Source organism: Rhinoderma darwinii, chromosome 4, assembly GCF_050947455.1.
Source record: "Rhinoderma darwinii isolate aRhiDar2 chromosome 4, aRhiDar2.hap1, whole genome shotgun sequence".
In the NCBI taxonomy this organism is placed as follows: domain Eukaryota; kingdom Metazoa; phylum Chordata; class Amphibia; order Anura; family Rhinodermatidae; genus Rhinoderma; species Rhinoderma darwinii.
Genome location: NC_134690.1, coordinates 78,889,936 through 79,034,114, shown reverse-complemented (window position 1 = coordinate 79,034,114; position 144,179 = coordinate 78,889,936). Strand labels below are relative to the sequence as shown.

Here is a 144,179-nt window from a genome sequence, read left to right as displayed (position 1 = left end):
GCTGTGGGGAAGACCCTGACACACTGTCCATATATGGACAGCTATGTCAGGGAATTCCACAGAGTCCCGAAGCAGAGCCTGTACTAGTGCTCTGCTCGGGACTCCGCTCTGGGGAAGACCCTGACACACTGTCCATATATGGACAGCGATGTCAGGGAATTCCACAGAGTCCCGGAGCAGAGCTTGTACTAGCGCTCTGCACGGGACTCCGCTCTGGGGAAGACCCTGACACACTGTCCATAAATGGACAGTGATGTCAGGGAATTCCACAGAGTCCCGGAGCAGAGCCTGTACTAGCGCTCTGCTCGGGACTTCGCTCTGGGGAAGACCCTGACACACTGTCCATATATGGACAGCGATGTCAGGGAATTCCACAGAGTCCCGGAGCAGAGCCGATACTAGCGCTCTGCACGGGACTCCGGCTCTGGGGAAGCCCCAGACATCGCTGTTCATATGTGGACAGCGATGTCAGGGAATTCCAGAGTCTAGCGGCTCTGTGTCCCGCGGGCCGCAGATGACAGCCCCAGGGGCCGCATGCGGCCCGCGGGCCGCGTGCTTGAGACCCCTGCTTTAGTCCCACTAGGGGACTTGAAGGTTCAACTGTCAGATTTTTTTTTCCTAATAAATTGCACTACCTATGTAGTGCAATGTATTAGATCTGTCAGTCATTCACTGACAGCAAACCGATAAGGTTTCGCCTCTGGGCGGGGCATAATCGGCTTCCGTAATGGCAGAGCAGGAGGCCATTGTTGGGTCTCCCGTTGCCATAGTAGCAGTCGGCAGCCCTGTGATTGCAGGGCAGAGCTGCCGAGCTGCTGACAACCACAAAGATCCATCTAAGGGGTTAATGGCAGGGATCGGAGCTAGCTCAGTTTCATACAGTAACATACAGCTGACATACACCGCTGATGACGCCGGCTCACCTCCTGAGCCGGCGCCATCTTGCCGCTGGCTACGGAAGCCTTTTAGGCCACGCCCCCCTCAGTTTGGGAGGCCAGTGTTAGGCCTCCGGTTGTCATTGCAGCCACCGACACCCCGGCGATTTCATTGCTGGGATGCTGATGAGCTGCAAACCCCTTAAATGCAGCGATCACATATGATGGATATGGATATGATGGATCATAAGCCATGAGTAAGGACGCAGGAGGCGTCTGAAATGCGTAGGCTATCTACACCATTGAACCTCCCTCTGTACTAGGATACTATCCTGCCGATTTTGTTTTTAAACGATCAAATAAAACTTGGAAAAAGTTTCCTTTTTACCCACATCAGCGCTGGATCCAATTTCTGTGCTCTGCTTCTAGACAAATCCATATCTTTATATCATTCACATCTGCGTCAGGGCTCCGTTCTGGTGTTCTGTCTGAGCTTTCCATCAGAACGGAACCCTGACTGAAACAAACGTAAGTTTTTCATCACCATTGATTTCAAAGGTGACGGATCCGATGCAAATGGTTTCCGTTTGTTTCCGTTGTGCAAGGGTTCGGTCGTCTTGAGTCAGGGTTCCGTTGTGATGGAAAGCTCAGACAGAACACCTGAACGGAGCCCTGACGCAGATGTGAATGAAGCCTTAAAGCCAAAAATACCCCTAATTATAGCATAATTATTAAATACAGGTGTACACATATTTCAAGGGGCGGAGCCACGAAAGTCACATGTTCTAACACATTAAAATCAAGTTAAATGTACATAAAATCATAATATGCATGTAGACATATAAAAGATAATTGAGACAACCCATGATATATGGGTTTAAGACCCTCCCCTATTGAATTATTTATAATAATATTGTCACCACAGACATGAAAGTCATAGCTCAGATTTTTTATGACTATTGCCAATAGCCAAAGATGGTTCTTGACACCAAATAAATCACAAGGTACTCTTAGGGCTTGTGATGGTGAGTTAGGCCTTTTGATGAGAGAAATGAAGACACATACATATAGGAACACGCATAGAGGAGAGCCATCGAGACATTAGTTATGCACCTCATTAAGGGGGATGGGGCGTCTGCCATACAAGATTTTAAGAAATTAGGTCAATTGAATGACCCTGGGAAAAACAATGACAGTGATGGCCATTAAAAAAATCTTTACAGAAAATAGGTCAGAAAGAAAAAATGTGAATAAAGCAAAATATAGTTCCTTTTTGTTACATAGATATTCCAGCTACATGCTCACTTCCCTTTCACCTAATCCATAGAAATAATTACCTAGAACTTTGGCTCTGTGTACAGTGCAGGGATGCCGGAATATGGACAATATAAATAATAGAGATTATGTTAAAATGGGAATTCTTCTGAAATACATAATCATCTGCTAATGTGCTTCCGTTTTATGCATTGACGGACTTGGGTGCCATAAGACCCACCCTATATTTATACAGAAATGTGCATGCCCACCTTAAATTGCATAAAATCCAGTTATTATTACACACAGGCTGGCTAGAAAAATAAGTTATTTGGCAAATGTTCCAAAAAAGAACCCACCAGAACATTCTCTGGAGACATATCGAGTCTGGTTTTATTCATTGATAAGCATTTTTGTTATTCGTCATGGTCACATCAAGATTACGAAATAAATTTAGAAGGCTATTTTCTGGAACAATTTATTTTTTCTGTCGGATTCATAAAGAATTTGATAGAAAGAAAATCTCTGTATGAAATCTGAGGCATACGGAGGTACAGGCAGGGCTAGCCTTAGGTTGGAAGGTTCCCGAGATTCTCTATTGTTTCCCTCCCCACAATTTTAGTGTGTATTAACATCTGGAGTTTTTTTTCTGTTTTTGTTGTATTTTTTATGCAGTTATTTGAAATAAGTTGCGAAAATCATCACAAAATCATCTTAGTGGTTTCCAGGAGATCGGCATCGCTGCGATATGGTCGCACGGATGCCGATAGTTGCTATGGGAACCGGATGCCAACAGTAGCTTCCTGGTCTGCCATGTACGGAAGCATATTAGGCCCCGCCCGGAGGCAGAGCCTAATAGGCCTGCTGTCAGTGAATAGCTGACCTCTCTAATGCATTGCATTATGTGGGTAGTGCAATGTTTTAGAATAACTATGAGAGGTGCAGGTCTTCAAGTCCCCCACTGGGACAAAAAAAGTTATAAAAATGTTCAGCAAAAGTGTAAAAATGTAAGTTCTAAGTTAAAAAATTAAAAACTGCTTTATTTCCTATAATAAGTCTTTAAAAAAAATGAAACCGTTAAAGTACACATATTTGGTATCACTGCGTCCGTAACAACCCAAACGATAAAACTATAGTACTATTTTTCCCGCACGGTGAACACCGCAAAAAAAAACAAAAAACAATTACAGAGTCGCTATTTTTTTGGTCACCGTCCCTTCTAAAGTATAGAATAAAAAGTGATCAAAAAGTTGCACGTAGCCCAAAATAGTACCAATAAAAACTACGACCCGTCCCGCAAAAAACAAGCCCTTACACAGCCTTGTCAACTCAAAAATAAAAAAGTTATGGCTCTCAGATTATGGTGACACAAAAAATACATTATTTTTCAAAAAAGTGTTTTTTTTTTGTGCAAACGCTGCAAAACATTAAGAAAAACTATATACATATGGTATCGCCGTAATCCTATCAACCCGCAGAATAAAGTAAAACGTCATTTATAGCCCAGGGTGAACACTGTAAAAAAAAAAAAAAAATTCAGACTTGCTGGTTTTTGGTCACCTTGCTTACCAAAAAAACTGAAATAAAAAGCGATCAAAAAAATCGCATGTACCCCAGAATGGTACCAATGAAAACTACAGATTGTCCAACAACAAATAAGCCCTCACACAGCTCCAGTGGAGAAAAAATAAAAAAGTTCTGGCCACACATCTATGAATTATTTATTCATCCCATTATTATACCCTCTTTTTATGCCCTGATGTACTCCACACAGATTACATATTCCCCACATCATAAACTGAAATACCAGTAAAACCCCAAACAGAACAACTGCCAAGCAAAATCTGCACTCCAAAAGCCAAATGTCGCTCCCTCCCTTCTGAGCCCTACAGCGTGCCCAAACACCAGTTTACATCCACATATATGGCATCGCTATACCCGGGAGAACTGGCTTAACAGTTTATGAGATATTTGTCTTCAGTGACACAAACTGGGCACAACATATTGTGCACTAAATTGGCATATCAGTGGAAAATTTTAATTTTCACTTTCCACCATCTGCTGGGCACTAATTTGTAATGTAGAATCACCTCTGGGGCCAAAATGCTCACTACACCCCTTAAAATTCCCCTATGGGGTATAGTTTCCAATATGGGGGTCACTACTTGGGGGTTTGTTTTACTATTTGACTTCAGGGCCCTGCAATTTTGGGCCAATGCTGTGAAAATCACCAAAATAGACCTCAAATGCGCATAGTGCTCTTCACTTCTGAGCCCTGTCTTGTCCAGGCAAATGATAAATACCTTGAGGGGTGCAGTTTTCAAAATTGGGTCACTTCTTGGGGCTTACACTGTACTCTGGTACCTCAGGGGTTTTGCATATGCGACATGGTGGCCAAAAACCAATACAGCAAAATCTGCATGCCAAATAGCGCTCCTGCCTTTTTGAGCCCTGCCATGTGTCCAAACAGTAGTTTATGACCACGTGTCTGGTATTGCCGTAATCGGGAGAAATTGCTTTACAAATGTTGGGGTACTTTTTCTCCAGTATCCCTTGTGAAAATGAAGACATTCTACAATTTAGTGGAACAAAATTTAGATTTTCATTTTCACGGCCTAATTCCAATAAATTCTGCAAAAGACCTGTGGGGTCTAAATGCTCACTATACCCGTAGATAGATACCTTGAGGGGTGTAGTTTCCCAAATGGGGTCACTTTTGGGGGGTTACCACTGTTTTGGCCTCTCACGGGCTTTGCAAATGAAACATGGCACCTGAAAAATAATCAAGCAAAATTTGAGCTCCAAAAGCCAAATGCCACTCCTTCCCTTCTGAGCCCTACCGTGGGTCCAAACAGCAGTTTATTATCACATATGGGGTATTGCCATGCTCAGAAGAGTTTGCTTTACAAATGTTGGGGTTCTTTTTCTCCTTTATGTATTGTGAAAATTTAAAAATCTGACCAAAAACGACATTTATTAGAAAAAAATTTAGATTTATATTATCACAGCCTAATTACACTAAATTCAGCAAAATACCCGTGGGATCTAAATGCTCACTATACCCCTTGATAAATTCCTTGAGGGGTGCAGTTTGCAAAATGGTGTCTTTTTTTGGGTGTTTTCTTGGTTTTGGCCCCACAAAACCTCTTCAATCCTGACATGGGGCCTAAAATATATTGCAATAAAAATAAGACCCCAATATCCACTAGGTGCTGCCTTGCTTCTGTGGTCTGTGTTTCCATCCAGTAGCACGCTAGGGCCACATGTTGGCTATTTCTAAAAACTGCAGAATCTGGGCAAAAAATATTGAGTAGTGTTTCTTTTTTAAAACCTTCTGTGTTACGGAAAAAAATGGATTAAAACTGATTTTCTGCAAAAAAAATGACATTTGTAAATTTCACCTTTAATTTAAATAAGGGTTAAGAAACTTTCTAAATGCTGTTTTGAATACTTTGAGGGGTTCAGTTTTATACATGGGGTGATTTATACAGGGTTTATATAATATAAGGCCCTCAAGACCAGTTCAGAACGGAACCGGTCCCTAAAATAAGGCTTTTGAAATTTTCTTGGAAATATGAGAAATTGCTGCTAAAGTTCTAAGCCCTGTAACGTCCTAGAAAAATAAAAGGATATTCAAAAAACAATGCAAACATAAAAGAGACATATGGGAAATGTGAAATAGTAGCTATTTTGTGTGGTATTACGATCTGTCTTACAAGCAGATACATTTAAATTTAAAAAAAAATCTAATTTTTGCAATTTTTCTCAAAATTTTGGTGTTTTTCATAAATAAACACAATGTGTCGGCTACATTTTACCACTAACTTAAAGAGGCTCTGTCACCACATTATAGGTGGCCTATCAGGTACATAATATGATCGGCGCTGTAATGTAAATAACAGCAGTGTTTTTTATTTAGAACGATCTATTTTCACCAAGTTATGACCTATTTTAGCTTTATGCTAATAACTTTCTTAATGCCCAACTGGGCGTATTTTTACTTTTGACCAAGTGGGCGTTGTAAAGAGGTGTATAATGCTGACCAATCAGCGTCATACACTTCTCCCCATTCATTTACTCTGCACATAGTGATCTCTGTCATTTACAGCTAGATCTCGTGAGATTACGCTTGCTGTGCTGTAAGTCCCACACAAACGTTAGCGAAGTGTCGGGATTGTGAATAGACATCCCGTCCTGGTTCGACGCGATGTCTATTTACTGTCAAGACACTTCAGTAACGTTAATGTGTGTGTAAGTGACTACACATAGTGAACAACGCAGGGTCACTATGTGCAGAGTAAATGAATGGAGAGAAGTGTATGATGCTGATTGGTCACTGATTGGTCAGCGTCATACACTTCTCTCCACAACGCCCACTTGGTCAAAAGTAAAAACACGCCCAGTTGGGCATTATGAAAGTCATTAGCATAAAGCTAAAATAGGTGATAACTTGGTGAAAATAAATCGTTTTTCTAAATAAAAAACACTGCTGTTATCTACATTACAGCGCTGATCACATTATGTAGATGATAGGGCACTTATAATGTGGTGACAGTGCCTCTTTGAAGTCCAATTTGTCACGAGAAAACAATTTCAGAATCGCTTGAAAAAATAAAAGCATTTCAAAGTTATTACCACTTCAAGTGATACATGTCAGATTTGAAAAAAATAGACTGGTTCTTGAGGTCAAAACAGGCTTAAGGCCTCATTTACACGAGCGTGTGCGTTTTGCGCGCGCAAAAAACGCCGCGTTTTGCGCGCGTTTGTATTGCGTATGCACTGCGTATACGCAGCCTTGTTGCGTTTTAAACGCGCGCACGACTAGCGTTTGCATCGCGCGTAAAAAACGCAGAGGGTATTAGTGGGACGCCCGCCTACAAATAGGCCAGCTGGCCCAACCCCTGCTTGCTGGTAGAAATCTGTTTGCAAGCTTATTTCCGCCTCTGCAGAAACCACAGTGTTTGTTTTTCCCTTCAAATTGGAATCGCTTTGACACCCAACTATTATGGCTTCGCCAGCACTGGCGCGTGTGCTTCTTCTCTGGATGATCTCACGTCGGTTTGGCCAGCGCCGACACATGCTGCAGCACCACACGCCTGGAAGAAGTCGCATTTGGGTTCATCCACTTGTGGCCCAACGTACAATAAAAGGGCATTTCCATACCCTGTTTGAGGACTTACGCCGGCATCCCGACAAATTTCGATCCTTCTGCCGCATGTCTGTGGCCACATTTGACCTTCTGCTTGAGCAAACTCGCTCTGGTCTCACCTTCCAGAATACGAACATGAGACGCTGCATTTCGCCCGAGGAACGTCTGCTTGTGACCTTGAGGTATGTATGAAGCTGCTATAACTTAGTCCATGCCGCTGTCTGCTTCACCAGCCCCCCACTAACATGTGTTCTTCCTTTCTTTTTCTTTCTCTTTATTGCCTGTGGCCAGAAATCTAGAAAATAGTTATCATTCGTTGCATTTTGAATTTCTTTTGGGAGTGACCACCATTTCCTTAATTGTCATATCCACCAGTGTCGTGTTGTGGCAGAGGTTAAAGAGCACGGTCATGCCTCAGCCCACGACAGAACAGTGGCTAAGTATATCAGAGGGATTTCTTAGAGCTACTGAATTTCCAAATTGCATTGGTGCCCTTGACGGCAAACACATTCGTGTGAGAAAGCCCCCACGCAGTGGCTCGCAATACTATAACTACAAGCAGTATTTTTCTATGGTATTGTTAGCCTTGGCGGACACTAATTATTGTTTCACTATTGTTGACATTGGCTCGTATGGAAGCTCGGCAGATGCACGCATATTCCGTACATCAAGAATGGGGAAGCGACTCGTGAATAGGCGACTGGGGTTGCCGGAACCCTCCATCCTCCCGGGCTCCAGCGGGCCCCCAATCCCGTATGTAATCGTGGCAGATGAGGGGTTTGCACTCACAAGGCAAGTCATGCGTCCCTTTGCAAGAAGGGGCTTGGATGACCGTAGGCGCATGTTCAATCTCCGCCTGGGCAGAGCTCGGCGATGTGTGGAATGTGCCTTTGGCATTATGTCGAACAGGTGGCGTGTCTTTCTGTCAACAATGCAATTGTCCATGCATAATGTCACACGTGTTATCCAAGCGGGTGTAGTTCTGCATAACTTCTGCCGCATTAATGATGCAAACTTTGATGCTGACTATATCCTAACACATGCAGACACCACTGACAATGTCCCGGTGATTCCTCTCGGCCGATCTGTCTCCTCCGGCCTTCGAGTTCGTGATACTTTGGCGGCATATTTTGAGTGCCCATCTGGACCAGCACCGTGGGGGGCTGATGACCTGTGAAGGGGTGAATGTTCTTTTGACGCTTCACTACCCACCTGAGATGTGGGCATTTTTTGTTTTGATTATTTTGGGGGTTGGGGTTGGGGTAGGGACTCGCAAAACATGAGGACCCTTGACGCGGGTTGCGAGCTTATATCTCTCGGGGTTTGAGCAGGACTTTACACAGTTGCCGACTTACTTTGCCCATATATCCTGTTGTGCGGACTCCAGTTAGTGAAGTCCAATTGCAAGTGTACTTATTTTGCTTCAGGGCCCATGGCAGGACCTAAACTTTGCAATCCCTTTCAAGCCATGTCAAACCCCGAGAGATTAACTAAAACCTCATATCACATGTCCATGCATTGGTCCAAAAGGCCAGAAGTGTGTGAGAGTGTAGGCTAAGGAAATGTGTGGCAAACCTTGTGTTGTGTGGTCTAAATGATTAATAAAACGAAATCAAACCATTAACCATATTTTTTTTTATTTAGGGATTCGGACCAATCCCAAATTTTGGGGACAAAAACTTAGACACCAACATGGTGTAACGAAATACAAAATAAAAACATGATCCCACAACATACGTGGCCAGGCCTGCACCACACACAACAGTGCCGTCCAAATATATTGGCACCAACACACAGAGGTGTTGGTATAGTTGTCCTGGGGAGGCATATGCCTGCATTTCAGCACCACTATGCTGGACCTGGAGCTGGGTAGGTTGTTCCTGGCCAGCATAGTGGTGCTGATGTGGTGGGTGGAATGTGGGCCCTGCGAAGTGGGGAGCCATAGGGCGCATGTATGGATGCGGACGGGCCATCTGGGGAACAGGGTGGAATTGGCCAGGCACCTGGGCCGTGGGTGGCGGCATGTAATTATTTCGCCACTGCTCTATTGCCGTGAAACACATATGGGGATTGTGTGGCGGTCTGCAAGCGTCGATCAATGTGACGATCGACGCCTGCAGACGGCCCATAAGGTCCATCGGCACCAGGCGTAGGAGGGGGACAATGCTGCGGCCGAAGGCATCATTGCCATCCTCCTCTGCGGCTCGCCTCAGATAGTCCAGTACCCGCGTATCCACCTGGGCAGATGTGGAGGGCTGTGGGGCACGAACACGCCGACTGCGGGCTCGCACGGGCCGCTCCTGGGCTGGAGAGGCAACCGGCCGTTCTGACTGGCCTGGTGCGGGCTCCTGGGGTGTCGGCTCGGGGCTGGGTGGCAGGATATTGGGAGCAGGGGGTTCGGCCACAGACTCCCCCACGTCAGTCTCCTCTGCTGTGTCCTCCAAATTGTCGGTGGTTCTACAAGGAGCAAAAAAAGTATGAGTACAATATCTAACATTGCCCACAACAACACGTTGGCAGACAGGACCTGGGCAAACACACATTACACTCATGCAACGACATAAATGCTTACGTGCGCATATCCATGATGTCCTTCAGGAACATCAGCTGCTTAGTATAAATGTAGGGCCGTTTGCGAGATGCCCCATCTCCGCTGCGTCCCTTGTCACCCATCTCTCGCCTGAATTGATCACGGCAGCTCCGCCACCGTGTCTTGATATCTTGGACTGGTGGATGTAACAAAAACATAACACGCCATCAGAACTATCACCTCTCACTACAAAATGAAGGGCCCTGCAATGGCAATGCGGTGGGACGTGGGGAAGCACCTGCTCCACCAAAGTTTCTCGTGCTCATGAGCGCAATACACATACAGGGCCCAGGTTTTCGATAGGCATGACAGGCATTGACAAAAAATGCCAGGTACTCACCCAACCGAGTGCGGTCACGGGTTCGGCCTGTCTCCCACTCTTGCCCAAAGAGGTTTTTGGCCACCAACTCCCATGCGTCCTCCTTCACCGTCCTGTTATGATACTCCTCACATCTGGTATCCCATATCGCTGGATGCTCCTGGACAAAAAGTATGAGGCGCTCCACATCCATCCCGTGCGGCATGGCTGTAGTATATGGCTGTGAAACGCTCCAAACTATCCGCACACAACTCTCCTGGCACTGGCTAGACTTGCCCCCTCGCACTTGAAAGGCAGGCACTTCCTGGTTTGGAGTAGCTTTGTGTAGCTTTATAGACTAATTAGAATGGACATAACAGCTCTTGCGTGTTTTTCGCGCATGCAACGCAGGACCGTCCGTGTGGCATGCGTTGTTTTCACGCACCCATTGAAGTCAATGGGTGCGTGTTGCGTGAAAAACGCAAGAATATAGAACATGTCGTGAGTTTTACGCAACGCACTCACGCAGCGCAAAATACACGCATCGTCTAAACAGCCCCATAGACTATTATAGGTGCGTACGACACGCGTGAAAAGCACGCGCGTCGCACGCGCGTATAATACGCTCGTGTAAATGAGGCCTTAGTCACTAAGGGGTTAATCATTCAAATTCAGGTGTTTCATTCAGTTCCATTGCCACATGTGTATAAAATCCAGCACCTAGCCATGCAGTCTACCTTTACAAACATTTGTGAAAGAATGGGTCATTCTAAAGAGGCCACTGAATTCCAGCGTTGTACTGTAATAGGAGGCCACTGTTGCAACAAGTCAGTTTGTGACATTTCATCCCTTTTAGATATTCTACGATCAGCTGTGAGTAGTATTATTGCAAAGTAGAAGTGTTTAGGAACCACAGCAACTCAGCCACGAAGTGGCAGACTATGTAAAGTTACAGAGCGGGGTCGCCGAGTGCTGAGGCTCATAGTGCGTAAAAGTCGCCAACGCTTGTTGACTCAATGACAGAGCAGGTTTATAGCAATTAACATCTGCACAAAAACTGTGCTCTGGGAGCTTCATGGCATGGGTTTCTATGTCTAAGCAGCTCCATGCAAGTCTTACATCACCAAGCACAATGCCAAGCGTCAGCGTGTAAAGCACGCTGCCACTGGACTCTGGAGTAGTGGAAACGTGTTCTGCGGAGTGACGAATCACGCTTTTCTATCTGGCAGTTTGACGAATGCCAGGAGAACGTTTGTCATGGCCGCTGTCGCTGACCTCCGCCATCCCCCTCTTACCAGCAGCCGCGACTACAGGACTGTGCATCTTCGTCGGCATCCCCCTTCCTAGGTACGCCGGTACGCTCTGCTCTCTCCACCTCCCCCAGCCTGTGCCCGTAGGGTGCGCTCGCACGCTAGTCCCAGTTCTTAAAGGGCCAGCGTGCGCACCAGTAAAAGTTCCCCCGGCCTATCCCTGGATACCCTGGACTATTTAAGAAACTATGTCCACTATTCCAGTGCCTGAGCAATGTTGTTAATAACCCAGTGTTAGTCTGCGAATGTTCCGTATCCTGTTTCCTGAATCCTGGGTCCGTGACTAGTCCTGTATCCTGAATCCTGTGTCCGTGACCAGTCCTGTGTTTTGTATCCAGAGTCCTGTGTTCGTGACCAGTCCTGTATCCTGTGTCCATGACCAGTCCTGTATCCGTGACCAGTCCTGAGTCCTGTGTCCGTGACCAGTCCTGTATCCTGAATCCTGTGTCCGTGACCAGTCCTATATCCTGAGTCCAGTAATCCGTCACCAGCCTGCTTCCAGTAATCCGACACCAGCTTGTATCCGCTACCTGCAATTTGACTGTGTCCATCTGCCATCAAGGTACCATCTACCAGTGACCGTATTACACCTGTCTTGCCAGCTGCTACTCCGTTACGGCGGAGTAGCCCAGTGGATCCACAACCCTATTGTTAGCTCTGGAGCCGGAATTTCCTTGCCACTTCCAGCCCGTTAAAATGGAGAAGCGATAACCCGTCAGGCTTTCTCAACCAATGCAAAATACATTTCAAGTTACATGCTCATCTATTTCCGTCAGATCAGACTAAAGTAGCCTTCATTGTCTCCCTGTTGTCTGGTAAGACTCTGGCATGGTCGAATCCTATCTGGGAACATGAGGGGCCAGAGTCTTCTAATCTGCAGCTTTTTATAGACACTTGCCGCACGGTGTTCGAGGAACCAGGCCGTACTTCTTCAGCTGCTGCTTCGCTTCTGTCACTACGTCATGCAAGTTCGACTGTTGGAGAATATGCCCTCCAATTCCGTACCCTCCCAGCAGAGCTAGCATGGAATAATGAGGCCCTGGTGGCAACCTTCTAGCAAGGATTAGCCAGTAGGATTAAAATTGAGCTGGCAGGTCGTGATCTTCCTTCTACTCTGGATACCCTGAATCTATTGGCTACCCGCATAGACCTGTGGTTCCAGGAACGCTCTCAAGAAGCCCTCCAAGAGAAAACCTAACTTTCAAAGACCCCTGCTACATTTTTCCGCAACTACCTTCTAACTTTGAAAAGCCTATGCAAATTAACCAGACTATTGGACCAAGAATGGCAACACAGATGTTCTGCTAACCTGTGTATGTACTGTGGGAGAAAAGGTCATTTTGTGCGTCAGTGTCCTCAGAAGTCGGCAAACTCCAGCACCTAGGGTTGATAGGAGAGGCTACCCTAGGTGAACTAAATCCCTCTGCAAAATTCTCTCCGAGACTCTCGATTAGTCTCTATTTTCACGGGTGAAGCATCACATTCTGTCTCACCCTATCTGGATTCTGGATTGGCAGGGAACCTCATACACCAGGCCTTAGTAGACTGTCTCCATTTACCCACGACTCCTCTAAAGAAACTTCTGGTGGTGGCTTCGGTGAATGGACATCTGTTGCCGGACCAAATTCTCTCCATCACTGAACCATTGAGTTACAGACAGAACAAAACAGAATAAATAGTCATCTATGTTTTACGTGAGGCTATTAACCCAGTCTTGCTGGGACTACCCTTCACAAACACGCTCCCGACTTTGACTGGAATTCTGGAGAAACTCTTCAATGGGGGCCCTGCTGTCAACACAACTGTCTGCTTGTGGTTTGTCCTGCCCGACCACCAGGGTCTCAGTTGCTCCCTGGTCTACCTCCACAATATGCCTACTATACAGACGTATTCAGCAAGAAGGAGGCTGAGACCATGCCTCTGCATCGTCCATACGACTGTCCAATCGAGTTGCTTCTTGGGACTTCACCTCCTCGTGGATGCATATATCCTCTCACTCTTACCAAGACTTAAGCTATGTCGGCATATGAAATTCAATTGGTTTTTATTTTTTCAAAGTACAATACAAAAGTGTACAACATCCGAATGATACAGTCTCACAGTATTGTATACAGAACACATAAAAAGCTTGCACCTTGCAGCTCCGGACTCACCGCACAGAAAATACTTACCGGTCCCCACTGCAGGATGACGAAGGGGAGAAGCCGCAAAAACCTCCCGGTCTCAGCTGGCTCTTCTACCATCGGCAGATACCTCCGTTCCACGATGGACGGGGCTCCGCCGCGATCTTCCTCCACTCCTCCTGCAGGACGCACCCAGACCCCACCGCAGCGTGGCTACTTGACTCCGCCTCCTTCCTCAGGTCAGATTCAGGCTGGCTGCTGCTCCCGGATCCTAGGGGCGGACATGGCATCTTCAGAGGGAGGTCAGTGGGATGCAGGTGGCCGAGGGTCGGTCACACCGGCCAGATTAGAGGACTTTCCCCCAATACAGCCTCAGACAGTATCAGGACATGGGGCGAATCTAGTGGCACCGCCGGGCAGGGCGACAGACGCCATTTCTCCCTGCCACCCCACGGCAGTTTTCCATACAGGATGGTCCGCTGAGTCAGAGCACGCCTGCCATTTTCAGGGGATCACTTGCCCCGTCAGGGAGTCTGGGGGACCCATTGCCCGGTTTGCCTCCGGGGCCCCCGCTATCCATGGAACGGACCTTGGCGGAACTATGGGAAATGGTGAAGGTGTTGCCCACCTAATCAGATCTGGATCAACGCCTCTCTCGGTTGGAGGAGAAACACGACAGGGCCATTGGCGTGGTCTCACAGGAGGTGCGGGCCCTGACCGCAAGGGTGGAAACCCTGGAGCGCCAAAACTCCATATCCACTGTGGATATCTCGGTTCTCTCACAGTCTCTGGCCACCCAAGCCTCGAAATTACGGGACTTTTCTCTCTATTTAGACGATGTTGAAAACAGGGGGAGACCTGAAGTTGAAGGGTGCACCGGAATCAGTACCCCCGGATGGCCTCTACGACGCTGTGTCACATATCTTTAACCACCTCGTGGATCGCCCACGAGACATGGCCATCGAGATGGATAGAGTTCATAGGCTGGCAGGTCCCCGGGTCAGAGATGGTAACCGTCCCAGAGACGTCATATGTCGGGTACATTTCTATAAGCAGAAGGAGGAGATTGCCCGGAGAGCGTGGGAGAAGGGAGCCGTTACTTTTCAGGGCTCCGAGATCACCGTCCTGCCGGATGTATCCCGATTGACTCTCTACATGCGCAGAATTGCTAGAAGAAACCAAGTCTGCAGGAGCTACATACAGATGGGGCCACCCCTTCCACATCATCCTTCGCCGACAAGGGCAATCGTTCGCGGTCAGGTCCCCGGACGACCTGGAGGAGGCCTTCCGATTTTTGGACATCTCACCGGTGCGGCTACCGGATTGGACTGAACCCCTGACACCGTTTTCTATTAGAGGTGGTCCCTTCCCTGATTTTGTGCCTCATCATGCACCTCACCCTGGAGTCGAGATGTCTGATCCACGGCTTTCGGGGCGGCGATCCCCACGAAGAGATGGTGGAACTGGACCAGTCGAACCACGGCCTCAGAGGCGCCGATCTCCGCGAAGAGATTGATCTTCTACGCTCATGTGGGACGTTATTTGCACTTAACCCCTCTTTTCTCCACAGGGTTCCCCGTTAGCCGTGACTGCAGTCATTGCTGGTGTGGCCCTAAGGGTCTCCTGTACCAGCTACGGACCGGGGAGTTCTCTATAGTATGGATTGGTTCAAAAGCTTAGTTTAACGGGGGAGGGCAGGTTTAAGTACTAGTTAATCCGGTGGGTCCGGGGTTGTGCCACTTTCAATTTGTGCCTTTAGTTGTTTACTGTATTTGCGTGACATTGTCTTCTACGCCGCTGTGTTTCTTCGTTCCCCATTAGGGTTCCGTGTCACTGTGTCGTGGTCGGAGTGATTTTCTCTGAGGACGACATAGCCCACGTTGAGTAGTGGAGGGAATTTGTACTCCGATTTTAGTGGGATAGTGTTGCCTCTTAGCTCTTATACTTTGGTTATCTGTGCAGGAGCCTTTCTCCTTCCTTTTCTTTTCTTTCTTTTTGCCACTTCCCTCCTCTGTCCATCATTCTGTCCACTATGACTGACCTTACCATCGTCTCCCTAAATACACAGGGTCTGAACATGCCAGAAAAGAGGTCCTCCACTCTCCGTCTCCTGTGGAAAAGGAAGGCACACGTGGCGTTCCTGCAGGAGACCCACTTTTGGGCCGACTGCATACCAAAGCTTACGGACTCTCATTATATGGAAGGATATCATAGTGTGTCTCCTGATTCCAAGACTAAGGGCGTCTCCCTCCTGATTTCTCGCTCTCTTCCCTGGGAGCATGTGGAGACTCGCACAGATGGGGCGGGACGATACCTCTTCGTGAAGGGTAAGCTGGATAACACTTTGTACACACTGGCCTCATATTATCTCCCTAACACGGGTCAGGTTGCCTTCTTGGAGAAGGTCCTTGTGGCTCTGGATGACTTTCTGGAAAGCACTCTCATACTAGGGGGAGATTTGAATGCCACTTTAGACCCCACATTAGATTCCTCCCGAGGGCATTCCTCTCTGCCTAGGTCGGCACACTGCCGCATTCGCCGGCTGCTGCATGAGCATCAACTTGTTGACACGTGGAGGCTTATGCATCCCTCGGCCAAAGACTACACGTTTTTTTCGGCACCCCATAACTCATACTCTAGACTGGACTACTTCTTTCTACGCCATCCCCACCTCTCCAACCTCATGTCCCCCTCCATAGACGACATCACCTTCTCAGACCATGCCCTTATTACGCTTACTCTAGCCCGCCAAGCGGCCAGTCCGCGTCCCTGGCAGTGGCGACTGAATGAATCGCTCTTACAGGATCCGGCAGTAGTATCGGACATTCGCAGGGAACTAGGGGAGTACTTCGACACTAATGTCTCGCCGGGAGTTGACCCTTTTTGTATCTGGGAAGCCCATAAATGTGTAGTGCGTGGTTCCTTTATACGTATCGGTGCTAAACTTAAGAAGGAGCGGGCAGCACACCTCTGGGACTTATTGACCCGGATATATCTGCTGGAACAGTCCCATAAGGTGTCTCAGAATCGGGTTGTGGGGGCAGAGTTGGGGCAACTGAGAGTGCAGGTACGTTCGCTCTGTCTTTCTAAGGCTCGGGCTGCCATAGTGAAGTGTAGGAGGCACTTCTATGAATTCAGTAACAAACCAGGTAGGACTCTGGCGCGGGCACTTAAGAAAACACGTTCAAGTACCTATGTCCCACACATTCTCGGCTCCCATAGTAGACACCTACAGCTTCCGCAGGATATCACAGGGGCCTTCCGTGCCTACTACCACTCGTTATACAATCTCCCCCAAGCCCCTTCTTCCCCGGGTGGCGGCAGTCACTTGGGAAAGATTGAGCAGTACCTCCGGTCCTCGGGGATGAAATGCATCCCCTCGGAGGCGATTGAAGCCTTAGAGGCTCCCATTTCCTTGGACGAGTTGTCGTGGGCACTGAAGGATTCACCAGTGGGGATGGCCCCGGGCCCGGACGGCCTGCCGTTACAATATTATAAGACCTGCTCAAACATGCTCTCGCCCCACTTCCTGCTTGCGTTCAATTCACTTACAGAGGGGGGCACCATTCCCCCGGGACACGTTGAGGGCACATATCACGGTAATACCAAAGGAGGGTAAAGACCCCTCCATGTGTCAGAATTATCGCCCTATTTCCCTGTTGAATGTCGATCTTAAACTCTTTGCTAAGATTCTGTCCCAAAGGCTGTCCCCGCTACTTCACAATGTGATACACAATGATCAGGTGGGCTTTATGCCCTCACGGGAAGCACGGGATAATACCACACGAGCAATTAACCTGATGTACCAAGTGGCCGCTTCTGCACTTCCCACTTGCTTCATGTCGACGGATGCGGAAAAGGCCTTCGACAAAGTCAATTGGGAATTTATGCTGGCTACCTTGCGTCACATAGGGCTGGGGACACATATGATGAGCTGGATTTCGGGTCTTTACTCCTCTCCATCAGCTCAGGTTAAGGTTAATGGACACCTCTCCTCTGCGCTCGCAATCTCTAATGGAACGAGGCAAGGCTGTCCCTTGTCTCCACTGATTTTTATTTTATGCCTGGAGCCCTTCCTGTGCCACATTCGCTCCAATCCAGATATTGCGGGTGTAGCCTTGGGAGGTAGGTCCCACAAGGTCGCTGCCTATGCAGATGACCTTCTCTTTTTTATCACCGCCCCCAGGATTTCCTTGCCTAACCTGATGGCGGAGCTGGGTGAATACTCGAAACTGTCCAGTTTCAAGATCAACTACTCGAAGTCAGAGGCGCTTAACATATCGTTGCCGCAGACTCTTGTGGCAGATCTGTCGGAGTCATTCTCCTTTAAATGGGCTAGGGATTCGCTTAAGTATCTGGGGGTCAGACTTCCGAGTGCCCTGTCTGAAATTATATGCGGTGAACTTCCCTTCACTCCTTCAACGGGTAAAGAGCAATCTGGACTCTTGGACGTCGGGCACCTTTACATGGTTTGGTAGATGTGCCATATTTAAAATGAACATTTTACCACGGATCCTATACGTTTTTCAGGCGCTGCCGATACATATCCCACGCCCCTTCTTCCAGTCTCTGTTGTCCATGCTACATAAGTTCATTTGGGGTGGGGAAACCTGCGCATATTGCCAGATCCATGCTCTTTTGTGCGAAGTGTGAGGGTGGTGTTGGCCTTCCGGATTTTGTGTCCTATCATCAGGCCTCCCACTTGGCACGAATTTTGGATTGGTTCAGACACACTGAGATTAAAGAATGGGTGTCCATGGAACAGGTTTTCATGGAAGTTCCTTTGCATGCCTTACCATGGTTGGGCAATCAGGTCCCTCTGGCGGCAAGGACACATCCGACGATTGGGCCCACTCTGGCGATTGCGGCACGGATCTTTCCTCGGAAAGAGATCTCTCCCTCTCCCTCCCCAATGTTCCCGATCCTGGGCAATCCTGCATTTCCACCGGGACGGGAAGGAGGTCCCTTCCAGCACTGGTTGAAGGCAGGTAAAGGACGTGCGGCCCATTTTCTACAGGATGAGGTGTGGATGAGTAGCACTCAGTTGGAGTCCATGTCGGACCCGGTCTCTTTTTCTTTTTGGCAGGTTACCCAATTGAGACACTTCCTTGTGTCCTTAGCTGACCCAGCGGCGTATTCGCGAGATAACTCCCCTTTTGAACTCTTATGTACGGGCACGGGCACAATTCGTCACGCACTGTCTAGACTCTATGCCCTCCTGATCTCTCCCTCCACCCTGTCCACACCGTCATACTTGCTTAGCTGGGAACGGGACTTAGGTCTAACATTTACCCCAGAGCATAAGGATCGCATCTTCCACATGACACATAAATCATCTCTGGCTAGTAGATTTCAAGAGGCAGGGTATAAGATTTTGTCTCGTTGGTATAGGTTGCCTTCCAGATTGCATGTGGTGTTACCGGCTGTCTCGCCGTTGTGTTGGAGATGTGGAAACCATGTGGGTACTCTCTTACATATTTTTTGGGACTGCCCCATGCTGACGGACTTTTGGTCTGAGGTATGGCGCATTACCTCGAAATTTACGGATTTCCCCCTCCCGAAGTCACCGGGCCTCTTCCTGCTCCACTTGTGTGAGATGCCTTTATCTGCTTACCGACTGTTAGTGGTGCGCCATCTAGTGAATGCAGCCAGGGCATGTGTTCCCGCATTGTGGAGACAATCCTGTCCCCCGACTGTGGGCATGTGGTTTGGTAAAATTCAGGAGATCATGAGAATGGAGGACCTCACGGCATCAATGAAGGGATCCCATGCCGCCTTCCTCAAAACGTGGCGTGAATGGATTCGCTTTCAATCCTCAAAGGATTACAAGATCGTCATGGCTTCTTGAGCTTACCCAGTGGGCCCATGGGTCAGGTCAGTTCTTTCCCCCTTCTCTTTTTCTTCTGTCTTCTCCCCTCTTTTGTTGCACTGCAACGCTTTACTGCTCTTCCTTATGGGTATATATGCATGGCTGCGGGTTCAGGGTGCATACCAGAGCTTCTCTAATTTCAATGTTCTCTGCATTTTGTGATATTTTTCTCTGTGATTATGGTGCCTATGTATTCTCAGTTGTTGGCCTGCGAGCCGATGTTGGTGCAGCCTTGCTTTACACCATAACACAATGTTCTTATGAAAACGGAAAATAAAAGAATTTGAAAAAGATCACTGTCAAAAACAAGTACCCGTTACCGCTGATCTCCGAGCTCTTCGATAGAATCCGTGGAGCCAAGATTTTCACAAAGCTGGATCTACGTGGGGCTAATAGCTTGATTCATATCCGTAAAGGGGACGAGTGGAAAACCGCATTTAACACCAGAAATGGTCACTAGGAGTATCTCTTGATGCCCTTCAGATTATGTAATACTTCAGCTGTGCTAAAGGAATTCGTGAGTGACATATACTGGGATCTATTGTATGTCTGTGCTGTGGTATATCTGGATGATATATTGATATACTCACCTGATCTGACGACACACCGGAAGCAAGTTCGCCAAGTCCTGCTGCGGTTAAGGGGGAACAACCTCCATGCCAAATTGGAAAAGTGTATGTTCGAAAATAATTCCTTGCCCTTCCTGGGCTATATCATTTCCGATCATGGACTCCAAATGGATCCAAAAAAAGTAAAGTTGGTCCTGGATTGGCCTCGTCCCCAAGGTCTCCGTGCTATACAGAGATTCCTGGGATTTGCAAACTTCTATCATCAGTTTATCCCTAATTTCTCATCGCTGGTCCCATCTCTGCCCTCACCAAAAAGGAGGCGAACGCAAAAAGTTGGACCCCTGAAGCAGAATCTTCATTCATTAAGCTTAAAAGGTCCTTCACTTCTGCCTCCATCCTTCATCATCCAGATGTTTCCCAGCAGTTCTCATTGGAGGTTGATGCCTCTTCCGTTGGTCATGGAGCACTTCTCTTTCAGAGAAACTCTAAAGGAAAAGTTCCCTGTGGCTTCTGCTCTAAACTATTCTCTGCAGCAGAAAGGAACTACTCCATTTGAGACCGTGAGCTTTTGGCCATTAAATTGGCCCTTGAGGAGTGGAGGCATTTATTAGAAGGTTCTGCACATCCAGTAGTCATCTACACTGATCACAAGAATCTCACCTACTTACAGTCGGCACAACGTTTAAATCCACGTCAAGCCAGGTGGTCGCTTTTCTTTGGCAGGTTTATTTTCAACTTCATTTTCGTCGAGCGGACAAAAACGTCAAGGCAGATGCTCTAGCCCGCTCATTTGAGACAACCGACCATTAAGAGGATTTACAGCACATTATTAACCCCTCACGCATAGTAGCTGTTACTCCTCTGCTGATCAAAGACATTCCCCCAGGGAAAACCTATGTCCCTCCTGCAGACAGGAAAAAGATTCTCTCCTGGGGTCACAACTCCAAGTTGACAGGCCATTCTGGCATTCGAAAATCCCAGGATTTCATCACCCGCCACTATTGGTGGCCCACGCTACCCAAGGATGTCCAAAACTTTGAATCCACCTGTACCAAGTGTGCATAAAACAAAATTGCTCACTCCAAGTCTGCGGACCTACTCCAACCTCTGCCGGTTCCTGATAGTCCCTGGCAGCATATTGCCATGGATTTTATTACAGATCTTCCTCCCTCTGCTGGCTGCACCACTGTCTGGGTTATTGTAGATAGTTTCTCCAAGATGGCACATTTCATTCCTCTGTCTAGTCTTCCCTCAGCTCCTCGCCTGGCAAGTCTTTTGATTTAGCATGTTTTTCGTCTGCACGGATTGCCTCTCCACATTGTCTCTGATCGTGGCTTCCAGTTCAAATCCAAATTCTGTGCCAACTGTAAAGTTTGGTGGAGGAGGGATAATGCTATGGGCTTGTTTTTCAGGAGTTGGCCTAGTCACCTTAGTTCCAGTAATGGGAAATCTTAATGCTACAGCATACCCAGGCATTTTGGACAATTGTATGTTTTCAACTTTGTGGGAACAGTTTGGGTTTCAGCACAAGGTCCATAAAGACATGGTTGGGTGAGTTTGGTGTGAAAGAACTTGACTGGCCCACACAGAGCCCTGACCTCAACCTCATCGAACACTTTTAGGATGAACTAGAACAGAGATTGTGAGCCAGGCCCTCTCCTCCAACATCAGTGTCTGACGTCACAAATGCTCTTATAATAATATGAGCAGATATAAAATACAGCCACAACTTCTCTCCCTCATGTTACCCTTGTTCTGTCTCATGTCTTGTCTTTATTATGTCCTTAAAGCAGTGGCGAATTAAGTAGACCATAGGCCCTGGGCTGTTACCCAAACTTGGGCCCCCCTTCCGCACCGCCGCCCTGCCGCGCCGTAACTATTTTTATCACTACCTTTTTTGGGCAAGCATTAACAAATGGGTGTTACGATTCCCCTTGTCACAGGGCTGTGTCCCTACATACTGACAGGCTCACACTGTGCTGAGACACATCCTCCTGACAAGGGGAATTGTCTATCAGTCCTGGACTGCAGAAAGACTTTTTGTGAAATGCAAGGATTTCCTATAATAAACATGTCAGGAGAGGTGACAGATTCTCTATAAATCTAGTGACTCACAGGTGACAACGTCTCAGATTCTAGTAGTTTTTTTCCTCTTTTCTTCTCCATCCGGTCCATGAAGACTTCTCCCGGCCATGACCCATTTCTGCGGAATTTGCCACTCAGATGTCTGCGGCTCCTCACTTTTCCAACATTTCCACACATATAAACGAAAATAAAATGATCATGGTGCCACATACTGTGCCCCTAAATATAATAGCACTAAACACTGCGCGCCTGAATATAATAATACCATACACTGTAAAACACCACATACACACAGCACCCTATACATAGTGCCACACACAGCCCCTGTAGATATTACACACCCCCATAGATAGCGCCACATACAGCCCCCTGTAGATATCACACACATCCCCCCGTAGAGAGCGTTACACACAGCCCCCTATAGATAGCGCCATACAGCCACCCTGTGGATAGCGCTACACAGCCCCCCCCCTTGTATGTAGTGCTACACGGCCCTCTCCCTTTGTGCATAGTGTCACACAGTGCTCCCCCCCTTTGTATATAGGGCCACACAGAGCTCCCCCTTGTATATAGGGCCACATAGCGCTCCCCCCTGCATATCGTGCACACAGCACTCCCCCCCCCCCTTTGTATATAGTGCCACACAGCACTCCCCTCCCCCCTTGTATAAAGGGTCACATAGCACTCCCCCCTTGTATATAGTGTAACGGAGAACCCTCCCCCTTGTATATAGTGTCACATAGCAGTCCCCCCTTGTATATAGTGTCACAGAGCACTCCCCCCTTTGTATATAGTGTCACACAGTGCTCCCCTCCCCCTTGTATATAGCCCCACACAGCTCTCCCCTCCCCCTTGTATATAGGCCCACACAGCGCTACCCTCCCCCTTGTATATATGGCCACCCAGCACTCCCCCATTGTATATGGTGTCACAGAGCACTCCCCCCCTCCTTGAATATATACACAGCGCTACCCTATCTAAAAAAATATATATATACACTACCATTCAAAAGTTTGGGGTCACCCAGATAATTTTGTGTTTTCCATGAAAACTCACACTTATATTTATCAAAGGAGTTGCAAAATGACTAGAAAATATAGTCAAGACATTGACAAGGTTAGAAATAATGATTTTTATTTGAAATAATAATTTTCTCCTTCAAACTTTGCTTTCGTCAAAGAATGCTCCATTTGCAGCAATTACAGCATTGCAGACCTTTGGCATGCTAGCTGTTAATTTGCTGAGGTAATCGGGAGAAATTTCACCCCATGCTTCCAGAAGGCCCTCCCACAAGTTGGATTGGCTTGATGGGCACTTCTTGTGTACCATACGGTTAAGCTGCTCCCACAACAGCTCTATGGAGTTGAGATCTGGTGACTGCGCTGGCCACTCCATTACAGATAGAATACCAGCTGCCTGCTTCTTCCCTAAATAGTTCTTGCATAATTTGGAGGTGTGCTTTGGGTCATTGTCCTGTTGTAGGATGAAAATGGCTCCAATCAAGCGCTGTCCACAAGGTATGGCATGGCGTTGCAAAATGGAGTGATAGCCTTCCTTATTCAAAATCCCTTTTACCTTGTACAAATCTCCCACTTTACCAGCACCAAAGCAACCCCAGACCATCACGTTACCTCCACCATGCTTGACAGATGGCGTCAGGCACTCTTCCAGCATCTTTTCAGTTGTTCTGCGTCTCAAAAATTTTCTTCTGTGTGATCCAAACACCTCAAATTTCGATTCGTCTGTCCTTAACACTTTTTTCCAATCTTCCTCTGTCCAATGTCTGTGTGCTTTTGCCCATATTAATCTTTTCCTTTTATTAGCCAGTCTCAGATATGGCTTTTTCTTTTTCCACTCTGCCCTGAAGGCCAGCATCCCGGAGTCGCCTCTTCACTGTAGACGTTGATACTGGCGTTTTGCGGGTACTATTTAATGAAGCTGCCAGTTGAGGACCTGTGAGGCGTCTATTTCTCAAACTAGAGACTCTAATGTACTTGTCTTGTTGCTCAGTTGTACAGCGGGGCTTCCCACTTCTCTTTCTACTCTGGTTAGAGCCTGTTTGTGCTGTCCTCTGAAGGGAGTAGTACACACCATTGTAGGAAATCTTCAGTTTCTTGACAATTTCTCGCATGGAATAGCCTTCATTTCTAAGAACAAGAAAACTGTCGAGTTTCACATGAAAGCTCTCTTTTTCTAGCCATTTTGAGAGTTTAATCGAACCCACAAATGTAATGCTCCAGATTCTCAACTAGCTCAAAGGAAGGTCAGTTTTATAGCTCCTCTAAACAGCAAAACTGTTTACAGCGGTGCTAACATAATTGCACAAGGGTTTTCAAGTGTTTTCTAATCATCCATTAGCCTTCTAACACAGTTAGGAAACACAATGTACCATTAGAACACTGGAGTGATGGTTGCTGGAAATGGGCCTCTATACACCTATGTAGATATTGCATTAAAAACCAGACGTTTGCAGCTAGAATAGTCATTTACCACATTAACAATGTATAGAGTGTATTTCTGATTAATTGAATGTTATCTTCATTGAAAAAAACAGTGCTTTTCTTTCAAAAATAAGGAAATTTTTAAGTGACCCTAAACTTTTGAACGGTAGTGTATATTTTACTTACCTTGCCCCATGGAGGCCGCTCCAGCTGGACACATGTGAATCCTCCAAACTAGACGCATTCGCAGACCGGCGTGATGCAGTACCTTATCACGCCGGCCTGTGCACGGAGTCTTCCCAGCGCCTTATAGGCTGCAGGCCTAACGTGGCCTGCAGCCTATAATATTCATTTGTATCGGAGTCTTGATGACTCCGATACAAATGAATGTAGCTGCCGCTAGCGACGCCACCGGGCATGAAGGGGCCCCCTGGGAGCCTTGGGCCCCGGGCGGCCACCCGAACCGCCCTCATGATGATCCGCCACTGCCTTAAAATTCCCCTCTATTGTTCTCTTCAGTAGATGTCAAACTGAAACATTTATATTTCCTGTTTCACGTAAACCAATAATGGTGGAAATCAGTGAACAAAAGATTTTTCTTCTTAGGGTAAGTTCAAATGGGTCACGACTGATTTGGTGCAGATTTTTGGCCAGATTTGCCGCTGCAGACAGCAGAAGAGGAGGAGAAAAATAAATAAATTATTCACATTCCTCAGCAATACCGCTATGTGTGAACTTTGTGTAAGATAAAAGTGATATGTAAACAACCATTGTTTATGATTCGTAATCTGTTATAATCAAAAGATTTAAAAAAAATAATTGCCTGTCTGATCCTATTCTTTTCTAAGAGAAGCAGCCCCAGAGGTGTCCGTCAGCTGAACGGACATGTTAATAGAGAAGTCGGGGAAGATAGCTGTGGACGGACAACTATCATATCTACCTCTCAACGAGGGAGAAAAAGACATGATGGTCTGCACATCCATATTTATAATGATCTATTGCTGCTAAGCAAAAAAAAAAAAGTTATTCGGACATATTCTGATCAGACGGTATAAACCCACTTGTCACGTCACGGTGACCTCTTTTAATTCGGTCCCTATTCAATTAGGTGCAGCTACACAGCACCCTCAGGGGGTGCAACCTAGCAGGACCCCTGCTACCAGGCTAAGTTACCTTGGCTCTAGGCCGCAGTTTAATGTCGACACTCTTTACAGAGAATCTGTCACCATCGAAAACCCCCCTGGACTACTGTAATGAGTGAATAGCTTAAATAGACACAGATCTGAATGTCATTTTTATGTCTGTACTTGCATTCCCCCACAGTAAGCCTGAAAATAGTCTGTATGCTGTACTCTAATGCGCACGTCGGACTCGTAAGATCAGCAAAATAATACAGTAGACGTCATTAGCATACATCAGGGGACTACAGTTTACAGTTCATAGACTTACGGTAGTTCTGTGGGGTTTTCCGTGGTGACAGATTCTCTTTAACTGCCATCTCATAACATCCATTTACTGATGTTCTGAGAAGCATCTGCTCAACCATATTAGAAAAAAGAAATAAATGTATATTATACAGTATATATATATATATATATATGTGTGTGTATTATATATCGTATGTTGAGGCCTTGTGCTAAAATTAAAAAAAAACAAGTTTTCCCCCATCATTCTGCACTCATTACCCCATAATGACAAAGTGAAAACAGAATGTCAGTAATCTTTGCTAATTTGTTGAAAAGAAAAAACTAAAATATTGCATTGACCTAAGTATTCAGACCCTTTACTCAGTACTTAGTTGAAGCATCTTTGGCAGCGATAACAGCCTCCAGTCTTCTTGGGTATGATATCAGTCACAAGGTTTTCACACCTGAATTTGGGGATTTTCTGCCATTCTTCTCTGCAGATCCTCTGAAGCTCTGTCAAGTTGGATGGGGTCCGTCAGTGGACAGACATTTTCAGGTCTCTCCAAAGATGTTTGATTGGGTTCAAGTCAGGGCTCTGGCTGGGCCACTCAAAGACATTCACAGAGTTGTCCCTAAGCCACTCCTGTGGTGTCTTGGCTGTGTGCTTAGGGTCATTCTCCTGTTGGAACATTCAGCCCAGTCTGAGGTCCAGAGCACTCTGGATCAGGTTTTCATTAAAAATATCTCTGTACTTTGCTCCATTCATCTTTCCCTCAACCCTGACCAGTCTCCCTGTCCCAGCTTCTGAAAAACACCCCCACAGCATGATGCTGCCACCACTATGCTTCACTGTAGAGATGATATTGGGCAGGTGATGAGCAGTGCCTGGTTTTCTCCAGACATGACACTTAGAATTGAGGCCAAAAAGTTCCATCTTGGTTTCATCAGACCACAGAATCTTGTTTCTCACAGTCTGAGAGTCCTTTAGATACTTTTTTTGCAAACTCCAGGTGGACATTCATGTGTCTTTTGCTGAGGAGAAGTTTCTTTCTGGCCACTCTGCCATAAAGTCCAGACTGGTGGAGTGCTGCAGTGATGGTTGATGAGTGACCATTGGGTTCTTGGTCACCTGTCTTACCAAGGCCCTTCTCCCCCGATTACTTTGTTTCGTCGGACGGCCAGCTCTAGGAAGAGTCCTGGTTGTTCCAAACTTCTTCTATATAAGAATTATGGAGGCCACTGTGCTCTTGGAAACTTTCAGTGCAGCAGAATTTTTTTTCATACCCTTCTCCAGATCTGTGCCTCTACACAATCCTGTCTCTGAGCTCTACAGGCAGTTATTTTCTCCTCAGGGCTTGGTTTTTGCTCTGATATGCATTGTCAGCTGTGAGACCTTATATAGACAGGGGTGTGTCTTTCCAAATCATGTCCAATCAAATGAATTTACCACAGGTGGACTCCAATCAAGGTGTTGAAACATTTAAAAGATGATCTAGAGAAATGGGAGGCCCCCGGAGATAAGTTTCAAGTGTCATAGCAAAGGGTCTGAATACTTATGTCCATGTGAAATTTGAGTTCTTCATTTTTTAATAAATTTGCAAAAATGTCTAAAATTCTGTTTTCACCTTGTCATTGTGGGGTATTGAGCGCAGAATGCGAGAGTAAGCTCATGTGCACTTGTTTTGTAGCAGGAGAACTGTATTGTATAATCGGCTAGTGCTCAGATTTAGCAGGAAAATCCATTAATGCATAAAGTAATAACTGAGGCTTAATGATTTTCTGCTGAATTAGAGGTTTATGGCCTTTCCTTGAGCAGGAGAAATAAGTTCCTGTGCAATATCACAGTTCATGCTACTGATCAGCTTAAAGAAACAATGAGTCTTAATCCCTAATAGACCCAAAGTCCATAAATGATAAAAGTATATCTTACAAAGAGATCTGATAATATTCATAAGTACCTATGTAAACGTATCTTGATGATACTCAGATCTCGGATATATGTGAGATTTAGTAGTAATCACAGGGCAGACATTTTTCTAAACTGTCTATTATCCCATTGTAAAACCCTACAGCTTCTCCTCAGCACGTAACTTACAAACAGTGCAGTGCAATGACCTGCAATCATATAATAATAATTAAATGAATACAAACATGATCTGCTATGATTCTCATATGGAAAGTTGAAACCACATAGGAAATTCTTGGCTGAGTTTTCCGCTAAGAATTTAGTGATTCAGATATGACTGAAGTTAAAAGGAACCCCCTGGGGAAAACCGATTTATGTTTAGTACAGGTCCTGAAGGGGCGGTGCATGACATTATGATATGGATTCAAAGAGATCCAAAGAGAGAATCTGTGTCATGTACCGCCCCCCTCAGGCTCTGACTAGGTATAACACAGTGTATATGGAGTGCTCCTTTAAATTCCCATATCCCACGGCCTTAACAGCACATCACACACGGGTCCAAGAAGCTGGGATATGGGCAGTCAGTTGGATGTGTCTGTACACTGGGGAGCTGGGGGGTCTCTAAAAAATAGTGGATTTGGGACACGCTCTCCAGTATTAGGACCCTGTCATACAAAATCCCATATCTCAGTTTTCCGGGCCCTTGTGAATGTGACATGGGGGAGGTGTAGATGAGATATTTGAATTATCTGTAAAATAAATATCTGAACCAACACGAACAAAAGAACAAATTTCCACTGCTGTGAAACAAGCGGATTGTCATATTGATACAAAAAGTGTTGCTCCAGGGCATGTCACTTCACATCTATAGCAAATTCTTCTATGGTCTAGTGGGAAATGAAAAAATAATAAAAATCACATGTATGACAAATAAATGAAACATCTATATAGTAAAAGATTTGAATATCTAGAAAAATGATATATTAAATGTCTCGCACAACAGCCTCATAAAAACTCCTGCAGAGTTCAGCGGCATTAATACCAGAAAGAACAGGCTGCATTTTAAACGTCCCCCCAGTTCAGGCTCCCTGACTAACTGGATTAGACCACCTGTCACCCATATGCCGTCTGTACATCTCAACTTTCAGAAGCCGGCAACTGAGAGGATAATCAGCCTTATGTCTGTTCCTACAGCCCTTCTGTGGTAGCTCTGAATGCGGGATTCCTCCTCCCTGCCCCTCCCAGAAGACCCTCACAAAAAGAGATTATCCCCCTTGTTCTTTGCCCAAATCTGGTTCATTAGTAACCCATTACGTGCCAGAATTTCCTAATCGGATATTCAACTAAATATGAGTGTTTGTCCTCCAAACAATACCCAGCATCAAACAGATGTGTCAGAAGAGCCTGATGACCCCTCCCAAACTCTGATTTTAATGACTTGTCTCATCATACATATGTAGATCAATATTTCTGTAGAATAAATTATGAACCGGATTAAAAATGGAGATCCCACAAGAGTGCAGTCACATGTGGTGTATTTGCCTTGTATTACCGCGGGAAAACGGTACAATATCCAATGGGAAAAAAATACCGCAACAGATTTCTTAATTTTTTTGAGTTGCAAAATATTTTTCCCATAGGCTTACATTGTAAGGGTATGTTCACACGACAGCGTCTGTAACGGCTGAAATTACGGGGATGTTTTCAGGAGGAAACATCCCCGTAATTTCAGCCATAACGGCATGTGCAGGCGCTTGAACGCCGCGTCCATTACGGACGTAATTGGCGCTGCTTTTCATTGGAGTCAATGAATAATGGCTCCAATTACGCCCAAAGAAGTGGCAGGTCACTTCTTTGACGCGGGCGTCTATTTACGCGCCGTCATTTGAGAGCGGCGCGTAAATATACGCCTCGTGTGAACAGACAAACGTCAGCCCACTGCTTTCAATGGGCAGATGTTTGTCAACGCTTTCAAGACGCATTTTTCGGACGTAATTCGGGGCAAAAACGCCCGAATTACGTCCGTAATTAGTGTGTGTGCACATACCCTAAAGTTTTCCACAGCTTATTTTTACGCTGCGGAAATACAAAGCAAATACGCCACATGTGACTGCACCCGAACACAACTTGTTGAGACAATTCAAGAGAAGCCTATTAGAGATTTTAGGCGTCATAATTTACCAACTAATTCCTTCCTTAATACAAAGTAAGAAGGGGTGAGGACGTGGTTGTACGAACATGATTATTAACAAGAACGTAAAAATAACATAGGAGTGAGTGTAAAATACACCAGAGAGCCCATGGGATCATTTCCCCCTCAAGTATTTCATTCAGCAAGCCTGGCCAACCCAGAAACGTCAGATTAGTAATTATATAGATTTACATATCATTATGTTATAAGTGCACTGTAAAGCTCTGCCTGGATTACTGGATTTACATAGGGCTTACTTGGGTCTTTGCTCTTGTGACATAATAATAAAGGCCAGTAGAGGGAGCCATACTAAAGCTCTACTCACAACGCGGTACATTCATAGACACATGTATATATGCCATTCAACAGACAAGGCAGTAACGTCTTGTTTGTATTCTTTCTATAGCAAAACCTTTTAGTTACCGACAACAATAACAGGAAATATAATATATAAAAATAAGTAACAATAATAATAATTTTATATATAATAAAAAAAATATTATATAATACCAAAAATACACAAAATGTACAAATAATAATTCTTATCAAATATTTGGGCTTTGGTACAGATTGTTTTAACTTTGCCACTAACCTATTCTACAGCTAGTTATAGACAAAAATGATCATGTATACCTCACAACATTGTGGAAAGGTACACATTATCATAAAAGTCATCTGAATTCCGCCCAAATTGCCATCAAATCCTAAAATAATCTAAAATGTGGAGTCTAAAATGCAGTTAAGAGCCAAGAAGCCCATTTCTGGAGCAATAATATAATAATAAAGCAAGTTTATTAATGAAAAACTATCAGTTAAAAAAAGAACATAAGGAGCAGGGGTTCTTGGGTTAAAAGTAAGGACTGTCTCCCCCAAAAAAAGGGACACTGGATGTATCGTTATCTATAATAATATTTGACTATACATGAAATAGCACATTATTCTTAAAGAGAATTTCCACATGTTAGTGAATGAGAAGTTATAGAATAGTTAGGTAATTATATTTTATTTACTTACAGAGATTTTGGAGTTTTTTTGGTGGCTGTTTTTGCAAAAGTGACGAAAGGAAGTGCAGCCATATTGGCACTTTTCAGAAACTGTTCGTATAGAGTCATCTTGTCAGCGTGTTCTTTCAATAACAAAGCGCAAAGCAACCACATGTGGAAGTTCAAGGACTTGTGGTAGGGGCCATATACAGCAATTCTTTCTTACCGTCCCACTTAATGATTATAGTGGATACATTCAGGTGCAATACATGCTGACCTTATATGCTCTCCAGGCTATGTTCACATTACCTATAGGGCATGTTCACACGCTAAACAAAAAACAGCTGTAAGATACGGAGCTGTTTTCAAGGGAAAATAAAATCAGATTTTCAGCCGTTTTTTCAGCCTCAAAAGTTTATTGATGCTTTTTTGCAGCCGTTTTTCTATCGACCCAATGAAAAACGGTTTAAGAAGTGACATGCACTTCTCTTTATGGGGTGTTTTTTAATGCGCCGTTTTTTCAAACGGCCGCGTAAAAAAAACGCCACTTTGGTAGGAGACGCCGTTTTTCCCACTGAAATAAATGGGCAGATGTTTGGAGGTGTTCAGTTTCAGGTTTTTCGGGGCATTTACGGCCCGAAGAACGGCTGAAAATAAGCCGTGTGAACATACCCTTAGGAGCCTCACACACGAGCGTGTTCGATCCGTGATATACGGTCAGGGGTGAACCTAGCTCCTCTGCTGCCTGAGGCGTACTATAAAAAGACGCCCCCCCCAAACATTTGTTGTTTATTTGTTAAAGTGCTGTTTGAAGTACAGAAAAGATAGTATCATAGATCAACAACGCAGCATAAACACTGAAAATGGTTTAACACATCTTCTTGCCAGGTGAAACTTCAAGGTCTTTGGCCAAACAATCGGCACAAAAAAAAATTACACAAATAAAAATCATTGCAATGCATATTTAAAATGAATACATCATCCTTATTCCTAAAAGCTTTTAACTTCGACTCTTGAAGGGGTTCTTAGTTTTGGACAACCATGCATGTTAAAGGGGCAACTAACTATAGGCAGAGGACAAAGTGTCCCCCTGTTAAGCACCCCAGTGATTAGCTGTAATCTCTGGGGAAACTTCGCCTCAATAGTTATATGTTAAATTCCAGACAGGACAGTTCCTCCAGAGCAAGAGACTCTCCCCCTTGTAACGTGACCTTTCCTTTAAAGAGAACCTTTAATCTCCCCATCCATGTGCAGCTGAGTACAGCATGTAATGGGAAGGGCTGCACAAACCCTGGGGCACTTTACATTTTTTCCTAGCCTCCTTCGTTATTTAGATATCGGTGCCGTAATATTTGGCGCCCGATATTTAAATAACCACCTGAACTGTCAATGAGACGGTAATTGGCAAGGGGGCGTGTAACATCGCTGTGACACTGTCCAGTCCGCTACGGACAGTGTCTCAGCAAGAGCTGGAGAGAGGAGAGCCTGTGTGCGCACGCACTCTCTCACTTTTTAGCTCTCGGCAGACAAGGACGACAAGACTGATTTCTCGCGAGTGATCACACAGTCTTGTACTTGCCTGCCGAGAGCTGAAGAGTGAGAGCGCGCGCACGCACATACTCTCCTCTCTCCAGCTCTTGCTGTTGACATTGTCCGTAGCTGATTGGACAGTGTCACAGCGTTGTTACATGCCCCCTTGCCAATTACCGCCACATTGACAGTTCAGTGGGTTATTTACATATCGAGCGCAAAATATCACGGCACCAATATCTAAATAACAAAGGAGGCTAGGAAAAAAATGCAAAGTGCCCCAGGGTTTGGTTAGCACTGCCCATTACATGCTGCACTCAGCTGCACATGTATGGGCAGGTGAAAGGTTCTCTTTAAAGTGTAATAAAAAAATTGTAAAACTTTTGACATGTCAGAAGTTTTAGTCAGTGGGGTCCGAGCACGGAGACCCCCACTAGTTCGCTAAAACGAAGCAGCAGAAGTGCTCGGGTGAGCGGTGTGCCACTTCGATTCTGTTTGGCTTTCCTTGGAGCAGTGTACGGGCTCAATAGAAAGTCAGAGTCCGTACACCGCTCACTCAGCCGAAAGTCGATCATAAATTAAGCGGCACAGCGCTCAACTGAGCACTTCTGTGATTCGTTTTAGCGATCGATGGGGGTCTCAGTGCTCCGTCCCCCACCGTTGAAAACTTCTGACATGCCAGTGTGACATGATAAAAGTTTAGTTACAGTTTAAAGGCTATGTACACCTTTAAAAAAGTATTTTTATATATATGTATGTATATATATATATATATATATATATATATATATATATATATATATATATATATATATATATATATATATATGTATATAAAAAAAGATATCTATCAATGTGATTGGTGCAAGTTTGAATTACTTTTTATTGAAAATTATTTTTACTTTTTGAGATAGCTGCTTTGTATCCTGAATACAGAGCAGCTGTATCTGGCGCTGAGACCTGAATCCATTAGCACCTATTATCGATCACATCTAAGTTATGAACTTAGATATGATTGGTAAGGGCACATTCAGACGTGGCGGAATTACTGTGGAATTCAGCTGCGGACAGTCCGCAGTGGAAATCCTTTGCAGACAGTTTGTCCATTGGTTTCCATACCTTTTTAGTTATCTTCATGCAGACGTTACAAAGTAGCTTTATCTCAAAAGGTAAAAGTAATTTTTAATAAAACGTAATTCAAAAGTTGCACCAATCACACTGAAACTCTCCCCCCCTTGCAGTATAATAACTACTGAGGGCGCTATGGGGGGGGGGGGATTATACTGCGAGGGGGGTACTGCCTGACCTGGGGGGAGCTATACTGCAGTCAGCTTCCTGCCCCCACTCATTTAAGGGGGGTTGTCTGAGCATCTTACTGACAGCCGAGGGCTCTATGGGGCTGAATAATCCCCCCATAGAGCCCTCACTAATTACTATACTGCAAGGTGGGGGTCTGGGCGTCTAACTGACTTCAAAGGGCTCTAAGGGGGCAGATTCCCCTCAGAGCCCTCAGCAGTCAGTCAGACGCTCAGACCCGCTAACCCTGCAGTATCGTAGCTATTGAGGGCTCTATGGGGAAAATTAATCCCTCCTATAGAGTCCTTGGCTGTCAGTAAGACGCTCAGACTGCCACTTGTAGAATCCCCCGCCCTTCAGCTTCGGCCGATCACTATTAAATTAGAGGGGGCAGATTATGGGGAAGGATCATACTGCGCTCACTATTCCTGCCCCTACTAATTTAAAAGGGGTCGAACAACGCTGGCAGTATACTGCAAGGGGTGTCTGGGCGTTTTACTGACAACAGATGGCTCTATAGGGGGGAATAATCCCCCCATAGAGCCCTCACTAGTTACTATACTGCAAGGTTAGGGGGCTCTGAGCATCTGACTGACTGCTCTAAAGGGGAAGGGCAGAATCCCCCCCCCTATAGAGACCTCTGCAGTAAGTCAGACGCTCAGACTGCCCCCCTATCCTTCCATTATAGTGACATGAGGGCTCTATGGGGTGGATTATTCACCCCCATAGAGCCCTTGGCTGTCAGTAAAATGCCCAGACCCCCATTGCAGTATACTCCCGGGGCCCGGTCCCTCAGCTTCGGCCGAGCGTGGTGCGTGAGCGCTGTAAGTGGCACTCAGTTTTTAATACAGGCAACCGCTCATCTTGTCACTTCTCTTCTTGCTTGAGAGAGCGCTCGCCTGCTCCTCCTGCAGATCTGCTCCTCTCTAGCGTCGCGTGCTGCGTACAGCGTCAGAGAGGAGTGTTCTTACAGATGTGCCCATCATGCGGTACGTCTGCTAAGTAAAATAAGGCATGCCCCCTCCCCCCCGGTCCAGTCTGTCCCTGGTTCAAGGTGCCGCCCCTCATTTTCGGCTAGGTGGCGCCGCCTGAGGCTGTCGGCTCACCTCGCTTTATGGCAGGTGCGGCACTGAATACGGTCTGTATATCGGCCGCATTTCCCGGACCGAACACATTGCAGGGAGCCAGGCTTCTAGCATCATAGTTATCTATGACGCTAGGTGTTACTGCCTCTCAGCGGAACTAATGTCCCGTACTGAAAACATGATTACAGTACGGGACAGTTGTCCCGCAGCGAGGCTGTGACACCTAGCATCATAGATAACTATGATGCTAGGAGCCCGGCTCCCTGCAGTGTGTTTGGTCTGGGAAATGTGGCCGACATACGGACCGTATATCTTGCTCTTGTGTGGGAGGCCTTAGTGTTCATGCTGCATGGTTTCCATTGCTTTTTGATGGTCAGAAGAGCGGAAAAATTCAAATCTGATCGACCAATTAGAAGTCAATGGGATCCACCGGAATCCATTACAAAACGGATCTGCCATGGCGCTAGTCTGAACAAAGCCTTGTATAAACCGAGTGACCCCACAACTGCTAGAAGATGGTCACAATTTCTTGGCTCATTTAATCGTACAACCTTCATAAATGATGATATACATTTATTGTACAGGTTGTTATGGTTATAGGGATACCATATATGTATATATTATGCTGGGGTTTTTTTTTACGGATATTTTTTTTCCCTATCTATATGCCAGTACATTGGCCTGTGTATTAATAGTATGCAGGAAGTTGTTAGTACATGCCAAATTATACCCTAGTTACAGGGAATATGGTCAGACAGCCCTGGGGTCCTTCATTGGGCTACAAGGTATGGGCTACAATAGCTGGTCCCCCATCAGTCTCTGTTTTTGACATATATATATATATATATATCTACCTACATACAGTGGATATAAAAAGTCTACACACCCATTAAAATGGCAGGTTTTTGTCATGTTAAAAAATCTGTCCAAGATTAAGGCGGAATTCACACGACAGGGTTTCCCGGCCGGGTGCCGGCCGTTCATAAATTGGCCGTCACCCGGCTGCATAATGGGGCTGTTCACACGACCAATTTTTTGACGGGCCGGGAAAACCGGTCGTCAAAAAATGGGACATGCCCTATTTTCGGCCGGCCGCCCGGCTCCCATAGAAGTCTATGGGGCCGGGTAATACATGGCCATCACCGGAATGTGTCCCGAGTGATGGCCGGGTCTACCGTCGCTCGCGCACTCTCTCCTCCTCCTCACAGCGCAGAGTGCATGTGAGGAGGAGGAGGGTCTTTTTTTGCTCCCTGTAGGAGTCGGAATCCCCAATTCCCGGCCAGGGATTGGGGATTCCGCTACAGGAGAAGTGCGTGACTACACTGTCCATATATGGACACAGCGAAGTCACTCACTTCTGCAGCGGAATCCCCGACTCTATGGCCGGGGATTCCGCTACAGGAGAAGTGAGTGACTACACTGTCCATATATGGACACAGCGATGTCACTCACTTCTGCAGCGGAATCCCCGACACTATGACCGGGGATTCCGCTACAGGAGAAGTGAGTGACTACACTGTCTATATATGGACACAGCGATGTCACTCACTTCTACAGCGGAATCCCCGACGCTATGGCCGGGGATTCCGCTACAGGAGAAGTGAGTGACTACACTGTCCATATATGGACACAGCAAAGTCACTCAGTTCTGCAGCGGAATCCCCGACTCTATGGCCGGGGATTCCGCTACAGGAGAAGTGAGTGACTACACTGTCCACATATAGACACAGCGATGTCACTCACTTCTGCAGCGGAATCCTCGACGCTATGGCCGGGGATTCCGCTACAGGAGAAGTGAGTGACTACACTGTCCATATATGGACACAGCGATGTCACTCACTTCTGCAGCGGAATCCCCGACGCTATGGCCGGGGATTCCGCTACAGGAGAAGTGAGTGACTACACTGTCCATATATGGACACAGTGACGTCACTCACTTCTGAAGCGGAATTCACGACCTGTGGCAGGGAATTCCTCTCCAGGAGAAGTCAGTGACAACACTGTCCATATATGGACATTGAGGTCAGTGACTTCTCCTGGAATGTGGGGGGGGGGATGGGTGCAACCTACAGGGGGCTGTGTGGCATCACCTACAGGGGACTTGGTGGCAACCACTACAGGGGACTTGGTAGCATCACCTACAGGGGGATGGGTGGCATCACCTACAGGGGGCTGGGTGGCATCACCTACAGGGGGCAGGGTGGCATTACCTACAAGGGGCAGGGTGGCATTACCGACAGGGAGCTGGATGGCATTACCTACAAGGGGCAGGGTGGCATTACCTACAAGGAGCAGGGTGGCATTACCTACAAGGGGCAGGGTGGCATTACTTACAAGGGGGCAGGGTGGCATTACCAACAGGGAGCTGGGTGGCATTACCTACAAGGGGCAGGGTGGCATTACCTATAGGGGGCAGGGTGGCATTACCTGCAGGGGGCAGGGTGGCATTACCTACAGGGGGCTGTGTGGCATTATCTACAGAGAGCTGTGTGTGGCAACAAATTTAAATGAAATTCATCCGATTTTAAAACGGGCAGGGAAAAAAAACCGGATGCAAATAGGGTCCAAATCGGCCAGTAAAAACGGCAACACGGCCCGGAACGGAATCGGAACGGATGCAAACCGGCCGGGAAAATCGGCCAATTTTCCCGGCCGACACTCGGACCCTGTCGTGTGAATGAGGCCTAAGGCGGGATTCACACGACAGGGTTTCCCGGCTGGCACCCGGCTGCATTAGGAATAATAGACCCCTAATGGGGCTATTCACACGACCGATTTTTTGATGGGCCGGGAAAACCGGCTGTCAAAAAATGGGACATGCCCTATTTTCGGCCGGATACCCGGCCGCCCGGCTCCCATAGAAGTCTATGGGGCCGGATAATACACGGCCATCACCGGAATGTGTCCCGAGTGATGGCCGGGTCTACCATCGCTCGCGCACTCTCTCCTCCTCCTCCTCCTCCTCCTCACAGCGCAGAGTGCATGTGAGGAGGAGGAGTTGATGCCATTCGGACGAATGGCTATGCTGGAGATATACTGTGTGGCAGGGCCGGGGTGTAGAGCAGGTGGAAGGGAGCGCTGGGCTGGCTCCCTTCCCCTGCTTGTTACGGTTCCCGACCGCTGGCTGTATTTTTACGGCCAGCGGTCAGGGTCCTTAAAACCCGAGCCATAGACTTTTTACAGCTCGGGTTTTAACTTGCTGCCCGCGCGATCGGGCAGCTGAATGAAAAAATGGGGCGAGAACCTCCAGCTCACCTGGCACACTCCAGTGTGTTGTGGATAGCGCTCGGATCCTCGTGTCGGGACACATGGCAGGCTAGCAGGAAGGGAGAAAAAGGATCCAGCGCTAGGTAGAATTAAAATGGATTGTCTGTTCCAAGTTTAAAGAATTGGGTTAAAAGGAAGTCCAGTTGTATGTAGTCCTGGGTGTGAAGAAAAGTAGAGGTAAAGTGTCCTCGGGGCCTACGCGTTTCGGACGACTGCCGCGTCCTTAAACTTGGCTGTTTAAGGACGCGGCAGTCGTCCGAAACGCGTAGGCCCCGAGGACACTATACCTCTACTTTTCTTCACACCCAGGACTACATACAACTGGACTTCCTTTTAACCCAATTCATTAAACTTGGAACAGACAATCCATTTTAATTCTACCTAGCGCTGGATCCTTTTTCTCCCTTCCTGCGGGCAGCTGAATGTCGGGTCTCCGGCTGTCAGTGACTGCCGGGAACCCTGAGAAGATAGAAGCAGCTTTCGCTGCTTCTGTCTTCTCTGATCACTTGTACACAGCGCTCAATGAACGCTGTGTATAGGAATAGAGACAGCAGCAGCGGCGCGGTCTCTATTCCTCCCGGTGATCATGTGACTGGTCACATGATCGCCGGGTGCCGTTAGTGACAGACTGCTGCTGGGTCTTACTAGACCAAGCACAGCCCAGTTAGTGACAATCGTCACTATGAGAGGGCTGATTTCCCCTGTAACTGGGGCTGCTGTGCAGCTCCAGTTACAGTGGAAAAACATGGTGTAAAAGAAAGAAAAAAAATATTACAAGTTCCAAAAAGGTCTTTTTTGACCTTTGAGGGACAGACCATAATAATAAAAAAATAAGTGCAAAAAAATTCATCCGATTAAAAAACGGTCAGGGAAAAAACCTGATGCAAATCGGGTCCAAAACGGCCGGCAACACGGCCCGGAACAGAATCGGAACGGATGCAAACCGGCCGGGAAAATCGGCCAAAAACGGCCGATTTTCCCGGCCGACACTCGGACCCTGTCGTGTGAATGAGGCCTAATAGTTTCAGAACTTTTTCCACCTTTTAATGTGACCCATAATCTGTACAATTCCATTGAAAAACAAGATCATTTAACCCCTTTAGGACTGAGCCTGTTTTGGCCTTGTGGACACAGAGGATTTTTTTAAATCTGACGTGTCGCTTTATGTGGTAATAACTTTTTGGAATGCTTTAACCTATCCAAGCGATTCGGAGATTGTTTTCTCGTGACATATTGTACTTTGTTAGTAAAAAAAAACTTTGGCCGATAAATTCAATATTTATTTGTGAAAAACGTCAAATTTTAGAGAAAATGTGCAAAAATTTGCATTTTTCTAAATTTAAATGTATCTACTTGTAAAACAGATAGTAATACCACACAAAATAGTTACTAGTTAACATCCCCCTTATATCTACTTTATGTTTGCAGCGTTTTTTTTCACGTCCTTTTATTTTTCTAGGACGTTACAAGGCTTCGAACTTTAGCAGCAATTTCTCATATTTTCAAGAAAATTTGAAACGGCTATTTTTACAGGGACCAGTTCAGTTCTGAAGTGGCTTTGAGTGCCTCATATATTAGAAAGTCCCCATAATTCCCCCCATTTTCAAAACTGCACCCCTCAAAGTATTCAAAACAGCATTCAGAAAGTATTTTAACCCTTTAGGTGGTTCACAGGAATTAAGGCAAAGTAGAGGTGAAATTTACAAATTAAATTTCTTTTGCTGAAATTCATTTGTAATAAAAAACATTCTGTAATACAGAAGGTTTTACCAGAGAAATGCAACACAATATTTATTGCCCAGATTCTGCAGTTTTTATAAGTATCCCAGTTGTGGCCCTAGTGTGATAATGGACTGAAGCACCGGCCTCAGAAGCAAAGGGGCACTTACTGGATTTTGGGGCCTCCTTTTTTTAGGAATATATTTTAGGCACTATGTCAGGTTTGAAGAGGTCTTGTGGTACCTAAACAGTCGAAACCCCCCAAAAATGACTCCATTTTGGAAACTACACACCTCAAGGAGTTTTTCTAGGGGTATAGTTAGCATTTTGACCCCACCGTTTTTTTGCAGAATTTAGAGGAATTAGTCTGTGAAGATGAAAATCACCTTTTTTTCTGCTAAAACATAGAATTTTTACAAGGAATAAAAGGAGAAAAAGCACACCAACATTTGTAAAGCAATTTCTCCCGAGTACGGCAATACCCAATATGTGGTCATAAATGTTTTTTTGTTTGAAATTAATTAACCCTTTCAGGACTGATCCTTTTTTGCTTTTTCATTTTTCACTCCCTGCCGTCCAAGAGCTATAACGTTTTAATTTTTCCGCCACTAGAGTGGTCTGAGTCTTATTTTTTGTGGGAGCAGTTGTAGTTTCTATTGACACCATTTAAAGTACCATATAAACGTGCTGGGAAACTGAACAAAAATTATTTGCGGGCTGAAATTGGAAAAAAACAAACTGATTTCTCCATTGTTTTTGGGGTTTTGTTTTTACGTCTTTCACCATGCGGTAAAAACTACAACAGAGTTTTATTCTGCGTCTCAATACGATTACGGTGATACCAAATTTATATAGGTTTTTTATATTTTACAACTTTTACAAAGAAAAGACTATTTGTTAAAAAAAATAAAAAAAAAATTGTATCATCACATTCTGAGAGGCATAACTTGTTTTTCTGGTTGATTGAGCGGTCTGAGGGCTTCTTTTTGGCGGGACGACCTGTAGCTTTTATTGGTATCATTTTATGGCACATGAAACTTCTTGATCACCTATTATTAATTTTTTTTTTAGAGCGAAGATAATTCCTTATGGCGTTCACCGTGTGCAATAAATTAAGTTTTACTTTATTCTGCAGGCCGATACAATTATGGCGATACCATATGTATATAGTTTTTTTTAATGTTTTGCAGCGTTTGCACAATAAAATTACTTTTCTATAAAATAATTTATTTTCTGTGTTATCATATTCTGAGAGCCATAACTTTTTTTATTTTTTAGTCAAAAAAGCTGTGGGGTCTTGTTTTTTGTGGAACGGGTGTTCGTTTTTATTCATAGTATTTTGGGGTACATGCAACTTTTTAACCCCTTAATGACCGGGCATGTTTGTACCTTAATGACCAAGCCAGATTTGTCAAATCTGGTATGTCTGACTTTATCAGAGAATAACTCTGTGAAAGTTTTGAATATCCAAGTAATTCTGACATTGTTTTTTCGTCACATGTTGTACTTTATTTTAGTGGTAAAAGTAGACTGATACGATTTGCGGAAATTAATTAAAAAATAGAAAAATTGAAGAAATTTTGTAAAAATTACAATTTTCCCCTATTTTTAACTGCAATATGTCACATATGTACACACATACTGTACAATTTTTTTAATTAAATATATATTTCTATCTCTTTACTCCATTTTGGCAGCACTTTTGAAAAAATAAAATAAATTTTCAGCAATTTAGAGGACTTACAAATTGAATAATAATTTTATAAATTTTGAAGTACATTTTGTTTTCCGGCACCAAGCCAGGTTTTCAGAGGCTCATAGGTCTCAGAGTGATGGAGACCCCCACAAATGACCCCATTTAGAAAACTAGACCCCTTAAGGTATTTACCTAAGGGTATAGTAAGTATTTTGACCCCACAGTTTTTTGCTAAATTTAATACATAGCAGGTGGAAAAAAAAATAATTTCACTTTTTTTCATAAAAGTATCAGTTTGAAGACCAATTTCTTTGTAAAGCGACCATGAGAATGAAGAAACACACCACAAAATCTATCACCCTCTTTCTCCTGTTTTCAAAAATGCCCCCATTGTGACCCTAATGCGCTGCCTGGACACACGGCAGGACCCAAAATGAAGGGAGCACCCGGAGGCTTTCAGGACTCATATTTTGCTTGAAAATGTTTTAGGCCCCACTGTACATTTGGAGAGGCTTTGAGCTGCCAGAACGATAGAAACTCCCCATAAACGACCCCATTTAGAAAACTAGACCCCATAAGGTATTTATTTAGGGGTATAGTAATTATTTTGACCCCACAGTTCTTTGCTAAATTTAATGCATATCAGGTGAAAAAAAAAATAATTTCACTTTTTTCATAAAAGTATTTGTTTGAAGACCGATTTCTTTGTAAAGCGACCATGAAAATGAAGAAACACACCACAAAATCTATCACCCTCTTTCTCCTGTTTTCAAAAATGCCCCCATTGTGACCCTAATGCGCTGCCTGGACACACGGCAGGACCCAAAATGAAGGGAGCACCCGGAGGCTTTCAGGACTCATATTTTGCTTGAAAATGTTTTAGGCCCCAATGTACATTTGGAGAGGCTTTGAGCTGCCAGAATGATAGAAACTCCCCATAAACGACCCCATTTCGAAAACTAGACCCCTTAAGGTATTTATCTAGGGGTATAGTTAGCATTTTGACCACACAGGTTTTTCGCTAAATATATTGAAATTAGTCTGTAAGAATTAAAATGTACTTTTTTTCTGAAACAACATAGAAATTTTTATTATTTACAAGGAATAACGAAGAAAATGCACCCCAACATTTGTAAAGCAATGTCTCCCGATTACGACAATACCCCATATGTGGTAATAAACTGCTGTTTGGACCCACAGCAGGGCTCAGAAGGGAAGGAGCGCCATTTGGATTTATGATTTTGCTGGAATGGTTTTCGGTGCCATGTCGCATTTGCAATGCACTGGAGGGACCAAAACAGTGGAAACCCCCCAAAAGTGACCCCATTTTGGAAAAACCTTCAAGGAATTTTTCTAGGGGTATAGTGAGCATTTAGACCCCACGGGTCTTTTGCAGAGTTTATTAGAATTAGGGCGCGAAAATTAATATCAAAATTTTTTCCACTAAAATGTTGCATTTTCTCATTTTCACAAGGGATAAAGGAGGAAAAAAACAACAATTTTTTTATAAAGCAATTTCTCCCGAGTACGGAAATACCTCACATGTGGTCATACGTTTTTTTCATTAGATCCATTTTTTGCTTTCATATTTTAGATTTTCACTCCCCGCTTTCCAAGAGCCATAACTTTTTTATTTTTCCATCAATAGAGTGGTGTGAAGGCTTATTTGTTGCGGGACAATCTGTAGTTTTCATTGGTACCATTTTGGGGTACATGCGATTTTTTTTGATCACTTTTTATTCAATTTTTTTGCAATCCTGAGCAAAAAACAGTAATTCTGACACCGTTTTTTTAGGTTTTTTTTTTTGCGGCGCTCACCGTACGCAATAAATGACATTTTTAATTTATTCTGCGGGTTGGTACGGTTACGGCGATACCATATGTATATAGGTTTGGTCCTTTTTTTTAGCGTTTGCGCAATAAAATGACTTATTTATAAAAAAAATAATTTCTGTGTCACCATATTCTGAGAGCCATAATTTTTAAATTTTTTAGTCAAAAAAGCTGTGTAAGGGTTTGTTTTTTGCGGGACGGATAGAAGTTTTTATTGGTACTATTTTCGGGTACATGCGACTTTTTGATCACTTTTTATTCTTTATTTAGGGAGCGGTGGTGACCCAAAAAATTGCGATTCTGTCGTAGTTTTTTATTGATTTTTTTTGGGGTGTTCATCGTGCGGGAAAAATAACATTATAGTTTTATAGTTGGGTTCGTTACGAACGCGGTGATACCAGATATGTGTACTTTTTTAACGTGTTCATTTTTTTTCTATAATAAAAGTCTTATTATAGGAAAAAAAGCATTTAGTGTTTATAGAACTTATAACTTTTATTTTTACACTTTTTTTAAAACATTTTTATTACTTTTTTAACTTGTCCCACTAGGGGACACTTAGACTTGCAGCTTTGATCGCTGCTAGAGTACATTACACTACACACGTAGTGTAATGTACTCTAACTGTCATTGTGACGTGACTGTCACACTGACAGGAAGCAGAGGAGGAACGGCCGGAGGCTGTTCCTCCGAGGCTTCCGTGCATGGCAACCCGGAGGTCATTATCTGACCTCCGATTGCCGTGACAAGCATCGGTAGCCCCCACGATCACTTCGTGGGGTCTGCTGATGTGCTTCAAACCACTTAAATGCGGCGACGGCAATCCGTCGCCGCACTTAAGGGGTTAACTGCCGAAATCAGCGGCGATGGTCCGCTGTCCGGCAAGACTGATGTCTCAGCTGTCGGGGACAACTGTCAGCGCGGGTCTGTCACTCTGTGTTTACACAGAGTGACAGTTTGAAATGCGGACGAAAATGTACGTCATGGTGCGGGAACTAGCAGCCGACCATGACGTACATTTTCGTCCTTGGTCGTTAAGGGGTTAATCACTATTTACTCTGCATCTTGGGAGCGATGCTGGCATAGTTTTTCATTTATGTTGTTTGCGGTGTTCACTGTGCAGGAAAAATAACCTAGTTTTGTAGATTGGGTTGTTACGAACGCAGTGATAAAAAAAAAAAAAGTACACAGATTTGCTTTTTTAACGTTTTCATTTTTTCCCTATAATAAAAAGACTTAAAGGAAAAAAAACACTTATATTTTAACACTTTTATAAAACATTTTTAACACTTATTTTTTTTACCTGCAGCACTGATCGCTGCTAGAATAGTAGTCAGTACACAGCTGCCATTATTTAAAATGATTGAGTAACCCAGATATAAAATTCAGCTGTTCTATTAGAATTTTCCTGACATTTTCTTCATTCATGTGACAGCAAATGTCATGGTCCGTAAAGAACTTACAACATATCAAAGAGATCTTATTGTTGAAAGGCATCGGTCAGGAGAAGGGTACCAAATAATTTCTAAGGCATTAGATATACCATGGAACACAGTAAAGACGGTCATCAAGAAGTGGATTACATTTGGCACAACAGTGACATTACCAAGAACTGGAGGTCCCTCAAAAATTGATGAAAAGACAAGACGAAAATTGGCCCGGGAGGCTACCAAGAGGCCTACAACAACATTAAAGGAGCTGCAGGACTTTCTGGCAGGTACTTTTTATGTAGTGCATGTGACAATAATCTCCCATATTCTTCATGTCTGGGCTGTGTGGTAGGGTGGCAAGACGGAAGCCTTTTCTAACAAAGAAAAACATCCAATCCCGGCTATGTTTTGCAAAGACCTACATCAAGTCTGCCAAAAGCATGTGGGAAAACGTCTTCGGGTCTGATGAGACCAAGGTTGAACTTTTTGGCCATAATTCCAAAAGGTATGTTTGGTGCAAAGCCAACACTGCACCTCACCAAAAGAACACCATGCCCACAGTGAAGCATGGTGGAGGCAGCATTAGGCTTTGGGGCTGTTTTTCTGCAGCTGGAACTGGGGCTTTAGTCAAGGCGGAGGGAATTATGAACAGTTCCAAATATCAGTCAATATTGGCACAAAACCTGCAGGCCTCTGCTAAAAAGCTGAAGAGGAATTTCACATTTCAGCACGACAACGACCCAAAGCATACCTCCAAATCAACAAGAGAATGGCTTCACTAGAAGACGATCAAAGAAGATCTAGAGCCCAGACCTGAATCCCATTGAAAATCTGTGGGGTGACCTAATTAGGGCTGTACACAGGAGATGCCCTCGCAATCTGACAGGTTTGGAGCGCTTTTGCAAGGAAGAGTGGGCAACTATTGAAGTCAAGATGTGCCATGCTGATAGACTTCTACCCAAAAAGACTGAATGCTGTCATAAGGGTAATTCAACAAAGTATTAGTTTAAGGGTGTGCATATTTCTGCAACCACACTTTTTTTGTTCTTTATTTTTATTTTTCCACCCAAAAAGATTTCAGTTTTTCAATGGAATTGTACAGATTATGGGTCACATTAAAGGTGGAAAAAAGTTCTGAAATTATTCATCATGTACCGACTTTGTAACATGACAAGCGCCTGGCATTTTAACAGCGTTGTGTAGACTTTTTATATCCACTGTATAAAATTAAAACGCTGAAGAGACCCTCCCATACTAGTCCCAATGGCATCACCTCCCAACTCTTCCGTACTCTCCAACTCTACTGACTAATTCAAAAAGTATTGCTAAAAAAAAGGTTTAAAACATCACATTTGTTCTTTATTACAGATATTTACAACATACATCCAGTTATTTGAGTTAATTTACGGATATAGATCTACAAATCTTAAAAGACACTGAGGTAATTTAACAAAACAATTTATACATATTCCTTATTTCCTACTGTACAAAAATTATTTTGCCTTCATTCCTTTTCTTACAGGTTGATGACACGTCAAAAAGTAAACATGGACAAGTAATGAATTTTCCCTTTAGTGACGCACAATATGATTTAAACCATCCCCTTTCAGTACTCTGTGAGGCCAGGCAGTAAATTAGAAATTAAAAAGGTAACTCCACCCAACTGTGCTGTAAATAAAGGGTCTTAAAGCAGACGCATCAGCTCTGTTATCTGTTTTAGTAATTACTTCTCTATGAAATAACAATGCTAAAGCATCTTTTCTCAGAATTCGGCATTGTCATTCCTCCGTTATTCCTCCTGGAAAAGTATAAATAAGACGGTTTACATCTGCGTTTACATTCAGATCCTAGGTCACAGACTTCCGTCACATTTGATGGGAATAATAGTGTACAATAGATCCAGCAGAGCGCTGGGACTTCAGTTACACTTCCTCACCTATCTGGAAAACAGGGAACCCCGACTGACGAGGTGGCCATAGCATCCAAATGGAGAATGAATAGAGAGGTGGCCTAGCATGGCCTACCATTCACTTCTAAGCAAGTAGGGTCATGCAAGGGCTTCTGAATCTCATTGAAGATCGATTTTAGGTGTTGTGTCCCTTTAATATTATTTAATTGATAGATGTTTTATAATGAACTAATAACAAATCTGTAAGAAAAGATCAATGCAAAACTAGTCAGATAAGCTGGCATCACCTTTATAATGTGGTATCATGGATCTAGATTTCACATTTTATAACCTTTACTTGGTGTTTGGCCGCACCTTGGCATCTACATATGTCCCTACCCTCACAATAAAAGACAATTCCCTAATATTTTAACCCAAATATTTCCATCTGTAGGTACATTTTAGGGCACCATGACATATTTTTTTTTAGCAATTACTTCTCAACTACAATTTTCGTGGAATATTCTCCCGGTTGTTGTGCTTATCTAAGCCTGCCACTCTGCTATTTAGACCGTATACTGTAACCAGCCATGACTTATGGACTGCAGTGGATCTATCTTGACATTACTGTGTAAAAACCAACAACATTTAAAGTGTAACTAAACTTTCAACAAACTTCTGACATGTCATAGTCACATGTCAGAAGCTTTGATCGGTGGGGGTCCAAACACTGAGACCCCCACCTATCGCTAAAATTAAGTGGGAGGAGGGCTCGGGTGAGGGCTGTGCCGCTTCGTTCCTGATCGGCTTTTCTCGGGAAGCCGAGCAGTTGGTGTACGGGCCCATAGACTCTGTTTTGAGTCCGTACATCGCTACATCGGCTTTCTGAGAAAAGCCGGTCAGAAACCTAAGTGGCTCAGCGCTCACCCGAGCGGTTCTGCCGCTTCGTTTTAGCGATCGGTGGGGGTCTCAGTTCTTGAACCCCCATCGATCAAAACTTCTGACATGTCACTATAACATGGCAGAAGTTCGTTGAAAGTTTAGTAACCCGTTAGGCCCTGTTCACACTGAGTTTTTTGACGAGTTTTTTGGGGCAGAAACCACACCAAAAAACTCCTCAAAAACCGCCCGAAAATGCCTCCCATTGATTTCAATGGGAGGCAGACGAGTTTTTTTTCCACGAGTAAAAAAAACTCGTCGTGGTCCATGTGAACACAGCCTTAGAGTTTAGCCAACTACCAACTGGAACAGTTCCACCTATGGGCAGACTGAAAATACCACATTATGAACTCAAAAATGCAGCGATGGTTTTTGCACCTGCAAGACTTTGTCCTCTTAGACTCAAATAACACGTGGCAGATTTTGTTGCAGAAATTCTAGTCATCTGAATAGAACTTGTAGAAATTCCTCAGGAGAGGTGATAAAAGTATGATTGCTGGGACCCCCAGCGAACTGGTTTCTTGACCCCCGTCCTCCTCACTGCGTGATCTCCCAGTGCGGAGAATTTTAAATGGTGAGGGGGTGGCGAATGTGCACTGCCACTCCATTTAAGGTCTGTGGGCAAGACCGAAACAGCAGAGCACTACACTTGGCTGCCTTCGCCAGCACCATAGACATTGAATGGAGTTGCAGTGCACATGCGTGAACGCCGCTTCATTTTCAATAGTGGGGAATACCCCTTTAAGGACAAGACATTCCCAATCACACCAAAGCACGTAAATGACCATACTAACGGCATTGAAAGCTCAGAAAAGTAGCGTTCTACTAATCCAGTTATAAATAAAGCCATATGGACAAAAACATACAAATGCGAAACAAGTGTAAAAATAAAGGGGAGCTCAGATTTCTTTGCTTTTTCAGGTAGGCCGACCCATTGTGTCAGCCACATCCTTCATAATACTATAGTCTCCTTCAAAGGCCACCGCTCAAATCCATCTGGTGTCCTTAGTGTTAAGGGTCATTGCTCAAGTGTCATTATACCAGTTGGAGCATCGCTGTAGTGCCAGTTCCCAACCAGACATGGAGGGCTCATAATCGTTGAGCTTGCGCTGTGGTTCATATAAGACTTCTGGATGTCTAAGCTTCTTTAGTTCCTCTTTGGTGGACCAGACACCTAAATAGAAAAGGGAAAATTAGATAAAATATTGCAAATAAGCAGCCTAATATTGGTGCAATTTATGGAATATACAAGATTATATACTTGATTTACATGTGTAGAAATGAACTAAAAATAAAAGCAGAGGATACACTTAAAGCCCCAATGACGGCAAGTCAGGTTATCTAGTTTTTTTTTATAGGTCATGGCATCAATATTATACCCATTGCTGTCAGCCGCATCATCTGTAATAAGGTGCGATGCAGTGCTAAGAATATGGGCTGGATCTGACAATTCCTCCTACCCTTAGGTTCCATACAAGGTAGCTCTAAATACATACAGTGGGGGAAGATTTTGATGTGGATATAGCCATAACATTAAAACATCCTGCCTAATATTGTGTACTCTGCGGCTACAAAGCCCTGAACGCAGAGAGCTGTGATGCCCTGTGTGTTCTGACACCATTCGATCACGGCCAGCAGTAACTTTTTCAGCAATTTTTGCTACAGTATTTATTTTGGGAGATCGGCCCAGACGGGTTAGTCTTCAATCCCCATGCGCATCAATAGACCTTCGGCCCCATGACACTGTTGTCCGTTAACTGGTTGCCCTTCCCTTGGAGCACTTTTAGTAGGTACTAACCACTGCATATCGGGAACACCCTACAAGACTTGACATTTTGGACATGTTCTGACCCAGACGTCTAACCATCACAATTTGTCCCTTGTCAAAGTCGCTCAGATCCTTACACTTCCCCATTGTTCCCGCTTCCAACACATCAACTTTAAGAACGGACTGTTCACTTGCTGCCTAATAGATCCCACCCCATGACAGGCGCCATTGTAACCAGATCGTCAATGATATTTACTTCACCTGTCAGTGGTTTTAACCCCTTCCCGACATTGCCGTACATGTACGTCATGGAAAGCATTGACTTCCCGCATCTTGCCGTACATGTACGTCAAATGCAGAAGGGGTTACCGTATCAAAAATAAAAGTTTTAAAGTAAAGATGGCTGCTGTTCATAACAGCAGGACATCTGTACACGATGCCCAGGGGGGTGTCGCCTCCCCCCCGCATCGGCGATCGCCGCCATTGGCCGTTCAATTCAGACCGGCCAATTGCGGCTGTTGCCAATCACTGTGCCACAGGGCACAGTGATATGGTGGTGATTGGTGCTGTCTAGGACAGCACCAATGACTACCATGTTCCATGTAAAAAATGGCGGTGATGCCAGCCCCCAGATCGCTATGGTTGGTCGGTCAGCACCGACCGACCAATCGCAGCCATGGCGGGTGTTTGAAACACCCTACACCAGCCCTGCCCACCTCATTCCGGTTAGGAACGGTGAGCAGAGTTGGTGTGACCGTCTGTGAAGCCAACTTACCGAATCTGAGGCCTTCTGTGCTGCGATCCTGCTGTGACGTCTTCATCCGACTGCTTCCTGCAGAAGAGTGAACCGTCATCATCATCAACTGTGCTGCTGCTGATTTTTTTTTTTTTAGCAGCAGCACTTGTTTTTTTTCCTAAACTTCTTATCCCTGTACCCTCCCCCCCCATCCCACCCTCCCCATCTTTCCCTTTTTACGTCCTGCGGCCGCCGAGTGCGGATCAGTGACCGCCATCACTGACCGCCAATTTTTGGCACAGGACTTCCTTTTTTTTTGTATTTTGCACCTCCCTGTGTGCGCCCTGCGGCCACTGAGTGCTGATCAGTGACCGCCATCACTGATCAGCATCCGTGGTAATTTTTTTTATTTTTTGGCCTTTTTTATTACTGCACCTTTTTTTTGCGTGCGCCCTGCGGCTACTGAGTGCTGAGTCTAATAATCAGCCTCAGTGGTAATTTGTTTACGCAGGTTTTTTTTTGGCCTTTTTTTCTTCATTTTATAAAACTGTAAAAAAAAAAGACTAGCATTAGAGTAGCGGACGTTTACTGACGTCCGTTTTGTAAAAAAAGATATATAGCAGAAGTTCTAGCTATATATTTTTTTATACAGTTTGAATAAATTGACTTCTTATAGTTAGCGTCCATTTAGTGACGGACATTTAGTTCGTTCACTAAATTTTTGATAGCGTAGCGACAGTTAGTATAAATTTATAGCGTTATAGTCAGCGTCCGTTTAGTGACGGACATTCAGTTTTTTTTAACTGAAGTTCGTTCACTAAATTTTTGATAGCGTAGCGACAGTTAGTATAAATTTACATCTTATAGTCAGCATCCGTTTAGTGACGGACATTCAGTTTTTTTTTAACTGAAGTTCGTTCACTAAATTTTTGATAGCGTAGCGACAGTTAGTATAAATTTATAGCGTTATAGTCAGCGTCCGTTTAGTGACGGACATTCAGTTTTTTTAACTGAAGTTTGTTCACTAAATTTTTGATAGCGTAGCGACAGTTTTAGTATAAATTGACATCTTATAGTCAGCGTCCATTTAGTGACGGACATTCAGTTTTTTTTTAACTGAAGTTCGTTCACTAAATTTTTGATAGCGTAGCGACAGTTAGTATAAATTTATAGCGTTATAGTCAGCGTCCGTTTAGTGACGAACATTCAGTTTTTTTTAACTGAAGTTTGTTCACTAAATTTTTGATAGCGTAGCGACAGTTTTAGTATAAATTTACATCTTATAGTCAGCGTCCATTTAGTGACATACATTCAGTTTTTTTTAACTGAAATTTGTTCACTAAATTTCTGATAGCGTAGCGACACAGTTGTAGCTCAGTTTTTTTTACAGTTCTATATTGAACGTTCAATAAATTTCTTTCTCCTAAATTTTTCTTATTCTTCTCTTCTTTTTCTTTTTTTTTTCCTATAAATTTCATATTACACGTGTAAAAGCACAACATACAAAACCACCTCTATAAAGAGTATTACACGTGTTGAAGCACTACATACCCCCCTAATAAAAATGGCCCAATCATCTCAAAGGCTCTACTCCGCTGAGGAGGCATACGCCATCCTGGCCTCTGACACTGAATCGGCCAGCGAGGGAGAAGAGGAAATTGCCCCATTCATCTTGACCTCATCATCCTCATCCAGTGATGAGGAACCCCCGCAAAGACGCCCCAGGACATCAGCTGAGGCAACCCCCCAAATGAGCGATACCCTGTGGAACCCACCCCCTGATAATTATGAGCCTCACATTCCAGATTTCACAGGGAGCTCTGGAATTCTATTTGAGACTGTAGGCCTCGCAGAAATTCACTATTTCAATCTGTTTTTCACTGAGGATTTTGTTAATGTAATGGCGGCCCAAACAAATTTATATGCCCAACAATTTTTAGCCCAAAACCCCACGTCATCATTTGCTAGGTGGACCCCCATAGAGGCAGCGGAGATGATGAAATTTTGGGGCCTTGTCCTACATATGGGCCTAGTAAAAAAAACAGAGATTAGGCAATACTGGAGTGCGGACATTTTATACAGCACCCCATTATACCACATGGCAATGACCCGGGCACGATTTGAAATTATTCTGAAATTTTTGCATTATAATGATAATGCACAGTGCCCGCCCCGTGATGACCCCACATACGACCGCCTATTCAAAATCAGGCCAATGATTGATTATTTCTGCACCAAATTTCAGGAAGTGTACACCCCCGAAAAGAACATAGCAATAGACGAGTCCCTTGTACATTTTAAGGGGAGACTAAAATTCCGCCAATACCTGCCAAGCAAGAGGGCGAGGTATGGAATTAAAATGTACAAGCTGTGCGAGAGCAGCTCAGGGTACACCTACAGGTTTCGGGTTTATGAAGGGAAGGACACCAGGATAGAACCTCCAGAATGCCCCCCTGTCCTGGGAGTTAGTGGAAAAATAGTGTGGGACTTGATGCACCCACTGCTGGACCAGGGTTATCACCTTTACGTGGATAACTTCTATACCAGCATCCCACTATTTAAATGCCTCTCCACCAGAAGTACTGTAGCATGCGGCACCGTGCGCAAAAATCAGAGAGGCCTCTCTAAAAATCTGATTGGGCAACCCCTAAGAAAAGGAGAAAGCAGGGCACTACACAGCGATAACTTGTTGCTGGTCAAGTATAAGGACAAGAGGGACGTCCTTATGTTGACCACAATACACGGTAGTGGCATCACCCCTGTCCCTGTCCGAGGTAGCACCACAATGACCCCCAAGCCAGACTGCATCCTCGGCTACAATAAGTACATGGGAGGTGTTGATCTCTCTGATCAAGTACTGAAGCCGTACAGTGCCATGCGTAAAACAAAGACGTGGTACAAAAAGCTGGCCGTGCACGTGGTACAGATGGCATTGTATAACGCTTACGTGCTATACCGATGTGCAGGCCGGACAGGGACATTCCTTCAGTTTCAAGAAGCGGTTATCAAGGCCCTTGTATTTGGGGACCAGGAAGGGGAGAGCCCCAGTACTTCTAGAAGCGATGGTCCACGTATTGTACCAGGGCAACACTTTCCTGGCGAAATCCCCCCCACTGGTAAAAAGGGAAGGAGCCAAAAAAGGTGTAAAGTGTGTTACAACAGAGGGAGAAGACGAGACACAACTTATCATTGTGAAACCTGTCCCGACAAACCTGGCCTGTGCATAAAAGAGTGCTTCAAAGTTTATCACACATCCATGGATTTTAATTGAAACATTTTTTTAAATGCTCACTATACCCCTAGATAATTTACTCAAGGGGTGTAGTTTCCAAAATGGGGTCACTTGTGGGGGGTTTCCACTGTTTTGACCCCTCAGGGGCTTTGCAAATGCGACATGGCCACCGCAAACCATTCCAGTTACATTTGAACTCCAAATGGTGTTCTTTCCCTTCTGAGCCCTGCCGTGTGTCCAAACAGCCGTTTATGACCACATGTGGGGTACTGTTTTACTCAGGATAAACTGCTCTACAAATGTTGTGGTGCTTTTTCTCCTTTAGTCCTTGTGGGAATGAAAAAAAATTTTGCTAAACCTACGTTTTATTGGTTAAAATTTACATTTTCATTTTCACGGCCTACTTCCAATAAATTCTGCAAAAAGCCTGTGGGGTCAAAATGCTCACTATACCCCTAGATAATTTACTCAAGGGGTGTAGTTTCCAAAATGGGGTCACTTGTGGGGGGGTTCTACTGTTTTGACCCCTCAGGGGCTTTGCAAATGCGACATGGCCACCGCAAACCATTCCAGTTACATTTGAACTCCAAATGGTGTTCTTTCCCTTCTGAGCCCTGCCGTGTGTCCAAACAGCCGTTTATGACCACATGTGGGGTACTGTTTTACTCAGGATAAACTGCTCTACAAATGTTGTGGTGCTTTTTCTCCTTTAGTCCTTGTGGGAATGAAAAAAAATTTTGCTAAACCTACGTTTTATTGGTTAAAATTTACATTTTCATTTTCACGGCCTACTTCCAATAAATTCTGCAAAAAGCCTGTGGGGTCAAAATGCTCACTATACCCCTAGATAATTTACTCAAGGGGTGTAGTTTCCAAAATGGGGTCACTTGTGGGGGGGTTCTACTGTTTTGACCCCTCAGGGGCTTTGCAAATGCGACATGGCCACCGCAAACCATTCCAGTTACATTTGAACTCCAAATGGTGTTCTTTCCCTTCTGAGCCCTGCCGTGTGTCCAAACAGCCGTTTATGACCACATGTGGGGTACTGTTTTACTCAGGATAAACTGCTCTACAAATGTTGTGGTGCTTTTTCTCCTTTAGTCCTTGTGGGAATGAAAAAAAATTTTGCTAAACCTACGTTTTATTGGTTAAAATTTACATTTTCATTTTCACGGCCTACTTCCAATAAATTCTGCAAAAAGCCTGTGGGGTCAAAATGCTCACTATACCCCTAGATAATTTACTCAAGGGGTGTAGTTTCCAAAATGGGGTCACTTGTGGGGGGGTTCTACTGTTTTGACCCCTCAGGGGCTTTGCAAATGCGACATGGCCACCGCAAACCATTCCAGTTACATTTGAACTCCAAATGGTGTTCTTTCCCTTCTGAGCCCTGCCGTGTGTCCAAACAGCCGTTTATGACCACATGTGGGGTACTGTTTTACTCAGGATAAACTGCTCTACAAATGTTGTGGTGCTTTTTCTCCTTTAGTCCTTGTGGGAATGAAAAAAAATTTTGCTAAACCTACGTTTTATTGGTTAAAATTTACATTTTCATTTTCACGGCCTACTTCCAATAAATTCTGCAAAAAGCCTGTGGGGTCAAAATGCTCACTATACCCCTAGATAATTTACTCAAGGGGTGTAGTTTCCAAAATGGGGTCACTTGTGGGGGGGTTCCACTGTTTTGACCCCTCAGGGGCTTTGCAAATGCGACATGGCCACCGCAAACCATTCCAGTTACATTTGAACTCCAAATGGTGTTCTTTCCCTTCTGAGCCCTGCCGTGTGTCCAAACAGCCGTTTATGACCACATGTGGGGTACTGTTTTACTCAGGATAAACTGCTCTACAAATGTTGTGGTGCTTTTTCTCCTTTAGTCCTTGTGGGAATGAAAAAAAATTTTGCTAAACCTACGTTTTATTGGTTAAAATTTACATTTTCATTTTCACGGCCTACTTCCAATAAATTCTGCAAAAAGCCTGTGGGGTCAAAATGCTCACTATACCCCTAGATAATTTCCTCAAGGGGTGTAGTTTCCAAAATGGGGTCACTTGTGGGGGGTTTCCACTGTTTTGTGCCCTCAGGGGCTTTGCAAATGCGACATGGCATCCGCAAACCATTCCTGCTAAATTTGAGCTCCAAAAGCCAAATGGGGTTCCTTCCCTTCTAAGCCCTGCCGTGTGTCCAAACAGCAGTCTATGATCAAATGTGGGGTACTCTTTTACTCGGGACAAACTGCTCTACAAATGTTGTGGTGCTTTTTCTCTTTTAGTCCTTGTGGAAATGAAAAAAAATGAGCTAAACCTACGTTTTATTGGGAAAAATGTAGATTTTCATTTTCACATCCTACTTCCAATAATTTCTGCAAAAAATTTGTGGGGTCAAAATGCTCACTATACCCCTAGATAATTTCCTCAAGGGGTGTAGTTTCCAAAATGGGGTCACTTGTGGGGGGTTTCCACTGTTTTGTGCCCTCAGGGGCTTTGCAAATGCGACATGGCATCCGCAAACCATTCCTGCTAAATTTGAGCTCCAAAAGCCAAATGGGGTTCCTTCCCTTCTAAGCCCTGCCGTGTGTCCAAACAGCAGTCTATGATCAAATGTGGGGTACTGTTTTACTCGGGACAAACTGCTCTACAAATGTTGTGGTGCTTTTTCTCTTTTAGTCCTTGTGGAAATGAAAAAAAATGAGCTAAACCTACGTTTTATTGGGAAAAATGTAGATTTTCATTTTCACATCCTACTTCCAATAATTTCTGCAAAAAATTTGTGGGGTCAAAATGCTCACTATACCCCTAGATAATTTCCTCAAGGGGTGTAGTTTCCAAAATGGGGTCACTTGTGGGGGGTTTCCACTGTTTTGTGCCCTCAGGGGCTTTGCAAATGCGACATGGCATCCGCAAACCATTCCTGCTAAATTTGAGCTCCAAAAGCCAAATGGGGTTCCTTCACTTCTAAGCCCTGCCGTGTGTCCAAACAGCAGTCTATGATCAAATGTGGGGTACTGTTTTACTCGGGACAAACTGCTCTACAAATGTTGTGGTGCTTTTTCTCTTTTAGACCTTGTGAAAATGAAAAAAAATTAGCTAAACCTACGTTTTATTGGGAAAAATGTAGATTTTCATTTTTCACATCCTACTTCCAATAATTTCTGCAAAAAATCTGTGGGGTCAAAATGCTCACTATACCCCTAGATAATTTCCTCAAGGGGTGTAGTTTCCAAAATGGGGTCACTTGTGGGGGGTTTCCACTGTTTTGTGCCCTCAGGGGCTTTGCAAATGTGACATGGCCTCCGCAAACCATTCCTGCTAAATTTGAGCTCCAAAAGCCAAATGGGGTTCCTTCCCTTCTAAGCCCTGCCATGTGTCCAAACAGCAGTCTATGATCAAATGTGGGGTACTGTTTTACTCGGGACAAACTGCTCTACAAATGTTGTGGTGCTTTTTCTCTTTTAGTCCTTGTGGAAATGAAAAAAAAATGAGCTAAACCTACGTTTTATTGTGAAAAATGTAGATTTTCATTTTCACATCCTACTTCCAATAATTTCTGCAAAAAACCTGTGGGGTCAAAATGCTCACTATACCCCTAGATAATTTCCTCAAGGGGTGTAGTTTCCAAAATGGGGTCACTTGTGGGCGGTTTCCACTGTTTTGGCACCGCAAGAGTCCTTCAAACCGGATATGGTGCCTAAAATATATTGTAATAAAAACAAGGCCCCAAAATCCTCAAGGTGCTCCTTTGCTTCGGAGGCCTGTGTTTCAGTCCATAAGCACGCTAGGGCGACATGTGGGATATTTCTAAAAACTGCAGAATCTGGGCAATAAATATTGAGTTGCATTTTTCTGGTGAAACTTTCTGTGTTACACAAAAAATGGATTCAAAATGAATTTCTGCAAAAAAAAACGAAATTTATAAATTTCCCCTCTATATTGCTTTCATTCCTGTGAAACGTCTAAAGGGTTAAAACACTTTCTGAATGCTGTTTTGAATACTTTGAGGGGTGCAGTTTTTAAAATGGGGTGACTTTTTGGGGGTTTCTAATATATAAGGCCCTCAAAGCCACTTCAGAACTGAACTGGCCCCTGTAAAAATAGCCTTTTGAAATTTTCTTGAAAATGTGAGAAATTGCTGCTAAAGTTCTAAGCCTTGTAACGTCCTAGAAAAATAAAAGGATGTTCAAAAAACGATGCCAAACTAAAGTAGACACATGGGGGATGTTAATTAGCAACAATTTTGTGTGTTATAACTGCCTGTCTTACAAGCAGATACATTTAAATTGATAAAAATGCTATTTTTTGCAATTTTTCACTATATTTTGGTGTTTTTCACAATTAAATACTGAATGTATCGGGCAAATTTTGCCAGTAACATAAAGTCCAATGTGTCACGAGAAAACAATCTCAGAATCGCTTGGATAGGTACAAGCATTCCGACGTTATTACCACATAAAGTGAAACATGTCAGATTTGAAAAATGAGGCTTGGTCAGGAAGGTCAAAAGTGGCTAAAGAGGGAAGGGGTTAATGTTATGGCTGAGCGGTGTAGGCGATTCGGGGCTTTTAAGCCTTTGTGACAACTGCTTTTCATGGCATTTTACCTTGTTTTTTTTTTTGGCCTTGTATGTCCCTATACACATTGACTTACCTACAGCTAAGCCAGCTAGAAAAGCAGCTCCCAGGGAGGACATGTCTGTATTCTTTGGTTTATCAATGGTTTGGCCAAATAAATCTGCGGTCATCTGCATCACAAAGCTGTTGTTACTGACTCCTCCATCAGCCCTGCAATGTTCAGAGCACAACATCCCATCACAACGAGAGAAACAAGGATCGGAATGTATTCTTCCACTGGTTAAATACCTACCTTATTTTGGAGATTTTAATAGAGGTCTCTCTCTGCATGGTGTCATAGAGCTGCCTATTCCTTGTTAAAAAATATATAAAGAAAAAAACCTGAAATCACATGTGATAACAAAATCAACAGATAATCTATCGAATTTATACTAAGATAACACAACGTATTCAATTTTAAAAGGTGGACACAGATCAAAACGTGAAAGATTTGACCATCGAAAATGTACTTTCCCCAAATTGCAATAGTAAGAAGAAAAAAAACAAAAAAAAAAAACACACATTATCACCAACAAAATGTTTTCTTTTTTAATACGGTCGAAGATTGTGCCATTTATGTTCGTGCTCCATAACAGCGAAACAAAAACTAATGGCGTAATAATTCGTTGTAACAAATTTTATTAACCAACACTTATGTTATATAGACGATTTGTTGCACCTAATGTAATTCGTGGTATATAAAATGTACTATACGTAAACTAACGGTGAGTATATTGGAGCCCCTGTCAGTTGCTTTGAACCCGGATGTCAAAGGGGTTCTCCAGGAAAAAAAAAAAACATTATTGGCCTCAGGTAAGGTAATCGATGTTTGATTGGTAGGGGTCTGACCTCCGGGAACACCACCAATCATAATAAAAGAGGTCATGGAGTTCCTGCGAGATTCGCATCACCATTATTTACACAGGCACAGCGGCTTGTCGGTACGAGTGCCCGTGCCTGGTACAAAAGCTCAGTCCTATTCAAGTGAATGGGACAAACTTCAGTACTAGGCACAGCTGCCCATATGGAAGAGCTGCTCAGCCTGTGTAAACAAAGGGGACAAAACACTAGTAAGAACATAGTGGCCCCTACTTTATGATGATCGGCAGGGGTCCTAGAGGTCAGACCCCCACCAATCAAACATTGATGGCTTATCCTAAGGAGTCCTGGAGTCCCCCTTTAATCAGAATACAATTGTAGTCCTAAAAACTCATATATGTTCAAAGCTTTAATGGCGACCGGCTGCCTATCTTGGCTACATTTAGTAGATCACTTTCCAATGTCCAGTCTATCATCAAAAATATCTGCTACTCTGCTTGGTTGTATGGTTTAATGTACTTCGTATATATGAAGTATTTTATTTATTTTTTTAAGCAATGTGTCTTTACCTATACGCCACCGACTCCAGTATAGCACGTACAAGGTGGCACTTGGTGGTGGAAGGCTTTAGTCCCATGAAGGAGGCACATGCATAGGGATCATTCACTGGAGCCTAAAGACAAAGAAATTATTTATCTAAATGAAAAGGCTCCCTGCCACTGCCTTCCAAAATATAGTAATAGAGAAACACTTACATACATGTACCGGCAGCGGGGAGGGAGAAAAACAGACACATTACAAGCAGACAACACAAACTCTGTATGCATCATCTCCGTCTCCTAGAGATGTATATGCATAGAATACAAATGCCCATGCACAATGTACACAGAGAGTGCAATGTATAACATCAGGCAGAAAATGCTTGTGACCAGGGTTCGATCTGAACCTCAAGACATTGTATACCACCTCATGGAGGCTATAAAGCTATATACAGGAAAGCCTGATCTCAAGACTTTAGCCGAACTATAAAAAAAATGTAGACACTATAATTATATCAATTAACCACCTTAAATTGAATGAGTGAATGTCCATCCTTAAATAAGATTTTCTTTTTGGGTTTGGTTCAAAATTCTGTGTTGATTAATTTCTTAATATATCTTTATAGTTGGTGGAGCTCTATTTTTCTGATGCAGAGCTCCAAATCCCTTGCATAGACATAGATTTAAAGAGTAAAGGGTAAGGCCACACGATGCGGTCACGGTGCGTTTATGTTGCGTTTTTAAACTGCAGCAAGTCATTTTTCAATAGAAGTCAATGGAGAAATGTTTGTTATGGACAGACGGCTATTATATTACAATGTGTTTTTGCATCTTCATATTGTCTGACCGCATGCGGTTAATGACCGCGCTGCCAATGTTGTTGCTGAACTGCTTGCGTTTTTGCTAACAGTTCTGCAATGCCGTGTAATGAGCTATATACAGGAAGCACCTAACAAACGTCAACACGGGTGAAAACTATGCCCATCAATTATTTCCTTTAAAAACACAACAGAACTGCAGCATTACAGAGACAAAAAACGTATGCAGTTGACCGCATGCGGTTATCAAACGCAACAAAACCGCGTCAACGACGCACCGTGTGGCCCTAACTCATTTCAGGTGAATTTTCAGAATAAGCTGTCGTATGTGTGTACCTGAGGAATAACCCCATTTCTCAAGAGTTGTATATGACATTTTAAGCAGTTTTCCCCTTTTTGCAGGATATATATCGAATTGTCCTTTTTCCCTGAGCGCAGCTCCAGAGGAGGGGGGGGGGGGGGAGAGACTAGCTTCTCTGTGCTGTGTATAAGATACATCATAGCAAATGGGACACCTTGCTCCCCCTCTCTCACACGCTCAAACAAGCAGCAACATGGAGGAGATTATACGGCAGTAATGAACAGTGAAGCTTGTAAATCCAGTACTGGGGTGAAACAGTAAAACACTTACAAGAAGCTGCAGCAGTGTCTCTCTATCTGCAGCTGCTCCCTCCTCCCCTCTTCATAGACATCTATGGACAGCAGCTGTGACCTGATAATCCATCTTCATCTCTGCCTCACTAAAGTCTCATTTTACCAGTGAATTGAGAATGAGTCAGTGTATGAGGCAGGAGGGAAGAGGTCGCTGAAGAGTGGAGAAAGAAGTTTTCTTCTCTAATAAGAGATTACAAAAAGTTTCTAATGTAGCCTTGTACGATTGATTCATGAAAAAAAAAATTAAAACAATGGTTACTCTTTAACAGGAGCTCTCTTTTTTTTGTGCATTGCTGTAAATGTCTTGCATAGATATAGATCTAAAAGGTAACATGCTGGATCCCACTAGAGGGAGCACTCCATAATAAAACAGCATGGAGCAAGCTCCCTCTAGTGGCGGCTCAGCGGTCATGTGTTGCATTTCTGGAACAAACTCTCAGGCCTGAGTGCCATGATGACAGGAATACGACACATCACCACTGAGCCCTCTGAATGACTACAGCGGTCATATGCTGCCCGCATGTAAACGAACACTGGGCGGACAGCCGGAGACTCAGCGCTGGATCGCCGGGGAAAGAATAGTTGAGTGCGGATTGGTTTTTTTTCTTACAGGAAATTTGTAAAAAATGTTAACAACCCAAATAACACTTAAATTTATATCTATGCAAGACATTTGGAGCTTTGTATAAGAAAAACAAAACAAGACCCTTCAACCCCCAAAAAGGATATATTAAGAAACTAATCTGAACAGTATTTTGGACCTAAAAATGACACACAGTGAAGTATCGCATCATTCTGAAATTGGTCTACAATGCATATAAAATACAAATAAATTTTAAAAGAAATGAAAATAAGAAATGAATAATGGATAAACAAGCAGCTGAAAACCGTATTTATATACTAATAAATATCATAAACTAACAGAGCACCCGCAGTCCTCACACTTGGTACGATGATCACCGTTTTTATACACCGCTGCCTATGGACAAAGCGCATAGCCATAGGGATCATTGTACTCGCCCAATGTATAAGGACATGAGCACAAACACAGTCCGCCGCAGCGACTGAACTTTAACAGCGTGCATATTATGGAATGTGAGCCCTAAATATTCTCTGCCAGTTTGGCAATATTTATTAAGACATATAAAACTCCTTTTATGATAACACAATGAACATTGTAGAAATCTAGGGATTAGGCCTCATGCCCACTGCAGTCTTTTCCTTCAGGGTGCGATCCGTTTTTGTCATTGATAGCACCCTGAACCCATTCATTTCAATCGGGCCATGCACACTTCTGTTGTTTTAATGGAACCGTGCGGCCGTTCTGTCAAAAGTAGGGCAGGTCTTACTGCTGCCCGTTTTTGATGGAACAGTCTCGGCCTTTGCATTGATTTTGGTCCGTGAAACAACGGGCTGCACACTGAAGCCATCCGTGTGCAGCCCGAGTGCGACGGGACCGTCATTAAGGGCCGTACGACGCCCGACGGAAGTGTGCATGAGGCCGTAGACCCTAATGATGGCAGAGCAGTTCGCCTTAATAGGATGACCACTGATATTTTTATATTCCAGACTGTAAAAGGCTGTGATCTTGTGGCAGTCCGGTCATTGACTGAACTTACCTGCAGGCCTGTAAAGGACGGCACAAAGTAAATCCCCTCACAGTCTGGAACATTTCTGGCCATCAACTCCGTGTCAGCAAAATCTGTAAAAAGATCTTAGGAATGGAAAATGTTATTCATCTAGCATAAATGTATCAAATTTCCATAATTTTTATGACAAAATTATTCAGAAATAATTCCTCGATTTTTTTTAATGTATCTAACACTATCTATAGCTTGTGAAAATTATTTTATACTCTCGTGCAGGGTATTTTTTTTTTTTAAATGTGGCGCGGAAACCGGCTTGTTGTTGTGGGTCAGGCTTTTCTAACTTGCATCTGTCCACTCATTGTAAAAGTACAATTATATGCAAACAATTAAAATAAATGGCCACCCACGTAATGCACAGAGGTGCTTGGTCTGCCAGAGGGGATCTGCGTTGTGGCTTCAAAAGGGGGTTTCTAAGCATATGGACACGGGTGGTCTTTATGAAACAGCCCCTTTAAATATTACCTATAAATAACTTTGGTCCATTACCATTGTGAAGACTTACTTAGCACTTACTCAGCTCTTGTGCCCACTTGATAGCGGTCCCTGTATCGGAGGCATTACCCTCTGCTAAACACACCAGCTCATTGCCAATCTTCCAGCCAACAAGTGGGTATAGGCCTTGAAGAAAAATATACAAATGATCATCCTTGTGTGTATATACAGTTACTGCATTTGTTACAATAGGTTGTAGAACTTGTCAGATACGCCAAGCAGCGATGTAGCGCCCGTACCTGCTATAGAAGTGTGCAGATTATTCCCTGTATTAATGGTCATAAATGATCCAGTTCCCATTGTCAATTTAACATCCCCCACATCAAAACAACACTGGCCAAACATAGCAGCCTGTTGGTCTGCGACCTGTGAAAAGGAATAAATTAGTAATAAATCAAGTTTACGGTAGAGTGCTGCGCCCAGGACCCCACTTAGTGGTTTTTTTGGGTACAAAGAAATCAATTCCGAGAAGTTGAGAAAAAATACATAGTGTTAAATGCAAAAAAACTCTGCTGTCACTGTTGGGAGCGCACTGCATATAAATCTATTATAGACTTTAATGGGACTGTATACATCCCTTAGCGGGGATCTTCATCTAGCGGTGGCCTCAGACAGGCAGCATTTTATCCTATTACTGTATGGCTGTGTGAAGGGAAGCAGGGGATTTGGAGCTCTGTATCTGAGAACCAGATCTCCAAAGCCTTATACAGAATTCTGGCCCTATTTAGATGAAATAAAATGGAATTATAGGTACAGTACACCTTCCTGTCATAGACTCGCATCATGAATTAGTTGTTAATTCCAACTCAGACATTTATGACAATCACAGGATATGCCATAAATATCTGATGGAAGTGGGTCCCACCTCTGGGACCGGCACTTATATGAAGAACAGGGGTCCCTAAACCCCAGTCCTGCCTGACGCCAGCAACTGTACCCAGGAGAAGAACAAATGGAAGGGTCAGCTCTCCATTCTCTCAGATGACCCCTATTCTGGAGATAGAGGAGGGTCCCATCTCTTTGACCCGGACCGATCAGACATTTAGGCTGGATTCACACGAGCATGTTCGGTCCGTAAAGGACGGAACGTATTTCGGCCGCAAGTCCCGGACCGAGCACACTGCAGGGGGCCGGGCTCCTAGCATCATAGTTATGTACGACGCTAAGAGTCCCTGCCTCTCCATGGAACTACTGTCCCGTACTGAAAACATGATTACAGTACGGGACAGTTGTCCGGCAGAGAGGCAGGGACTCCTAGCGTCGTACATAACTATGATACTAGGAGCCCGGCTCCCTGCACTGTGTTCGGTCCGGGACTTGCCGCCAAAATACGTTCTGTCCTTTACGGACCGAACATGCTCATGTGAATCCAGCCTTATGGTCGAAGCATTTTGATCTGCCATAAATATCTGAGTTGGGAATACCTCTTTTACTTTCCTAAATAATATAATAACCACATAATAATATAACATAATACAGTAAGTGTAAACCGCTAAGCACCAAACGTCACGGGATATTAGATAATCACAATGTACAGTGTATGTCAATATTAACCACTTCATCACCTTAGACTATCAGAGATATTGGGTATTAACTCTGCCAAAAACAGGACCGGAATACGACCACTACCTCCTAACTACCCTAAGAACAAAATGTATCATTTAATTAATGTAATTTATGTAAAACCACAGCCGATTTACAGAAAAACTGCACGCAAATACATATGGTTTTTGTCTTGGTTTTACTGTAATTGCATTTTTTTACCGCATTCAGTCAAACCATGGCACAAACCAAGCGTATTAACATGCGGTTTAAGCCCCAACTTTTCTGTGGTACTTGAACGGTGCTATTCTCTGCCTGCGCCACTCCGCAGTGCAAGAATACACAGGACTTTGGGTCACCAGTAGGGATGTCACGATACCAGAATTTGGACTTCGATACCGATACTTCGTGTAGTATTGCGATTTCGATACCAATTCGATACTTTGCCAAGACTAATAAAAAAAAAAAAAAAAGTTCTTCCATTTACTGTTGTGAAGGCACTAGGTGCGATGAATTTTGAATGTGCCTCACAATAATAGTAATTAACCCCATCATATTTCTCAGTCATAATGGGTTAATGTGTGAGGTACATGATGGGGTTAATTACTATTAATGCGAGGTACATGGAGGTTAAAATTCATCACACCTCGTGCCTCACAATAAGTGAAAGAAATAAGTTTTTTTTTTGTTTTTTACAGCGCACACATCATAAATGATGCAAAAAAAAATTGTTGTGCAGGTTATTACGGCCGCGCCAATACTGAATGTGTATTTTATGTATTGAGACTTATTTTAATGTTTATTGGGAAAAAAGGTGTATGTGTAATTTTTTATTTATTTAATATTTCTTTGTTTTTACTTTATTTTTAACCCCTTGAGGACTGAGCCTGTTTTGGCCTTTTGGACGCAGCCGATTTTTCAAATCTGACGTGTTACTTTATGTGGTAATAACTTGGGAATGCTTTTACCTATCCAAGCGATTCTGAGATTGTTTTCTCGTGACAGACTTCTTTTACGGCGTTCACCGTGCATTATAAATGACATATTTAATGGATTCTGTGGGTCGATGCGATTACGGCGATACCATAATGTATATAGTTTTTTTTTATATGTTTGCACGATGAAGTCACGGTTTTAAAAAAAATATTTTGTTTTTGTGTCGCCATATTCTAAAAGCCACAACTTTTTAATTTTTCCATCAAGAAAGCTGTATCAGGGCTTGTTTTTTGCGGAACAAACTGTAGTTTTTATTGGTACCATTTTTGGAGTACATGCGACTTTTTGATCCCTATTTATTCCATTTTTTGGGAGCTGAAGTAACAAAAAATAGAAACTCATAGTTTTTTTATCGTTTTTTTTTATGGCGGTCACCGTGCGGGATAAATTACATTATATTTCTATAGTTCAGGCCGTTACGGATGTGGCGATACCAATTATGCATAGTCTATTTATTTTTTTCTAATAATAAAGTACTTTATAAGGGAAAAAGGGCGTTTTTTTTTGTTTTAATTTTGAAATGTTTCTTTTTTTACACTTACATTTCTTTGGAACTTTTTTTTTTTAGTCCTACTAGGGACTTAAAGATCCAATTGTTGGATCGTTGTTATAATACCCTGCAATACTTATGTATTGTAGGGTATTATACTGGTCAGTTTCACACTGACAGGGGGCATATTAGGTCCTGCCTCTGGCAGGACCTAATAGCCTTCGTTAGGCTTCCGGTTGCCATAGCAACAATCGGCAATCGCGTAGCGGGGTGCCGACATTGTTGTAACAACTGAAATGCGGCGGTCGCGATTGACTGCCGCATTTAAGGGGTTAATCTCCGTACTGGGAGATGCTGGGCTGCGGGGAGTGCCTGTGTGCTCTGTTAGGAGCACATGTAGATTAACGGTCCTTCAACGGACCCTGGGCTGTCTGGCCATATATGGTATGTCCCTCTAACGCGTCACAGGGATTTCTGTGATGCGATCCAAGGGCCACCCCCCTTCTCATTTTCCCCTGAATGCTGCAGTCATATTTGATCACAGCATTCAGGGGAATAACGGCTGAGATGAGAGGTTTCTCTGATCTCCGCCGTTATAGAGCGGGGCTGCGGCTGTGTAATACAGCCATTGCCCCGCTCCTGACAGTAAGTGCGCGCGCGGTCAGCATGAGGTGATGTGGCCGGCGCAGCACTAATGAGCGGCGGTTCAGGCACTGAAGACTGAACATGGTGGTGTTTTGTAGTGCGCCCGCCATGTTCTGTTTTCAGTGCCGGCACTCATTAATGCAGCGTTGGCCACGTCGCATCATCCTGACTGCGCGCACTGGTCAGGACTCAGGAGCGGGGCAACACAGCCGCAGCCCCGCTCTCAGACATTCACGTGTTGCTATACTTAGCTGTGCGGCCGCAGAGCTTAGTATCGAAATACATGAAATAACGGTATCGAACCGTTTGGGTGTGCACGGTATCGAAACAGTATCGAAGTTTCAATGCATCGTGCATTCCTAGTCACAAGGTACTTATTTCTTATAATATTCAATATACTGTATATGATTTCTCTCACCAACGCTCGAATAGGTATTGGAGCTCCAAATATACTGGGATCCACTTCTCCAAAGTTGTGACTAAAAAGATGAGAAAAAAAAATAAAAAATCTCAGGCCAAATATTATCCACATATAGGAGGTTGACAGACTCAAAGAAAACCTGAATATTCCTACCTGGTATCCTCCACAGGAGGAAATATAGACAGAGGGATGGACAGTAGTGAGCAGAGGAAGGAGCTCCAGCTCATCTAGAAAAAACAGGCAAAGAATCATTTTAGTGAACTACTACAGCGCCACCTTATAAGACCACATGCATACGACTGTTTGTATTTTTCGGCCTGTAAAAGACAGATCGGTTGTCCGTTTTTAGCGGTCCGTGTGTCAGCAGTATGACCTCCGCATCCCCATGTTCCATAGGTTTGACTTGAATGGGCGAGACCACACTGCAAACACAGACAGGAATAAGACTTGCTCTGAGATTTGCAGCCCAGCCCCACGACCTCCACATGGATCCGTGTTAGCACGCTGTAAATAGCGCCACCTGAACTGACTCTAGGAGTGGAATCCCCGGTGTCTGATCGCACTGCCCGGGGATTCCGCTTCTAGACAGGGACGTTAGTGGCTCTGTCTAGGAGCAGAATCCCCGGCCAGTGCGATCTGACACCGGGGATCCTGCTACTAGACTCAGTTCAGGTGGCACTGTATACAGTGGGGGGTGTGATATTATCTACAGCTGGGAGGTTGCTATCTGCAGGGAGGTGGCACTAGCTACAACCGGGATAGAGCGACAGCGGGGGCTCCCTCTAGGAGGGGAATCCTCAGCCAGAGCACTGGCCGGGGATTCCGATGTTGGAGGGAGCTTGGGTGGCGCTATTTACAGAGGGTTTTGCGGGGGTTGTGGGTGGCACGATCTACAGTGGGGGGGTGTATTCCAGGGCTTTCAAAGCCCCAGCACACATGAGAGTGCAGTGCTGCTCACACTGAAGCAGCACCGCACTCATTAAACCCCTTCCAGGCTCCCGACGTCTATACATATGCTAATTGCACGGGGCATCGGCAGTTAGAACGTATATAGCCGTATGGCAGTCGTGAAGGGGATAAACATTATAAGGGAGTTCCACTAAAAATGTCAAGTTGCCCATATATAAGTAAGTAGCCAAAGTTTCGTTGAAGAACATAGGGACACATCAGTTCACGGGGAAATAATCTAATATGGCTGAACATCCTATTGTCACTTTTGCAAACTTCTGCTGTACCAATTTTTTTATTTTAGACAAAAATCATACAAGTATGTTTTTTCCATATTTTTGGAAATGGAGAGAATCCAGTTTACCTTTGCGGATAGCAGCGAGTTTTTATTTTGCATACATGGCCCTTCGGACCAGTTTTTATACCTCCTTCCCATTAGGTTTCATAAAAATTGCGAAGATCACGCTTTTCATTCATGCGTGGTGGTCACTTACCAAATAAAGGTCGAAAATTGCCGTGCCACTTGCATTTGAATAGTCTGTTGCGTGTACAGAGCCTAAAGAGGGGAAAAAATACAACCTTACTTTCATTGGCATCTGTGTGGATCCAAACATTGCATTCAACCACCGTCAATTTTAGCCTTTAGGACCCAAATATTTTTTTCCTTTCTGCGACCATCAACTTTTTTATTTTTACAACGACATAGGCCTTGTCTTTTGTGGGACAACTTGTACTTTTTTTATTTTTTTTTGGCTGGGGGGGGTACATATACATTAATTTCTATTGCAGATTACTTTTCTTTTTATTAGTGAATAAAACGTATTTAACCCTTTCATGCCCAAGGATCATTGATGCCCGTGGCCAGTTCAAATTTTCCATTCCTGATATGCACTTCATTAAATAATATCTTTGCAACCGCTTTGAATATCACAACTATTTTCACCTTGCTTTTTACAAGACTAAAGGGGCCTTCACATTTTCTAGATTAGTTTAATTAATTCCATGTTTTACATTTTTATTATGAGCAGACAAATCACTAAAAATTTGAAACCCCCCCCCCCCCCCCCCCACTTTTTTTTATATATAAAGAGTGAAGATGGCTGCAAGGCTATATTCACACAACGTGAAAGAAAGGGAAGTTAACAACAGGTCAACCGTCAGTTTTTCATGGCTGTTTTGCATCAATGTGTCTCAAAATTTGAATCCATTTCCTGTCCGACGCTTGCCATCCGTTTTTCATGGACGTTAAAAAAAATAAAAAAATTGATGAATTTAATTAGTTAGGCTCCATGCACACAACCGTGCAAGTAATTACGGGCACGGCGGCCGCGGACAGCCGTCCGTATTTACGGGCCCATGCTCCCATTAGTATAAAGTAAAATATCGGACATATCCTATTTTTTTTCCGGCAAGATTCTACGTCACAGACACATTCTCGTAAACATACGGGAAGGTGTCCGTCGGCCATAGAAATGAATGGGCCCGTAATTACGGGCGATTTTACGCATGTGTGCATGGGACCTTAGGGTTTTTTTTTTTGTCCTAGCCACCTGAAAACACCACAGTGCCCACATAGATAGTGAGGCAATACCACTGTAGATAGTGCCAGTGCCCGCATAGATAATGCCGAATGTAAATAGTGCCACAGTTCCCACTGTACATAGTGCCTATATAGATCGCGCCACAGTGCCCCCTGTAGATAGTGTCCATATAAAGCCACAGTGCCCCCTGTAGATAGTGTCCATATAAAGCCACAGTGCCCCCTGCAGATAGTGTCCATATAAAGCCACAGTGCCCCCTGTAGATAGTGTCCATATAAAGCCACAGTGCCCCCTGTAGATAGTGTCCATATAAAGCCACAGTGCCCCCTGTAGATAGTGTCCATATAAAGCCACAGTGCCCCCTTTAGATAGTGTCCATATAAAGCCACAGTGCCCATGTAGATAGAGCACCAAAGTTTAAAAATAAAAAAGCAAAATTTATTTTAAAAAAAGTAATGTTATTTTTTTTAAAAATGCACATTTTTTACAATGAACATTAAAATATAAGTCTCAATAAAATAATACGTATTTGGTATCATTGTGATCGTAATAACTTGCACAACAAATTTTATAGTATCATTTATGATGATCAGTGGATGCTGTATGTATTTTTGCCAAAATAAAATTTGAAATAAATTAGGTTGAGCAGAAAAAGAAAAAAAGGTTCTGAATGCCGGGATGCGAAGAGGAAAAAAATAAAAATAATTATTCCATCGTCAAGTATCGAGAATCGCAATACTACACAAAGTATCGGCATCAAAGTCCAAACTCTGGTATTAGGACAACCCTAATTGCATCACAGGGCATCCCAGTGAGGCCTATAAAAGGAGGACTCCCTCATATACGCCCCAATCAGTGATGATTATGGCATACAAGGCCAAAAAGCCGTTTCTCTTATCACCGCCATAAGACCGGTACAATGGCTATGACTGGCAGCTGTCCTCCAGGTCACAGAGGTTTTCCATTCATTATCAGGCTTATCGCCACGGGGACCCAGGCAAATCTTCCAGTGATAATAACATATTACGTCGATTCTGATAGAGATTTTTTTTCAAAACACCCAAAGCATGTAAGCTGTAAAGTTCTGTACTGTATGCCCGCTTGTATAGTTGTTAGCTTTGTAAAAACGTAGACTATCGCTGCCCCCGCGCAGCCTGTGATGATTGGTCGTTTTCTCCCTATTAACTGTGGATGTGGAGAAAGCTGTCAATCAGCGGCGGGAGGGGCAGCAGCTCACGAACATGCCAGCCAACTTCCACACAGCGCTAGCATCACGCTGCACCATTTAATATGCACGTTTTCAAAAAATACATAACTATCACACGTAAGTGACAGATCACTGAAATCAGAGAGGGATGCATAACGTGGTTCCCTTTAACATGATGGAAAGTCCAATAAAAAAAACATTTACTGATGATATACTTTAATGTATACATTTTTTTTTTGTGGTTTTGAAAAACGTTATCTCCTTTGCCTGTCAGTAATGTAAAAAATAATAGGTATCCAAACGTACGCAAAAAGTACAAACTTTTGACATGCATATGAAAAATAGAAGATTTGGGTCCCTACAGAATGTCTGTTTTTTTGTATATAGGCATATATGTTTAATGTAGGGGGAAAAGGTGGTGCGAATCCTTTTTCATTTGGTTGAAAAAATAAACAAAACCTTAATTTTAGCTGCAAATAACAGAGAAACTTATGAAAAGATTCCGATTATGAAATTGATCATTTGATGCTACAGTCACTACAGGTAAAGCCCTGCGTACTTTAAACAGCGCTCACCATTTGTGAGTTTATACAATAGCCATGTGTCAATTGTGCCAAAACAACAGTTGCCCTCTTCTGCAGCTTGGCGCACCTAAAAAAATAAGATGAAAGGACAAATATCAATCATGATACGGTCAGCGCAACGCGAAGATCTTTTGAAATCGCAGCATGTTCTAGATGTTTGACCTTTGTGGCATTTTCTCCCTACTGACTTCATACGATGATCGCTACTAATAGAGGGAGCTCGCTGTAGACATTTATACAGCTCCCATTGAATTCAATACCCTTACAGTAAGGCCTAAACTCAACATAGTGGAGGCTGCAAACAATAAGCCAATGGGCCCCCGTTCTAGTGTCAGTGCGTGTCCCAGTGCTGGAGCCCCCAGCAATAAATAATGCATTTATCCTCTAAATAGGTGATAAACATACTTGGGGGGGGACTAAAATATAGTGCAAAACTGTAATTGCAGTTTTTACATGTGGTACTGTGAAGAACAGTTTCTAGAATGTTGTTGTTTTTTTTAAAGGAAAACGTGCGTTTTTTTTTTTCCGGTGTGGTTGTCGAGCAACAAAAGACCAAATCCAGTCTGGAGTCCAGGACAGGAAAGAGACGGTGCCGCTGCTGTGCTTAGCTGACTGCACTGCTAAATTGTAACAAACTGCAGTTTTGTGAAAGGACTGTGTGCTGTTTTTTAGGCTCCATTCACCTCTCGTTGTCTCAGTCGAGCCCCTTCGGCCGTAATCGTAATGGGATAAGTTTGGCTCGCCTCGGGTCTTCTAGGAGAGGTGGGGTTAGCGGAAGATGGGCTTATAGAATTCTACGAGTCCAGCTACATCTAAGGCCCCATGCACACGAACGTAGTTTTCATCCATAATTACGGATGAAATCTACAGGCGTGTGCACGGGGCCTTACATTAAAGAGGCTCTGTCACCACATTATAAGTGCCCTGTCTCCTATATAAGGAGATCGGCGCTGTAATGTAGGTGACAGTAATGCTTTTTATTTTAAAAAAACCGATCTTTTTTCACAACGTTAGGAGCGATTTTGGTTTATGCTAATGAGTTTTCTTAATGCCCAAGTGGGCGTACTTTTACTTTCGACCAAGTGGGCGTTGTACAGAGGAGTGCATGACGCTGACCAATCAGCATCATGCACTCCTCTCCATTCATTTACACTGCACTAGTGATATAGATATATCGCTATGTACAGCCTCATACACAAGCCCTAACATTACTACAGTGTCCTGATAATGAATACACATGAAATCCAGCCTGGACGTCATGTGTACTCAGAATCCTGACACTTCTGACTCTTTTTTTGTGAGATTCCGGCAAGTGAAACCAAATCTCGCGAGATCACAGAGCTAAATGAGATTTGGTGCATGATGCCGATTGGTCAGCGTCATGCACTCCTCTGTAAAACGCCCACTTGGTCGAAAGTAAAAGTACGCCCACTTGGGCATTAAGAAAGCTCATTAGCATAAACCAAAATAGCTCCTAACGTGAAAAAAGATCGTTTTTTTAAATAAAAAGCATTACTGTCACCTACATTACAGCGCCGATCTCCTTATATAGGAGACAGGGCACTTATAATGTGGTGACAGAGTCTCTTTAAAGGGAATGTATGTTCATATTTTTTTTCTACTAATTAAACAATTATACTTAAATACATTCTTTTTTTTTCTCGTTTCTTCATTTTCTGATTGTATATAATTTTTACATTTTATTTAATGTACACGATTAGTTGAAAAGTAGTCTTGCCTGAGCTGTGAACAGCGGTTTTTAGAGATCTTCTTTATAGAACGCACCGTGAATTCTCAGGCAACTCAACGACCTATTGACTTCTATGGGAGATTATTGTGGGCATGCTCTCTGACCTGTGCAGTGGTCATTGTGCAGGGAGGGGTGCAGCTAAGCTGTGTCCATCACCTATTGTCAATAATGGATCCTGTGTTACCGGCCTGCAGCTTTATAAGGATATGTTCACACAGCAGATTTTTTATGTGGAATTGGCAGATAACCGCTGTGGTTTTGCTCTAAAAGCTGCCACATTTCTAAATACAGATTAGCCCCATTCAACCTAAAATGCTTATGGCTACCCCGATGCGGTTTTAGCGGCAAAATGCGCCACGGAAACCACATCAAGAAGTGATCTATACAAAACAGTACGTTTTAGTGTATTTTGAGGGTCTTTGTCCAGTGTAAGAAATGTAAGATTTCAGGATCTTATTAAAGGGACACTCCAGCCTAAACTAAACTTTCCCATGTGTACCATTATGGTATTCCATGTGTCAGTCTCTCACCTGTTATTTCTATCTCTATATATCAGACTGGGATGGTTGCTTAGCAGCAGTGTGGATCAGGATCGGAGACACGTTTTCTCTACTTGTTTCTATGGAGATCTATGTGTCACCCATCACAGGCTTCAGCAGTTCCTGTACCACACTAGTTTTCCACAGGGGGGTGGGGGGGGGGGCGGAAACTTCGATCATCAGCCACCACTCATACTTAGACAGCTTCCTGTCACACGGGTATAATGTAGAATAATATAGTGCAGCCTCCCTGACTGTATACTTATGGTTTTTCAGGTTATTTAGGAGAATATAGAGAGAATGATAATCACAATGTCCCCCTGCATGCAGAAATGGTATGGTCTTTAGCTGGTCATGCGATGCTGTACTGAAGCATCATGTGATTAATAGCAAAGCAGAGAGGAAGAGAAAGCTGGAGAAATCTAAGAATCAAGATGGAGGCTTTTTTAAGGTAGTAGTTCAAAAAGTACAGAATACATAAAAGAAGTGTAGAGTGTGGTATATAACAGTCAGGTGGGGAATGCAGACATAGAAAGTTGTGTCTCCACTGGAGGGCTTCTTTCATTTTTTTTAAATAAAAGCAAAATGGAATATTAAAAATCACCACCAACAGTGTTTTAAAAATATGTTTAACATAAAAACTTGATTTAAACAATAGATCATTTTCTGATTATAGATTCCCTATGGATAAACTTCAGTAATTACAATTGTGATGGCAATTTTAGAACTATGGACTTGAATAAATAATGGCTACATCAACCTGTGGCGAATATCGGTTTTCAGTCATGAAGTTGCTGACTGGGGTAAGGCCAGAAGTCCTGGGCCATTAGGGAGTTTATGTTTTTCACACTACCTCAGTATTTGTTTCAGGAAGATATACCCGACTGTTGTAAACTTTCTTTTTTACCTCAGGAATGTTTTGGAAGACCCATGCCAGCCGCAGGGACACATGCTGAGTGGTGAAATTGATCAGGCTTGCTGCTAAAAACCGTTTTCTTCGGGTAAAGAAGTGAAGGAATTTACAGGAACCGTGAACAGCCTTAAAAACAAAAATGAACAGAAGAGTTTGAGCTTTGTGAAGGCTGAAGTACGTTCAGGATCCTACAGACGCAGGGGCAAACTTTCTTTGCAGATTCTGAAAAAAACAATATGCACGAGGCTGGTTTCACAGCATAAGACCTTATTCACACAAGTGTATTTCACATCTGTGTGCTGTTCGTTTACATAACTGACAGCACACGGACCAATGCAAGTCAACGAGGCCATTCATTTATCTCCGGGTTTTTCCACAGAGCGTGTGTCTGTTGTGTGAAAATCACTGAATGCCCTATTCTGGTCCATTTGTGGACTGCGTTGCCCATTTAAGTCACTGAGTGCGTGAAAAGAACGGACAGCACACGGATAACATCCGTGTGCTGCCCATGTTTCACGCTTCAGTTGCTAAAGAAATGCAAAGAGAAAAAAAAAAAAAAAAAGAAGTAAAACCAGGAAGTGTTTGCAGATGAAAAACAGGGACGAGAAAAACGTATGCCACACTGACAGTCATATGCTTGGACAACAGCCCGTTTTTTGCGGACGCAAATCGGACACACTTGTGTGAATAAGGCCTTAGGCAGTGTTTTGCGGCATTTTTGGGAGCTAATAGGATGCTGCTGAATGTTTGTTGGAAGTCTATATAAAGATATAAAAAGGTCTACATAAACAGCATTTTTCTTTGTGGCGTTTTAGTGGTATTTTTATTAAAATGCAGCTTGATGAAGATAGTGGTTTTTCCCAAAGGCTTTTCAAAAGAACGTCAAAATTGCAAGTAGAAATCCCCGTACAAAAAAAAACCCAACAAAACAAATTTAAAAAAGCCACTAAAATGCATTGAAACTTTTATCTTTTTACATGCACACAGGATCCACATAAAAACCCTGTGGCCACGTGGTTCAGCCAAGTTACAGCCACACTGAGGCAAAAACCACGCCGGCTTGCCGCAAATCAGCTGTACTGTAACGAGCCGTACACCTATGTGATCATCACATGCTCAGGACATAAGTAAATAATGATTTTTCCCATTCACTAACAGCAGGCAAAAATCTTGAGGAATTGCTACACAAAGTAGGTTGGAAAACGGAATACATTTTACTTATATAATTGCTGTAAACTGAATACCCCAATCGGAAGCGCTCTCATTTTTCAGTTGCCGTCAGACAAATTTTACAGACTCCTGATTGGAAAAACCTACGAATCTCACCATTATGTCAATTTCTATCACTTCATTTATTGTAAAACTTTCATTTCCTGTCAGCGAATACAATTCTTTAAGAGAAAAAGATGTATTACCTTTAACATAAAAGAGCTGTTCCAGGAACTGACCAGTTCTGCCGCCCGAAGATCCTGCCAGCTGATGAAGTTGTGAAATGGTTCGCCAGTCTTCCTGGAAACACGATGAGATGTTACGACAGAAAAAAAAAAAAGAACGAACAAGTCTAACAGAAAAAGGATGAGAGCGTAATTTGTTATTTTATAAATAGTAATAATTAAAGTGACCCCCATTCTTGATCATCCAATATCTATGGGAATAACAGAAACAGCCACTGTACGCAGCTGTTTTCCTAATTCCCATAGACTTTAAATGGAGCGGCATCGCGCATGCTCGATCGCTGCTCCATTCAAGCTCCCCCTGACTGCGGTCGAGGGGTGTTCGGGACCCTGTTCTCACAATCCGTGGGGGTCCCAAGCGGTGGGATCCGCAGTGATCAGGAAATTATCAGCTATCCTGTGGATATCCATGCAGAAGCATTAGCAGCAGAACGGGTGATGCTAAAGACCTCAGCAGTCTCTGGGTGCAACGACAGCTGAGCCGTGAAGCTGTAGACCTCGGACGCTAACAGGAGGGGACAGAAAAGCTCTTCTCAACTGCAACAGACTCCACTGGAAGAAATGCCGGCACAAGAACTGTTCAGCCAAAGATTCATGGATTGGGTTTCCATGACGGAGATGTTACATACAATCCTGAGATCACAATGTGCAATGCCAATTGCAGACTGTAGTGGTGTGCTGCACGCTGCATTGGGCTCTGGGCAAAAGTGGAATGCTCTTTCAGTCTGACACTGCCAGCAGAGATTGAACAATGTCAAAGTGTGTAGGAACACACCCTATTGACAAGGGGAAGAGAATACCCAGATGTCAAATTATTCACTAATTTCCAGGAGGACTAACAGAGGAACAACACAATGCAGAGTTTAAAGAAAAGATGCTCCAGAATAGTTCAACACTTGTGGATTGGAACTTGCCCATTGTTGAGGGAGGGTATCAGTAGCGTAATATTTTATTCAAGCGCCTAACTAACCCGCATCTTTAACAGCTTACTTGTTCCAGGTAATGAAAGTTGCCCTTTGTGTGGAGATTCCAAGACCAGCGACTTGACTTAAACGAATACCTGCATCTGTGAGGAACGCCTTGTGTTAGTAAAGAGTTAACAGCGAGTAACGTAGCAGAACAGAATTCTCTGCAGAGCAGTCATAGCCATCACGTCAGCGAAGAAATTACCTTTCACTGCGTCCTTCACCACAGTCACAAACTGCTTCCATAGCTCCTCAGGGTTGATCTCCACATGTCCACGGTGAGGATACAAAACTTTTATCTGTCAAGAGGGGAAATAAAAACATGCATTAACCATTTAAGCTCCATCTACGGCTATTCTCACTAGGCCAAAAGCAGAAGTATAGTAGAAGAATGCCCAGAAAGAAGCCGATCGCAAATCCGACACGTATTTACTAGAGAATCCACAGCAGAAATCGGAGTCTGACACTCGGACGTGCAGTTTGACGTGCCACGGATCCGCACGAAGATTAGCCCATTCAATGAAGCTAATCTGCCGGCCTTTCCACGTGCAATCCGCTGCATGTGAACGCGGTTACAAAAACCTTAATCACATGCATTGGATGTAGAATGTTAGCGGATTTAATAAGAAAGTTCAGCACAGATTCTGCGCCAAAATCCTTAATGTGTAAATGGGGCCTAACTGGAAGCTTTTTAGGTCTCTACTTTTTTAAACAGATTTCCGTTTTTCAGATGGTTATACGGTTTCTGCTGTCAGCGCCTTTTTGTTACAACAGAACGTGAGAGATACTGACTGATCTGCCATGTTGTATTTTCTGTCATTGTCAGGTGCAGTTGTTGATAGAATTGGAAAGTCGCTTTTGCCAAAAAACAGATGTGCAGCCCATCAATAGGAGCTCAGTCCAGGTCACAGAGCTTAGGGTTGTCCCAAGATTAAATGTTATCCCCAACCACAGGATAGGTAATAACATGCTGATCGGTGGGGGTCCGAATGCTAGGACCCCCACCGATCACGAGAACGGAAGACCCGTTCCTCTTAATAAATGAAGCAGCAGGACGCGCATGCGCCCTGCTGCACCATTCACTCCCTATGTATGGTGCTGCTGGAGATATCCGAGTACATCGCTTGGCTATCTCCGGCAGTCTCATAGACTAGTCTCGTGTTCAGTGGAGGTCCCAGCGGTTGTACCCCCACCGATCAGCATATTATCACCTATCCTGTGGTTAGGGGATAAGCTTTAATCTTGGGACAACCCATTTTAACGACTGCCAATACGCCTTTTTTACGGCGCTCTGACATATGCCTGGCACGGGTGCCCTGTGCCGGCTAAAGTGGGTGTCGGGCGGTCTAAAGACAGCCGGACACCTGCACTAACGGTCGGGATCTATTTCAACATCGATCTCACCAGTTAGATGTGGCGCTCAATAGTGAGCGCCACATCCAAGTGGTTTTGGACGGACGGTGCTCCCTCTCTCACTCAATCGCAGGGTGCCAATGGCTTTTATAGCAGCCGGGGGCCTAACAAAGGCATGACCTAGCAGGTGCCTGTCAGTTTTACACTGACAGGGAATAATACGCTGCAATACAGAAGTATTGCAGTGTATTATAAAAGCGATCAGAAGATCGTATAGTGAAGTCCCCTAGTGGGACTAAAAATAAAGTTATCAAAAAGTTTAATAAAGTTAATAATAAATAAATAAAAATCCCAAATTAAAAACCGACTTTTTCCCTTATAAATATGTTTTGTTTTTTTTTTAAACATTACACATATTTGATATCACCACACCTATAAAGCGATTATGTTATTCAACCGGCACGGGGAACGCCGTAAAAAATAAAAACCAACGCCAGAATTGCGGTTTTCTGTTCATCCTGCCTTCAAAAAAATGTGATAAAAAGTGATCAAAAAGTAGCATGTACTCCAAAATGGTACCAATAAAAACTGGAAGTCGTCCCGCAAAAAACAAGCCCCCATACAGCTGCATCATCGTAAAAATAAAACAATTATGGCTCTTAAAATATGCCGACACAAAAACAAATAATTTTGAAAAAATAAATAAAGTGTTTTTACGGTGTAAAAGTAGTAAAACAAACAAAATCGATATAAATTTGTTATCACCACAATCGTAATAACCCACTGAATAAAGTTATTATGTTATTTATACCACACAGTAAACGGCGTAAATCTAAGAAGCAAAAAAGAGTGGCGAAATTTATGGGTCTTTTCCCAATATGTACCCCAAAATGGTGCTATTAAAAAATACAACTTGTCCCGCAAAAAACAAGACCTTATACAGCTATGTCGACGCAAAAATAAAAAAGTTATAGCTCTTGGAATGACAAGGACAGTCTCGCAAGCTTTGGTAAAGGCCGTTCCGGATCTCGCAGCACAAGATACGATCCCGGCTTCTGAATCAAAACTGCATTGTGTGAACTGGGCCTAACAGAAAATAAACAAAAATCTGTAAACTAACCATGAAATTATATTGTAAAAATTGCAAATTAATTCCTCTGGAGTATGTATGGTTTTTCACATTATGGCGCAAATCGAAAGTGACAATTTAAAAAAATTTCAGATGTTTGAAAAGATCATGTGATTATTAAAATGAAAAAAAAAATGGAATTGTTTATCACTTCTAATCAAATCTGTTAGGCCCGATGCACACGAACGTAAAAACGCCCGTAATCACGGGCCCATGGACTTCTATTGGCCACGGGTACATCCCCGTAGGCTTACGGGAAGGTGCCCGGGCCGTTGAAAAATATAGAACATGTCCTATTTCAAACCGTAATTACGGCACGGGCAGCCCATAGAAGTCTATGGGGCTCCCGTAATTACGGGTGACTACGTGTGTGCACCTGTAATTACGGGAGCGTTGCTAGGCAATGTCAGGGGATAGTCACTGTCCAGAGTGCTGAAAGAGTTAAACGATCGGCAGTAACACTTTCAGCACCCTGGACAGTGACTACCGATCACAATATAGATCAACCTGTAAAAAAAATAGAAGTTCATACTTACCCAGAACTCCCTGCTTCTTCCTCCAGTCGAGCCTCCCGGGATGACGTTTCAGCCCATGTGACCGCTGCAGCCAATCACAGGCCAGTCACAGGCTGCAGCGGTCACATGGACTGCCGCGTCATCCAGGGAGGTCGGGCTGGATGTCGAAAGAGGGACGCGTCACCAAGACAACGGCCGGGTAAGTATGAATTTCTTTTACTTTTACTACGGAGAGGGCTGCCGATTAGTGCAGTGCAATTTTGCAGCGAAAACGTGCCCGTAAATACGGGTGGAATACTGGTCGAATATGTGTGACCAAGGACCCGTATTTACGGCAGTATTTATGGGAGGGAAAAAATACGTTCGTGTGCATGAGGCCTTACAGTATCTCTATGACCCAGTTCACTGCCACCCATTAAAACCAAGATCAAAACAAGTAGTTATCTATGGTAAGTGACAGCACGAAGTCCTGTTATGGCTGCTGAGCATAGCAAGACAGGAACAGAGTCCAACCTTTATCTTATCTCGGATTTTACCACCCTGTCTTCTTGGACCATGGGGTGAGAAAGAAAAAAAAATAAAGGGAGTGTGGAGCCTGCACATGCTCCAAGACACAACCAGTAAATATATAGTAAGCTGTATTACTATGGTCACTAGTTCAGGACATTACATTTGAAATGTGGAGAGTGGTTGAAAAGTGACTATTAGTGTATGTGCACACACACTAATTACGTCCGTAATTGACGGACGTATTTCGGCCGCAAGTCCCGGACCGAACACAGTGCAGGGAGCCGGGCTCCTAGCATCATACTTATGTACGATGCTAGGAGTCCCTGCTTCGCTGCAGGACAACTGTCCCGTACTGAAAACATGATTACAGTACGGGACAGTTGTCCTGCAGCGAGGCAGGGACTCCTAGCATCGTACATAAGTATGATGGTAGGAGCCGGCTCCCTGCACTGTGTTCGGTCCGGGACTTGCGGCCGAAATACGTCCGTCAATTACGGACGTAAATAGTGTGTGTGCACATACTCTTACTAGCACTTACCTATCTATTCCACCTATCACTACACATGTTATAAACTCTTTTGCGGCATTATGGGAGAAGGTGATGTGTTGTAATATAACTAGGCTGATTTACTAGCGGAACACTCGCTGTAGTGTTGTGGCCCCTTCATACTGCTGTCTGGTGGAGGTCCCGGGGGTCAGACCCCTTTTAATTACACATTCATTGCCTATTCAAAGGATAGGCCAATAAATATTTTTTCCGATAACCCCTTCAAGGTGACATCGGCACCAGGACTAATCCCTTGTTATGGATATGCCACCTCACACTACAGAGTACAAAATGTTTTAGGATTACAACATAAAAAATCCTCATCACATACACAGAGGGCAGAGTATCAACTTGTCAAATACTTCACACGCCTGCCATAAAGGCTTGTTCTGGAGGATATGGTTTCATGTGACGCACCCAGAAAAATAAGCTGCTTATCACACATAAATTATATAATATATATACATACATACACACAGGTAATTGCAAATGTATATATTATACGTATGTGCGCGCGCAAGCATACACACGCACGCACGCGCACACACACACACACGCGCGCACGCGCACACACACACGCACGCACGCACACGCACGCGCACACACACGCACGCACGCACACACGCACGCACACACGCACGCACACACGCACAGTAAGTGAACCCTTTGGAATTCCCTGGATTTCTGCATCGATTACTAATAAAAAAAAAATCTGATTGTTATTTAAAGAGGCTCTGTCACCAGATTTTGCAACCCCTATCTGCTATTGCAGCAGATCGGCGCTGCAATGTAGATTACAGTAACGTTTTTATTTTTAAAAAACGAGCATTTTTGGCCAAGTTATGACCATTTTAGTATTTATGCAAATGAGGCTTGCAAAAGTCCAAGTGGGTGTGTTTAAAAGTAAAAGTCCAAGTGGGCGTGTATTATGTGCGTACATCGGGGCGTTTTTACTACTTTTACTAGCTGGGCGTTGTGTATAGAAGTATCATCCACTTCTCTTCAGAACGCCCAGCTTCTGGCAGTGCAGACACAGCCGTGTTCTCCAGAGATCACGCTGTGTCGTCACTCACAGGTCCTGCATCGTGTCAGACGAGCGAGGACACATCGGCACCAGAGGCTACAGATGATTCTGCAGCAGCATCGGCGTTTGCAGGTAAATCGATGTAGCTACTTACCTGCAAATGCTGATGCTGCTGCAGAATCATCTGTAGCCTCTGGTGCCGATGTGGCCGACACGATGCAGGACCTGTGAGTGACGTCACAGATCTGCACTGCCAGAAGCTGGGCGTTCTGAAGAGAAGTGGATGATACTTCTATACACAACGCCCAGCTAGTAAAAGTAGTAAACACGCCCCGATGTACGCACATAATACACGCCCAGTTGTACTTTTACTTTTCAACACGCCCAGTTGTACTTTTGCAAGCCTCATTTGCATAAATACAAAAATGGTCATAACTTGGCCAAAAATGCTCGTTTTTTAAAAATAAAAACGTTACTGTAATCTACATAGCAGCGCCGATCTGCTGCAATAGCAGATAGGGGCTGCAAAATCTGGTGACAGAGCCCCTTTAAGTCACAGTTATAGACAAACACAACCCAACTAAACTAATAACTCACAAATAGTTTTACTGTCCATGTTTTTAACCCCTTAAAACTGGGCCTTAATGACCATTCTTTTTCATTGTCGCATGCCAATAGTCATAACTTGTTCTTTTTTTAGTCGACATAGCCGTAGGAGGATTTTTTTTTGTTGCGGAACAAGTTACATTTTACGACGGCACAATTTTTGGATACATATAAGATGTTGATTACATTTTATTAACTTTTTTGTGGGAGCGAATTGAAAAAAAAGCTATTCCAGGATAGTTTTTCGTGTTTTAAATTTACGCCGTTCATTATGCGACGTAATAACATGTTACCTTTATTCTAAGCGTCGGTACGATTACGGCAATACCAAATATGTATACGTTTTATATGCGTTACTACTTTTGCACAATATAAACAATTTGTTTTTGCCGCATTCCAAGAGCCGTAACTTTTTTATCCTTCTGTTGACGCACTCCTACGAGGGCTTGTTTTTCGCAGGTTGAGGAGTCGTTTTCATTGGTACCATTTTGGAATATATGGGACTTATTGAATAATGTTATTTTTTTTGGGCCTCCCAAATATATAAGAATAAAACAAACAGAAATTCCACCATTGTTGTTTGCACATTGTCCACCGTGGGGTTTAGATGGACACGTTAACTTTATTGTTCAGGTCATTTCGATCACGGCTATACCGTATATGTGGATTTTCATTTTGATTTTTACACTTACAAAATAAAACTACTTTTTATGGAAGAATTTTTTTTTTATTTTTAATGAACTTTACTTCATTATTTTTTTAGTCCGACTAGGGGACTTTACAATGCGATTTTCTGATCGCTGATGCCATGCCTTGGTGTACTTAGTATACCAAAGGATTATTGCCTGTCAGTGTAAAACTGACAGGCAGTCTATTAGCAAGTTCCTCCGGCACAGCATCAGAGGCCACCGATGGGTGACAGATGGAGACCCCTCCTACTGTCAAAACACTTAAATACTGCGGTCAATAAAGACCGTGGCATTCAAGGGTTAAACGGCTGGAATCTGCGGATTCTCCGATCTTGGTGGTTGCAGCGGCAGCCGGGCTCCCACAGTGATCGTGCGGGCTCAGCTCCTGTGCCCCCTTGATCACCATTATGTACATGCACGGCAGAATGCGGGAAGTAGACCCTTCCCATGACATGAATGTGATTATGCGTTAAGGGTTTATTCACAAGCACGGTGCGCCTTTTTATGGTGAATTTTCTACTACTGATCTCTATTGGTTATGTTGGCACCTGACGCCCTAAGAAAACTACACCGACAGCATTCCTCCAAACGTATATACTCTGCAATAGGCTGGATTCACACATATTTGTTGGAGATTTTGATGCAGATTTTTGAGCCAAAGCCAGAAATCGTTTCAAAAGGAGTGGGAAATATAACGGAAGAACTTGGGGCACGTTCAGACGTGGCAGAATTGCTGTGGAATTCCGCAGCAGACTTTTTTTCATCACTTTCTATGGCTTTTTAGGTAACTTAGTGCAGACGTGGAGTTTTTCCAGTCGTTGTGGAAAATGAGCTGCGGTGCAGAATTTTTATTCCGCAGCATGCGTGGAGAAGCAGCGGATTTCCACTACGGATTTCAGTCTTTGCAATGCAAAGGCTAAAATCTGCGGCAAGTCCGTAGTGGAATCTGCAACGTCTGAACAAACGGTCAAATATGCAAATGTTGCTGCAGATTTTACGGCAATATCTGAAGCGGAAAAATTCTGCCACGTCTGAACATGTCCGCTGAAATAACGCACAGCACACGGACCCATTCATTTCAATGGGGCTATTCAGACAGGTGTCTGTTGAGTGAAGCGCACTGCGCACCTAGTCGTCCATTGAAGTGTATGGGTGCGTGAAAACCACGGACAGCACACGGACATCATCCATGTTTCCACATCAGTTACAAAGAAACGCAGAGAAAAAAATAAAAAATAAAACGCATGTAACCGCAGAGCACACCGACGCCAATACATGCACACGGACATGAAATGTACGAAAAATGCTGCGTCTTTTTACGCACGCAAATCAGATATGCTCGCCTGTATGTAGCCTTATTAGGCTTCGTTCACACCTGCGTCGGGCTTCCGTCAGACCTTTCCGTCAGGGGAACCCATGAATGGAAACCATAGCTTTCCTTTTGCATTTACATTGATTTCAATGTCAATGCTTCCGTTGCCAATGGTTTCCGTTTGTCTCTGTTGCGTAAGGCTTCCGTTTTTTTTTGCGGAAACAATAGCGCAGACTACGCTATTGATTCCTGCAGAAAACGGAAACCTTACGGAACGGAGACAAACGGAAACCATTGGCAACGGAAGCATTGACATTGAAATCAATGTAAATGCAAAAGGAAAGCTATGGTTTCCATTCATGGGTTCCCCTGACGGAAAGGTCTGACGGAAGCCCGACGCAGGTGTGAACGAAGCCTAAGAGAACAATCAGGCCACGTTTTATTAGTAATCACTACAGAAATCAAGTCCATAGGGTTTACTTTTTTGCAACAAAAAATAAATAAACACACACAATAGTATAGTATAGAAGTGGCCTGCAACAAGTCTGAATCTTGTATGGCATGCTGGGACTTGTAGTTTTTCAGCAGTGTTCCAGCTCTAGTGTATTATTTCCTACATAAAAGTTAAAGGGGAGCTTCATCTAGAATCTTTCTTCTAACTGTCTGTAGAGAACATTGATGGGCAGAAATCTATTGCAGTGAAGTTCTAGCAATGACTTTCTTTACTGGGCATGCTGAGTTCTGTAGTTCAACAGGTTGCCCAATGCTTTCATAATAATCCAAATACTGTAAACATTACGCTTCCCTCATGGATGTCACGACTAATATTTAGATGCTATGAGACCAACGTGAAGCTGTGACATTTAGGGAACCCCCTGGCACGATCATTGCTTGAACCCTGTAGAGCCCATACCTTGTCCTCCGCGTTCCCACAAGCTTCTGCGGCTGCGTTGTATACGTGACATCGCAGTATTGTACTCCCAACGTCTACGGCCAGCACCAGCCGCTCCCGGTAACCGTTCCTGACAGATCCCATGGTCAGAAGCGCCGCTGCTCATTCAGCGGAGGCAGCAGAGCTACCACGGGCGGAGCAACCAGAGGTGGAACCATGTTTACAGAGGGCGGGGCTTGCTGACTGGAGAGAAGCCTATGATTACTAGAAACGGTAGCCATTTTTAATACTGGCAGGTACGGGAAGCGGCTATATTTGGAACAGTACTTCATAATACAGTGAAGTAATAGGGAATGAATAGAAGTACAATTTTATGATGGGGGTATATGCTAAATTATTAGTAGGAATACAAATTAAATTCCCTTTTGTGGCCAACCAGGTTACGGATAGAAAATGAAAGCAGCAACCTGATAGGTTGGATCAAAATCCCCATTTTCCCCCCAGCACTAGGTATAATAACGCTTTTCTCTGTCTCTGTCCCAGAATTCTTGTTCTGAAATCTGTTCAGTTGTTCTAAGGTTCACTGACGCCCCTCCTGAAAGGCGCCGACCTCAAGAGACTGTCAGTGGAAGCATTAAGACTACTGTTATGGGGTTTCTTTTGGTCTCCGGGAAAATGGCGTCCTATCCCGGAGTTTTTCCTGTAACAGTCAAATGACGTGCTGTGGATTTGGCGGGTGTGTGGTGAGGAGATTTTCTGTTTGGCGCCAGATTGGTGATCGCGGAGTGAATCTTCCAGGATAACGGAGAGTCGGCCTCGTAGCTGACGGTTAGTATAGTAATGTAGAGACTGGCAGTCGTTCTCATCCTGTCAGCGGGCTGTGCTTTTCTTATGGGCTTGTATAGACATGTCTCTCAATGTTATACTGACACTGCTCGCCTTCTGCAATGGTCGTGCATTATGAAGAAATACAAATCAATGAGACCAGTAAGAATGGAATGAGATCCTGTCACGTGGATTCATTAGTATATGTTATAGAAAACATTTGTAGTGAACGGAGCTTCCCGTGCTGGTGGCCGATCACTAGGATCTGATCAGCTTTGTTTTTGTCGCTTCTGACCAATTACCATCCTGGAATTGCCACACAGCCCCATTCACTGGTAAGTAATGACATTCCCAACATGGCACATAGGAGTGGGCGGTTTCCTTCTTCCTCCTGGGGATCGGTGAGCGGCATCTTTCTGACATACAGTACCAGTCAAAAGTTTGGTTAAACCTTTTTATTCTTCGTTTTTTTTTTTTTTTTTTTTTTACTTTTTGACCAAGTGGGCGTTGTGGAGAGGAGTGTATGACGTGACCAATCAGTGACCAATCAGCGTCATACACTTCTCCCCATTCATGTAATCCGCACATAGTGATCTTACTCAGGGGCGTAGCTAGAGGCTCATGGGCCCCGATGCAAAAATTCTTACTGGCCCCCCCCCCCCGCAAACTTCTCATGGCCGACGGTCCACTTTCAGCTGCATCGCTGGGTCTCCTAAATGACCCAACAATGCAGCACTAGCAGCCGGGGGCGTCACTAAGGCTGGGTTCACACACACTATTTACGGATGTAATTAGGGCGTTTTAGCATTGAATTACGTCCGAAAATGCGGCTCAAAAGCGTCGGCAAACATCTGCCCATTCATTTGAATGGGTCTTACGATGTTCTGTGCCGACGGTCATTTTTTTTTACGCGTCGCTGTCAAAAGGCGGCGCGTAAAAAAGTGCCTGTCACTTCTTCAGACGTAAATGGAGCCGTTTTCCATGGACTCCATGGAAAACCAGCTTCAGTTACTTCCGTAATGGACGCAGCAAAAGACGCCTCCACATGTCATTACGGCTGAAATTACGGTGCTGTTTTCTCCTGAAAACAGCACAGTAATTTCAGCCGTAACGGACGCTGCCGTGTGAACATACCCTCAGGGCTTAAAATGTCCGGGAAATAGCCCCAATACATATGTGTCCGCCCCCAAAAAAAGTGTGTATATGAGACAGCATAGCATATCTATAGCACTACGACCCTATAAACTATGGATAGGATTAGATACAGTGGCTGAGCAGACAGTATCACACATGATAGCATTAGATACAGTGGCTCAGAAGGCAGTATCACACATGATAGGATTAGATACACAGCTCAGCAGACAGTATCAAACATGATAGGATTAGATACAGTGGCCCAGCAGACAGTATCACACATGATAGGATTAGATACAGTGGTTCAGCAGACAGTACCACACGATAGGATTAGATACAGTGGCTCAGCAGACAGTACCACACATGATAGGATTAGATACAGTGGCTCAGCAGACAGTATCACACATGATAGGATTAGATACAGTGGCTCAGCAGACAGTACCACACATGATAGGATTAGATACAGTGGCTCAGCAGACAGTATCACACATGATAGGATTAGATACAGTGGCTCAGCAGACAGTATCACACATGATCGGATTAGATATAGGGCCCAGCAGACAGTATCATACATGATTGGATTAGATACACAGCTCAGCAGACTGTATCACACATGATAGGATTAGATACAGGGCCCAGCTCGCTGACATTGCGGCTCCAGCGCTGGACCCAGGATAGGTAAGAATAATAATTTTGCTTCTTTATGTGTTACTGATTATTTTTGTGTTTGTGTTTTTTTTACAGGTTCGGTTGTTGGACTTCGGATTTGAGGACTTCAATGACGGCGTTTTTTTTATTCTCAATAAAATGGTTAATGAGGGTTGTGTTTTTTTATTTCAATAAAATATTTTTTCTATGTGCTTGTATCTTTTTAAACTTTATTACTACCGCCTTAGTAATGGCCGCTGGCTGATTGACAACCTCCATTACTAAGGCGAGGCTTAATGTCAGCCGGTGCAGAGGCTACACTAACCCCCATTATTACCCCGGTACCCACCGCCACCAGGGGTACTGGGAAGAGCCGGGTACAAACCAGTACCCGACCATCTGTAGTGACGGGCAGGCACCGGGGTGGCCGCAGGCTGGTAGTATTAGGCTGGGGAAGGCCAAAAACAGTGGCCCTCCCACCCTTGTAATGCTGCCTGCTGCTGCTGTGTTGTATCTGGCTGGTTATGAAAATTGGGGGGGACCCGACATCATTCTTTCCAATTATTTTTTTTTAAATGACGTGGGGTCCCCCCCATTTTCATAACCAGCCAGATACAATAAAGCAGCAACAGCCTAGCATTACCAGGATGGGAAGGGCCACTGTTTTCGACCTTTCCCCTCCTGATAATACCAGCCTGCGGCCACCCCAGTGGCCAACCATCACTACAGATGGTCAAGTACTGGATGGTACCCGGCTCTTCCCAGCACCCCTGGTGGTGGTGGGTAACGGGGTAATAATGGGGGTTAGTGTTAGCCTCTGTACCTGCTAACACTAAGCCCCGCCTTAGCAATGGATGCTGTCAATCAGCCGGCGGCCATTACTAAGGCGGTAGTAATATAGTTTAAAAAAAAACCACAAAGACATAGAAAAAATATTTTATTGAAATAAAAAAAAAACCCACACAGCCCTCATTAACCATTTTATTAATAAAAAAAAAAGCTGTCATCGAAGTAGTCCTGGAATCCGCCGTAGTCCAACGACCGAACCTGTAAGAAAACACACAAAAAATGATTAGTAACACATGTGTTAGGGTATGTGCACACACACTAATTACGTCCGTAATTGACGGACGTATTTCGGCCGCAAGTCCCGGACCGAACACAGTGCAGGGAGCCGGGCTCCTAGCATCATACTTCTGTACGATGCTAGGAGTCCCTGCCTCGCTGCAAGACAACTGTCTCGTACTGAAAACATGATTACAGTACGGGACAGTTGTCCTGCAGCGAGGCAGGGACTCCTAGCATCGTACATAAGTATGATGCTAGGAGCCCGGCTCCCTGCACTGTGTTCGGTCCGGGACTTGCGGCCGAAATACGTCCGTCAATTACGGACGTAATTTGTGTGTGTGCACATACCCTAAGGCTTAGATACAGGGCCCATGTGTGATACTGTCTGTGGGACCCTGTAACTAAGCCTACCACAAGGTAGGCTTAGATACAGGGTCCAGCAGACAGTAATCTTATACAGTATAAGATTAGTGTGTGCTGGGGCCCTGTATCTAAACCTACAGTGTGGTAGGCTTAGATACAGGGCCCAGCAGACAGGATCACGCATGGGCCATGTATCTAAGCCTACCATGTGATTGGCTTAGATACAGGAGACAGGATCACACAATCTGTGATCCTGTCTCATGGGCCCCCTAAGCCTGATACATCGTAGGCTTAGGGGTTGTGCAGTCCCTAAACATTGATGGCCTATCCACAGGATAGGCCATCAATAGCTGATGTGTCGCCCGGGACCCGCAAATCAGCTGTTTTGAAGGGGCCGCAGCACTCGTACGAGAGCTGCTTCCCCTTCATTTCACTACTCGCTCACACTGTGAATCGCCGACACCGATTCACAGTGTGACCGGAATGAAGTGACAGGAATGAAGGGGAGCAGCTCTCGTACGAGTGCTGCGGCCCCTTCAAAACAGCTGATTGGCGGGTCCCGGGAGTCAGACCCCGCCAGTCAGGGCTAAGCTTACCTTCCTCTTCGGCCGCGGCGGGAGTTCTGTAGTCTCGATGCTGTGCGCGGCGGCATAGCGCTGTGACGTCATGCGCTGCGCACAGCGCTTGACGTCAGGACCTCCGCTGCGATCCGGAACCAGGAAGGTAAGTAAAGTATGTTACTATAGTAACAGGAGCCCGCGGCCCGAGTTACTATAGTAACTTTTTATTGATGTGGTGCGGGGGGCCGTGGGCCCCCCTGGCTTCGGGGCCCGGTCGCAATTGCGACCGCTGCGACCCCTATAGCTACGCCAGTGATCTTACTAGATCACTATGTGCAGTCACATACAACCACATTAACGTTACTCAAGTGTCCTGACCATGAATAGGCATCACCTCCAGCCAGGACGGGATGTCTATTGAGAATCCTGACACTTCGCTAACGTTTGTGTGAGATTTACAGCAAAGCAAGCATAGTCTCGTTTGAAATGACAGTTTACAGCATAATCTCGCGAGATTACGCTTGCCTTGCTGTAAATCTCACACAATGTTAGCGAAGTGTCAGGATTCTGAATAGACATCACGTCCTGGTTGGTAGTAATGTCTATTAACTCTCCGGACACTTGAGTAACGTTACTGTGTGTGTATGTGGCTGCACATAGTGATCTAGTAAGATCATTATGTGCTGTGTACATGAATGGAGAGAAGTGTATGACGCTGATTGGTCAGCATCATACACTTCTCTCAGCGCCCACTTGGTCAAAAAGTAAAATGCCCAGTTGGGCATTTAAGAAGCTCATTAGCATAAAGCTAAAATAGGTCCTAACTCCGTCAAAAATGATCGTTTTTCTAAATAAAAACCACTGCTGTTATCTACATTACAGCGCCGATCACATCATGTACAAGATAGGCCACTTATAATGTGGTGACAGAGCCTCTTTAAGTAGTAAACAAAGTGTTAAACAAATCAGAATACGTTTTAGATTCTTTAACCCCTTCAGGACTGAGCCTGTTTTGGCTTTCAGGACACAGCCGATTTTTTTTCAAATCTGACGTGTTACTTTATGTGGTAATAACTCTGGAATGCTTTTACCTATCCAAGTGATTCTGAGATTATTTTCTCGTGACATGTTGTACTTTGTTAGTGAAAAAACTTGGTAGATAATTTGGTATTTATTTCTGAAAAAACACCAAAATTGAGAGAAAATGTGCAAAAAATTGAATTTTTCTAAATATAAACATATCTGCTTGTAAAACTGATAGTAATACCACACAAAATAATTACTATTTCACATATTCCATATGTCTACTTTATGTTTGCATCGTTTTTTGAACGTACTTTTTTTTTTTTCTAGGACATTATAAGGCTTAGGCTGGGTTCACACGACCTATTTTCAGGCGTAAACGAGGCGTATTATGCCTCGTTTTACGTCTGAAAATACAGCTCCAATACGTCGGCAAACATCTGCCCATTCATTTGAATGGGTTTGCCGACGTATTGTGCCGACGACCTGTCATTTACGCGTCGTCGTTTGACAGCTGTCAAACGACGACTCGTAAATTGACTGCCTCGGCAAAGAAGTGCAGGACACTTCTTTGCAACCTAATTTGAGCCGTTCTTCATTGAAGTCAATGGAAGAGCAGCTCAAGATTACTGGCGTCAAAGACGCCTCGCATAATGCGAGGAGGAGCATTTACATCTGAAACGAGGCAGCCGTTTTCTCCTGAAAACAGTCTGTCATTTCAGCCGTAAAAGCCACTCATCGTGTGCACATACCCTGAGAAGTTTAGCAGCAATTTCTCATATTTTAAAGAAAATTTCAAAAGGCTATTTTTTTCAGGGACCAGTTCAGTTCTGAAGCGGCTTTGAGGGCCTTCTATATTAGAAAATCCCCATAAATCACCTCATTTTGAAAATTGCACCCCAGTATTCTAATCAGCATTCACAGTGTTTTAACCCTTTAGGCGGTAAACAGGAATTAAAGCAAAATAAAGGTGAATTTATTTATTTTTGTAATACCGAAGGTTTTACCAGAGAAATGCAACTCGATATTTTATTGCCCAGATTCTGCAGTTTTTAGAAATATGACACATGTGGCCCTAGTGTGCTAATGGACTGAAGCATCGGCCTCCGAAGCAAAGGAGCACCTAGTTAGCATTTTGACCACACAGGTTTTTCATTAAATATATTGGAATTAGTCTGTAAAAATGAAAATCTACTTTTTTTTTCTGAAAAAACATAGAAATGTTTAATATTTACAAGGAATAACGAAGAAAATGCACCCCAACATTTGTAAAGCAATGTCTCCCGATTACGGCAATACCCGACATGTGGTAATTGCTGATTGGACCCACAGCAGGGCTCAGAAAGGAAGGAGCGCCATTTGGATTTTGGAGCACAGATTTTACTGGAATGGTTTTCGGTGCCGTGTCGTGTTTGCAACGCCCTGGAGGGACCAAAACGGTGGAAACCCCCCAAAAGTGAATTTTTCTAGAGGTATAGTTAGTATTTAGACCCCACAGGTTTTTTGCAGAATTTATTAGAATTAGGCCGCGAAAATTTTCCACTAAAATGTTGAATTTTCACAAGGGATAAAGGAGAAAAAAAACAACCAATTTTTGTAAAGCAATTTTTCCCGAGTACGGAAATATGTGGGGATGTGGTCATGTTTTTGTTTTTTTTTTGCATTAGAAATGAATTAACCCTTTCAGGACTGATCAATTTTTTTTGCTTTCTTATTTTCGTTTTTCACTCTCCGCCTTCCAAGAGCCATAACTTTTTTCTTTTTCCGTCAATAGAGTGATGTGAGGGCTTATTTATTGCGGGAGGAATTGTAGTTTCTATTGACACCATTTAAAGTACCATAAAATGTACTGGCAAACGTAATTTTTTTTTCGTGCGGTAAAAACGAAAACGTAACTTTATTCTGCGGCTCAATACAATTACGGTGATACCAAATTTATATAGTTTTTTTTTTATATTATACTACTTTTACAAAGAAAAATCTAATTGTTAAAATAAAAATTGTTTTGTTTCACCACATTTTGAGAACCGTAACTTTTTTGTTTTTCGGTTGATTGAGCGGTGTGAGGGCTTATTTTTAGCGGGATGAGCTGTAGTTTTTATTGGTACCATTTTTTGGTACATAAAAAGTGATCAAAAAGTTGTATTAAATGTTTTTTTTGAGAGCGAAGGTGACAAAAAAACCAGCGGTTTTGGCGGTTTAAATTATTTAAGTTTTTTTACGGTGTTCACCGTGCGAGTTAAATAATGGTATATTATAATAGTTCGGCCTTTTACGGACGTAGCGATACCAATTTTGTTTTATTTTTTTACATTACTTTAGAAGAAAAATGGGAATTTTTTTTTTTTTTCCTCACTACTAAAAACGTTAATTCTTCTACACATTTTATTAGTCCCCTTAGGGGACTTGAACCGGATCGTTGTACAATATACTGCAATACTAATGTATTGCAGTATATTGTTATTTTTATAGGCTTCTGTAACAGCGCGATCGCTCTTCCTGTCCGTTAGTCCCGGGTGTCAGCTGTAATACACAGCGGACACCCGCAGCATATGGAGTGGGCTCAGCACATGAGACGCTCCCTACATCACCCCCGCACCATGACGTGCTATTAAATCATATTGCGCAAAGGGGTTAATGCACAGCGGATGGTTCAAAGTGAATATTGCAATTTTCCACTGATATGCCATTTTAGTGCATAATATGTTATGCCCAGTTTGTGCCACTGAAGACAAATACCTCATAAAACGTTAAGCAGGTTCTCCCGGGTATGGCGATGCCATTATGTGGACCTAAACTGCTGTTTGGGCATGCTGCAGGGGTCTGAAGGGAGAGACGCCATTTTGCTTTTGGAGCGCAGATTTTGCTTGGTAGTTTTTCTGTTTTGGGTTACGCCGGTATTTCAGTTTATAATGTAGTGGCATATGTAAGCTGTGCGGAGAACATCAGGGCATAATAAGAGGGTATAATAATGCGGTAAATAAATAATAATTCATAGACATGTGGCCGGTGTCGCACTGATAAATGGTGCCCAATCTTATCTGCATTTGGAACACACATTTTACATCGCCATATTCCGAGCGCCAGAACTTCTTTATTTTTTTCTTCACCGGAGCTGCGTGAGGGTTTATTTGTTGCGGGACAATCTGTACTTTTCATTGGTACCATTTTGGGGTAAATGCTTTTTTTTTTATTTTTATTTTTTTAAATATCACTTTTTATTCAATTTTTTTGCAAGCCGGCTGACCAAAAACTAGCAATTCTGACAATGTTTTTTTTTTGCGGCGTTCACCGTGCGCTATAATTGACAATTTTACTTCTAAAAGTATATAGGTTTATTTATGTTTTGCAGCATTTGCGCAATAAAATCACTTTTTTATAAAATTTATTTTCTGTGTCACCATATTCTGAAAGCCATAACTTTTTTATTTTTTTAGTCAAAAAAGCTGTGTAAGGCTTGATTTACACAAGCGTGTGCGTTTTGCGCACGCAAAAAACACGGCGTTTTGCATGCGCAAAAAGCACTTAACAGCTGCGTGTGTCATCAGTGTATGATGCGCTGCTGCGTGATTTTCGCGCAGCCGCCATCATTATGACCTTCCGTTTGAATGTTTGTAAACAAAAAAGCACGTGGTGCTTTTCTGTTCACATTCAGAGTTTGACAGCTGTTGCGCGAACCACGCAGTTCGCACGGAAGTGCTTCCGTGCGACCTGCGTTGTTTTCACGCACCCATTGACTTCAATGGGTGCGTGATGCGCGAACAGCGCACAAAGAAAGGACATGTCGTGAGTTTTACGCAGCGGACTCACGCTGCACAAAACTCACGCACTGTCTGCATTGGCCCATAGCCTAATATAGGTGCGTACGACACGTGTGAAAAGCACGCGCGTCGCACGCGCGTATATTACGCTCGTGTAAATGATGCCTAAGGCTTTTTTTTTTGCGGGACAGGTTGTCGTTATTATTGATACTATTTTCAGGTACATGCGACTTTTTAGATCACTTTATTCTCTATTTTGGGAGGAGAGGTAACCAAAAAAATAGCGATTCTGGTGTTTTTTTTTTTTTTTTTTGGGGTGGTCATCGTGCGGGAAAAATAACATAGTTTTATAGTTGGGGTGGTTACGAACGCAGTGATAACAAATATGTGTACTTTTTTTAACGCGTTAATTTTTTTCCTATAATGAAGATCTTATTATAGGAAAAAATGCATTTATTTGTATATATAGCTTATAACTTTTATTTTTACACTTTTTCTTCTAAAACATTTTTTTTTTTTTTTTAAAGTTGTCCCACTAGGGGACATTTAGACTTGCAGCTTTGATCGATGCTAGAGTACATTACACTACCTACGTAGTGTAATGTACTCTACAGTGAAGGAAATAAGTATTTGATCCCTTGCTGATTTTGTAAGTTTGCCCACTGTCAAAGACATGAACAGTCTAGAATTTTTAGGCTAGGTTAATTTTACCAGTGAGAGATAGATTATATAAAAAAAAAACAAAACAGAAGATCACATAGTCAAAATTATATATATTTATTTGCATTGTGCACAGAGAAATAAGTATTTGATCCCCTACCAACCATTAAGAGTTCAGCCTCCTCCAGACCAGTTACACGCTCCAAATCAACTTGGTGCCTGCATTAAAGACAGCTCTTACATGGTCACCTGTATAAAAGACTCCTGTCCACAGACTCAATTAATCAGTCTGACTCTAACCTCTACAACATGGGCAAGACCAAAGAGCTTTCTAAGGATGTCAGGGACAAGATCATAGACCTGCACAAGGTTGGAATGGGCTACAAAACCATAAGTAAGACGCTGGGTGAGAAGGAGACAACTGTTGGTGCAATAGTAAGAAAATGGAAGACATACAAAATGACTGTCAATGGACATCGATCTGGGGCTCCATGCAAAATCTCACCTCGTGGGTTATCCTTGATCCTGAGGAAGGTGAGAGCTCAGCCGAAAACTACACGGGGGGAACTTGTTAATGATCTCAAGGCAGCTGGGACCACAGTCACCAAGAAAACCATTGGTAACACATTACGCCGTAATGGATTAAAATACTGCAGTGCCCGCAAGGTCCCCCTGCTCAAGAAGGCACATGTACAGGCCCGTCTGAAGTTTGCAAATGAACATCTGGATGATTCTGAGAGTGATTGAGAGAAGGTGCTTTGGTCAGATGAGACTAAAATTGAGCTCTTTGGCATTAACTCAACTCGCCGTGTTTGGAGGAAGAGAAATGCTGCCTATGACCCAAAGAACACCGTCCCCACTGTCAAGCATGGAGGTGGAAACATTATGTTTTGGGGGTGTTTCTCTGCTAAGGGCACAGGACTACTTCCCGCATCAATGGGAGAATGGATGGAGCCATGTACTGTCAAATCCTGAGTGACAACCTCCTTCCCTCCACCAGGACATTAAAAATGGCTCGTGGCTGGGTCTTCTAGCACGACAATGACCCGAAACATACAGCCAAGGCAACAAAGGAGTGGCTCAAAAAGAAGCACATTAAGGTCATGGAGTGGCCTAGCCAGTCTCCAGACCTTAATCCCATCGAAAACTTATGGAGGGAGCTGAAGATCCGAGTTGCCAAGCGACAGCCTCGAAATCTTAATGATTTACAGATGATCTGCAAAGAGGAGTGGGCCAAAATTCCATCTAACGTGTGCAAACCTCATCATCAACTACAAAAAATGTCTGACTGCTGTGCTTGCCAACAAGGGTTTTGCCACCAAGGTATTAAGTCTTGTTTGCCAAAGGGATCAAATACTTATTTCTCTGTGCACAATGCAAATAAATATATATAATTTTGACAATGTGATTTTCTTTTTTTTTTTTTTTTAATATAATCTATCTCTCACTGGTAAAAGTAACCTAGCCTAAAAATTCTAGACTGTTCATGTCTTTGACAGTGGGCAAACTTACAAAATCAGCAAGGGATCAAATACTTATTTCCTTCACTGTAAGGGTATGTTCACACGGCCAAATTTCAGACGTATACGAGGCGTATTATGCCTCGTTTTACGTCTGAACATACGGCTCCAATACGTCGGCAAACATCTGCCCATTCATTTGAATGGGTTTGCCGACGTACTGTGCAGACGACCTGTTATTTACGCGTCGTCGTTTGACAGCTGTCAAACGACGACGCGTAAAAATACAGCCTCGTCAAAAGAAGTGCAGGACACTTCTTTGGACGTTTTTGGAGCTGTTTTCTCATAGACTCCAATGAAAACAGCTCCAAAAACTAGTTGGTAAAAAAACGAGTTGGTAAAAATGCGAGTTGGTAAAAAAACGTCTGAAAAGCAGGGTCTGTTTTCCCTTGAAAACAGCTCTGGATTTTCAGACGTTTTGGTTGACTACGTGTGAACATACCCTCACTGTCATTCTGGCATGACAGTCACACTGACAGGAAGCCCAGGAGGACCGGCAGGAGGCTTCTCCGAGGCTTCCGTACATGGCAACCTGGAGGCCATTGGCTGGCCTCCGATTGCTACAATAAGCATCGGCAGCCCCCACAATCACTTCATGGGGGCTGCCAATGTGCTTCAAACCCCTTAAATGCGGTGACCGCAATCGGTCGCCGCATTTATGGGGTCAATTGCCGAAATCAGCGGCGATGGTTCGCTGACCAGCAAGACTGGAGTTTCCGCTGTCGGGGACAGCTGAATTCCCGGTTCCCGGACACTGTCTGTTAAGACAGTGTGCGCTGGGAACTGCTCCGCCTCTGCAGGACGTACAGTTGCGGTGCAGCGCGGGAAGAAGTTAAGGTCGCCCCCTTTTGCTTTGATGACTGCTTTGCACACACTTGGCATTCTCTCAGCTTCATGAGGTCTAGTCACCAGGAATGGTTTGCCAACCATCTTGAAGGAGTTCCCAAAGGTGCTAAGCGCTTGCTGGCTTCTTTTCCTTCACTCTGCGGTCCAACTTCTCCCAAACCAACTCAATTGGGTTTAGTAAATCTATAAGCTCCTAATGCATAATAGTGACGGGCTAGGCAATGTCCCAATGAGACACCCTCCCTCTTTTAATGCAAAGGCAACTCCATAGTAGATATTTAAACGCAGAAAAAGCGGAGTACGAAGCCATGTGTATATATAAAATATAACACATTTTTAATAATTACAAAAAATAAGACACACATTTAAAAAGGTACACAATGAAATGGAGAGACTGTAATATTATGTGATACAAGTAAACAGGCTATCCATGTATATATAGCAATAGAGTATTGCACTGTACTCCTTACACTGAGGCGATATAGAATGGGTGGTGTATTGTCCTATAGATCGCTCACCCCTCATGTAAAAACCCATCAAAAAATGGACATAATAGTCCTGGGAACAGTTTAGGGAGAGCTTAGATATCATAAGAAAAAGAAAGGAACGTTACCCATGTCAATGGTCATGGAAGCCTGGACAGCTTGTATTGAACCCATAGTCACCAGGAATGGCTTGCCAACCGTCTTGAAGGACGGTGCTTTCCTTCACTCTGCGGTTCAACTTCTCGCAAACCAACTCAATTGGGTTTAGGTTGGGTGATTGTGGAGGCCGTGTCATCTTATGCATCACTCTCCTTCCTGGTCAAATAGCCCTTGCATAGCCTGGAGGTGTGTTTGGGGTTATTGTCCTATTGAAAAACTAGTGATGATTCCACTAAGTGCAAACCAGATAGGATTTCATGTCGTTGCAGAATTCTGTGGTAGCCTTGCCGGTAAAGTGTTCCTTGAATGTTGAATAAATCATGAAACCAGAAAAGCACTTCAAAGTATTGCAATTGACCTTCTGCGGTACTTAAAATATGCACCGCAGGTCAATTTCTGCTTGGAATTTTTACGCAGCGTGGACAAGCCCTTAAAGGGGTTGTCCGAGATAAAATGACTGTTAATGCTTGGAATTTATAAATGCAAATACATTTGTAATATACTTACATCTTCCAAAGTGGCCCCGTTTCCAGATCCTGCCGTGGGGTACTTGACGGGTGATGTCACTCTCGGCACTGGCTCTGGCCGCTGTGTTAACCAATTATTTTCCGGGTATACGACACGTCACTTGTGACGTGCCCGGTATGGGCTGTTCTGTTGTAACTCGCATGCGCGGTCCCTGTTGTTATCTCGAACGCATGCGCGTTACAGGCTGTGCAGCAGAACAGCCCATAGACAGCCCTTATCCTAGTCATTTACACAAAGCGATTATGATAAAGGCTTTGGATAGGCCGAAACGTCAAAATTAAAAAATCACTTGTTCAAAAAAATGCAATATTTGGAATAAAGCCATTTTGAAAAATCAATATTCAATGTGTTCTTAGAGTGCTCAAGGTTTTCTCTATGGACTTATAGTGTGGGTTTCCAAACCCGAACCTGTACAGCACCACCACATCCTACTCTGCAGTGCATCATTACATATTTTGTTTCAGCCCATATACTGCACGTCACAAGTGACGTGTCGTATACCCGGAAAATAATTTAAGATCAACACAGCGGCCAGAGCCAGTGCAGAGAGTGACGTCACCCGTCAAGTACCCCACGGCATAATCTGGAAACGGGGCCACTTTGGAAAATGTAAGGCCTCATGCACACAAACGTGCTTTTGCGGCCGCAATGCCCCTTGAAAATCCACGGGAGAATTGCGGCCCCATTCATTCCTATGGGGCCATGCACACTATCGTGGTTTTCACGGTCCGTGCATGGCCCCGGAGCCCGCACCTTAGAAACTACGGACATATCTTATTACAGCCGTGTTCTGCGGCCGTGTGCATGAGGCCTAGGTATATTACATATGTATTTACATTTATAAATTACAAGCATTAACCTAGTCATTTTATCTCGGACAACCCCTTTAATTGTCATTCCTGACCAGGTGCTGAATCACTGCACTGGTTTCTACAACTGGGTCTATAGACGATTCTATGTCTCGCAAAGAGGTGAGCATATCGTCTGCATATAAAGAGAGCAGCTCTTCTAAGTAGCCACATTTAAAGCCAATAAAAGTGGGAAGGGATTGTCCCATGCATGCCAAAGGCTTATTCGCAAAATGGAGTGCTAACGGGGTAGACCTGCCTTGTACCCGTCCTCAATGCAAAGGAGTCTGACCGATCCCCATGTGCCCATACCTGAGCAGAGCGCATAAGCATAAACCGTACACTGGTGCTCCTATTTGTAGTTGTCATGCATTTCTTGATCCATGCCATCTTTGGTCTGCAGATGATGATCGCTCATTAAGTCCAGAATGTCAAAGAAAAGAAAATATCCTTTGCCACGATCTGAATGCATTTGTGGTATCTGTCGGGAGATCCTTCTGGAGCCGGTGACGCTGCCATGCAATCACACCTTGTGCCACCCGTGCTTCCAGTTAACTGTGGAAAAAGCTAGCTTGTGTTGTCCTTACTGCCGGCAGCGGGTTTCCAACTGGGCACGTAAAAATACACGCGCTGGAACTCTGGTTGATAAAGAGATGTGGGGAATTATCCAGCGTCAGTACCCAGAGGACTGCGAGCGCCGCGCCCGTGGACAGGATGCTGTAGAAGATGACTTTGAAGATGGTAAGAGAGTAAAATAGAGAGAGAATATTTAAAAAAAGGTGGTCACATCCAACTTTGAAAAGGTCATCTCTGGCTGTATCCACAGAACAACACTTTGTGGCTCTCTGTGCTGGTCACTCAGTGTAAGGCCTCACGCACACGGCAAAGCTACGGGGACAATATTACAGCTCTTTACAACGATGAGCTTGTAATATATAGTCCTGTAATTTAGCCCTTATAGTGATGCTAGGCTCCGAAGCAACCAATCGAAATCCAGAACAGGTCAGAACATGAAGAGATCTGATTGGTTTGTGTGAAGTCCAGTGGGGGGGGGGGGGTGTAGAAAAGTTGCAACCGGCTCAAAAGCTGCAAAAGATTGCAACTTTTGGGCGAAGCTTAGCGGAAGGAGCATGGCCAACGACTCCTGGCGTAAATTATAGTGGAAATCTACGCTAGCTGGCAGAGGAGGGGTAAATACATGTGCTGGGGATCTAGGACACACTGAAGAGACATTGCTTTACTTTTCAAAGCTGGATGAAAGATGAATTGCATGTAGCAGTAGTTTTGTTCTCTTTTTTTGCCACATGGTTTCCCTATCAAAATTTTAGATCATAATCCCATTTTTGCCACATTTGTTTTGTTACTTTAGGTTTAGCCTCCTATCCAGCACCTCTTATATGCAAACCCGGAGAAATAAGACAAGAATATGAGGCTGAAATAAGCAAGGTATGAATTCTCAAATTCTAGTGGGGAAACACTAGAAAGTCAAACGAGTGTTATGTGCCAAATTCTTCAGACCTCCTATAGCCTTTAATCCTAAGACAATCAGACGTATTATATTATAATTTTTATTTCATTACAATTTGCCAGTGGTCTGTGTTTTGGGATCTCAAAGACTTCAAAGAGGGATTTGTTACCCCTGCAATTCAATTACAAACCTTCTCTCTAAACCGGACTTCAGAAAAATAAAAATCTGTCGTCCAATGTTGAACCATTCCGCCATATAACTGAGGTTTTTCCCAATACCATTTCCTCGCTCTAAACATGTTGTATTATAAGATCAAATATCCCCTTTTTCCCACAAAGTTTAGGTTATCGCCTGAAAACAAAATCTGGTGAATCAAACAGACTGTTGGTCAGAAATGGGAAGTGTGTGACCGATTCATGGACAACGGAGCCAGTTATCCGTCTATGAATATGTAAAAAATGGATTTGTCTGGAGCACCCCTTTTAATTGTAATCCCTTTTCCTTTCTAAATCATGATTCTTCAGATTGAAGCCGAACGACTTAGCAGAGAAGAGGAAGAACGTAAGGCGAGTGAAGAGTATATTCGTAAAATGTTAGCTGAGGAAGAGGAGGAACAGCGATTACATCTGGGTAGCGTGCAGGGGCAATTGGACGAGCAGCTGAAGCGAGATGAAGAGTTAGCTTGGGTGCTCAATAGTGATCTGGTAAGTTAGATAAAAATCCCACCTTTGACTAAAATTGACTTTCATGATCGAGTCGCTGCATCTCAGGCCAAAATACGCAGTTGGCAACAGGAGATTGAACCGAGACAACTTTATGATGCCCAAAACTGCTCCTATAGAACTCATCATTTATTTTAAGTAGTTGTACCTTTTAAAACCAACCCTCTGATGAAGTGGTCCAGGCTGAAATATAAAGCTGAAGGTAACATCAGCAGTTGGACATGTATCACCGTTCGGATATGAGCTGGTTTTTGGTTTTTTTCAATCTTTTAGAATGAGTCTACTACATCCGAGCAGTCGTCCGTTATTGGGATACCTGTAGTTTCCAAGCCGACTCCCAGCTCCAAAACTAAAAATGTGAAGGCCAAGCCAAAACAGTCTGGAGACATTGAAAGGTGAGGAATGCCAATTGTTCTCAATTTCTTAAGACCCTTTTACACGGGTGAACGATTGGGCAAAGAAACGTTTATATGAACGTTCATTCCGATCATTGCCCTGTGTAATCAGGGCAACGATCAGTCAATGAACGAGCAAACGCTCATTCATCGACTGATCTGCTAGTTTATGCAGCAATAAATATTGTGTAAACAGGGAGATGTGCTGCCGATGTGATAGAAATGTATGGGGACGAACGATCGCTCGTCCCTGTACATAACCAATCGTTGCTCCAAGCAACGAACTGTCTCCTTGATTGGTGCTCATTTTCACAGCCCATTAAATTTACCGGAGAGACCCTGCACATGATGATAATCCACATTCATTGAGTGTATACTAGTTGGTATATGTATATTTAGTGGTGTCCATAGACTGCTTGATTATCTTAGGCCCTGTTCACACTGAGTTTTTTTGGTGCTATTTTTGAAGTGAAAACCGCATCCGAAACCGGGCCAAAAAACGTCCGAAAACGCCTCCCATTGATTTCAATTGGAGGCGGCATTTCCAGTGAGCATGAAAAAAACGCTCGTGGGGAAAAAGAAGCGACATGCCCTTTTTTCAGGCGTTTCAGTCTCTGACCTCCTATTGCCATCAATGGGAGGCAGAGAAAGCATTTTTCGCTGTGTTTTTTGCCTGCGGCACTTGATGGCCGAAAAAAGGAGCTAAAAAAACGCCTCAAAGAGGGTGCAGGCAGGTCAAAATCTGCCTGAAAAATTGTGTGAACAGGGCTTTAAGAGAAACAAACTGAATATTTAACAGGGTATTTGGAGTTCAAGATTAAAGGCTACGTAAACCTTTGCGGAGCATTTTTTTTTAATTTATTTTTTATTTTTTTAAATCAGTCCGTGTGATTGGTGTAACTTTATAAATAGTCTTCATTAAAAAAGTGTTTTACTTTTTGGAGATACACCTGCTCTGTATATAGAGCAGATGTATCTTTCGTTATAACCTGAATCCGATAGACCCGTGGACCTGACGGGTTCAGTGTCAGTGGGTCCTGCGTGTCTGACATGCAGGATCCACCCTTAATCTATCACATCTAAGTTATTGACAGGATTTAGCGCTGCCTACAGCTGATCTGTATAGAGAATACAGAGCAGCTGTATCTCCAAAAACGAAAACAAATTTTTAATAAAGACTGTTCATAAAGTTACACCTCAAACTGACTGACTGGTTTATTAAAAAAAAAAAAAAATGCCCTGCAAAGATTTAAAGAGGCTCTGTCACCACATTATAAGTGCCCTATCTCCTACATAAGGAGATCTTCGCTATAATGTAGGTGACAGCAGTGCTTTTTATTTAAATAAATGATCTATTTTTACCACTTTAATAGCGATTTTAGATTTATGCTAATGAGTTGCCCAAGTGGGCGTATTTTTACTTTAGACCAAGTGGGCGTTGTACAGGGGAGTGTATGACGCTGACCAATCCGCATCATGCACTCCTCCGTTCATTTACACAGCTCATAGGGATCCTGCTAGATCCTTATGTGCTGTCTTATACTAACACATTATCAATACTGAAGTGTTTAGACAGTGAATAGACATTCCACAGGATGTCTATTCACAATCTCTGCACTTCGTTACTGTTTCTGTGGTAGTTACAGCAGAGGACGCGTAATCTCGTTGTAACCTGTCATTTACAGCGAGATCTCGCGAGATCACGCTTCCTCTGCTGTAACTACCACAGACAGAGTAACGAAGTGCCGGGATTGTGAATAGACATCCCGTGGAATGTCTATTCACTGTCTAAACACTTCAGTATTGTTAATGTGTTAGTATAAAGCCTCATTCACACGACAGGGTCCGAGTGTCGGCCGATAAAAACGGCCGTTTTTCCCGGTCGGTTTGCATCCGTTCCGATTCCATTCCGGGCCGTTTTGCCGATTTTGACCCCTTTTGCATCCGTTTTTTTCCCTGTCCGTTTTAAAATCGGATGAATTCCATTTAAATTTGATGCCACACAGCCCTCCTGCTAGGTAATGCCACACAGCCCCCCTGGTAGCTAATGCCACACAGCCCCCTGTAGGTTGCACCCATCCCCCCCTTCCAGGAAAAGTCACTGACTTCAATGTCCATATATGGACAGTGTAGTCGCTGACTTCTCATGGAGAGGAATTCCCTGCCACAGAGTCGGTGATTCCGCTTCAGAAGTAAGTGACGTCGCTGTGTCCATATATGGACAGTGTAGTCACTCACCTCTCCTGTAGCGGAATCCCCAATCCCCGGCCGGGGATGGTGCCCGTGCCGTTGAAAAATATAGAACATGTCCTATTTCAGGTCGTAATAACGGCACGGGCAGCCCATAGAAGTCTACTACGGCCTGAAATAGGACATGTTCTATATTTTTCAACGGCACGGGCACCTTCCTGTACACAAACGGGAAGGTACCTGGGGCCAATAGAAGTCTATGGGCCTTTAATTATGGCTCGTAATTACGGGCTTTTTTACGTTCGTGTGCATGAGGCCTTAGTGACAGACTACTGAAGTCGGCATGTCTATCCCTGCTTTATGCTACTTTAAGCATATAAATCTGACATCCTCTTTAACCCCTTCCCTCCTCTTTTTCGTATTTTCACTTTTATTTTTTCCTCCCCACCTTCCAAAAGCTATAATTTTTTTTATTTTTCCGTCTATATCGCGATATGAGGGCTTGTTTTTTGTGGGACAAGTTGTAGTTTTTCATGGCACCATTTATTGTACTGGGAAGCTGAAAAAAAATATTTGTGGGGCGAAATGGGCAAAAAAACAGCGATTACGGCAATTTTGGGGGGATTTCGTTTTTACGTGTCCATCAGGTGGTAAAAATTACACATTCAGCTTATTCTACAGGTTGATACGATTACGGCGATACCAAATTTATATGTTTTGTTCTGTTTTACCACTTTAAAAAAAAAATAAATAACTATTTTTGCTAAATTAAAAAAAACGTTTGTCGCCATATTCTGAGAGCCGTAACTTTTTCATTTTTCCATCAATTTAGCGACGTGAGGGCTTAAATTTTGCGGGGCGAGATGTAATTTTCACTGATACCATTTTAGGGTATAGATGACTTTGTTCACTTTTTATTACATTTTTTTTTGGCGCGCCAAGTTGACCAAAAACAGTAATTTGCATGTTTTATATATATATTTTTTTTTATTTTTTTTTACGGCTTTCTCTGAGCGTGTTAAAGTTGGGGGGGGGGGGGATTTGAACTTAAGTTTATTTTTTTTGGAACATAATTCTTTTTATTTTTTTATTTATCGTTTTACTTTTTTTATTAGTATTTGAATCAGTGATCGTTGGATCGCTTGCATGATATATTGCAATACTAATGTATTGCAGTATATCGTGATTCTGACAGTCTCCTTTGAAGCCCTGCTGGAGGCAGAGCTTCAAAGGAGTACAAAGATGGCAGACCTGGGGGCCTTTGTTAGGTCCCCAGGCTGCCATAACAACTGTTACTGGCAGATCGTGCTGCGGGCCGGCACGATGGCTTGTTTGATGGCCCCCCCCCCCCTATTTCTAAGACTTAAAATGCCACGGTCGTGATTAACCGCGGCATTTAAGGTATTAAACGGGCGTAATCAAAGTGATCTTTGATTCCGCCCATTGCAGTGAGGTGTCGGCTGTGTATGGAGCGCGCTGTGTATCCGCCCGTGAGCTCGCTCCATACTTCCCTCCCCCCCCCCTTAACCCTTATGTACAGTTACGTGATAATGCGTTAAGGGGTTAAGCAAATTATGGGTGGTTTGTGAATACCCTCACTCAGATGTGCTAATACAGATGGTAAGGCTATGTTCACACTGAGTTTTTTGCAGGCAGAATTTCTGCCTCAAAATTCCGTTTGGAAGTGTGAGGCAGATTTTTCTCTCCCTGCACCCTGACTATTGTGGCGTTTTTCGCCCGCGGCCATTGAGCGCAATCAAAGTCAATGGGAGGTCAGAGGCGTAAACGCCCGAAGATGGGGCATGTCGCTTATTTTTCCCGCGAGGCAGTTTTGCCGTCCCCGGGAAAAAGACGCCTCCACCTCCCATTGAAATCAATGGGAGGCATTTTCGGGCCTTTTTTGGCGCGGTTTCCGCGGCAAAAAACTCAGTGTGAACATAGCCTAATACATTAACTTTGCTTGTTCTATTTATAGTGACCGGTTTAGACCCTTGTTACGCTGCTTTCAATCTTTACAGGTTTCTGTCCCCAAAAGCTAATCTGAGCATTCATATTCAAAGGTCGTCTCAAATCAAGAATGAAGACTTTCAGGTACATTTATTTTGCTTGCAGTAATGGTATTCATGCCTGCTGTGCAATATCTGTGTTTCACACTGACCCCTTCCTAGATTGAAATAGTTCCTGTTATGAGCAGTTCTCTTCTTAAGCTAAAGGGGTTGTCCAGTCCCTAAAAATTGACGGCCTATCCACAGGATAGGCCGTCGGGGTCCGACTCCCGGAACCCCCACCTATCAGCTGTTTTGAAGAGGCCGCAACGCTCGTATGAGCGATGCTTACCTTCATTTCCCTTACTTGTTCACATTGTGAATCGACAACACGCTTGTAGCGGTGGTTCACAGTATTAGGGCTCATTCAGACGAACGTGAAAATCACGCGAAGCACACGGACCCATTAATTTCTATGGGGCCGTTCACACATGCATGCTTTTTCAAGCAGTGAGAGTCCTTCACGTGAAAATCACTACATGTCCTATATTGGTGTGTGTTCTCGCACCTAGGCGCCCATTGAAGTCAAGGGGTGCATGAAATACACGCACCACACACGGATGCACATCTGTGCGGTGCATGATTTGCGCATCAATTCAATTGAAAATAAAAAAAGATATGCTTTGCGAGTGTGTGAATAACGCAATTTTTAGGAACTGGACACCCCCTTTAATCTACTAAACCGTTTTATGCAAAACTATTTTGTGTGCTTGTTATGCATTAAAAGAGATATATATATATATATATATATATATAAAAAAAAATTTTTCCTCATTCAAAATCCTCTGCGCTCGTGCAGTGAGTAGGAACAGGAGTCGGGACCCCCGTTCTAGAGAATAGAGAGTGCTCGCGTTTACAATGGTGGGGCCCCTAGCGATCATAACATTTATCATTTATCCATAGGATAGGTGATAAAAGTAATTGTGTAAAAAAACAAAAAAAACCTTTTAATGACACAACAAAATGGTATACGACTCTGCTACCAAGCTTTTTAACAGGATTTATTTAGTCTCCATTTACCTCTGCTCTCGTCACGATTTATATAACCGAGGGCGACCGCTCTAAAGGCTGGTTTACGCTGCATGTTTTTGCCCATCTCGCTAGCAGTCCCCTTTTACATGGGACGAACGATTTGTTAATATGATCGTTCGGTTCCCATCAGTTTGCATCATTGCTGGCAGCACATCCCCTGTGTACATGAGATGTGCTGCTGACAACGATGATTTTATAGAATGAACAAAATATATGATCTCTCTCTGTTTACACGGCCCAATAAACGGGAACGATAGTTTGTTCGTTCGTAAGAACGCTCATTTGTCCGATTGGCCCCGTGTAAATGGGCCTTCACTGAAGTTATAGTTCAGTATCGCCACTGAAACCTGACAGCTAATTTTGCGCTGAAATAATGACAGCCCAATGTGATAGTCATCATTCATAAGTTCGGGTCCTTCGCTCGTGTAGCTCCATCTACATGGAGAAATGATTGGTACTATATGTGCCCAAACAATCGTTTGTGCAAAATCGTCTTATTATTGTCCGCAGCACATCCCTGATTACACGGGGAGATGTGCAGCCGACAACCGATTTGATTTTATAAAAGATCTGATCAGCCGATAAATGAGCTGGGCGTGTTACACGGGCTGATGATTGGGAACAAGCGTTCGAAAGTGCGCTCATTCGTCTGAATATTGGCCCGTGTAAAAGGGCCTTTAGTCCAACCAGATAAATTAATTTATCCCATTCTAGTAAGAATTTTCTCATTCTGTTATCCTTGTATGCAGAAAAAAAACGTTCACAAGGTGAATTGGGGATTCTTGAACATTTCCTTAAACAAAAGGTTAGATTGGGGGTTACCACATGTCATTTAGTCTATATAAACTTATGTCGTGTTACCAATCCATAATTGTGGCAGGCAGATGCCCTATTCATCTCTCTGGCCCTATTCATCTCTCTGGCCCTATTCATCTCTCTGGCCCTATTCATCTCTCTGGCCCTATTCATCTCTCTGGCCCTATTCATCTCTCTGGCCCTATTCATCTCTCTGGTATATCTCCATTATGGCCACCTCTTAGTATTTATAAGGACATTGATATACAGGGTTTCAAGATTGCAGCTATAAATGTGTTCCTTTTGTCAGCGACCTACTGATCTACCCTTCAAGCCTACATCTCCCTTTCTGCTCTAATCTAAGTCCACACGGGTCATATTTGCTGTGGATCATTGAAATTGATGGGGAAAATGTTATGGAAGGATGGCCAGGAGGTATATGTAGACCACCACCCTGCTCTGGCTGTAACAAACCTTATCTTTATTAGGCCTGATTCACACAGCGTTTCAACCCTTTCATTAAAGGTAGCGCCGTGTCCCATGGCATACATTGGCCAAACTCCCCAGGGGACATCGCTACTTTAATTGCTGTGCCCAGGAAAGCTGTAAATACCACCAATCCTCTAGCCAGGGACTTCGTAGTTGAACGCCCCTGAGATCACGATCCATCTATGAGTGGCATTCATACAGTGGCATCCGTCACACATGGGCTCCCATGTTAAAAACAACGTACACTACACGGTATTAATTTTCCCTCAGGATAGAATAGTGTAATCTACGTTATTCCATCCTCCAAAAAAAAGGTAGGTTGACGTATACTAGCTTGATGGAGGCCACAAGGACACTCTCTTAAGCCCCATGCACATGACCGTGTTCGGTCCGCATGTCCCGGACCGAACACAGTGCAGGGAGCCGGGCTCCTAGCAACCTACTTATCTATGACGCTGGGTGTCACTGCCTGTTCACGGAACTACTGTCCCATACTGAAAACATGATTCCAGTACGGGACAGTAGTTCCGCGGACAGGCAGTGACTCCTAGCGGCATAGATAAGTACGATTGTAGGAGCCCGGCTGCCTGCACTGTGCATGGGGCCTTAGTCTCCGTTGGGCTAATGGAGCCATATGGACACATTAATCGTGTACATCGGGGGCTTTCCCAACGTACACGATAAATGTGATGTGAATCAGGCCCTACCTGTTATCGCCTGTGAGACACCGTTTTGTTGCAGAAGTATATTCGGTATAATTTAAAGCTTTAGGTCATGTTCACATGTTCAGGAATCTTTTTTAAGATTTAGGCATGGTATGTATGTGAATGGGGTATTTTACACCGCATTCAAGCACTCCAAGAAATATCCGCAAATGAAAATGCTGAAAAGCTGTGGATGAGCTCCATTGATTTACAATGGAGCTCTCCCGCTGGCGTATCTGCGGCAAAAATCGGAGTGTCCGCTACGGATTTTTTATTTTTTTTTAAACTCAGTTTATTGAAGGAGACATATAAACACATTAACACAGTAAACTGCTGGACCCCCGCGCAGCGGACATGTCCAGAATATATGCATATAAAGAAACTGTTTAGTGTTACATTAAGTACATAACAAGATTCATAGCAACTATATGAAATGAAAGAAAAAAAGGAGAAAAAGAAAGAAAAAAATACCAGCGCCATGCATGTCCCAATGAAATATGAACATTCCAAAAATAAGAAAAGATAGCAGGGGGGGGGGGGGGTTGTGACGATGTTCAGCTAACGTCCCTTATATCCTACCTAGATCATTGTAGGCTGATAGTGCTCATGTATTGATCCCTCCAATAGCCACTGATAACTCCGTCCCAGAGTAAGACGTAAGGTCCGAATTACACCAGCTATCCCAAATCCAGTTACATTTTTCAGGTCGGTTTCTATGAATATAAGTAATACGTTCATAAGGTCTAACTGTGTTTACCAGTTGGATCCACATAGCTTTGGTAGGGGGACGAGCATTCATCCATCTAAGTGCAATTGCCTTGCGGGCCATAAACAAGGTCTCACGAAGACACGTGCGGAGGTGTGGTGAAACCAATTCCTCCTCAATCAGCCCGAATAAGCAGATACCCGGCTCCACTAACACTGGAATCGGCAGTACCTTAGTAAGTAGGGTGGTAACTTCTATCCAAAAGTGGCGAATGTCTGGGCAATCCCATATCATATGCTGAAATCCAGCAGGACTAAAGAAACCTCTATAACAATGGGGAGTAGACCATCTTCACATTTTATGTAGTCGGAGTGGCGTGAGATAACTCTGATGTATTATATATAACTGTATAAGTTTATTATTAATAGCAGGGGATACAAATCGATGTGATTCCAAAAGGCTTGCTCTAGATTCCTCATCCATGGAAGGGATCAGCTCCTGCCATTTATCCAATGCCGGGAAGTCTGCCCTACTTGCTTTGGCATGGATAAGAAAGGAGTAAATCGAGGAGATCAACCCCCCTGGTCCCGGAGATCGAACAATGCCTATTAGAGGGTAGGAGGAGATGTCAATAGCCCTGTCACTAAATTGAGCCTGTAGCGAGTGTCGGAATTGCAGAAATTTATAAAAGGCCTGTCTCGGAACTTAGTATAACTCTTCCATTTGGGTAAAAGAAAATAGCAAATTGTTATCAAAAACATCTCCGATAATATTAATACCCAGATTAGACCAAAAATCAGCATCCTGTGACGAGCTCAACTGACCCATCGTGTAATTATGCCACAGGGGGGGGTCTCTGCCATTATCTGACCTTGCCACGAGATCTTCAACGCAGCTGCCCAGGTCTTTCTCGCCACCTTATGAATCGGTAAGGTATTTCTGCCAATTGGTACCGAAGGTTCCAGTATTGGCCACAGTTTCATCAATCCTAGAAATTTTGCCAGACATCTCTCCATTCCCACCGGTTCCTCGTGTGACACCCATGCTCACAGATATTTAAGTTGACCAGCCAGGTAGTAGACATATAGACATATAGACGTAAGAGCCATACCCGCCAGATCTTTAGGCCGTTGTAGTTTGGCCAGTTGCAATTTGGATCTGGAGGACCCCCATATAAATTTAATAATTATAGAATCCATTTCTTTGAAGAATGTCATGGGAATGGGGACAAATATATGCTGCAGTACATATAAGTACTTCGGTTGAACCACCATTTTAATAAGGTTGATATGGCCCGCCACCGAGAGGGGCAAAGCCGACCAGATTTTGAATTTGTCTTTGAAGATCATAAGCAAAGGGTCGATATTCTGCCTCATCATATCAGAGTCTAATCTAGATACCTTAATACCCAAATATTTAAAATTAGATACAACTTGCAATCCGCATACCTTCGAGCCCTCCATGGAGCTCCGGAGCGGTGAGAAGTACATCAGACATGACTTATCCCAGTTAATACGTAAGCCAGAATAGTCTCCAAATAACTCAATGATTGACGTTGCTCTCTCTAGCGACTCCTCCGGATACGACATATATAATAGCATATTGTCCGCGTATAAGGCTATCCGCTCCTCACCAGTGTTTAAGCATGTGCCCCGGAATATCTCATCTTGTCGCATCAGGATAGCAAGGGGTTCTACAGCAAGAGCAAACAATAATGGCGATATCGGGCAACCCTGCCTGGTACCCCTCTCCAAAGTGAAGTATGACGAAAGTTGCCCATTCAGAGATATGGCCGCTCTGGGGTGTAAATATAGAAGGCCTATCCATTGTATAAAGACCGGCCCTAAACCAAATTTATGGAGAATATGCAATAAATATGGCCATTCAATAGAATCAAAGGCCTAGGCCGCATCCAAAGAGGCCAAGGACCAGTCCTCTTCCTGCCTTGAGGCTATCTGAGACACAATTTGGGTCCTACGTAAATTATCTGATGTACTTCTCCCTTTAATAAACCCCATTTGATCCGGAGCTATGATAGATGGCATAATAGCATTCAACCTATTGGCCAACACCTTTGTCAGTATTTTATAGTCAACATTAAGTAGTGCTATTGGCCTATATGACGAACAGTCCAGGTTTTTTTTATCTGGCTTCAAAATGACCACTATAGTTGCGTCAGAGAACGAGTCTGGTAAGGCCTTTGCAAGAAGAGATGCATGATACGTCTTAAATAGCTCAGGGGCTAACTGGTCCTGATACTTCAAATACACCTCTAGTGGGATGCCATCCGGACCCGAAGCCTTCCCCTTGGGCATGGTCGACATTGCCTCCACTATCTCCTCCACAGTAATAGGGCTATCAAGATGCAGTCGCTGGTCATTCGTTATTTTAGGACAGCAAACTTGGTCACGATAGCTAAACAAATCTTCCTTTGATCTATGAGATCTAGAAACATATAAGTCTTTAGAAAAGGTATAAAACTCCAATAATATATCAGTCGTAGAAGTCAGAATCGCACCCTCTCTATCCGCTACGGATTTTTACACAGATTTTTTTTCCCATTTTATTTCTGTTTCCAGTATAGGATAAAAAGGCATTAAAAAATTACACATGCATTGTGTGAACTGGACTTAAAAACTGGACATGCTCTCTACCTGTAAGGCCTCATGCCCACTGTAGTTTTTTTTTCGTATGGGTGCTATCCGTTGTTTTAACTGACACATTTATTTCAATGGGTCCATGCACACTTCCGTTGTTTTAACGGAACCCTGCGGCCGTTCCCTCAAAAATAGGACACGTCCTACTCCTGCCCGTTTTTGACGGAACAGTCTCGGCCTTTTCATTGATTTGGTTTGTGAAACAACGGACTGTACACGGAAGCCATCTGTGTGCGGCCCATGTTTCACAGAACCGTCATTAGTGGCCGTACAACAGCCGACGGAAGTGTTCATGGGGCCTTAGGCTTTTAAACTAGATAAACCTATGATCACGTTGATTAGGGATCTAGACTTGTGGAAAAGCCTTTAAAAGTGTGTTACTGTTGCAGTAAATAAAGGTTATTTATTGTTTAGTGAAAAGTTACACAATTTTCCAATATGCTTTCTGTATTCATTCCACATAGTTTTCAAGATCTCTGCTTGCAGTAATTCAATAGTGGCCTCATCGCTTACTCCCTATTTCGATATAAATGTGTCCTGTGATCAATCACACAGATCCACAGATTTTTACAAGACAAAGCTCTAACACACTGTATATGCTGGGAAAAGCTCCCGACGTATACATTAAATGGAGGATGTGACCGATGCCTAACCGTGGCATCGTTCACCCATAGACTTATAGGATCCGTTAGTCGCATAAGTAATAAACTCTCGTGGCCTTTTCATAACGTATCCGTTAAACTTATCCACTATTAAGCCCTGTGTGAGGGCTTGGTTTTTTTTTTTGCGGGGCGAGCTGTGGTTTTTATTGATCCCATTTTGACAACGACCGACACCCTGCAATTGCGTTGTGGGGGTAGGCTGGTTGGTTGATTGGGCGACAGACTGCGACATGTAAGCAGTTAAACAGCCAGCTGATGGTAATACACAGTTGACGCCCGCAGCGTATGGAGCGGGCTCCGCATATATCAACATGTTGAAGTATGAAGGCAGTCAAAAGGGCACTCTTTTAGAAACGGTTAACGAATATGTCGTGAAAGGAATTGAGAGTTCATGATGTATCTGTTAGGCATACGTTGGGAGCTTTTCCTGGTGTATACATTAAAAGTAAGGCAAAAAAAAGATTTTAATGGGGCCTTGGGTATCGGACACCAATATTTTAACGAATAAGTCATGAAAAGCGTATGACGCAAATGTTAAACGGATGCATGTTGACTCACTATATGGCATCTGTCACCCATAAGCTCCCATGTTAATAAAAATGTATACCAAGCATTATACATTTTTATTTGTTGGATGCCTGTAGATAGAATAGGACCGTCGACTACGCGATTCTATCAAGCGAAAAAGGTATTCCCGATGTATACTGCACGACGGAGGCCAAAAGAACACTCTTGGCCTCAGTTGGTATAATGGGAGCTTATGGGTACGTTTCACGAATGCGCCGGGAGCTTTCCCGACGCATACGATAAACGTGCAAAGAAAACGGTTTAAACAGACTTCTACTCATTCGTTTTGCTATCCAAGCTGTCAGTAGCTCCAGGAGTACAGATAGGTCTGAAAATGATGTAGATATTGAACTTTCTGGTATGGCTGTATAATTGCATAACTGATAGACCGAGAACCTGTATGATTATCACATAATCAGGGCTGGTTTTTATCCATTCCTATGGAGTAACTGCATCTTAAAACTGAGAAATAAATATGGAAGGTATATTAGAAAATTGTGTCATTTTAAATTCTACAAATACGAAGCTTTATTTGCTACAAGTGTAATACTGCTGAGAGTTACTGCATATCTACGACAAAGCAAAAGAGCCACTAAGGCCTTCTTCATATATGTCTGGTGATGCGGCTTTGTTTCCCTCTGGCATGGTTCTGAAACGCTGTAGACAAACTGATGCCCCAGAACTGATCTCATGCTTTTCTATGGGAGCAGTTTTTTGCATCCACTGCATCTGTTGTAATGGCGGACAGAACAATGTTGCATGCAGGGCTTTTTATGTCCGGTTAGGAACCCGGGACTGGTGCACAACTTTGTCATTAGTTGTCTCCATGTCTCTCTAAATTGCCGTTCTCCTAATTTATAACGGTTTGTCATGATATTCCGGTTTCCACACTCTACTCATGTGTCCCTTGTCTTTTCAGAATATTAATTCCAGCTTGGGAAGTAATGCATTTGTGTTGGACTCGGATGAAGACTCAATGCCAATTCTGTCACCTCAGTTCAGTTTTTCTGTTAATGGCAGAAAAAGGCAGGATTCAGATTCAGAGCTGCAGATACCTTGTCTATCTAAATGTTCACCTATTGACGCTCACCAAAGTGACTTGCAAGTAGCGAGCTCTTCAAGCAGTCCAGAGGCTGAAACCAAGGAAAGAAATAAGGCACCGCCAAACATGTCTGTTATAGACTTCCCTTCGCCTATGTCTTCCACTGGTCAAGGTGTCGGTGGGCGGCGGAGCTCTTCAGAATCCAGCTATGTTACCAGTACCCCAGAGCAGTGGGTTAAAATAACTGCTAAACGAGACCTTGAATCCTCAGGAGACCATTGTGCCACGGAAAAGCGTCAGACGGTCTCCTGCTTGGAGAACAGCTCCGTTTCAGGGTTACATACAGAGAGATTAATGGAACTGGAAGAGACTCTCACTCAACGGAAAATACAGGAAGAACATGACCGACAGCTGGCAATGAAGCTGCAGAAGCTTCTGGACAAAGAACAGAAAACGGTGATCAGACAGAAAGGATCCCCGGATGAGTACAAGCTGCGGCCTAAAGGAACACCTCCGCACCAAGAAACCTCAGACTTTACACCCCTAAAGACTTCACTGTGTAATGACCGCAAGGAGGGGAGCCCTGAAAGTGGGGACACAGCAGATGAAAATAAAAAACCTGCACCCAAAAAACGTACGCAACAACCGCAAGTTAGAGCAACGCGCTCATCAAGAACCCAACCATCTGAAGGTCTCAAAGTCTTGAGGCCAAGTAACAAGCAGCAAACCATATTAGACATGTTTCAGAGGTCCGCTACAAAGTGAAGCCACAAGTGCGTGTTACCCTGGTTTAATTCTACTGGTTTAAATGTTTGTACCATGCATAGAGCTGTAATATTAAAAACCCTGTCATCTAGAGGAGCTTTATACATTACAGGGACTGAGGATATGATGTACGAGACTTGAGACCTAATCGGGGAAAAAGTCTACAGATTATTTCAGCAGTTGAGATGTAATGCATGGTGCTCGCAGCTTTCATGATTTTTTTTTTATATCTGTTTTGTTAAAGTTTGTTTCCATATTTCATTACTGTTAATTAAAAGTACTGCTGTATACAGGAAACGGTATAGTGAATGCTCGCTAGTAGCTACAATAAACCATACTCATTGTGGGAGTTTTTATGAAAGCAGTTATTCATCTTAAAGTAGTAGCAATAAAGGATTTTTTTTTGCATTTGCCCTTTGTAGGGGACTGCAAACTTATAAACATTCAATTTTTATTGTAATTTTCAAATAAACAACATATGATACATAAGTAAAGTGTGTCATACACAAGTATACGTCAATGATACCAACAGTGATCCATCTTGTTCACATATCGTATTAACAGAGAACCAGAAACAAGGGGAGGTTCAGAGGGAGGGAAATTGCTTGAATCTATGTTCTCCACATCCACTTTGATATATTATCCAGGGGTTCCAAAAGGCAATATAAGAAGCATATCTATGTTGTCTAAGGTAAAAAATGCGTTCATATACACAATGTGTTGACACTTTGGCCACTACCTCCTCCCGTGTGGGTGATGTTGGAGACTTCCAGGCCTTAGCTATCAGCAGCTTCACTGTGAGCAAAACATGGCACACTAGGCGTCGAGAAATCGGTGGGATCTTTTCTATCTCTAGAGATCATAATGCTAACCCTGGGTCCTGGAGAATAGGAGTCCCCATAACCTCTGAGAGTAATTGAAAAATGCTGGTCCAGAAGGTCACCAGGCGGGGGACATCCCCAAAATATGATATAACGAGCCCTCTTGGCCGCAGTTACGCCAACATAGGTTAGAAGTTTGAGGATATATCTTCGCCAATTTGGTCGGAGTATAGTACCATCGTAACAGAACCTTGTGGAAAACTTCCAAGAGGTTCATACAAACTGAGGATTTCAAAGTCCATTTAATCGCTGCTTCCCATTGTGCCAGAGAGAAAGATTTACCCATGTCTCTCTCCCAGTTCAAGAAGTGTGCTCGCCTAGAAGTCTCCACATCCCCATTCATTGCATCATATATTCTAGCCGTAAGGTTTCCGACTCCCCAACCAGATCCAGAAAGAAGTGCTTTAGTTGACAGGGGTACCTGAAGCCCCGTCAGAGGTGAGGTCGCCAGATAAGATTTAATCTGGGTATATTTGTAAATATCTCTATCTGAGATCCTAAACTGTTCCTGAATGTTGGCAAAGGACTTAATATTTCCCCCCAAGAATAGGTCAGAAACATAATGGATGCTGTTCATCGGCCAATGTTTGATTCCTAAGTTGGGAATCAATAATTCAAGCACCCCCATCGGTATCTGAATCGCACCTCTCCCAGGAATTCCAGCGGGTTGTGCTATGAAATGAAGCCAACATTGTATTGCAACCCTAATTGTGGGGATGTTGGGAAGGGGAAGGTCAGGTCTCAAGGCATAGGCCATCAGTACCATAGATAGCGGTTGACCTCCTATTAAATGGTGTTCAATTGATGGCCAGCTAACTCCAGAAGAGGAAGTAAACCATTTTTCAGATTGTTTAACTACTAATGCTCTATGGTAAGATAAGATATTAGGGACTCCCAGCCCACCTCTATGTTTCCGCTTCATTAAGAGGGACGCTGCTATCCGAGGTTTCTTTCCTCCCCACAGAAAGTTCCGAAGTTGCTTCTGGAACTTAGAGAGCCATATGTGCGGTATAGGGATTGGCAGTGTGCGTAGGTAGTATAATAATTTGGGTAGTATGAACATCTTCTAGCACACGTTGCGTCCTAACCATGAGGGTTCATGCAAAGCAATTTGATCCAATTCCCTCTGTAGGGATGATAGAAGAGGATCAAAATTTATTTTGGGGAAGTCAAGACAAGGGATAGCTGATTTGGATTCTCGGATAAGGGATGGAAGAGTTTTCCCATTGATATGGGAACTTGGTTAATATAGATTGTTTCAGGGACGGGGGAGATAAAGAGCCCAAGAATTGGAGATTTAGATGCATTCACTTTGTAATAAGATACTAAACCAAATTTAGAGATAAGTTGAGAAATTTCCCTTAGGGAGGATAAAGGGTCAGTAATGGTCAAAATAATATCATCCGCGAATAATCCAATTTTATGTTGTCGAAACCCCACTGGGATTCCACGAATCAGCAAGTTTGATCTTATAGATTCTGCTAGAGGTTCCATAACCAGTGTAAACAATAAGGGGGACAGCGGGCACCCCTGTCTGGTACCATTAGTAATATGGAAGGGGGTAGACAGGAAACCATTAGAAAGAACTTTAGCAGTAGGTAGAGTGTATAGCGCTTGAATAGCCTTAAATATGTTCCCTTCGAATCCAAATTTTGTCAAATTCGAAAATGCAAACCCCCAGTGTATTCTATCGAACGCCTTCTCTGCATCCAGGGTAAGGAGGAGAGAAGGCGCTCGAGATTGGCTTACTTTAGTTATGAGATCGATTATCCGTGTAGTACCATCAGGAGCTTGCCTCCCTTCCGTGAATCCAACCTGATCGGCATGTACTAACGTGGGCACAATGTCTATTAAGCGGGTGGCTAGAAGTTTAGCGTATAATTTAGTGTCACAGTTAAGAAGGGAGATGGGTCTAAAATTGGCCGAGGTTGTAGGGGATTTCCCAGGTTTAGGGATCGTCACTATCGTGGCTTCCAGCATTTCTTGGGGCATACTTCCCCCTGACATTGCTTTATTAAAGACTGCAGTTAGATGGGGAGCGAGAATGGTGTTAAAGGTTCTGTAGTATTCGTTGGAGAACCCATCAGGACCAGGGGATTTGTTGGTTTTAGATAGATTAATAATTTTAGACACTTCTAAAAGAGATACAGGGGCGTTTACGCTAGATAGTTGGTCCGGAGATATAGAAGGCAACTGAACCGATTTCTAAAAAGGTTCGGATATCCTCATCCGAGGGTTGTGGAGTTTGGGGATCAGACTTCAGGTTGTATAGTTTAGAGTAGTAGGAGCTAAATTGATCTGCTATAGTTTGGGGGTTAGAGATCCTAGACCCATCTGTTGGTGCGACTAAGGCCTCATGCACACGACCGTATTTTTTCCCACCCGTAAATACTGGCGTAAATACCGGTCCGGTGTCACACGTATTCGACCCGTTTTGCACTAGTATTTACGCACCAGTGCCCGTAAATATGGGTCCGGTGTCACCCGTATTCCACCCGTATTTACGGGCACGTTTTTGGCTGCAAAATAGCACTGCACTAATCCGCAGCCCCTTCTCTCTATCCGTGCAGGATAGAGAGAAGGGACAGCCCTTTCTGTAATAAAAGTTAAAGAAATTCATACTTACCCGGCCGTTGCCTTGGTGACGCGTGCCTCTCTTCACATCCAGCCCGACCTCCCTGGATGACACGGCAGTCCATGTGACCGCTGCAGCCTGTGATTTGCTGCAGCGGTCACATGGGCAGAAACGTCATCCAGGGATGTCGGGCCGGATGTCGAGAGGGACGCGTCACCAAGGCAACGGCCGGGAGACCGGACTTGAGGAAGCAGGAAGTTCTCGGTAAGTATGAACGTTTTTTATTTTTTTACAGGTTGCTCTATATTCTGATCGGAATTCACTGTCCAGGGTGCTGAAAGAGTTACTGCCGATCAGTTAACTCTTTCAGCACCCTGGACAGTGACTATTTACTGACGTCGCCTAGCAACGCTGCCGTAAGGACGGGTGCACACACGTAGTCACCCGTCATTACGGGAGCTCCATAGACTTCTATGGGCTGTCCGTGCCGTTATTACGGCCTGAAATAGGACATGTTCTATCTTTTTCAATGGCACGGGCACCTTCCCGTAAGAAAACGGGAAGGTACCAGTGGCCAATAGAAGTCTATGAGCCCGTTATTATGGGTCGTAATTACGACCCGTAATAACGGGAGTTTTTACGGTCGTGTGCATGAGGCCTAAGTGTGTGGTTTTAGTTTTTAGCTGACGTTGTTTCATTTTACGCGCCATCAGTTTACTGGATTTATTATAGGAGGTGTAGTAGTTTAATCTTAAGGCAGCAATCTTTTTATCAAATTCGTCTATAAGGAGGGCCTGCAAATTCCTTCTAAGGGTCATGAGTTTATTGTGCAGGGAGGGAGATTGAGTTAGTTGGAGTTCTTGTTCCACAGAACGCATATCAGACAGTAAGGATGTCAGAGCGGCCATTTTAAATTTTTTGTATTGCGCCCCTTGTATCAAGAACCCCCTCATAACCGCTTTATGTGCATTCCATAGAGTGAATGGGCTTAGGTCCGGGGATCCATTCAAAAGAAAATATTCTTGCAATTGAGAGGAGATTTTCTCCTTATATTTGGGAAGACTGATAAGAAAATTATTGATCCGCCATGAGGATCTTGGTGAGGGGGCGGGCCCTAAAGAGAGAAGGAGATATGAGGGGGCGTGATCTGACCAAGTTATTTGCCCTATCTCAGAAGCTTTAATCCCTGATATAGAGTTCCTGTCCACCAAGAAAAGGTCTATTCTGGAAAATGAGCGGTGTCTTGTAGAATAAAACGTGAATTCTCTAGAAGAGGAATTCATACATCTAAACGTGTCATAAATCTTCCTTAAGTAACAATGGGGTTAGAGTTGGGGGGGGGGGACACCTTCTATCCTGATTAGTAGAGTCCCATTTGGCGTCCGGGGTTATGTTGAAATCCCCACATACTATAAGTTTCCCTTGCATAATTTTGCGAACTTTGCGCATGGTCTTGTTGAGGAAACGTATTTGTGATGTATTAGGAGCATAGATATTAGCAATAGTCACGGGACAGTTGTTAAAGAGGCTCTGTCACCAGATTTTGCAACCCCTATCTGCTATTGCAGCAGATAGGCGCTGCAATGTAGATTACAGTAACGTTTTTATTTTTAAAAAACGAGCATTTTTGGCCACGTTATGGCCATTTTTGTATTTATGCAAATGAGGCTTGCAAAAGTCCAACTGCGTGTGTTTAAAAGTAAAAGTCCAAGTGGGCGTGTATTATGTGCGTACATCGGGGCGTTTTTAATACTTTCACTAGCTGGGTGCTCTGAAGAGAAGTAACATCCTCTTCTCTTCAGAACGCCCAGCTTCTGACAGTGCAGATCTGTGACGTCACTCACAGGTCCTGCATCGTGACGGCCACATCGGCACCAGAGGCTACAGTTGATTCTGCAGCAGCATCATCGTTTGCAGGTAAGATCGACTTACCTGCAAACCCTGATGCTGCTGCAGAATCAACTGTAGCCTCTGGTGCCGATGTGGCCGTCACGATGCAGGACCTGTGAGTGACGTCACAGATCTGCACTGTCAGAAGCTGGGCGTTCTGAAGAGAAGAGGATGTTACTTCTCTTCAGAGCGCCCAGCTAGTGAAAGTATTAAAAACGCCCCGATGTACGCACATAATACACGCCCACTTGGACTTTTAGTTTTAAACACACCCACTTGGACTTTTGCAAGCCTCATTTGCATAATTACAAAAATGGTCATAACTTGGCCAAAAATGCTCGTTTTTTAAAAATAAAAACGTTACTGTAATCTACATTGCAGCGCCTATCTGCTGCAATAGCAGATAGGGGTTGCAAAATCTGGTGACAGAGCCTCTTTAAGCAGACCCACTAGGATCAAAAATCTCCCCCGCTCATCAATGACGGAAGATTGCAGTTGAAAGGACACTGTGTCCTTAAAGGGAATATGTTGCCAGAAAAACATGTTTTTTTTTTTTTAATTAAACATTTAGTGTGTAGGTGATTAAACATTGTTCAAATTTTTTTTATTTTTTTCACGAGTCAGGAAATATTATAAATTAATTCTAATTTATAATATTTCCCATTGCTGGTCACTAGATGGAGCTATTCCCGAAATTGCAGCATTGCAAAATTGGGTAAAAAGCCCTCGCTCTAGTGAGCTCTCAGCATCCCCCCCCCTCCTTTATCCTGGCTAGTGCCGGGATAAACGAGGGGTTTGAACGGTCTAACCTCCTACACTGTGTGTCGCCATTTTTTGAGCTAACACACAGTGTAGTAGGTTTACATACAGTAGTAAACGTACGCAAACACGAACATACATTGAAATCTCTTACCTGCTCCTGCCGCCGCGGCTCCCTCCGGCCCGTCCGCTCCGTCTGTTGCCGCTGGTCCAAGTGCACAAGTCCGGAAGCCGCGACCGGAAGTAGTAATATTACTGTCCGGCCGCGACTTCCGGTCCACAGGAAAATGGCGCCGGACGGCGCCAATTTCAAGTTGGACTGTGTGGGAGCGGCGCATGCGCAGTTCCCACACAGACGGCGTACATAGAAGTGGATGGGACGGGACCCGTTCGCAGTCTCTATGGGACTGTGGCTGCCGTATTCCATGTCTGTATGTGTCGTTAATCGACACATACAGAAATGGAACAAAAAATGGCAGCCCCCATAGGGAAGAAAAAGTGTAAAAATAAGAAAAAGTAAAACACAAACACACAAATAAATATAAACGTTTTTAATAAAGCAATAACATCTTTAACATATTATAAAAAAAATTGTGATGACACTGTTCCTTTAAAGGCTATCAACACTCCCGCCCTTTTCTTATCAGCATTAGCAAAGTAAATGAATGGAAATTTTTGGTGGGTAAATTTGGGACAATGGGATTTGGCAAAATGCGTCTCTTGTAAACAGATTATATCAGAGTTTGAAGTCAAAGCATCTTTCCATACCGAAGCTCTCTTAAAGTGTGAATTAATCCCCCTGGTGTTCAGAGATACAAATTTAACCGCCATGAATAATACATGTAAAGTACTCCATATGTATTAAAAACCATATTCGAGCTAGGTTAGGATCTGAACATAACGCGCCGGGCACATATGACAATAATCGTGGAACAGCAATTTTAAGGAAGGAGGACAGGGAAGGAAAGTAAAAACTAAGAAACTGTAGCAAGAAAAACATCATGTAGTGAGAAAGTAACTCCGCCAGTCGTCTGGCTGAGAGTCACCAAAGACAAGTGGGGAAAGAGTCTACTTGGACACCATCACGACCTCCATTTAGCAGCCAATACCCCGGAACGATCAAGGACGAGATTTCCCAATCCACTCCGGTGAGAGTCTCGAGGGGGACCTTCTGGTAGGAACTGTAGCGGGTGAAATAGGTGTAAGTCCCCATTTATGAAGCAGGGCCGATCCTTCCTCTACGTCCGCCATGGTATGCAGGACTCCATTCTTATACACCAATAATTTGGTAGGAAATCCCCATCTGTATCCCACGTCGTTCTTAGCGCCAGTGTAAGAGGTAGAAATTTCCTCCTAGCTTGCAGGGTTGTTTGGGAGAGATCCGCATATATATGTATCTTTTCATAAGGTACGGGTAGAGCCGACAATCGCCGTGAAGCAGACGAGGGAATCTTTGGTATTATAAAAGTGGATCCTTGCTATCACATCCCGTGGTAAATCAGCAGAATTAGGTTTAGGGAGCCTATGGGCTCTATGATAAGATCCGCAGGTTTGGAAGTAGGCAATACATCCTTAATAAGTTGCTGCAAGTATGCGGTAAGGTTGGACCGATTCTGGAATTCCTCTAAATTTGACATTATTCCGTCTGTTACGATCCTCCAAATCAGCCAGCTTGCATTTTAAAGCTTGCATTTCTTCCTCCAAAGACACATGAGCGTCCACTATATCGTTATGTGCATTAGTGAGTTCACTCATTTTTGACTCCACGTGGTCTACTCGGTCTCCTAAGTCGTCGATAGCGTTAGAGAGTTTCGTGGAGAACACCATTAAATCGCTGTGAAAGGAACCCCTGAGGGCTAATACCATATTTTTTATAAAAGCTTCTGAGGCAGCTTGATCCGATGAGGGTATATCCTCTATGGCCACAGAATGTGGAAATATATCCCCCACACAGGGAGCTTGGGCAGTTGTAAGGCCTGCAGGACTGGGGGGAGGAGAGTCCTCTGATACATGAGGGGATGACGCCATCTTAGATGTGGGGATATTTGTTAGTGCAGCAAAGCGTCCCTTCCCCATGGAAGCTACTTTAGGCGATTCTGATTCCCTGTCCCCCCAGGGCACAGACTCACCCTCGGCTGTCATCTTGGAGGGGTTGTCATCCCGATCTCCTTCAGGTAAGGGAGGAGAGGCTGGCGGGACGCTGGTCGTGGAAGATGTCTCGCCGCCATGCTTGTTCTTCGCGGAGAAGTCTGTTAGATGCTTGGGTCCCGTTTTCGAGGTCTTCGTCCGGGTCATCATGTTACCGTGCTGTCAGAGGTAATAGGACTGATAATCCGGTGGTATGTTACGTCGCTAAGGTCGTAGCTTAGAGATCTCAGAGCGGAGCTCAAGGAGATGCGACCGCTCTGTTCGGTATCCAAGCCACGCCCCGGGGACTGCAAACTTGAATAACAAGTCTGTACTGCTTCTAAAGGGGTCACTTACTTTGGTTAACCCCTGTTCAGGGGCCACTTTCCCTCATAATGAATGAGGCGGGGGCAACAGCGGAGGAATAAATCTAAAAGAGAAATGATGACACACGGCGCCACATCGTGCAAATCAATCCGGATAAAATGGGTAATAAAGAACAAGAGTGGAGTCTCCCACCTGGTCAGGTAGTAGCATTCCAGGTACAACCCTGGTGTAGACAAGGACGTATATAGTCTCCAGTCGGCTGCAGCTAACCCCAAACCAGTCGGTGTGATTCACCACCGCAAAAGGATCAGAATGAAAAGTGATAACAGAAACCGGAATTAGATGCAGCGCTGCCAACATACAAACAAGTCAGGTAGTTTGTACAGAAAAAAAAGATTTATTAAAATAACCTGAGTTGCTATGCGTTTCAACGCCGGATCGCTGTTGAAATGCGTAGCCACTCATGGTCCCTTTTTTTTTCCTGTACAAAGTACCTGACTTGTTTGGATGTTGGCAGCGCTGCATCTAATTCCGGTTTCTGTATCACTTTTCATTCTGATCCACAGCGGAGGAATGGCCACTAAGCATCCCACATCTGTGTGGTGCCAGGCCATATCTGGGTACTCCAGAATCAAAACTCTTTCTCCACAACCTTCATCTGCCCTAACTGGGATGTGTGAAAAAGGGTGTAGTATAGTGTGTGTGTGTGTGTGTGTGTGTGTGTGTGTCTCATTGAAGTCTGTGGCTTTTCCAACCCAGCAGTGCCAGATGAGCGCTTATTACTTCACACCAGAGCTGATTTTATTTTATATTAGGCAACCTATACAAATGTAAAATATCCATTTGATACAGGCCATGTTTTTAATTGGTTATCCAAATCATAGAGTGATTTTTTTTTTTTTTTAAACGAATGCAGATGAAAAATAGGCAATTGCTTTTGTCTAAACGGATGTTTTTAGCCATTTTAGTTATGAGCTTATTTTATGCCTTAACCCCTTCAGGACTGAGCCTGTTTTGGCCTTCAGGACGAAGCCGATTTTTCAAATCTGACGTGTCACTTTATGTGGTAATAACTCGAATGCTTTTGCCTATCCAAGTGATTCTGAGATTTTCTCGTGACACATTGTACTTTGTTAGGGAAAAAATTTAGTCGATAAATTAAATATTTATTTGTAAAAAACACCAAGATTTAGAGAAAATTAGCAAAAATTAGCATTTTTCTAAATTTAAACGTATCTACTTGTAAAACAGATAGTAATACCACACAAAATACTTACTAGTTTATATTTCCCATATGTCTACTTTATGTTTGCATCGTTTTTTAAACATTCTTTTATTTTTCTAGGACGTTACAAGGCTTAAAACTTCAGCAGCAATTTCTCATATTTTTCAAGAAAATTTCAAAAGCCTATTTTTTCAGGGACCAGTTCAGTTCTGAAGTGGCTTTGAGAGCCCTATATATTAGAAAGTCCCCATAAATCACCCCATTTTGAAAACTGCACCCCTCAATCTATTCAAAACAGCATTCAGAAAGTGTTTTAACCCTTTAGGTGTTTCACAGGAATTAAAGCAACTTAGAGGTGAAATTTACAAATTTCATTTTTTTTTTTTTCGAAAATTCATTTGTAATACATTTTTTCTGCACCACAGAAGGTTTTACCCAAGAAATGCAACTCAATATTTATTGCCCAGATTCTGAAGTTTTTATAAATATCCCACATGTGGCCCTAGTGCGGTAATGGACTGAAACACAGGCCTCAGAAGCAAAGGAGCACCTAGAGGATTTTGGGGCCTCCTTTTTTTTTTAGAATATATTTTAGGCACCATGTCAGGTTTGAAGAGGTCTTGTGGTGCCAAAACAGTGGAAACCCCCCAAAAGTGACCCCGTTTTGGAAACTATACCCCTCAAGGAATTTATCTATGGGTATAGTTAGGATTTTGAACCCACAGTATTTTTGATAAATGTATTTGAATCAGTATGTGAAGATAAAAATCTGCTTTTTTTGTGAAAAAACGTAGAAATGTGTAATTTTTGCAAGGAATAAAGTAGAAAAAACACCACAACATATGTAAAGCAATTTCTTCCGATTCTAGCAATACCCCATATGTGGTAATAAACTGCTGTTTGGACCCAAAGCAGGCCTCAGAAGAGAAGGAGCACCATTTGGATTTCTGATTTTGCTGGAATAGTTTTCAGTGCCGTGTTGCGTTTGCAATGCACTGGAGGGATGAAAACTGTGGAAACTCCCCAATAGTGACCCCATTTTGGAAACTGCACCCCTCAAGGAATTTTTCTATGTGTAAAGTTAGCATTTTGACCCCACAGTTGTTTTGCTGAATTCATTGGAATTAGTCTGTAAAGGTAAAAATCTCCTTTTTTTCTGTAAGAACGTAGACATTTTAAATTTTTACAAGGAATAAAGGAGAAAAAGCACCCCAACATTTGTAAAGCTATTTCTCCTGATTACGTAAATACCCCACATGTTGTAATAAACTGCTGTTTGGACCCACACCGGGGCTTAGAAGGGAAGGAGCGCTATTTGGCTTTTGGAGCTCAAATTTAGCTGGAATAGTTTTTGGGTGTCATGTCGAATTTGCAAAGCCACTGAGAGACCGAAACAGTGGAAGCCCCCCAAAAGTAACCCCATTTGAGAAACTACACCACTTAAGGAATCTATCTAGGGGTATAGTGAGCATTTAGGCCCCACATGTCTTTTGCAGAATTTATTAGAATTAGGCCGTGAAAATTAATATCAACATTATTTCCACTAAAATGTTGCATTTTTTCAATTTCACAAAGGATAAAGGAGAAAATGCACCCCAACATTTGTAAAGCAATTTCTCCTGAGTACGGCAATACTCCACATGTGGTCTTAAATGTTTTTTTCATTAGAAAGTAATTAACCCTTTCCGAACTGAACCGTTTTTCATTTTCGTTTTTCCTCACCGCTTTCCGAGAGCCACAACTTTTTTATTTTTCCGTCAATAGAGCGGTGTGAGGGCTTATTTTTTGCGGGATGAGCTGTAGTTTTTATTGGTACCATTTTTTGGTACATAAGACTTTTTGAGCACTTTTTATTACATTTTTTGGTAGAGCGAAGGTGACCAAAAAAACTGATTTTTGCAGTTTAAAATTCTTTATTTTTCACGGCGTTCACCGTGCGAGTTCAATAATGGTTTATTGTAATAGCTTGGCCTTTTACGGACGTAGCGATACCAATTTAGTTTTTTTGTTTTTTTACATTACTTTAGAGAACAAATGTGAAAAGGGTTTCTTTTTGGACTTTAAATATTTATTGAATTTTTTCCACTAATAATAACTATTTACTTTTGTTTTTACATATTTTATTAGTCCCCCTAGGAGACTTGAACCAGCAATCGTTAGATCACTGGTAGAATACACTGCAATACTAATGTATTGCAGTATATTGTCATTTTTACAGGCACCTGTAACAGCGTGTTCGCTGTTTCTGTCCGTTAGTCCCGGGTATCAGCTGTAATACACAGCTGACACCCGCAGCGTATGGCGCGGGCTCAGCGCGTGAGACGCTCCATATATCACCCCCCACACCACGACATGCTATTAAGTCATGGTGCGCGAAGGGTTTAATGCGCAGCGGATGGTGCAGAGTGAAAATTAAAATGCCATTTGGCTTTTGGAGCGCAGATTTTGCTTGGTAGTAGCTCTGGCGTTTTGCTGGTATTTCAGTTTATAATGTGGGGCAAATGTAGACTGGGCAGAGCACATCAGGGGCATAATAAGAGGGTATAATAATGCGGTAAATAAATAATAATCCGCAGATATGTGGCCTTTGTGGCACTTATAAATGGCGCCTGATCTTATCCGCTTTGGAGGAATGCACATTTTGCATCGCCATATTCTGGGAGCCAGAACTTTTTTTATTTTTTCACCACCGGAGCCGTGTGAGGGCTTATTCTTTGAGGGACAATCTGTAGATTTCATTGGTACCATATTGGGGTACATGCCATTTTTTTGATCACTTTTTATTCCATTTTTCGGCAAGCCAGGTGACCAAAAACCATCAATTCTGACAATTATTTTTATTTATTTTTTTACAGCATTCACCCTGGGCTATAAATTATATTTTATTCTGCGGGTCGGTACGATTACGGCGATACCATATGTATATTGTTATTTTTATGTTTTGCAGCGTTTGCGCAATAAAATAACTTATTTAGAAAATAATTAATTTTTTGTGTTACCATATTCTGAGAGCCATAAGTTTTTTATTTTTCAGTAAAAAAAGCTGTGTAAGGGCTTGTTTTTTGCGGGACGGGTTGTAGTTTGTATCGGTACTATTTTGGCGTACATGCGACTTTTTGATCACTTTTTATTGCATATTTTGGGAGGGGTGGTGAGCAAAAAATTGTGATTCTGGCATTGTTTTTCGTTTATTTTTTTTGCGGTGTTCACCGTGCGGGAAAAATAATATTATAGTTTTATAGTTAGGGTCGTTACGAACGCGGTGATACCAAATATGTGTACTTTTTTTTTACGTGTTCATTTTTTTCCCTATAATAAAAGACTTATTATAGGAAAAAAAGTAGTTCTTGTTTATATCACTTATAACTTTTATTTTTACACTTTTTTGAAAACATTTTTATTCTTTTTTTATTTACTTTTTTCACTTGTCCCACTAGGGGACACTTAGACTTGCAGCTCTGATCGCTGCTGGAATACATTACACTACACACGTAGTGTAATGCATTCCAACTGTCATTGTGACGTAACAGTCACACTGACAGGAAGCCTACGATGATTTCACATGGTGGCTGCCGATCGGCGCTAAACACCTTAATTGTGGCGTTCAAAATTGAACGCCGCAATTAAGGGGTTAACTGCCGAAATCAGCGGCGATGGGCCGCTGATCGGCAACGGGGAATGCAGGGCGGACACCCTGCACAGTTAACTGCCGCTGCGGTGTAGCGCCGCGCGGCGGTTAACTGTCAAAGCACTGACGTTGCTGCACGTCAAGGTGCGCGAAGTGACTGCTCACATTGACGTGCATTAACGTCAAGGTGCGGGAAGGGGTTAATGCCCAAGCAATTTTCTCTTTTTTTTTTTTGCGCAATCAGAGTTGTTTTTCCTGTTGATATGACTGTATAGGGGATTGTATTTTGTGGGATGAGGTGCATATTCAATGGGACCATTTTGGGTTCTAAATAATTTCTTGACTCTCTTTGGGGGGAATGAAATAAAAAACTGTTTGCCCATTTTTTATTGATTTCCCAATGTTTTGCTTTTTTTTGGGCTGGGGGGGAATCAATACCTCTGTTGTTGGGTTTTGTTTTGTTTTTTTGTTTATGCAATGCACACGTTTCCAAAATCACCTTTTTTTTCCTTCTTCTTACAGTGCACCTTTTTATTTGGAGAAAATAAGTAACTTTTTAGTCCCACTAGGGGACTTCACAAATAGAGCCTTTTATCGGTGGCCTAATGCTTTGGTATACTTAGAATACCAAAGCATTATTACATGTCAGTGTAAAACTGTCAGGCAGTCTATTAGGCCGTGGCATGGCCTAATAGGGATACAGGCATGGAGGCCCTTGTTGATGGGTGGCACCCCCCACTGTAAACTACTTAGGTGCCATAATAGTTATTGACTGTGGCATTTCAGGGGTTAAACTGTTAGGGTCAGTGGTTAGACTAGACCGCTATAAAAAAATAAAAAAAAGAGTTGGTGGCCTAGCCTAAGGCCGGTTTCTGACCGCTGTAAAAAGGCATATTGGCGGTTCCTAATGGGCTGAAGCACTTCAAAAATATGTCAGATCATGAGCCTAATTGTGAAAACCGTGATATGGTCAGACGTGGTGTGTCCACTACAAATTTTATTTCAATGAAATGTAGTTTACTCTCTGCTGCTCTCCTCTCAGTTGTGGTTTTGTGAGAGGAGAGACTTAGACCTGTGGAGAGAATAGAAACAAATCATTACAGACAGTGAAAAATACATTACATTGTAATAACCCCCCCTGTTTTTTTTAGTTAGTGTTTATTTCAATTTTTCTAGTAAATGTCATAAAAATAATTTATTTTTTTTTTTAGTTAAAACGGTTATTAGAGGAAACATATTAGAATGGTGTGCAAACTTTACAGTGCAGAGCAAGCTTATGCTATTTTGTGCCCTAATTCAGGCAGTGACACAGGAACCGCTTCAGAAGCGGAAATATGTTATGATGACTTCCCCTATGGAAGATGCCGCTGGCGTACGTGCGGGAACTAGTAATCCCATAGTACCGCCAATTTTTGGGGATTCTGCAGCAAACTTTATCCCTCAGGTGCCCCAATTTATGTCAACTCCGGGCATAAACAATGACACCACGAATTTTGCCCCACAATTTTTTTCATATTTTTTACGGATGAGCTTTTACAATTAATTGTGGACCAGACGAACCTTTATGCGAGGCAGTTTTTGATGGAAAAGCCTGCATGTGGTTATGCAAGGGTCTGGTTTCCTACCAATGTCCGCAAGATAAAAAAAAATTTAGGGCTCATTCTGAATATGGGCATTGTAAAAAAAAAAACGTCCACCCGTTCTTACTGGGCAACAAGTCCGATCCATGTTTTTTTCGTCAATGTCCCGGAGCAGGTATGAGGCATTAATATGTTTCCTGCACTTTAGTAATAATTTAGAAAGCTTGCCAAGAAGTGACCCTGGCACGATCGCCTTCACAATCTGAGCCCCTTTATTACTGCGCTAAAAGATTAATTTCTAAAATCCTACACTGCTGACGTGAACTTGTGTGGATGAAAATTTTAAGGGGCGATTGTGTTTTAGGCAGTACATACCATCAAAGAGAGCGAGATGGCGTAAAGCTATATAAAATATGTGAGCGTAACACCGGTTACATATGCGGCTTCAATATATATGAGGGCAGAGACCGTGAAATAAATCCCCCAAGATGCCCACAAAACCTTGGTGTCAGTGGAAAAATAGTCTATGAACTTATGCAGCCGTTCCTTCAAAAAGGCTACAGAATGTATACTGACCATTTTTATTCTAGTGTGACACTTTTCAAAAGCCTTCACGCTGACAAACCAGGGGCCTGTGGGACGGTTCGCAGAAACCGCAAAGGATTGCCACCACAACTTCTCTCAATGCGCCTGGAAAAGAGGAATCAATTGCTTTCGCAAGTGATGAACTTCTTGCACTTAAAGCGGCTCTGTCACCACATTATAAGTGCCCTGTCTCCTACATAAGGAGATGGGCGCTATGATGTAGGTGACAGCAGTGCTTTTTATTTAAAAAAAAAAACAATCTATTTTTACCACTTTATTAGCGATTTTAGATTTATGCTAATGAGTTGCTTATTGCCCAAGTGGGCGTATTTTTACTTTAGACCAAATGGGCGTTGTACAGGGGAGTGTATGACTCTGACCAATCAGAGTCATGCACTCCTCTCCATTCATTTACTCAGCGCATAGGGATCCTGCTAGATCCTTATGTGCTGTCTTATACTAACACATTAACAATACTGAAGTGTTTAGACAGTGAATAGACATTCCACGGGATGTCTATTCACAATCTCTGCACGTTATGCCCTATCTCCTACATAATGTGATTGGCGCTGTAATGTAGGTAACAGCAGTGGTTTTTATTTAGAAAAACAATCAATTTTCACCAAGTTAAGACCTATTTTAGATTTATGCTAATTACTTTCTTAACCCTTTCAGGACCAAGGGTCATCGATGCCTCAATGACCAGCCCTATTTTTTCAAATCTGACGTGTCATTTTATGTGGTAATAACTCTGGAATGCTTTTGCCTATCCAAGCGATTCATAGTGTTTTCTCGTGACATATTGTACTTTATGTTAGTGGAAAAATTTGGTCAATAAATTCATAGCTTATTTTTGAAAAACACCAAAATTTTAAGAAAATTTGCAAAAATTATAATTTTTCTAATTTTAAATGTAATCTACTTGTAAAACAGATTGTAATACCACACAAAATTGTTGCTAATTAACATCCCCCATATGTCTACTTTATATTTGCATTGTTTTTTGAACATCCTTTTATTTTTCTAGGACGTTACAAGGTTTAGAACTTTAGCAGCAGTTTCTCATATTTTCAAGAAAATTTCAAAAGGTTATTTTGTCAAGGACCAGTTCAGTTCTCAAGTGGCATTGAGGGCCTTATGTACTAGATAGACCCCATAAATCACCCCATTTTAAAAACGGCACCCCTCAAAGTATTCAGAACAGCATTCAGAAAGTTTATTAACCCTTTAGGCGTCTCACAGGAATTAAAGCAAAGTAGAGGTGAAATTTACAAATATCATTTTTTTTGCCGAAATTCATTTGTATTACATTTTTTTTTCTGTAACACAGAAGGTTTTACCAGAGAAACGCAACACAATATTTATTGCAGAGATTCTGCAGTATTTAGAAATATCCCACATGTGGCCGTAGTGTGATAATGGACTGAAGCACTGGCCTCAGAAGCAAAGGAGCACCTAGAGGATTTTGGGGTCTCCTTTTTTTAGAATATATTTTAGGCACCATGTCAGGTTTGAAGAGGTCTTGTGGTGCCAAAACAGTGGAATCTCCCCAAAAGTGGTTTTGGAAACTACACACCTCAAGGAATTTATCTAGGGGTATAGTTAGCAGCTTGACCCCACAGGTCTTTTGCTTTATTTATTGGAATATGTCTGTGAAAATGAAAATCTACTTTTTTTCTGAAAAAATATTTAAAAAAATATAATTTTTACAAGGAATAAAGAATGAAAAGCACCACAAAACTTGTAAAGCTTATTCTCACGATTACGGCAATACCCCATATGTGGTAATAAACTGCTGTTTGGACCCACGGCAGAGCTCAGAAGGGAAGAAGCGCCATTTGGCTTTTGAAGCGCAGATTTTGCTTGGTAATAGTTCTGTTTGGGGTTTTGCTGGTAGTTCGGTTTATAATGTGGGGGTATGTGTAATCTGTGCGGAGTACATCAGGGCATAATAAGAGGGTATAATAATGGGGTAAATAAATAATTCATAGATGTGTCGCACTGATAAATGGTGCCCAATCTTATCCACTTTTGGACACTGCACAATTTCTATCGCTATATTCTGAGCGCCAGAACTTTTTTAAATTTTTTCTCCACCGGAGCCGTGCGAGGGCCTATTTGTTACGTTACAATCTGTCGCTTTCATTGGTACCATTTTAGGGTACATGTGATTTTTTTTGATCACTTTTTATTCGATTTTTTTGGCAAGCAAAGTGACAAAAAAAACATACATTTTGAGAATGATTTTTGTCCTTTTTTTTACAGTAATTAAAGTGCGCTATAAATGACATTTTACTTTATTCTGCAGGTCGGTACGATTACGGTGATACCATATGTATATAGTTTTTTTATGTTTTGTGCCGTTTGCGCAATAAAATCACTTTTCTATAAAATAATTTCTTTTTTGTGTCATCATATTCTGAGAGCCATAATTTTTTTATTTTTCAGTCAAAAAAAGCTGTGTAAGGGCTTGTTTTTTGCGGACGGGTTGTAGTTTTGATTGGTATTATTTTGGGGTACATGCGAATTTTTGATCACTTTTTATTCTATATTTTGGGAGGAGTGATGACCAAACAAATACGCTAGTATTATAGTTTTATAGTTGGGGCCGTTCAGAACGTGGTGATACCAAATATGTGTACTTTTTTAACGGTTTATTTTTTTTCCTATAATATAAACCTTATTATAGGAAAAATGTATTACTTTTTTTTTTTTAATCGGTCCCCGGGAAAGTTTGTTGTAGCAACAAACTGTTGTTGCTGCAACAAACTTTCCCTGCGACCACATGATCGGGACCTGAACTAATCAGGTCCCGATCATATCTCTGGGACCAGAGGCAGGGGTTAACAGCGCGATCCGGGTGTCAGCACTACTCTGAGATACCCGTATCACGCTTTTAATACCCACTGTGAATTCACGTCGGCTCTGCACAGAGCCCAGCAGCTGCCAACGTGAATTTACTGTGGGCGGTCAGGAAGCAGTTAATAACGGTGATCATATTTTCTGTAGCCGAACCAATCGGTTCGGCTGTCAGAGAACAGGTTGCTGGGGAGCCGGGGACACTGACACAGCCGGCGTCCGAGCACTTTTCACAGCGCTATGCCGGCTGGAACAGAGATCTGTATATACACATCCTGGCAGCATGGGGTATGTGCGAAAAGGACGTCTATGTACAGATTTTCGGCATGAAAGGGTTATTAGACAACTGGGCGTGTTTTTACTTTTGACTAGGTGGGCGTTGTGGAGAGAAGTGTATGACACTGACCAATCAGCGTCATACACTTCTTTCCATTCATTTACTCAGCACAGCGTGCTGTCACTTACACCCACATTAACGTGATCTCGCGAGATCACGCTGTAAATGACAGCAAGCGTGAACTCGAGTAAGTGACACATTAACGTTACCGAAGTGTCGGGAGTGTTTAATAGACATCGTGTCCTGGCTGGAAGCGATGTCTGTTTACTCTCAAGACACTTCAGTAATGTTAATATGGGTGTAAGTGACAGCACACGCTGTGCTGAGTAAATGAATGGAGAGTAAAAAGTTGTATATTAAGAAAGTTATTAGCATAAAGCTAAAATAGGTCATAGCTTGGTGCAAATGTATCGTTTTTCTAAATAAAAACCACTGCTGTAATCTATATTATAGCGCTGATCACATTATGCAGGAGATAGGGCACTTATAATGTGGTGACAGTGGCTCTTTAAATTTATAAAAATCACCCAGGACAGAATTAGTTTAAGGGCTTATTCAGACGAACGGGATATACGTCCGTGCAACGCGTGTGATTTTCACGCGCGTCGCACGGACCTATATTAGTCTATGGGGCCGTGCAGACAGGTGCGTGATTTTTACGCTGCGTGAGTCCGCAGCGAAAAAGTCACGACATGTCCGTTCTTTGGGCGTTTTTCGCGCATCACACACCCACTTAAGTCAATGGGTGTGTGAAAATCACGCATGCCACATGGAAGCACTTCCGTGGGACAAGCGTGATTCGCGCAACAGCAGTGAAAAGGATGAATGAAAACAGAAAAGCACCACGTGCTTTTCTGTTGTTTACAAACATCCAAACGGAGTGTCATAATGATGGCGGCTGCGCGAAAAGCACGCAGCCGCGCATCATGCGTGGCTGACACACGGGGCTGTCAAGTGCCTTTTGCGCGCGCAAAACGCAGCGTTTTTTGCGCGTGCAAAACGCACACGCTCGTGTGAATCCGGCCTAATTCTGTTTTTTGGTCAAAAACGGGCAACAAGAACCTCCGTATTGTAAGTAGATTTAGCAGTAACGCATATTTATTTATATTTAGCAGTATAGGTGGCAATAGTGTTCGTGTCGCCATTTTCTTGTGTGCTGTAGATTTGCAGTCACAGGTGTTCTTGCACCTGTATACACGTTTTGTTTCATTTTGTTGGAATGTGCTGTTCAAACTTTTGTGTTTGTGTGATATATATATTTTGTACTAACTTCCCTGCTGCTTCTGATCAGACATCTTTAATTTTAGATTTCTGTAACCGGTAATTACAATTACCTATACCAGCACCATTGGTACAGGTAATTGCCACTAGGAAGCTGACACTAGGTAGGAGAAAGTGTTGGCTCCGCCTCGCAGTTCATACCCTTCCTACAGAGAGAAAGCGAATCCGTTTTTGCCTAGTGTCCATAGGAGGCAGACATGACTACGCTGCAGTCTCCTCAGGCGATTCCCCCCCCCCTCCCCAACCCACCTTGGTCATGTGCCCTTTCTCTTTCGACCACTCAGTGTGTTGAGCTGGCTGCTGAGGGGGCAAGTTATAGCATCCTCAGCGCATGCTTTAAGCAAGGCAGTCCGACTTCTGCACCGTAGCTGCTGTCAGTGCCATGCCAAGAGGGTTTGTTCAGACTTGTCCCAGTCTGCCCCAAGGACCACTCAGACTACTCTCCAGCATCCTGTCATCGGGATACAGCACATATGGCCCACTAGGCCAGCTCAGTAAGCTGTTTTTCTAGGGGGTAATTTTTTTTTCTCCCTCCGGAAATTTTCCTATCCCTGACACGTCTTTAACAAGAGTAGAGAACTCCCCATCTTCCAGCATGTCTTCCTCTCGGGAGAATAACTGGCCCCTGTGGCGTTAGTGACCCACTATAATTGCAAGTTAGCCTACTATGCTATGCTCCCAGGACACCACTTTCAGAGAATGCACCCCCCCCTTTTGACTGGGCATTGTCCTTCACCCAGGACTTGGGGGACCTCTCCAGACTGTGGATCAGTCTCTGGAACATCTGCCATCCCAGATAGCAGTCCAGAACAATGCTCCCCGGCATCTCCCTCATCTGTAACATGATAGTGTCAGGTCCGTATTTCACACCGAATAACCACCTCTGTAAATTGAAAGCTGAAGGCATGCCTGGAGAGAAGTACACCACACAAATGTCTGAGGTACAGCTTCAATGTCAGCCAGGAGGAACTGAACTTTATTCAGAACAAAGAAACACACACAGAGAAGACACATGCCCCTCCCTATAGATGTGGGACTTGCTTAAATTCTATTCGCTCCTCAGCTATACGTTTTCGTGTACATTCTTCTGCACACTCCTCTTTGCATTCCAGGGGGCGGTGTCTTCCATAGGTGTGTCCGACATGAACAAAGAACTTGTTATATATATCAGTATATTACACAAAGAACTGAAATGTATATACATATGTGTGAGGATAATATTTTTCAGACAATATACATAGTAATGATCCCTGACAATAGGTCACGTAAAAGACCAAGAGACTCTGGGGAATCCTCAGAGTCAAAGCAAGACACTTAATTGTCAGCCTCTATGCAGGAATTGATTTGTGCTGTCTGGGACACCTTACATGTTGTTAAGGATGATTCCCCTTCTCGTGGAGATGGGTCTTTTGGCCAGCTGCAGCCTCCGGCGAGTTTGAGAATCCTTTCCAAGGAATGCAAGCACCCTGATAGGTGCTTTTCTGTTTCCAAGGGAGCCGATATGCTGTTCCCTTTCCAGAAAAATTTGGTTCCCAATTGGGCTGTCTCTTTCTTGGTGGATCTGCCTGTATCTAGGCTTTCCAAGAGTACTACACTTCCAATGTCAAATGCAGCAACTCTTAATTATTCTCCAGAGAAGTGGTTGGATTCCCTAAACAAATTTGTTTTTGTACCCTTTACCGACTCCTGGTTCAGTAAAGCTTGCATCATCTAGGAGAAACAATTTCCCCAGGGCATTACAGAAGGAGCTCGCAGGAGGACATGACAGATCTGGCTTCTCAACTTATCCATGCCTTGATGTTCTTAAGTCGGCCTGTTACGCTCCCAGAGCAATGGCTAATTCTGTGGCTGTACGCAGCTCAGTTTGGCTCAAATCCTTGGTGGTGGACCATGCTACCAAGAAGGCTTTCACTGGTCTATACTGGGGCATACTCTTTGGTAAGCGTCTGAATAAACTTATCTCTGAGGCCTCTGCAAGCAAAATCTCCCTTCTACCTTTTAGAATCGTCGTCTATACAAACAGCCTTCTTCGTTCTTAGAGGTTTCAATACTTTAGTAGCTTCCCCTTTCAGAGGTCAGAGAAGACCAGCCATTCCACAGCATTGAGAAGTCCTTTCTTCAAACCTAAGCTCTTCTGACAGGGCAGCCCTAGGCCCCAGAAGCCCTGCACCTCCAAGACATCTTCCGCCTGAAGATGTCTTCCCACTCAAGTCTTCTCTTAGGGTGGGAAGACTACTTCTTTCCTTTCAGATGATATGGCTGACTCATGTGGACGAAGATGCCTGAGTTCGAGAGGTGGTGTTGACAGGATACAAGATAAAAATAACTGATCTGGGGAAGGGTCAGGAACTCTATCTACTCAGCCTTAGGTCCAGAGCGTGCTACTGCTTTTTTCCAGGCTGTTCGCTCTCTTCTCATTCAAGAAATAATTGCCCCCGTTCCATAGTCAGAACGCAGTCCCTAAAACGGCCTATCTTGGACCTGAAGAAGTTGAACTGCTTTCTACACGCTCTAAGGTTCCGGGGTGGTGTCTCTGCAGTCAGCAGTAGCCTCATTAGAATAATGCGAGGAGTAGACAAGATGGTGTCGGCCTTTGAGGCCATCCACTATGCTCAATTTCACACAAGGCCTCTCCAGAGAACAATCCTCACGCACTGTTAAAGATCCCAGTCGATTCTCCTACCCCCACGAGTTCATCAGGAGTTACTCTGGTGGGTGACCTTACCAACCATCTCCCAGGGCCGGTCCTTCCTGCCTCTCCGGTGGCTGGTCACCTTGACGGATGCCAGCCTTTCCAGCTGTTGGTTGGTGTTAGGCCTGCTCACTGCACATGGTCATGGAAAGCACTGCAGCAGATCAACCTTCTGAAATTTGGGGGCCAACTTCCTGGCACTGCCATTAGACAACTCTTATCCAGGGTTTTCCGAGGGTTTTCAAAGAACGGCCGTCACACTTCCGAGAATCCACGTCTTGTGAGTAGGGCCTTAGAGACAAGAGTAGGAGGTTTGGATTATGAAGAATGTTAATTTTAGGTTGTTGGCACAATGTAGGACACAGATAGGGTGTTATACAGAGATAAGGGACAAGATGTAAGGAGGTGCAGCACTGTGGAGAGCTTTAGAACTGAGAGTAATACATTTAAATTATAAAGTGACTGGGTAACCGCACAGTGACTGGCACAAGGGGTAGAGGCATTAGTGTAGCGGTTAGTCAAATAAGGGAATGTAATGGGTCTGCCCTAGAAGTTGGGTTTTTAGTGCAGGCTTAAAATTTTAGATTTTGGGAATTGTCTGGGGTATTGTGTTCCAGAGCACTGGAACTGGGTGATGGAGAACGTTGGTCTTGGATCGTTATTGAATAACCAGTGCAGGGACTAGCACAGGGTAGAGGTATTGGTGTAGCAGTTGGATCGAAAAATAAGCTGTGGCGTTCATGACAGATTGGGGAGGAGAGAGTTTGGGGAGGGCAAGACCATAAAGTAAGGCGTGACCATAGTTAAGAAAAGAATGAATCAGAGTGACAACGAGTTTTGGCTCTTTCTGGAGCAAGATAAGGGCTGCTTATCATTTTTTGAGGTCAAGTTGCGTTTATGGATTATTAATATTCTCCAAAATAAATTAAGAGATTATAACTATAGAGCCAGGCAGGCTGAGCAGTGATCTGTGAAGAGACTGTGTGAAACAGTCCGTGCAGTTTAATCAAACAGGAATTTATGGTATCTGTATAAGTGACTCAGGCTTATTTACTCAAGTAGATACATTTTGTTGCAGAAGCCTGATTAAGACTATTGCTACGCAACGGCCCAAGTCTTTGGGCCCTTTTACACCTGCCAATTATTGTGCAAACGAGAATTCACAGAACGCTTGTTCCCGATAATTGCAAGTAGGGCAACGATCAGCCGATGAACGCGCAAACGCTCGTTCATCGGCTGATTGTATCATTTTAAACGCCCAAGATATTATTGTTGTAGGCAGAACATCTCCCTGTGTAAACAGGAAGATGTGCTGCCGACATGATAGAAATGTATGGGGACGAGCGATCGGAGGAGTTAGAAGGGAGTGCTCCATTTAATTTCTATGGGTCTGATGGAAACTGCAGAGCACATCACTGTTCTAAACATTTTTATACTTCCTTCTGCAGTTCCAAATGAGGGTCTTTTTTTTATTTTTTTTTGCAAGATGACTTGTAGTTTTCATTAGTACTATTTTGGGGTACATACAACTATTTGATCAGTTTTTCCTAGTTTTTTTGGGAGGCGAGATGAACAAAAAAACAGCAATTTTTTATTTTATTTTTTACATGGTGCTCACCGTGCGGGATAAAAAATTATGTTCATTTCATCGCAAGGGGCGTTATGGATGTGGGAAGGGTAGTTTCTGCGATGTAATACTTTGTCACAGGGCAGGAAGGGGTTAAGCTAAATGTCTGGGGTAGCATATTCCAGAGAATTGGTGCAGTATGAGAAAAATCCTGGAGACAGGAGTTGGAGGTTTGTATTATTGAGGATTTACAGAGATGAGAGAGGAGATGTACTGTAGGTAGGTGCAGCACTGTGGAGAGCTTTGTGGAAGAGAGTAAGGCTGGGTTCACACGACCTATTTTCAGGCGTAAATGAGGCGTTTTATGCCTCGAATTACGCCTGAAAACACGGCTCAAATATGTCGGCAAACATCTGCCCATTCATTTCAATGGGTTTGCCGACGTACTGTGCCGACGATCTGTAATTTTACGCGCCGCTGTCAAAAGACGGCGCGTAAAATAACAGCGTCGTCAAAGAAGTGCAGGACACTTCTTAGGACGTAATTTTGGCCATTTTTCATTGACTTCAATGAAGAAGAGCTCCAAATTACGTCCGTAATTGACGCCTCGTAAAACGCGAGTACGAGCAATTACGTCTGAAATGCAGGAGCTGTTTTCTCCTGAAAACAGCTCCGTAATTTCAGCCGTAATTGTCATTATCGTGTGCACATACCCTAATAATTTTACATTTAATTCTAAACGGAATTGGGCACCAAATGCAGTGACCGACACAGGGTAGAGGGATTAGAGGTTGAACAGTAAAATAATCCAGGCTGCTGTATTGAGCATAGACTGGAGAGGGGGAAGAAATTGTTATAGTGTTCCTCCAGTTAGGGTAGATTCACAAGCGGCAGATTTTGTCGTGCAAATTTCTGCAAATGAAAATCCGTTCGATTCATCTGTATGTGTATGTTTCTGCAGCAGGTGCATGGATTTCTGCAAGTTCCATTCAGATGAATGGAACTGATTTTTATTTTCAGAAAATTCACAACATGCCATAAATATGGATATGCCATAAATGTCTGAGATGGGAATACTCTCCGGGCCTTCTATGTTTGCCGCGAAAACTCTATCACCCAGCATACAGGAGCATCTCTCCAACCCATATGTTAGTTCGGGACAGAAATTAAAACTGGAGGGACTTTATAAGGTCTTATTCACACGAGTGTTGAATATGTCCATGTGATGGCCGTTAAAACAACGGCCGTCATATGGAGGCATGTTTTTCAATGGGGCCATTCACATGGCTGTTGTTTCAATGGACCGTGTGGAAGGTCCGTTGAAAAATAGAACATGTCCTATTATCTTCCGTTTTCACGGATCTCGCCATAGGCTCATGTCTACGGGGATCTGTGAAAACGGGACCCGCACGGGGGCACCTCGGACGTGAAAAATGCCCGATCAATAATAAGTTGCAGTAGTTAAAGGGAATGTGTCGCTAGAATTTTTTTTTCTTCTAGTTAAACAGTTAGTATATAAATGATTACACATTGTTCTAATTTTTTTCACAAGTCAGGAAATATTATAAATTAGATTCTAATTTATAACATTTCCACGTGCTGGTCACTAGAGGGAGCAATTCCCAAAATTGCAGCATTGGCATGTGGTAAAGCAACCTCATTGCTTTATGCTGCAAAATTGGAGAAGACACACTCGCTCTAGTGTCCTCAAACAACCCATCCTCCTTTCTCCTGGCTAGTGCCAGGAGAAAGGAGGGGGTTGAAACCTCCTACACATGCGTTACGCCATTTTCTGAGCGAATGCAAATTGTAGGAGGATTAGATACATTGGTAATCAGACAGTATAACACGAACATACACACACATCACATACACAAATATAACTTACCTGCTCCTGCCGCCGCCGCTGTCACTGCCTCCGCTCCTAGTCCTTGCGTCTGAACATATGGCCGGAAGCCGCGACCGGTAATAGTCATCTTACTGTCCGGCCGCGGCTTCCGGTCCACATGAAAATAGCGCCGGATGTCGCTCTGCCGAAGACCTTCCTTTTGGACAGTGTGGGAGCGGCGCATGCACCGTTCCCACACAGACGGCGTACGCTATAGTGAATGGAACGGCTTCCGTTCGCATTCTCTATGGGGATGTTTGTGCCGTATTCTATCTCTGTATGTGTCGTTAATCGACACATACAGAGATGAAAAAAAAAAATGGCAGCTCCCATAGAGAAATAAAAGAAAGAAAAAAGAACAACACAAAAACACAAATAAATAAAATTTATTTTAATGACATACTAAAAGCAATAACATATAAAAAAAAAAAATTCGTGACACCTTCCCTTTAAGTTGACTAGCATTGAGTCGCTCAATATGTGTGATAGGAACAATGGTCAAAACTGATAGTGTATTATGACTATCACAAGACCTAAAGGATCTTTCTTTCAGAGGCAGCGCTTCCTCTTTTGTTCCCACATCTTGCCACACTGTACTGCTTTTCCTACAACTCCCAAGATCCTTCTTTGATGACCACTAAGAAGGCACGGTGAAGTCAAGCTGGGGTGGGACAAAGAGATACGGAGGGGAGAAGCGTTCAATAGGAAGAGTAGTGTCAAGGCACTGACACAACAATGTTTACAGCCGGAAGTTGTTCACGACAAAAGATGGTGACTCCTAAATATAAAAACACATGGAACTCCCTGGGGTACTCATTAGCTAAAGTCACCCGGCTCACAGGGGAAATAAAATAAAAATGTATACGGGAAGAAAAATAATAATTAGGTAATACAAGGGACAATACATATAATGCCACCATGGATATCTAATGAATAAAAAAAGTACTAGACTAATTCTTTAACATACCTGTGATGTCACAGCAGCTTATTTGACAGAAACACTGATATATCACAGCAGTCGCCTGATAAAAACACAGTTGTGACATCACAGCAGCTTACCTGACAGAAATACACTTGTGATCACATCACAACAGCTTACCTGACAGAAACTTGACTAGTAATGTCACAGCTGCTTACCTGACTAACACACTGATGATCGATCACAGTAGCTTATGTGAAGGTAGTTGTGATGTCACAGCAGGTTACTTAAGCGATGCACCTTTATGATTTTACCATATAAGTCTAAAAGCCACTTGTGATGTCACAGCGGTTTACCTCACTTTATCCCAGTTGTGATGTCACAGCTACTTACCGAACTAAAACACTCTTATGATATCAGTAACACTATGGCTGGGTTCACACGCCCTATTTACGGACGTAATTCGGGCGTTTTAGCCCTGAATTACGTCCGAAAATACGGCTCCAAAGCGTCGGCACACATCTGCCCATTCATTTGAATGGGTTTTACGATGTACTGTGCCGACGGTAATTTTTTTTACGTGCCTCTGTCAAAAGACGGCGCGTAAAAAAGACGCCCGCGTCAAAGAAGTGCCTGTCACTTCTTGAGACATAATTGGAGCCGTTTTCCCTTGACTCCATGGAAAACACAGCTCCAATTACGTCCGTAAGGGACGCAGCGAAAAGCATCTGCACTTGCCATTACGTCTGAAATTGCGGAGTTGTTTTCTCCTGAA

The 144,179-nt window shown here is 43.4% G+C and overlaps 2 protein-coding genes across 5 annotated transcripts; one reads left to right on the top strand and one right to left on the bottom strand.

Moving 5' to 3' along the window:
* Nucleotides 1-46,242: 46,242 nt before the first annotated feature.
* GK5 (glycerol kinase 5) lies at nucleotides 46,243-86,784 on the bottom strand. The gene is made up of 16 exons (XM_075861234.1): nucleotides 85,639-86,784; nucleotides 77,246-77,339; nucleotides 77,066-77,141; nucleotides 76,037-76,130; nucleotides 74,616-74,747; nucleotides 71,411-71,486; nucleotides 68,582-68,643; nucleotides 67,293-67,366; nucleotides 67,137-67,197; nucleotides 63,285-63,411; nucleotides 63,067-63,171; nucleotides 62,524-62,618; nucleotides 59,463-59,566; nucleotides 58,328-58,387; nucleotides 58,112-58,245; nucleotides 46,243-48,906 (listed from the first exon to the last, which is right to left on the bottom strand). Exons 1-16 carry the CDS (start codon nucleotides 85,759-85,761, stop codon nucleotides 48,758-48,760), a joined length of 1,566 nt encoding a protein of 521 aa, XP_075717349.1. The 5' UTR covers nucleotides 85,762-86,784; the 3' UTR covers nucleotides 46,243-48,757.
* RNF168 (ring finger protein 168) lies at nucleotides 85,690-116,633 on the top strand. 4 transcript variants are annotated; one of them, XM_075861232.1, is made up of 7 exons: nucleotides 85,690-85,890; nucleotides 100,449-100,786; nucleotides 101,415-101,491; nucleotides 102,038-102,217; nucleotides 102,509-102,630; nucleotides 106,839-106,911; nucleotides 115,397-116,633. In XM_075861232.1, the coding sequence occupies exons 2-7, from the start codon at nucleotides 100,474-100,476 to the stop codon at nucleotides 116,282-116,284; spliced, it is 1,653 nt and encodes a 550-aa protein (XP_075717347.1). In that variant the 5' UTR covers nucleotides 85,690-85,890; nucleotides 100,449-100,473; the 3' UTR covers nucleotides 116,285-116,633. The 4 variants fall into 4 exon arrangements, with proteins under 4 accessions (XP_075717347.1, XP_075717346.1, XP_075717345.1 ...); XM_075861231.1 differs by having other exon boundaries at nucleotides 85,690-85,913; XM_075861230.1 differs by lacking the exon at nucleotides 85,690-85,890 and adding an exon at nucleotides 85,992-86,445.
* The last annotated feature ends 27,546 nt before the right edge of the window (nucleotides 116,634-144,179 follow it).

Coding starts and splice junctions, on each gene's coding strand:
- GK5 (XM_075861234.1), bottom strand. CDS start 85,761: ATGGGATCTGTCAGGAACGGTTACCGGGAGCGGCTGGTGCTGGCCGTA. Junction 77,340..85,638: donor GTGGGAACGCGGAGGACAAG/GTATGGGCTCTA, acceptor CCCTCTTGACAG/ATAAAAGTTTTGTATCCTCA. Junction 71,487..74,615: donor TCTTCCAAAACATTCCTGAG/GTAAAAAAGAAA, acceptor TTATTTTTTTAG/GTGCGCCAAGCTGCAGAAGA.
- RNF168 (XM_075861232.1), top strand. CDS start 100,474: ATGTCAAAGAAAAGAAAATATCCTTTGCCACGATCTGAATGCATTTGT. Junction 100,787..101,414: donor AGAAGATGACTTTGAAGATG/GTAAGAGAGTAA, acceptor TTGTTACTTTAG/GTTTAGCCTCCTATCCAGCA. Junction 106,912..115,396: donor TCAAGAATGAAGACTTTCAG/GTACATTTATTT, acceptor TTGTCTTTTCAG/AATATTAATTCCAGCTTGGG.